Source organism: Argentina silus, assembly GCF_951799395.1.
Source record: "Argentina silus genome assembly, chromosome: 10".
Taxonomy (NCBI): domain Eukaryota; kingdom Metazoa; phylum Chordata; class Actinopteri; order Argentiniformes; family Argentinidae; genus Argentina; species Argentina silus.
In genome coordinates, this window is record NC_139664.1 from 19,272,524 (window position 1) to 19,402,523 (window position 130,000).

The 130,000-nt window shown below is 42.0% G+C and overlaps 5 protein-coding genes across 5 annotated transcripts; 1 reads left to right on the top strand and 4 right to left on the bottom strand.

Annotated features, from left to right (window-relative positions):
* Positions 1-43,871: 43,871 nt before the first annotated feature.
* Positions 43,872-45,170, bottom strand: LOC310811327 (uncharacterized protein; the record flags this gene model as incomplete). The annotated part of the gene is made up of 2 exons (XM_083679448.1): positions 43,872-43,991; positions 44,139-45,170. The coding sequence occupies 2 exons, from the start codon at positions 45,168-45,170 to the stop codon at positions 43,872-43,874; spliced, it is 1,152 nt and encodes a 383-aa protein (XP_083535574.1).
* A 10,303-nt stretch (positions 45,171-55,473) lies between these two features.
* Positions 55,474-57,984, bottom strand: LOC310811138 (pepsin A-like; the record flags this gene model as incomplete). Its single annotated transcript, XM_083679211.1, has 9 exons — positions 55,474-55,611; positions 55,791-55,889; positions 56,063-56,204; positions 56,445-56,561; positions 56,771-56,967; positions 57,129-57,247; positions 57,357-57,474; positions 57,613-57,763; positions 57,929-57,984. The coding sequence occupies 9 exons, from the start codon at positions 57,982-57,984 to the stop codon at positions 55,474-55,476; spliced, it is 1,137 nt and encodes a 378-aa protein (XP_083535337.1).
* Positions 57,985-78,581: 20,597 nt separating this feature from the next.
* On the bottom strand, positions 78,582-87,271 carry LOC310811328 (uncharacterized protein; the record flags this gene model as incomplete). The annotated part of the gene is made up of 11 exons (XM_083679449.1): positions 78,582-79,416; positions 79,810-79,865; positions 80,000-80,113; positions 80,726-80,873; positions 81,005-81,048; positions 81,960-82,011; positions 82,231-82,248; positions 83,150-83,515; positions 84,713-84,778; positions 86,262-86,435; positions 87,182-87,271. The coding sequence occupies 11 exons, from the start codon at positions 87,269-87,271 to the stop codon at positions 79,393-79,395; spliced, it is 1,152 nt and encodes a 383-aa protein (XP_083535575.1). The 3' UTR covers positions 78,582-79,392.
* Positions 87,272-98,419: 11,148 nt separating this feature from the next.
* Positions 98,420-105,068, bottom strand: sri (sorcin). The gene is made up of 8 exons (XM_083679575.1): positions 104,942-105,068; positions 103,146-103,238; positions 102,495-102,564; positions 102,255-102,298; positions 101,010-101,157; positions 99,707-99,820; positions 99,234-99,292; positions 98,420-98,979 (listed from the first exon to the last, which is right to left on the bottom strand). Exons 1-8 carry the CDS (start codon positions 104,987-104,989, stop codon positions 98,953-98,955), a joined length of 603 nt encoding a protein of 200 aa, XP_083535701.1. The 5' UTR covers positions 104,990-105,068; the 3' UTR covers positions 98,420-98,952.
* A 17,549-nt stretch (positions 105,069-122,617) lies between these two features.
* On the top strand, positions 122,618-127,008 carry snrnp48 (small nuclear ribonucleoprotein 48 (U11/U12)). The gene is made up of 9 exons (XM_083678387.1): positions 122,618-122,876; positions 123,460-123,573; positions 123,752-123,812; positions 124,071-124,151; positions 124,950-125,135; positions 125,448-125,569; positions 125,684-125,793; positions 126,042-126,221; positions 126,636-127,008. The coding sequence occupies exons 1-9, from the start codon at positions 122,709-122,711 to the stop codon at positions 126,709-126,711; spliced, it is 1,098 nt and encodes a 365-aa protein (XP_083534513.1). The 5' UTR covers positions 122,618-122,708; the 3' UTR covers positions 126,712-127,008.
* Positions 127,009-130,000: the final 2,992 nt, after the last annotated feature.

A 130,000-nucleotide genomic window follows, 5' to 3' on the forward strand; every position in this document is an offset into this window, starting at 1 on the left:
TTTTAGCGATGTTTCTGATAGATTTGGTCTGATATTTCAGCCTCATAATGGCTTCCATGACTTTCATCGATGTCTCTGTGGTCCTCATGTTGACAGACACCAATAACAAACTCCAAAGGCAAACGCAAAGCCTAGAATCAATACTAGACATTGACAGCTCTCTTATAGAATCAATACTAGACATTAACAGCTCTCTTATAGAATCAATACTAGACATTGACAGCTCTCTTATAGAATCAATACTAGACATTGACAGCTCTCTTATAGCATCAATACTAGACATTAACAGCTCTCTTATAGAATCAATACTAGACATTAACAGCTCTCTTATAGAATCAATACTAGACATTAACAGCTCTCTTATAGAATCAATACTAGACATTAACAGCTCTCTTATAGAATCAATACTAGACATTGACAGCTCTCTTATAGAATCAATACTAGACATTGACAGCTCTCTTATAGAATCAATACTAGACTTTAACAGCTCTCTTATAGAATCAATACTAGACATTGACAGCTCTCTTATAGAATCAATACTAGACATTGACAGCTCTCTTATAGAATCAATACTAGACATTGACAGCTCTCTTATAGCATCAATACTAGACATTGACAGCTCTCTTACGCCGGCACAAATGATGTGATGGAACACTAACGAACCAGAAACACCTGTCAAGTCAAGTGTCCCATCACTTTTGGGTACCCTGAAATGTGGGGACTATGTATAAAAAGTGTTGTAATTTCTGAAACCAATATGTACACACATACCGTACAATAAAAGCTGAGAATCTCTACTTTAACCTACAGTAATAGTAATTGTTTGATTTAATATCCAAACTTTTGGAGTGCAGAAAAATGCATCACTGTCCCATTACTTACATAGAGCACTAGATATATAATTCAAAAATGGATTCAAGTGGATTGACCTTCAAACAGTATTACAGTAAGTAGACCTAATGCTGCTGCCAATTGTAGTTGTTTTTTGTGTTTTCAACTGATTGATGTTTTCAACTGATTTTAGTTGATCAACTAAAATTCACATACTGTAGAACACTATAATCTGCAATCCTCTACGGCTAAAAACTCCACGCTGTATTTCTCTCCCATTTACCTCATTAATCCATCGGCTACAATGGAAGTTCTTCTGCTCTGCTCTGCTCTGCTCTCCAACCCTAAATGAGACAGACATGGACTGACCCTGGCCTGGTATTTGGACAGGCATTCGACTCCGGAACCTGGTAGAGGGGTGACACGGTGGTCATCGCAGGGGCTTTATCAGTGTGGCCATACATCAAACCTTTATTAGGAGGAAGTCATTATGTCGCTGCAGTGACCCAGCCTTGACCCCCCTCTCCCTGGGGTAGATTAAACCACAGCCCCAAAGGTCAGGGCAAGGGCGGGGTCTCAGAGTCTTAGCCAATCAGAGAGGGGTAGCCCAATGAGCACTTTGGGGCGGGAATCAAGGGTTTCTGTGTGTTGGGGAGGTGGAGGGGAAGGGGTTGGAGTTGATAGGGGGAGAGGGTGGTCTTTTTACTCTGAGAGGGGACAGGTAGTTGTGTGTGGTGTGTTGTGTAAACACACACATACATACACGTTGACCCCCCCCCCCCCCCCCCCACACACACACTACACACTACACACTACGGCACACTACACTGCACACTGAGCACACGCACACACACAGCATACGCGCCATTGCTTGATAACTCAACGATAAGTGTGTGCCAATATGTGCAGATAGAATGGAAGGTTCTGAATGCAGAGTCTAGCGTAACCCTAACCCTAACCCTAACCCTAACCCTAACCCTAACCCTCCTCTCTCTGACCTCCATCTCCCCTCTTCACCTCGCTCCTCAACTTCCTGTGACCCTATCCCAGTTCTGGAGGCGGGGTGGGGTCAAAGTTCATCCATTAGGAATCCACCGCTCGCACGTGCGCGTGTGCATGCGAGCGCACACACACATATACACACACACACACATACACACACACACACATGCCTGATAACTCATTCATCCCCCACCCCTGCAAGGCACTGTGGGCTGGGGGTCCGATAGGGTGGGAGGTAGGGCTGTGGGGTGGGGTGGGGAGGCAGGGGGCTGGGGGCTGGGGGCTGGGGGCTGGGGGCAACAGCCACCATCAGTCTTCAACCCCAAAACTCATCACCCAGGGGGAATTGAGACCTCTCAATGGCCCCCAACTACCCCCACCCTGCAATCCAAGGTGAGACCCCTTCACAGAAAACTCCAGATTAAAGTCAGGACATCACGCTGTAATGATCAACCTATACTCAAACCAATAGTTGATTGAGTTTCAGCTCTGAATGGAATGAAATAGAAATAGAGTGAAATAGAATGGAATGAAATAGAAATAGAGTGAAATGAAATAGAAATAGAGTGAAATAGAATGGAATGGGCTCCAACCTTGTTGCTGTGTCATGCCAGGCCACACTAGGACATTTGTTTCCCGTAACATGCATCAGTGCATTCCTCTAGACTGAAGGTTTACCTCATTCTCACCCAATAAACATCGACTCCACACACACACACACACACACACACACACACACACACACACACACACACACACACACACACACACACACACACACACACACACACACACACACACACTTCCACAGGGCTGGAGCAATGTGATTTAAGGACAACACACCCACGCACAAACACATGTATATGCATGCACACACACACACACACACACACACACACCTCTTGGTGGTAACGAGGTTGGTAACAATTTTAAGGTAAAGGGCTGGAACAATGTGATTGAAGGACAATACACCCACGCACTAACACACTAACCAACGTACATGCACGCACGCACGCACACACGCACGCACACACACCCACGCTCCTCAGCACTGGTACAGCACAGTCTGTTCAGGTCTTCTGCTGTGTAGTGTCTTTCCTTTCTTTCGTAAAGTGTGTGTGTGTGTGTGTGTGTGTGTGTGTGTGTGTGTGTGTAGAGTGTGTGTTTTGTTTCTGACTATACATGACAGTTTGATGAGGCATTAGTCCCATCCAATTTATGGCTTTGTTCTCCTCCTGTTCCCTCTCTCCAGACGCTGTGTCTGTTGTGGTAAAGGGGAGACTTGCTCGGGCTTTGACTGGGACATGTTCTGTTCTCACGCATGCACGCACACACAAACACACACACACACACACACAGACACACACACACACACACATACACACACACACAGACACACACATAGACACACACACACACCCCTGGACTTTTTCCACATTTTGTTGTGTTGCAACCTGACTTTAAAATAGATTCTATTTAATTTTGTCACGGATCTACACAAAATCCCCCATGATGTCAACGTGAAAATATTGTTTTTGTTTTTTTTACTAATTAATTAAAAATGAAAAGCTGAAATGTGTTGAGTCAATAGGCATTCTATGCTATGACACTCTTAAAATGTGCTTAAATGCAAACATTTCTTCAAACAAGTCACTCAATAAGTTGAATTGAGTCCATGTAAATGCAAGGATTAGTTAATGTGATTCCGGAATTAATATCTTTGTTTTTATAGTCTCTGAATTGCATAGGAATCACATTTCTAGAAAGTTTCATAATTTTCTCTTGATCCTAACAAACTCCCCAGACCCTGCCAGATAACATGATGCAGCTACCACTATTCTTCACATGACTCAATTCAACCTATTGAGTGACTTGTTGAAGACATTTTTGCGTTAGAGATAATTTTAGGAGTGTCATAGCAAATAGGATGAACATGCAAGGAGGCTTGGCTACAAATGTACAGGTTTATATGCTTCAGTCCAGTCTAGTACTGCCTCACACACCTGGCCTGTGTCTGTGTCTGTGTGTGTGTGTGTGTGTGTGTGTGTGTGTGCGTGTGTCTTCACCAATTTGGCCATGTTATTTGCAATAGTGTTAGTGGCTTGTTTACGAAAAGGTAGGGGACAAAATAGTGAGTTAGACATAACTGTGAACAGCCACAATGGAGAGCTTGATTGGTGGAGACAAATCTAGTATAATGGTAGTACAGATATGAACAGTGCCGAGAGGCAATTGGTGGAGATAATTCAAGAGGGCGGGAGACATGGGTAAATATGATTGGTGGAGAGAGTGGCTCTTCATTTTCTTTCCCTTTTGATGAACTGAGGTAGCGACAGAATAAGAGGTGATAACTCTGATAGCGGCTGAAATGGATGAAGGGAGGGAAGGGGGGGCAAAAGGGAGGGGGGAACCAAAAGCTGTTTCGGAAGGTCGGGGGGTGGGGGATCAGGGTCTCTATGATGACAGAGGGAAGGGAGTAGAAAGAGGGGGGGGGGGGGGTGCCGCTAGGCGAGTGAGGAAGATGAAGGGGCGAACCGAGCATGCCTGGTGACCTCTGACCTGTCAAGAGATCAGAGAAAGGCCATGACAATAAAGAGACGGAGGGAAGACGCCATAGAGGACGCAGAAGTGAGTGGCGTCCGATAACAAAGTGTCCTAAAGCAGAAGTCTGAGAGAGCAAAATGTCTATATGTAAACACACACAAACACACACACACACACACACACACACACACACACAATCATGTTTTTATACACACACACTCACAAACAAATGTTTCTGTACCAACAACTATAGACATAATGTACTTTTCCATCAGTTGTTTTGTCTTCACCTGTGTTCTTCACATTTCTTACCTCATGCGTGTAAAGAAGGAGAGAAGGAGAGAGAAAAAACAACAACTAGGGCTCTCTGGGTGGATGGCAAACGCACAGGGCCGATAAGAAAGGTGCGGGGCAAACATTCACTCAGCTCCCTATCACTGTTTAACTGTGTCCATCTCTCCCAGGAGAACTCCACAAACAAGGGCCACCTCTAATCACCAGACTTATGGACAGAAGGAGAGAGCGAGGGAGGGAGAGTCATTAAAAAAGAATGGATGGTAAAAAGAAGGGAAGGTTTACTTCAAATAATGGAAGGTGGAGTCATTTGAGATGACCTGGCTGTTAATAGGTAACAGTTTATGGACACACACGCACAAATATATATGGACACACACAAATGCACGCAAGGCAAACACACACACACACACACACACACACACACACACACACACACACACACACACACACACACACACACAAGCACTAACAACGTCTTACACCGTCGTCCAGGAAGAGTGGAGTAAACACTCCAGAGCGGGGTGTAATTTTCCTAATTAGATTGGCTAAACGACCCTCCACTCATTAAGCCTTATCAGACAGATTACCTACCGAGAGCCCAGTCTATCAAGGGACTCCTGAACTCTTCCTAGGACCAATCATGTACTGTATGGTGCTGCCCAAAGCATACACCGGTCCTGACACTTACTCCACGATGGTAGGCCTAGGTGTGAGAACTGAACTACGCAGCGACCCAGAACCTCTACTGGGTAAAAAAATAAATAATACACACTCTTACACTTTCTAAACTCTCAAATCTTCTCAAAAACGTCCAACTGTTATTACATTGTGTGTACCGGCCTGTTGACCTCACTTGGAGGTCAAAGTGTTTCACGCCAGAGGCGATTGGGACAAACTCCTGGGAGCCTTATTGGCTGCCTTTGAGGGTGGTGCAACCCATGGGTAGATGAAAAGAGAGGTCCTCTCCATAAAACACACACACACACACACACACACACACACACACACACACACACACACACACACACACGCACCCACCCACACCCACACTCACACTCACACCCACACTCACACCCACACCCACACTCACACCCACACTCACACCCTACAGATAGGGTTAATGTATAGTAGTGGGTGCTTTACCATGGTGACCAAGCGAGGGAGAGACTGTGGGGTCAGGGTCATGCTCAGATACAGCTCCTCAAACACTACTTTATTACACTGTGACGTCTGAAACGCAGACTCACCCATAGACTCATGTAAACACTACAAACCTATATGTGGTCACTTTCCAAGGAGTAATGCTAAAACATGTGCACAGGAAATTGAACCCGTTTTAATCTAGCCTGGTTCAGCGAGAGTGGATCTTTTAGTAGTATTTCATAAATACACTTCCCCTAACCAACTTAACCATGTAGTCTCAAACACAAACATATATACTGTGCAAGACTTAACCTAACAGGTGTAACTGGGACTCGTAAATGTATTCTGTATCAGATCACAAGTTATATGAACTGAAAACACAGCTTGGCGGGAAATGATCGAATGACTAGTACCTAACACATTTCAAAATATCCTCCCTAGTAGCAAGCTGATGATTGGGTGGAAAATAGAGAACAAGTTTACTACACAGTCAGGGCACACAGTGCCCGCTTTGAACGAAAGTACCAGCTCTGGAGCAGAGCCGAAAATATCTGGCTTGGCTCTGTAGTGTAGAACCCCCATTACATTGCTGTGGGGCTGGTATGGCATCCCTCAAATGCCATTAGCTGTTGTTGTTTAGTACGGGGGGCTGGTTGTTGTTGTAGCGACTAGCTTGCACTGAAGACAGCAGGCTAACTAGCTAAGTAGGTAGCTAGGCTTGCTGTATGTAACAGTGTTGGCTGGTTAGTTAGTAATTTGGAAATTAATAATAATCAAATGTTTATTATACTTCCTTAAATGTCCTGTGTTGTGTACTTATTCTTTTACCATTGACGTGTTGGATTCAGGTAATTTTGAGTCATTGGTGGGTACTGCTGGAATGTCTACATTGTCTGGCCAGCTTTTGAGGAGTAACAGGAGATTTCTAAACGTTTTTATGAAGTAAAAAGATATTGATATTGATACTGCAAAATTAGGAAATGGTATTAGTGAGTGTATGTACTAACATTTATAAATGCACTCATTAACAATTACTACATTTCCAATTCATGATACATTATTAACAAATGCCTTATAAATGATCTCATAAGACAGAATAACACCTTTATAAATCATTAATCAATCATTTAAAATCGTGTTCATAAATGCATAAATCACAATCACTAATGTATGGATGATTCATAAATGGTGAGTAAATTATTTAAAAACAGTTAGGTCATAGGTCAATTACAGATAGGTCATAGAAATCTAGTGCTATTTGCATGTTAAATTGCATTTAACATCTTGTTAGCAACAATGTATGCATAAATCACTGATAGCTGCTTTCAAATATTTGTCTCTCAGCATGTACTGGAGAAATGCAACTGAATGTGGTTAAATCTGCTATGTGTTTTTAGATTACATAATGAAATCAGAATATACCTGGGGGAATAGGTGTGTTTACGTTGAGAACTCAGTGACATTGATTGATTCGCATTAGCACCGCAGACAGACCTTGCAGGCTTGAGGTGTACAGCCCTGTTCTTCCCTGGAATAAGCTTCTGCCGCCATCTTCTGGTGGAAATAAACTTTACATCGGGGTTGACAGTGGGCCTACAAGCCTTCTACTAAAATATATGTTTGGTGTTATGTTAGTACTACTACTTGTCTGTGTATACATGCAAAGAGAACAAGAGGTGAGATAATACACTTTATTACTACAATGTGAAACATGTTTTAGAACTTTGACCTCTCATTGCCAGACATCCAGATCTTATAGCAAGTGTGAAGTGCTGGGCCATGCAATCTTCCTATTGGTGGTGGCTGATATTCGTCTACACCAGTGATTCCCAAACCTTTTCAGTCAGGCCCCCCATAATTCAGGCCCCCCCGCTACACGACACAGTCCCCATCTTTCTTGGTCAAATGAATTGTATTTGTTGCATAGTTGTACAAACCGGCATTTTCTCTCTATAAATGTGGAGAGAAAATTAACATAACAAGTAACATAACAAATAACACCATATTCCTATTTTACACCTCCCTATCCTTCTTGTTGAAATCATGGATTGAAAAAAAGCCATTTTCCTATGTTACACATTCATATTCTCCTTGTGGAAATCATGAATTGAAAAAAGCCTACACAGAACTTATTGATCTTCCATGCACCATATTACTATTCTACACATTCAGTGGCTTAGGTGTTTTCCCCTGGAAATATCCAGTTTCCTTGTAGTGTATCCTGTCTGTCAGCTGTTCCAGGTGCCCTGCAACTGGAGATTCAACTCTTTAAGCTTGTCGAACATGTCACTCAGATAGGCCAGTTTCATGAGGAACTCTTCGTCTATAAACTTGCTTGCAAGTTCGTTCCCTTCCTCCTCCAGGAACATTCTGATCTCATCCCTCAGCGCAAACACCCTGGACAGCACCTCGGGACTCGTTGTGAAACAGTACAGCAGTGTACTCTGCGCCCATCTCCGCACACAATGCGGAAAAAAGGCGAGCTTTCATCGATCCTTCTTTTGATGTAGTTGGCCACATTGATGATATCTGTCAAAACATCTTTCAACTCAGGACACTGTGAGCTGTTTGGATGCGAGCTCTCGCATGGCCTGAGCCCCCCGTCCGTGCAAATCCCCACACAATCCTCCTATTTTCAACCCGCTTCTCTCATGTAGCTGTCAATGATTTTGAACAGTTCATCGGCTGTTGTCCGCGTTGGAACATAGTTTAAAAACCCCCAGCAAATCCTCTGAAATAATTTGCATCAATGTATCTCACGTAGGCTATTAAAAGGTAGTCCTTGTTGCTGTCAGTGGCCTCATCCACATAAAGAGCGAAGCGTTTATCCTTGATCTTATCGATAAGCTTTCATATCCTCGGATACATCGGTGATGCGTCTCGCTATTGTGTTGTTGGACAGGGGGACAGATCTCAGCTTTTGGGCACTTGCCTCGTCTATCATGGTAGAGACCATATCTATAGCAGCAGGGAGTAGTAATTCCTCTGCTATAGTGTGTGGCTTCTTGCATTGGGCAACTCTGTAGGCCACTTTGTAGGAGGCTAGCTGGGCATTGCTAAGTACAGATGCCGTTTTAAGAAAGCGACTCTGCTGACCTCGGTATTCATTGAGTTTTCTCTTGGAGAAGTCAAGGGGCGTGTCAGCATCCTTTGGGTGTGTTGTCTCAAGGTGACGGCCTCAGTTTACAGGGCTTCATGCTGTCAGCCGCAAGAGTTTTGAGACACAGTTCACACACGGGTCGCTCCTACGCACAGACCTCAGTAGAAGTGAACCCGAAGGAGAGATATGCCTCGTCATATTTTCTGATCTTCGACTTTGTGGCTTTACCTGGAACACTTGGGGGGGCGTCTGCCTTTCATTTAGAGTCTAATTATGTGAACGCTATTGCAGATAATCATAATGACATGAATGAAAGGGGTGCCTTCACTAGGATAACAATGTTTTCCCTTCTGTTTCACAATAAGTGTGGTCATGTTACAATTAGAATAGGGATAGGCTTACGTTCTAGTATCATATACAAATAAATGAGGCCTATGTGTGTAAACCAACAAACATATACCTGCGTTAGTGTTTCAGAATCAGAATTCTTTTATTTGACCAAGTATATTTGCACATACAGGAAAATTGACTTGGTGAGGTTGGTGCATGGACATAAAAAACAATAGCAAGTATTGACAGCAAATTTACAAAATAGCAAAATATTAACAAAATAAACAAATTTACAAATTTACAAAAAAGAACAGCAAACAGCTTTTTGTCTTAAGTAGGTGGGCAGAAGCCCCCAAATGGGCTTCCATGATGTACTTTAGGTGGGGCACAACAGACCTGTTCAATGAAGCACTAACCTGCATATTCTTCTGTATGCAGTCTGTCCTCTATGGGTGTGTACCATCACTCTGAAGAGGATGAATTAGGCTGTTCGAGAGAAGCTTTGAATCCTAAGCATCCTGCCCAGTGGTGAGTACATGTTGTTTGAAGTACAGTAGACCAACATACAGTAACATTAACGCAACATTAAAGCTGCATGCTGGAAAACCTTGTTTGTGCATAGGTGATGTTATGGGTGGTGATGCTCATTTTGAATTTCCTGTATTTTGCAGCTTTTGACAAGCCATAAATTCTCATTTCAAACATAGTTTTTGGTCATTAATTAGGACTCATACTGTTAAATTGCTTTTTTGGTTTTAAATATTCAACCATTCAGTCCCAATTATGTTTGAGGGGGATATGACATGTTTCCATTCAATTTAGTAACTCAACCTCTAAACAAGGCCAACCTCCAAGCAAGTAAGCCCATAGGATGTTCACATTAATATGTGACTACCTGCCATACCTTGTGTTTGTGTTATGTTGCAGTTGTGTTATGTTACAGTTGGCAACTAAATGCACAAAACTGAAGGTTAGCACTGTTAATACATAATCCAATCTCAAAATGAGCATTGAATCCAAAAAATAAGCAAACTGTAAGTGCTATTGTTAACCAAAACTTACATTTTAGACAGAAATGCTGGGTTAAATGCAAATTACTTTACATATACTTAAGTGTATTAATATTATATTGTAATGGTATTGTTCAAAGCTGTTGTTGAAATGGTTTACCCATGGCCTGAGATGACCAAGATATCTACTTGCCAAAACGGAGTCTCTAATCAATCCCATTAAGGTGTGAATCCTTAACAACATGTCCAGTGCTGAGTGTAAACTATGTTGTTTGAAGTACAGTAGCCCAACAAAGCTACTGTAGTAACAGTCATATTTTGGCACTCAATTGAATTTCCGGTCTTTTTCGGCTATCGACAACTCAAAATATCTAACTTAAAAACATATGTTTTTGTATTGAATATAAATATATATCTATCAGCAATGTATAGTGAACAGAGGAGCAACTGTGTATGAAATGTACATGTTACATTGAAGAGGCAACTGTGAGAAAGGCCAAGATGGACATCGTAAGGACAAATATCAGAAAGACTGAAAAGAACTGGACAGGGTGTTCTCTTTCATTTTGAATATATTTGTACATTATTTCAATGCAATTCAAAATAATACAGGCAACTGAGTCCCTCTCAGTTCTCACTCTTTCTCTCAGGTGAGGTTCTGGAGACAGTTCTTCTTCTGGTAGATAAACCACGGCGTGAAGGAGGGTGTGAGGTGGGTGGGGTAGGTGCAATGGGCGGAAATGCGTTGAGGGTGTCCCGAAGGGAGGTCATCCAGGCCAGCATGTTCTCATCGACTCCTTCCTCATCTGAGCCAGCCTGACTCAGGGCCTTCTCTGGAGTAGAGGATTCTCCATCAGACGAGGACGTACTGGTTGATTGCACGGCCTCAGTGGGGAAGAAAAGGGGGTTTCTGTAGACCGTGTGAATTTTCATCTTCTTTGGAGGGACACCCGGGTTATCTATCAGGTGATGCGTTGGTCGCCATGGCAACCCCAGCTTCTCCTGTCTGCCTGGGGTGAGGAGCCGGTTAACATCCAGGACCGACATGGTGGACGACAGTTGGAGCGGCACTGGGGATGTGGATTTCCCGTCCTCTTCATCTGTGTCAGATATCCTCTGACTCTCTGCTTCAGTCACATTGGGTGATGGGGAGATGGAGCGTAGCTGCTCTTCCATGGACACAGACCCCTTCGAATATGAAATCTGTTCAGTAACTTTTCCCTTTAAAGGAAAATTAGGGAGTGCAGAGAAGAGGCCTCTGCTGCATGCAAAATGATCATTGCCTGCGGATTTCGTCAAATCATTGAGGGGTGACATCGAAACATATTTGTCTTTAAGGGAAGTCACACAATTGACTGGGGAGGGTGGTTTTAAAGAACCTTGACTAACCACAGAGTTAGACATCTCTCCATCTGTTGGGGGCACAGAGACTTCATGTGAGACCAATGTGCCGGGCTCCTGAAGCAGTACGAGGTCCTGATCCAGTATGTTATTAAACACACTTTCCATGAGGCCTGTGGCAATGTAGTCCATGTTTTTTGATGACATCCAGGTCCCTGGATGTCCATCGTCTAGCTCGGACTGGAGCCCGGCCTCCTCCATCTCAGCATGTGCCACCTCTAAAGCCGACATCGTAGGAGATTGGCTGTCAAATGGCTCTGGATTTACCGCTTCAACATCAAAAAATGTGTTTAGTCCAATGTTGCCCTGCATTACATGGTCCTTCACATCCTCCAGCATATTGGTAACCACATCCAGGGCAGTTTTGCTTGCCTTTGCGGTGGCCACTTGAAATGCTTTAGGGCAGACCTGTTGAACCTTTACGATGACTTGCTGCTTGACCTCCTCCAAAATACCGGCGATCAACGTCGTCACATAGCTGTTGAGCTTTTCTTCATTCATGGATGATGGATCATCCGATTGACCGCTGGGCTTTTTATCTTTATTCCCCCCGAGAATCCTGCAGACGGGCTCGTCGCTGGGTTTAAATGGATTGACAACCCGAGAAACACACTTCAGCATGTCAGAAGCAATTCTGGCACTGCAAGCCCGTTGTGCTGCTGGTTTCGACCCTCGTGCCGAAGTCTTGAGTTTCACCTCACACTTGATTGACTCAGCTAGCCGCCTCCTGACGCCCTTTGTCCCTAGATGGTCTAGGACAGCATGCCTGACAACTGATTTTAGCTGCGTCTGACACGTTGCTTTGGTGAGGGCGCCTGATTTCAGAGTCTTCGGCAGTATTGGGTAACTGGGGAGCCTCACGACAGGTCCTTTAGAACTCTTCCTCTCTGATTGTCTTATTTTCTTGCCTTGAATAATTTTAGACTGTAAGTAGAAGTATAATTATTATTTTCTTTTCATGTTCCCCAATCCTATTTACTCATTTCAAAGCTACATCTATTCTACCCCTTAAAACAAAAAAGGTACTAGGTAACAGCTTATTAATACAATGTTGTTACTATTGTAATTATCAAGTTGTTACACAGGTAAAGAGGCAATGTAATGCAAAGTGTGACCTTGAAAGTGTATAATGAGTAACATCAATATACTAACCCTGACCCCAAAAATACCAACAATGTTATTATCTGTACCTGCTCTGTCTTGTTCGCCTTCTCCACCTTCACTCTGGCGTTGCTGGGCAGAGGTGCAAGGCGTTCCAGGGTTCGTCTCCTTTGGAGCAGGCAATGCTCATCCATAGGAGTCATCCCTACAAATACAGAAAATGTCAAATGACATCTATTCACAATCTATTATTAATTGGCAATGAACATGGCAATACTGTGGCCACCATACATTACAGAATTACAGAAATGCCCCTCAAAAACAATAGGCAGTGAATATATATGTATTAGTTACAATACTTTGTCAGTGAAATTTACTTACCTGCCAGTGAAACAATCTTTTTCACAGTATAGATAATTGATGTGATTTTGTTTTACATGTTGATTTTAAATGGTCTTTTAAACTTTCAACCCCAAATCCCATGACTTAATGTGGAATCTTACCAAGTTGTGGTGTTTCATATAGTTGTTCCAGGAGCCTTTTGCCATTGCTACTGGCTTCTGTCATTATTTTATAGTCATGTATGTTATTCACCATCTCTTGCATTTTTCTCTGCTGAATGGCTTGTTTTAGTTCGTACATACTTTTTTTCTGTGAGGAGGAACATTATTTGGATATGTCCAAGGTAAAAACAAGGTTATTGAATTGGAACTTGTCAACTTAGCTGCCACATAAGCTATCATCCTTCTTGTGACATTGAAGGGCAAAAATACTAAACGTTTATTGTACATTTCTAGGGTAAAAACATTGACATTTGTACACAGCTTCCATGGCTTAAAACAGATGTGTTGGTTCTATCATCCCATACATCTCTGAATTATTGAAGCTGGATGTGCTGTTAGTTTTTAATACGTTTTTGGGAGCTTTGTAAAATATAAAAGTGTAACATTTTACCTTGCTGTCCTGCTGGTCTTTCACCTCCTTCAGGTACCTTGCCTTGTTGACCTCTTGCTGTACATCCTTTTCAATGAGTTTGAGCCGAGATCGCTCCTCATACTGCATTGGATAGGAACAGGAGTTTAATACTACTCTTAGAGTACATGGTCATTTCAAAGCAATTGCATAAGATCAAGGAACTGTCATTTTCATGTCATTATCAAATCTCAAATCTCTAACAGTGTTTGCTCTCCTTAACATCCCTACCAGCTGTTTACAGAGAACGTCCTCTGTCTGTGTGACACATGATGCAGTTTGCAGGCCATCTTTCTGTCCCCTGTCCCTATCACTGAATTCAACAAATCATTTACTGGACATTTCCAACACAGAACAAAATACATTGATATGTGGCTATACAGATTCAGTACAAGTTTTGATCATTCATCACAATGGGGATGTGGTCACAAATGTACATCCTGCCCACCTGGAATCACTGGTCGACTGAAGTTGCTTCAGTTTCTTAGCTCCCTCCTCCAACAGAAACTCTCTCATGTCAGCCAGAGTAACATTCTCAGCAATCTGGCCTTCCCCTTGCAGCTTCACTAGATTCATCATGTGTTCCTTCTGAAATATGATCAAATAAAAACTGTATTTGCATATTTTAGATACTGTATGTACCAACATGAGGAAAGGGCATGTTACAGAGATTATTTGAGCGATTATTTCAAATGTCTATAATCAAGTTACTTCATGTGTGATCTCAACTAAATGTTTATTTTAGAACACTGAACATTACCATCTGTATTCTGAAGGATTTGTCAAGGTCAGTTTGAACAGTATCCAGGTACTGTTTGAAGGTGTTGTACTCCTTCAACGAGCATACAACCTTGGGAAGATACCACATTATGTGAGAAATAAATATGGTCTAAATATGGATTAAAGTGTATCCTGAAACATCAATCATTTCTGACATCATTAATTAAGTTCAGTTTCACCTTACAATGGTAAGGAGTAATACGCATCACATGAAACTTACTTTGTCATCTTCCGTGATAAAGTTTTGCTTCTTCAACTTGTCATGCATGTCCTTCTTATGGTAGTAATCATTGAGGTTTGGGTCATGCAAGCTGTTGTAACTGGGCCTCATAATTTGACAGTTGGGGTCACTGAGGTTGAAATTGGTTGTTGACTGGAACAACTGGAGGAATGACATTAGTAGTTTACTTTTACTGCACCACAGTCTGGCCCTTGGTAAGTAAGAGGGTCACTTTTAAAATGCAATCTTTCTTTATTATTCTCTAACTGCTCTGATAGGCCTAGATGAGGGGAAAGCTGGTAAAACATGATGGAGTTTGGCCCTTGGATTTTGCTCCATGTCTTTTTAAAGAAGGATTGTGAAGCTAATCTGAATCTGATAAAGCATGTACTATAATTTCCTCTTTCGCAGATGGTCTAATTGCATTTTACCAAGTAATAAAACACTAGACTGAGTCTCAATCCACAGAGACCTGCTGACTGGATCAGATAGCTGTAAAACAAGATGTTAGTAACTAAAACATGTCCTACGACAGAATAGGTGGAATCTACTAGCCATCTTGTTTATGACTCCCCAGTCATTTCAGATGTACTCATGTCTTGAGAGTAGTGGCTATGTTACTGGACAGGGCCTTGCTTATACCTATCCAGTCCTTTCAAATATACACAACTGTCTTGGGGAGTAGGGACTAGGGGCTGTTTCTGTACAGAGCCTACATGTCTACCTTTACTTTCATTGGCAATATTCTGATCTGAAATGAGGTGTAGTGTGTCACAGGGCCTACCGTTTCACCCAGGCGTAACCTGGTCAACGTGAGGCCAACCCCAGGTAAAACAGGAAGTTTGGTCATTGCAGCCAATCTGCTCCGAGTATTCTCAGGAGTCTTTCTCAAAATCTGAGGAGGCCTTCCCACTGGTGGATGAGGATGCTTGGCTGATTTAGGGGGTATCCCCATTGTCTCAGGAGCCAAGGAGGCGTTCTTCTGAAAAAGAAGCAACTCAGCTATATGCATACATACTGTAAAAACTGCATTTTGTGCACATATGGGCATTTGGTAAATTTTTAGGTGAATTCAACAGTTGTATTGCAGTGCCATGTTAAGTAAGCCTGATTTCACACCCTTCTTATTTGAGAGTTACAGTAAAGTTGAGAGTTACAGTAAGCAGAGTACACCATAACCACAATTGTCAAGAGTCGAATGACTAAAATAAAATGACATAAAATGCTTTGTTAGTAAATGTAGCCTACCTGTTTTCCTTTCGAAGCTTGTTCCATACCGCAACTTGCAGAAATGAGCTTCACGTCTGTCGATACGATTATATATCAATACAAGCCCATTGTTACGATGACGTCATCACCGTTGACATTTGTCAAATTTGCCAAGTCAATCACTTTTTCTGTCGTGCCAGCGCCAAGCTATCTCCATGACAACCTCTGAATTTCTAATAAAATGTCATACGTTTAACAAGTCACACAAATTAATGAATTCACAGCTTAGAAAACAATAACTCCATTTAATTATAAAGACGGCTGTGGATGAAGATGAGTACACGAAAAAGCAATTTATCAATTTACACAAGAGATAGCGCAGTGGCGAAGCTACTCACGACCGGCCGGGTGAAAATGTCTTTGATGGGCCCCACATGTTCGAATAATGACAGCTATTGAACTACTGTTAATAACTGGCGAAACGTCCTTTGCATTATACCATGAGATAGGCTATATCAACAATCCCCTCCCATCCGCTACGAAAAGATGCCTACTACTCACTCATTTGATGTGCCTTGTGTTCAGCAAAATCATCTACTTTCAAGTCCAAATCCCTGTCTCTGAGGTTCTCAGTCGTTGCTATTAGTGTGGTACAAGCAGCTACACTTTAAAACAACATGAGCTGTTCTCTTTTAGTCTGTTATGTCTGAATTTGAATGGCATCATCTCTTCGTATTTTTTTTTCCATAGTTAGCTTTCCAGACTGGACTCGAGTAAAAGTCTATGCCCTGACCTCGATGTTTTCATCGATCACTTAAAGAAAGAAACGATAGGATCGATTGGTCAGAGGGTCACTTCACTATTTATATTGTCCAAACTTCGAGCCTGACTGCCTGGATTTATCGCTAACACTCATGCAATATGTGTTCCATCATATTATGTAAATCCGTAATATTATGTCTATCTCACGGTCCTATTGTTGCATGTTGCTCACCTACAGTATTGTCACTGAACTTTTGTTTTATATCCAAACATGTCAGCCACTGTCTTATTTATGAATATGCCTAGTTCTTAAATGTTTTTGCTTTTCTAATAGGATTATTAATTGTCTCGCAGGATAGTGATGGGATCACATTTTTGTAATTTAGCAGCAGATCACCTTCCGGTGTAAATACCATGGACCGAGTGCAATCTTCCCCACCATACTGTACTGAAAACAAACTCCACTAACTTAGGTTGTGTGGCAATAAAAAGGAACTTGTATTGTATCATGCAAAAATATAAATCACTATCTTGAAGAACACATACTCTAAGAGTATGAATTAGGCTGTTTGGGAGAAGCTTTGAATCCTTAGCAACATCCCAGTGCTGAGTAGGCCTACATGTTTTTTGAAGTACAACATACAGCACTATAACAGGTATCAAAGCTGTGTGCTAGAAAACCTTGTTAGTGCATAGTTATGGGTGGTGGTGCTCATTTTTGAATGTCCTGTCTTTTGCGGCTTTTGACAAGCCATAACTTCTCACTTAAAACATAGTTTTTGGTCATTAATTGCTATATGTACTGGGATACAGTGGAGTGAGTGAAAGTACGATGAAATGGTCGCAAGCGCTCCTCGTAGATCTTTACCGTTGTCGTTGGTACGATGTTATCAGCTAATGTGGAGATGAAGTCAGCGAGTTTACAGAGACCGTCTTGGACTTCATCTCCACATTAGCTGATAACATCGTCCCAACGACAACGGTAAAGATCTACCCCAACCAGAAACCCTGGGTCGACAGCTCCATCCGTGCCGCTCTGAGGGCTCGCACCGCCGCTTACAACTCCGGGCTGGCATCCGGCAGCATGGAGGAGTATAAAGCGGAGTCCTACAAACTGCGGAGGGCGGTGAAAGCCGCCAAGAGGAGATACGCAGACAGAATGCAGGCGCAGATGGAGAGCAACGACACCAGGGGACTATGGCGAGGACTACGATCTATTACGGATTACCGGCACACACCCTCCTCAACCGGAAGTGCAGATGCCTCCCTAGCCGAAGACCTGAACTCTTTTTATGCACGGTTTGAGGCTGGCAACACCACCGCTAGCGCGCCGGCTAACAACAACAACGTCAGAGTGCTGGCTAGCGCGGCTGATGAGAGTTCACACGCTGGGGCAGAGCAAGCACTCTCCGTGACGGAACACGACGTGAGGAGGGCTCTGCTGAAGGTGAATACAAGGAAAGCTGCTAGCCCAGATGGCATACCTGGGAGAGTACTTAAGACCTGTGCTAACCAGCTAGCTCCTGTGTTCACCACTATATTCAACCTCTCACTGGCTAATTCAGTAGTTCCCACCTGTTTTAAAAGATCGTCTATCGTCCCTGTGCCCAAGATCACCTCCCCAGCCTGCTTGAATGACTACAGACCCGTGGCTCTAACCTCAGTGGTCATGAAGTGCTTCGAGAGGCTGATTAAGGATTACATCTGCTCCTCCCTCCCTCCGACCCTGGACCCACTGCAGTTCGCATATAGACCAAACAGATCTACAGACGATGCAGTTTCCCAGGTCCTCCACACCACTCTCTCTCACCTTGACAGGCAGAAGGGGGGCTATGTGAGAATGCTGTTTATAGACTATAGCTCAGCGTTCAATACCATAGTCCCCACCAGACTGGCTGATAAGATGATTGGTCTAGGACTGAACATTCCCCTGTGTGCCTGGATCCTGGACTTTCTGACGGCCAGGCCACAGGTGGTCAGGGTGGGTAGACACACCTCCAGCTCACTCACACTGAGCACAGGGTCCCCCCAGGGCTGTGTCCTTAGTCCCCTCCTCTACTCCCTGTACACCCACGACTGTGTGGCTAAGTCCAGCAAAAACTCCATCATCAAGTTTGCGGACGACACAGTCGTGGTGGGGCTGATCTCAGATAACAATGAGAAAGGCTACCTGGACGAGGTGGCGGACCTGTCACTCTGGTGTCAGGAGAACAGTCTCATCCTGAACGTCTCCAAGACAAAAGAGCTGATTGTGGACTTCGGGAGAGCACAAAAACTAAGGGCCTACACACCGCTGGACATCGGAGGGACTGCTGTGGACAGGGTGAGCAGTTTTAAATACCTGGGAGTCCACATCTCAGAAGACCTGACCTGGACTACCCACATCAGTTCTCTGGTGGGAAAGGCAAGGCAGCGCCTGTTCCATCTCAGGCAACTGAGGAAATTCAGAGTCTCCCGGAGGATCCTTCAGTCCTTCTACTCTGGAGCTGTGGAGAGCATCCTGGCTGGCAACATCACCGTCTGGTACGGTAACAGCACGGCCCAGGACAGGAGAGCTCTGCAAAGGGTGGTACACCTGGCAGAAAAAACCATGGGAGCTCCAACCCCCCCCTCTCCATGCCCTGTACACCAGGAGGTGTAGGACCAGAGCCTACAGGATTATGACGGACCCTCACCACCCGAAACATGGACTGTTCCAGCCGCTGCGGTCAGGAAAACGCCTCCGCTGTCATGCAGCAAGAACAGAGAGGCTAAGGCTGAGTTTCTTCCCCCACGCCATCAGAATCGTCAACGATGACCCCACCAGTGCCCCCCTCAAGTCACTCACACATGCACTGTCATCTTAACACATATGCACACACATAATCCATCTGCTATTTATATTGCTTACTTATATGCTTACTGGTTATACTGTTCATATTGTTTATACTGTTTATACTGTCCATACTGTATATTTTTTAGTACTTCTATTTTATTTTATTTTATTCTATTTTAAAACGTATTGTTGCACTACTCTGTGGCACTGTCACTTTTGCATTTCACTGTATACTTGTATGCACGTGACAAATAAAGAATCTTGAATCTTGAATCTCTTGAATCTTCTAAACATACATGCATTCTAAAGTATTCGGACCCCTTAACTTTTTCCATGTTTTGTTATGTTGCAGCCGTATTCTAAAATGGATTAAATTAATTTTTTCCCTCATCAATCTACACACAATACCCCATAATGACGAAGTGAAAACAGGTTTTTAGAAATGTTTGCTAATTTATTCAAAAGAAAAAACTATCACATTTACATAAGTATTCAGACCCTTTGCTATGACACTCGAAATTGAACCCCGGTGGATCCTGTTTCCATTGATCATCCTTGAGATGTTTCTATTACTTGATTGGAGTCCACCTGTGGTGAATTCAATTGATAGAACATGATTTGGAACGGCACACACCTGTCTATATAAGGTCCCACAGTTGACAGTGCATGTCAGAGCAAAAACCACCAGGCCACAATATACAGTTTGGGGGTGGAGCCTAAACCATTTTAAGTTGTTGGGTCCACCTTTCACCACAAGGGGGCAGCAAAGCATGTACCATGTACAGCCACGTTGGACAGCTGTACAGAGAAACATCCCTTGTATCTGATGGCTTCACAAGATACACAACAGATCTTGGAATCCATTACCTTCGTTCGAGTGACATTTATTGTGATTGTGTTCTAAGTGGACATAGTGGGAATTATGTAGGAATATTCAACGCCGTAGAGGCGTAAAACGGTCCGAGACTCAGCCGAAGGTGAACGTACTCCCGCCAAGCCTCGGGCCGATTCAGCTGTTTCCGTTTACCATGTGCCTCATGACATACCTATGACATTTCTCTAGTCAGACCAACAGCAAATTCTACATAATAACCGATTAAGACGCGGCTTTCGGGCGCCATCAGATAATGTCCTAGAGCATTGCATCGAGAACGAGTTAAGTTCGTAGTTAATACAGTTACAGTTAATACAGTTATTAAATGTATAACATATCGCATTCACATGCCCTTAGACGATCTATGGTGAAGACCAAAGTGCTAACTTTTTTTGATGAATGCTAGTCTAACTAAGTTGCAGATACAGCAACATTGCTATGTTGTGACGGCTTTTGAACGTGCTGCCCTCCACTCAATAGTAGTAGTTTCAAGACGTGGATGGATGGATGGATGGATGAGAGATTGGCTACGATATTCGCTAGAATCAAACCAATAAACTATATGGTTTAGTAAATGCTTAGCTTTCGCCTGGACTAGCTATAGCTTGCTAGCTACGTTATGTGAACGCTATTGCAGATAATCATAATGACATGAATGAAAGGGGTGCCTTTACTAGGATAACAATGTTTTCCCTTCTGTTTCACAATAAGTGTGGTCATGTTACAATTAGAATAGGCTTACGTTCTAGTATCATATACAAATAAATGAGGCCTATGTGTGTAAACCAACAAACATATACATGCGTTCGTGTTTCAGAATCAGAATTCTTTTATTTGGCCAAGTATATTTGCACATACAGGAAATTGACTTGGTGAGGTTGCTGCATGGACATAAAAAACAATAGCAAGTATTGCCAGAAAATTTACAAAATAGCAAAATATTAACAAAATTTACAAATTTACAGCACACAGCTTTTTGTCTTAAGTAGGTGGGCAGAAGCCCCCAAATGGGCTTCCATGATGGACTCAGGTTTTAGGTGGGGGACAACAGACCTGTTCAATGAAGCACTGACCTGCATATTCTTCTGTATGCAGTCTGTCCTCTATAGGTGTGTACCATCACTCTGAAGAGGATGAATTAGGCTGTTCGAGAGAAGCTTTGAATCCTAAGCAACCTGCCCAGTGGTGAGTACATGTTGTTTGAAGTACAGTAGACCAACATACAGCAACATTAACACAACATTAAAGCTGCGTGCTGGAAAACCTTGTTAGTGCACAGGTGATGTTATGGGTGGTGATGCTCATTTTGAATTTCCTGTATTTTGCAGCTTTTGACAAGCCATAACTTCTCATTTAAAACATAGTTTTTGATCATGAATAAGGACTCATACTGTTAAATTGCTTTTTTGGTTTTAAATATTCAACCATTCAGTCCCAATTATGTTTGAGGGGGATATGACATGTTCCATTCAATTCAGTAACTCAACCTCTAAACAAGGCCAACCTCCAAGCAAGTAAGCCCATAGGATGTTCACGTTAATATGTGACTACCTGCCATACCTTGTGTTTGTGTTATGTTGCAGTTGTGTTATGTTACAGTTGGCAACTAAATGCACAAAACTGAAGGTTAGCACTGTTAATACATAATCCAATCTCAAAATGAGCATTGAATCCAATAAATAAGCAAACTGTAAGTGCTTTTGTTAACCAAAACTTACATTTTAGACAGAAATGCTGGGTTATGTGCAAATTACTTTACATATACTTAAGTGTATTAACATTATATTGTAATGGTATTGTTCAAAGCTGTTGTTGAAATGGTTTACTCAAGGCCTGAGATGACCAAGATATCTACTTGCCAAATGGAGTCTCTAATTAATCCCATTAAGGTGTGAATCCTTAACAACATGTCCAGTGCTGAGTGTAAACTATGTTGTTTGAAGTACAGTAGCCCAACAAAGCTACTGTAGTAACAATCATATTTTGGCACTCAATTGAATTTCCGGTCTTTTTCGGCTATTGACAACTCAAAATATCTAACTTAAAAACATATGTTTTTGTATTGAATATAAATATATATCTATCAGCAATGTATAGTGAACAGAGGAGCAACTGTGTATGAAATGTACATGTTACATTGAAGAGGCAACTGTGAGAAAGGCCAAGATGGACATCGTAAGGACAAATATCAGAAAGACTGAAAAGAACTGGACAGGGTGTTCTCTTTCATTTTGAATATATTTTTACATTATTTCAATGCAATTCAAAATAATACAGGCAACTGAGTCCCTCTCAGTTCTCACTCTTTCTCTGAGGTGAGGTTCTGGAGACAGTTCTTCTTCTGGTAGATAAACCACGGCGTGAAGGAGGGTGTGAGGTGGGTGGGGTAGGTGCAATGGGCGGAAATGCGTTGAGGGTGTCCCGAAGGGAGGTCATCCAGGCCAGCATGTTCTCATCGACTCCTTCCTCATCTGAGCCAGCCTGACTCAGGGCCTTCTCTGGAGTAGAGGATTCTCCATCAGACGAGGACGTACTGGTTGATTGCATGGCCTCAGTGGGGAAGAAAAGGGGGTTTCTGTAGACCGTGTGAATTTTCACCTTCTTTGGAGGGACACCCGGGTTATCTATCAGGTGATGCGTTGGTCGCCATGGCAACCCCAGCTTCTCCTGTCTGCCTGGGGTGAGGAGCCGGTTAACATCCAGGACCGACATGGTGGACGACAGTTGGAGCGGCACTGGGGATGTGGATTTCCCGTCCTCTTCATCTGTGTCAGATATCCTCTGACTCTCTGCTTCAGTCACATTGGGTGATGGGGAGATGGAGCGTAGCTGCTCTTCCATGGACACAGACCCCTTCGAATATGAAATCTGTTCAGTAACTTTTCCCTTTAAAGGAAAATTAGGGAGTGCAGAGAAGAGGCCTCTGCTGCATGCAAAATGATCATTGCCTGCGGATTTCGTCAAATCATTGAGGGAAACATATCTGTCTTTAAGGGAAGTCACACAATTGACTGGGGAGGGTGGTTTTAAAGAACCTTGACTAACCACAGAGTTAGACATCTCTCCATCTGTTGGGGGCACAGAGACTTCATGTGAGACCAATGTGCCGGGCTCCTGAAGCAGTACGAGGTCCTGATCCAGTATGTTATTAAACACACTTTCCATGAGGCCTGTGGCAATGTAGTCCATGTTTTTTGATGACATCCAGGTCCCTGGATGTCCATCGTCTAGCTCGGACTGGAGCCCGGCCTCCTCCATCTCAGCATGTGCCACCTCTAAAGCCGACATCGTAGGAGATTGGCTGTCAAATGGCTCTGGATTTACCGCTTCAACATCAAAAAATGTGTTTAGTCCAATGTTGCCCTGCATTACATGGTCCTTCACATCCTCCAGCATATTGGTAACCACATCCAGGGCAGTTTTGCTTGCCTTTGCGGTGGCCACTTGAAATGCTTTAGGGCAGACCTGTTGAACCTTTACGATGACTTGCTGCTTGACCTCCTCCAAAATACCGGCGATCAACGTCGTCACATAGCTGTTGAGCTTTTCTTCATTCATGGATGATGGATCATCCGATTGACCGCTGGGCTTTTTATCTTTATTCCCCCCGAGAATCCTGCAGACGGGCTCGTCGCTGGGTTTAAATGGATTGACAACCCGAGAAACACACTTCAGCATGTCAGAAGCAATTCTGGCACTGCAAGCCCGTTGTGCTGCTGGTTTCGACCCTCGTGCCGAAGTCTTGAGTTTCACCTCACACTTGATTGACTCAGCTAGCCGCCTCCTGACGCCCTTTGTCCCTAGATGGTCTAGGACAGCATGCCTGACAACTGATTTTAGCTGCGTCTGACACGTTGCTTTGGTGAGGGCGCCTGATTTCAGAGTCTTCGGCAGTATTGGGTAACTGGGGAGCCTCACGACAGGTCCTTTAGAACTCTTCCTCTCTGATTGTCTTATTTTCTTGCCTTGAATAATTTTAGACTGTAAGTAGAAGTATAATTATTATTTTCTTTTCATGTTCCCCAATCCTATTTACTCATTTCAAAGCTACATCTATTCTACCCCTTAAAACAAAAAAGGTACTAGGTAACAGCTTATTAATACAATGTTGTTACTATTGTAATTATCAAGTTGTTACACAGGTAAAGAGGCAATGTAATGCAAAGTGTGACCTTGAAAGTGTATAATGAGTAACATCAATATACTAACCCTGACCCCAAAAATATCAACAATGTTATTTCATCTGTACCTGCTCTGTCTTGTTCGCCTTCTCCACCTTCACTCTGGCGTTGCTGGGCAGAGGTGCAAGGCGTTCCAGGGTTCGTCTCCTTTGGAGCAGGCAATGCTCATCCATAGGAGTCATCCCTACAAATACAGAAAATGTCAAATGACATCTATTCACAATCTATTATTAATTGGCAATGAACATGGCAATACTGTGGCCACCATACATTACAGAATTACAGAAATGCCCCTCAAAAACAATAGGCAGTGAATATATATGTATTAGTTACAATACTTTGTCAGTGAAATTTACTTACCTGCCAGTGAAACAATCTTTTTCACAGTATAGATAATTGATGTGATTTTGTTTTACATGTTGATTTTAAATGGTCTTTTAAACTTTCAACCCCAAATCCCATGACTTAATGTGGAATCTTACCAAGTTGTGGTGTTTCATATAGTTGTTCCAGGAGCCTTTTGCCATTGCTACTGGCTTCTGTCATTATTTTATAGTCATGTATGTTATTCACCATCTCTTGCATTTTTCTCTGCTGAATGGCTTGTTTTAGTTCGTACATACTTTTTTTCTGTGAGGAGAAACATTATTTGGATATGTCCAAGGTAAAAACAAGGTTATTGAATTGGAACTTGTCAACTTAGCTGCCACATAAGCTATCATCCTTCTTGTGACATTGAAGGGCAAAAATACTAAACGTTTATTGTACATTTCTAGGGTAAAAACATTGACATTTGTACACAGCTTCCATGGCTTAAAACAGATGTGTTGGTTCTATCATCCCATACATCTCTGAATTATTGAAGCTGGATGTGCTGTTAGTTTTTAATACGTTTTTGGGAGCTTTGTAAAATATAAAAGTGTAACATTTTACCTTGCTGTCCTGCTGGTCTTTCACCTCCTTCAGGTACCTTGCCTTGTTGACCTCTTGCTGTACATCCTTTTCAATGAGTTTGAGCCGAGATCGCTCCTCATACTGCATTGGATAGGAACAGGAGTTTAATACTACTCTTAGAGTACATGGTCATTTCAAAGCAATTGCATAAGATCAAGGAACTGTCATTTTCATGTCATTATCAAATCTCAAATCTCTAACAGTGTTTGCTCTCCTTAACATCCCTACCAGCTGTTTACAGAGAACGTCCTCTGTCTGTGTGACACATGATGCAGTTTGCAGGCCATCTTTCTGTCCCCTGTCCCTATCACTGAATTCAACAAATCATTTACTGGACATTTCCAACACAGAACAAAATACATTGATATGTGGCTATACAGATTCAGTACAAGTTTTGATCATTCATCACAATGGGGATGTGGTCACAAATGTACATCCTGCCCACCTGGAATCACTGGTCGACTGAAGTTGCTTCAGTTTCTTAGCTCCCTCCTCCAACAGAAACTCTCTCATGTCAGCCAGAGTAACATTCTCAGCAATCTGGCCTTCCCCTTGCAGCTTCACTAGATTCATCATGTGTTCCTTCTGAAATATGATCAAATAAAAACTGTATTTGCATATTTTAGATACTGTATGTACCAACATGAGGAAAGGGCATGTTACAGAGATTATTTGAGCGATTATTTCAAATGTCTATAATCAAGTTACTTCATGTGTGATCTCAACTAAATGTTTATTTTAGAACACTGAACATTACCATCTGTATTCTGAAGGATTTGTCAAGGTCAGTTTGAACAGTATCCAGGTACTGTTTGAAGGTGTTGTACTCCTTCAACGAGCATACAACCTTGGGAAGATACCACATTATGTGAGAAATAAATATGGTCTAAATATGGATTAAAGTGTATCCTGAAACATCAATCATTTCTGACATCATTAATTAAGTTCAGTTTCACCTTACAATGGTAAGGAGTAATACGCATCACATGAAACTTACTTTGTCATCTTCCGTGATAAAGTTTTGCTTCTTCAACTTGTCATGCATGTCCTTCTTATGGTAGTAATCATTGAGGTTTGGGTCATGCAAGCTGTTGTAACTGGGCCTCATAATTTGACAGTTGGGGTCACTGAGGTTGAAATTGGTTGTTGACTGGAACAACTGGAGGAATGACATTAGTAGTTTACTTTTACTGCACCACAGTCTGGCCCTTGGTAAGTAAGAGGGTCACTTTTAAAATGCAATCTTTCTTTATTATTCTCTAACTGCTCTGATAGGCCTAGATGAGGGGAAAGCTGGTAAAACATGATGGAGTTTGGCCCTTGGATTTTGCTCCATGTCTTTTTAAAGAAGGATTGTGAAGCTAATCTGAATCTGATAAAGCATGTACTATAATTTCCTCTTTCGCAGATGGTCTAATTGCATTTTACCAAGTAATAAAACACTAGACTGAGTCTCAATCCACAGAGACCTGCTGACTGGATCAGATAGCTGTAAAACAAGATGTTAGTAACTAAAACATGTCCTACGACAGAATAGGTGGAATCTACTAGCCATCTTGTTTATGACTCCCCAGTCATTTCAGATGTACTCATGTCTTGAGAGTAGTGGCTATGTTACTGGACAGGGCCTTGCTTATACCTATCCAGTCCTTTCAAATATACACAACTGTCTTGGGGAGTAGGGACTAGGGGCTGTTTCTGTACAGAGCCTACATGTCTACCTTTACTTTCATTGGCAATATTCTGATCTGAAATGAGGTGTAGTGTGTCACAGGGCCTACCGTTTCACCCAGGCGTAACCTGGTCAACGTGAGGCCAACCCCAGGTAAAACAGGAAGTTTGGTCATTGCAGCCAATCTGCTCCGAGTATTCTCAGGAGTCTTTCTCAAAATCTGAGGAGGCCTTCCCACTGGTGGATGAGGATGCTTGGCTGATTTAGGGGGTATCCCCATTGTCTCAGGAGCCAAGGAGGCGTTCTTCTGAAAAAGAAGCAACTCAGCTATATGCATACATACTGTAAAAACTGCATTTTGTGCACATATGGGCATTTGGTAAATTTTTAGGTGAATTCAACAGTTGTATTGCAGTGCCATGTTAAGTAAGCCTGATTTCACACCCTTCTTATTTGAGAGTTACAGTAAAGTTGAGAGTTACAGTAAGCAGAGTACACCATAACCACAATTGTCAAGAGTCGAATGACTAAAATAAAATGACATAAAATGCTTTGTTAGTAAATGTAGCCTACCTGTTTTCCTTTCGAAGCTTGTTCCATACCGCAACTTGCAGAAATGAGCTTCACGTCTGTCGATACGATTATATATCAATACAAGCCCATTGTTACGATGACGTCATCACCGTTGACATTTGTCAAATTTGCCAAGTCAATCACTTTTTCTGTCGTGCCAGCGCCAAGCTATCTCCATGACAACCTCTGAATTTCTAATAAAATGTCATACGTTTAACAAGTCACACAAATTAATGAATTCACAGCTTAGAAAACAATAACTCCATTTAATTATAAAGACGGCTGTGGATGAAGATGAGTACACGAAAAAGCAATTTATCAATTTACACAAGAGATAGCGCAGTGGCGAAGCTACTCACGACCGGCCGGGTGAAAATGTCTTTGATGGGCCCCACATGTTCGAATAATGACAGCTATTGAACTACTGTTAATAACTGGCGAAACGTCCTTTGCATTATACCATGAGATAGGCTATATCAACAATCCCCTCCCATCCGCTACGAAAAGATGCCTACTACTCACTCATTTGATGTGCCTTGTGTTCAGCAAAATCATCTACTTTCAAGTCCAAATCCCTGTCTCTGAGGTTCTCAGTCGTTGCTATTAGTGTGGTACAAGCAGCTACACTTTAAAACAACATGAGCTGTTCTCTTTTAGTCTGTTATGTCTGAATTTGAATGGCATCATCTCTTCGTATTTTTTTTTCCATAGTTAGCTTTCCAGACTGGACTCGAGTAAAAGTCTATGCCCTGACCTCGATGTTTTCATCGATCACTTAAAGAAAGAAACGATAGGATCGATTGGTCAGAGGGTCACTTCACTATTTATATTGTCCAAACTTCGAGCCTGACTGCCTGGATTTATCGCTAACACTCATGCAATATGTGTTCCATCATATTATGTAAATCCGTAATATTATGTCTATCTCACGGTCCTATTGTTGCATGTTGCTCACCTACAGTATTGTCACTGAACTTTTGTTTTATATCCAAACATGTCAGCCACTGTCTTATTTATGAATATGCCTAGTTCTTAAATGTTTTTGCTTTTCTAATAGGATTATTAATTGTCTCGCAGGATAGTGATGGGATCACATTTTTGTAATTTAGCAGCAGATCACCTTCCGGTGTAAATACCATGGACCGAGTGCAATCTTCCCCACCATACTGTACTGAAAACAAACTCCACTAACTTAGGTTGTGTGGCAATAAAAAGGAACTTGTATTGTATCATGCAAAAATATAAATCACTATCTTGAAGAACACATACTCTAAGAGTATGAATTAGGCTGTTTGGGAGAAGCTTTGAATCCTTAGCAACATCCCAGTGCTGAGTAGGCCTACATGTTTTTTGAAGTACAACATACAGCACTATAACAGGTATCAAAGCTGTGTGCTAGAAAACCTTGTTAGTGCATAGTTATGGGTGGTGGTGCTCATTTTTGAATGTCCTGTCTTTTGCGGCTTTTGACAAGCCATAACTTCTCACTTAAAACATAGTTTTTGGTCATTAATTGCTATATGTACTGGGATACAGTGGAGTGAGTGAAAGTACGATGAAATGGTCGCAAGCGCTCCTCGTAGATCTTTACCGTTGTCGTTGGTACGATGTTATCAGCTAATGTGGAGATGAAGTCAGCGAGTTTACAGAGACCGTCTTGGACTTCATCTCCACATTAGCTGATAACATCGTCCCAACGACAACGGTAAAGATCTACCCCAACCAGAAACCCTGGGTCGACAGCTCCATCCGTGCCGCTCTGAGGGCTCGCACCGCCGCTTACAACTCCGGGCTGGCATCCGGCAGCATGGAGGAGTATAAAGCGGAGTCCTACAAACTGCGGAGGGCGGTGAAAGCCGCCAAGAGGAGATACGCAGACAGAATGCAGGCGCAGATGGAGAGCAACGACACCAGGGGACTATGGCGAGGACTACGATCTATTACGGATTACCGGCACACACCCTCCTCAACCGGAAGTGCAGATGCCTCCCTAGCCGAAGACCTGAACTCTTTTTATGCACGGTTTGAGGCTGGCAACACCACCGCTAGCGCGCCGGCTAACAACAACAACGTCAGAGTGCTGGCTAGCGCGGCTGATGAGAGTTCACACGCTGGGGCAGAGCAAGCACTCTCCGTGACGGAACACGACGTGAGGAGGGCTCTGCTGAAGGTGAATACAAGGAAAGCTGCTAGCCCAGATGGCATACCTGGGAGAGTACTTAAGACCTGTGCTAACCAGCTAGCTCCTGTGTTCACCACTATATTCAACCTCTCACTGGCTAATTCAGTAGTTCCCACCTGTTTTAAAAGATCGTCTATCGTCCCTGTGCCCAAGATCACCTCCCCAGCCTGCTTGAATGACTACAGACCCGTGGCTCTAACCTCAGTGGTCATGAAGTGCTTCGAGAGGCTGATTAAGGATTACATCTGCTCCTCCCTCCCTCCGACCCTGGACCCACTGCAGTTCGCATATAGACCAAACAGATCTACAGACGATGCAGTTTCCCAGGTCCTCCACACCACTCTCTCTCACCTTGACAGGCAGAAGGGGGGCTATGTGAGAATGCTGTTTATAGACTATAGCTCAGCGTTCAATACCATAGTCCCCACCAGACTGGCTGATAAGATGATTGGTCTAGGACTGAACATTCCCCTGTGTGCCTGGATCCTGGACTTTCTGACGGCCAGGCCACAGGTGGTCAGGGTGGGTAGACACACCTCCAGCTCACTCACACTGAGCACAGGGTCCCCCCAGGGCTGTGTCCTTAGTCCCCTCCTCTACTCCCTGTACACCCACGACTGTGTGGCTAAGTCCAGCAAAAACTCCATCATCAAGTTTGCGGACGACACAGTCGTGGTGGGGCTGATCTCAGATAACAATGAGAAAGGCTACCTGGACGAGGTGGCGGACCTGTCACTCTGGTGTCAGGAGAACAGTCTCATCCTGAACGTCTCCAAGACAAAAGAGCTGATTGTGGACTTCGGGAGAGCACAAAAACTAAGGGCCTACACACCGCTGGACATCGGAGGGACTGCTGTGGACAGGGTGAGCAGTTTTAAATACCTGGGAGTCCACATCTCAGAAGACCTGACCTGGACTACCCACATCAGTTCTCTGGTGGGAAAGGCAAGGCAGCGCCTGTTCCATCTCAGGCAACTGAGGAAATTCAGAGTCTCCCGGAGGATCCTTCAGTCCTTCTACTCTGGAGCTGTGGAGAGCATCCTGGCTGGCAACATCACCGTCTGGTACGGTAACAGCACGGCCCAGGACAGGAGAGCTCTGCAAAGGGTGGTACACCTGGCAGAAAAAACCATGGGAGCTCCAACCCCCCCCTCTCCATGCCCTGTACACCAGGAGGTGTAGGACCAGAGCCTACAGGATTATGACGGACCCTCACCACCCGAAACATGGACTGTTCCAGCCGCTGCGGTCAGGAAAACGCCTCCGCTGTCATGCAGCAAGAACAGAGAGGCTAAGGCTGAGTTTCTTCCCCCACGCCATCAGAATCGTCAACGATGACCCCACCAGTGCCCCCCTCAAGTCACTCACACATGCACTGTCATCTTAACACATATGCACACACATAATCCATCTGCTATTTATATTGCTTACTTATATGCTTACTGGTTATACTGTTCATATTGTTTATACTGTTTATACTGTCCATACTGTATATTTTTTAGTACTTCTATTTTATTTTATTTTATTCTATTTTAAAACGTATTGTTGCACTACTCTGTGGCACTGTCACTTTTGCATTTCACTGTATACTTGTATGCACGTGACAAATAAAGAATCTTGAATCTTGAATCTCTTGAATCTTCTAAACATACATGCATTCTAAAGTATTCGGACCCCTTAACTTTTTCCATGTTTTGTTATGTTGCAGCCGTATTCTAAAATGGATTAAATTAATTTTTTCCCTCATCAATCTACACACAATACCCCATAATGACGAAGTGAAAACAGGTTTTTAGAAATGTTTGCTAATTTATTCAAAAGAAAAAACTATCACATTTACATAAGTATTCAGACCCTTTGCTATGACACTCGAAATTGAACCCCGGTGGATCCTGTTTCCATTGATCATCCTTGAGATGTTTCTATTACTTGATTGGAGTCCACCTGTGGTGAATTCAATTGATAGAACATGATTTGGAACGGCACACACCTGTCTATATAAGGTCCCACAGTTGACAGTGCATGTCAGAGCAAAAACCACCAGGCCACAATATACAGTTTGGGGGTGGAGCCTAAACCATTTTAAGTTGTTGGGTCCACCTTTCACCACAAGGGGGCAGCAAAGCATGTACCATGTACAGCCACGTTGGACAGCTGTACAGAGAAACATCCCTTGTATCTGATGGCTTCACAAGATACACAACAGATCTTGGAATCCATTACCTTCGTTCGAGTGACATTTATTGTGATTGTGTTCTAAGTGGACATAGTGGGAATTATGTAGGAATATTCAACGCCGTAGAGGCGTAAAACGGTCCGAGACTCAGCCGAAGGTGAACGTACTCCCGCCAAGCCTCGGGCCGATTCAGCTGTTTCCGTTTACCATGTGCCTCATGACATACCTATGACATTTCTCTAGTCAGACCAACAGCAAATTCTACATAATAACCGATTAAGACGCGGCTTTCGGGCGCCATCAGATAATGTCCTAGAGCATTGCATCGAGAACGAGTTAAGTTCGTAGTTAATACAGTTACAGTTAATACAGTTATTAAATGTATAACATATCGCATTCACATGCCCTTAGACGATCTATGGTGAAGACCAAAGTGCTAACTTTTTTTGATGAATGCTAGTCTAACTAAGTTGCAGATACAGCAACATTGCTATGTTGTGACGGCTTTTGAACGTGCTGCCCTCCACTCAATAGTAGTAGTTTCAAGACGTGGATGGATGGATGGATGGATGAGAGATTGGCTACGATATTCGCTAGAATCAAACCAATAAACTATATGGTTTAGTAAATGCTTAGCTTTCGCCTGGACTAGCTATAGCTTGCTAGCTACGTTATGTGAACGCTATTGCAGATAATCATAATGACATGAATGAAAGGGGTGCCTTTACTAGGATAACAATGTTTTCCCTTCTGTTTCACAATAAGTGTGGTCATGTTACAATTAGAATAGGCTTACGTTCTAGTATCATATACAAATAAATGAGGCCTATGTGTGTAAACCAACAAACATATACATGCGTTCGTGTTTCAGAATCAGAATTCTTTTATTTGGCCAAGTATATTTGCACATACAGGAAATTGACTTGGTGAGGTTGCTGCATGGACATAAAAAACAATAGCAAGTATTGCCAGAAAATTTACAAAATAGCAAAATATTAACAAAATTTACAAATTTACAGCACACAGCTTTTTGTCTTAAGTAGGTGGGCAGAAGCCCCCAAATGGGCTTCCATGATGGACTCAGGTTTTAGGTGGGGGACAACAGACCTGTTCAATGAAGCACTGACCTGCATATTCTTCTGTATGCAGTCTGTCCTCTATAGGTGTGTACCATCACTCTGAAGAGGATGAATGAGGCTGTTCGAGAGAAGCTTTGAATCCTAAGCAACCTGCCCAGTGGTGAGTACATGTTGTTTGAAGTACAGTAGACCAACATACAGCAACATTAACACAACATTAAAGCTGCGTGCTGGAAAACCTTGTTAGTGCACAGGTGATGTTATGGGTGGTGATGCTCATTTTGAATTTCCTGTATTTTGCAGCTTTTGACAAGCCATAACTTCTCATTTAAAACATAGTTTTTGATCATGAATAAGGACTCATACTGTTAAATTGCTTTTTTGGTTTTAAATATTCAACCATTCAGTCCCAATTATGTTTGAGGGGGATATGACATGTTCCATTCAATTCAGTAACTCAACCTCTAAACAAGGCCAACCTCCAAGCAAGTAAGCCCATAGGATGTTCACGTTAATATGTGACTACCTGCCATACCTTGTGTTTGTGTTATGTTGCAGTTGTGTTATGTTACAGTTGGCAACTAAATGCACAAAACTGAAGGTTAGCACTGTTAATACATAATCCAATCTCAAAATGAGCATTGAATCCAATAAATAAGCAAACTGTAAGTGCTTTTGTTAACCAAAACTTACATTTTAGACAGAAATGCTGGGTTATGTGCAAATTACTTTACATATACTTAAGTGTATTAACATTATATTGTAATGGTATTGTTCAAAGCTGTTGTTGAAATGGTTTACTCAAGGCCTGAGATGACCAAGATATCTACTTGCCAAATGGAGTCTCTAATTAATCCCATTAAGGTGTGAATCCTTAACAACATGTCCAGTGCTGAGTGTAAACTATGTTGTTTGAAGTACAGTAGCCCAACAAAGCTACTGTAGTAACAATCATATTTTGGCACTCAATTGAATTTCCGGTCTTTTTCGGCTATTGACAACTCAAAATATCTAACTTAAAAACATATGTTTTTGTATTGAATATAAATATATATCTATCAGCAATGTATAGTGAACAGAGGAGCAACTGTGTATGAAATGTACATGTTACATTGAAGAGGCAACTGTGAGAAAGGCCAAGATGGACATCGTAAGGACAAATATCAGAAAGACTGAAAAGAACTGGACAGGGTGTTCTCTTTCATTTTGAATATATTTTTACATTATTTCAATGCAATTCAAAATAATACAGGCAACTGAGTCCCTCTCAGTTCTCACTCTTTCTCTGAGGTGAGGTTCTGGAGACAGTTCTTCTTCTGGTAGATAAACCACGGCGTGAAGGAGGGTGTGAGGTGGGTGGGGTAGGTGCAATGGGCGGAAATGCGTTGAGGGTGTCCCGAAGGGAGGTCATCCAGGCCAGCATGTTCTCATCGACTCCTTCCTCATCTGAGCCAGCCTGACTCAGGGCCTTCTCTGGAGTAGAGGATTCTCCATCAGACGAGGACGTACTGGTTGATTGCATGGCCTCAGTGGGGAAGAAAAGGGGGTTTCTGTAGACCGTGTGAATTTTCACCTTCTTTGGAGGGACACCCGGGTTATCTATCAGGTGATGCGTTGGTCGCCATGGCAACCCCAGCTTCTCCTGTCTGCCTGGGGTGAGGAGCCGGTTAACATCCAGGACCGACATGGTGGACGACAGTTGGAGCGGCACTGGGGATGTGGATTTCCCGTCCTCTTCATCTGTGTCAGATATCCTCTGACTCTCTGCTTCAGTCACATTGGGTGATGGGGAGATGGAGCGTAGCTGCTCTTCCATGGACACAGACCCCTTCGAATATGAAATCTGTTCAGTAACTTTTCCCTTTAAAGGAAAATTAGGGAGTGCAGAGAAGAGGCCTCTGCTGCATGCAAAATGATCATTGCCTGCGGATTTCGTCAAATCATTGAGGGAAACATATCTGTCTTTAAGGGAAGTCACACAATTGACTGGGGAGGGTGGTTTTAAAGAACCTTGACTAACCACAGAGTTAGACATCTCTCCATCTGTTGGGGGCACAGAGACTTCATGTGAGACCAATGTGCCGGGCTCCTGAAGCAGTACGAGGTCCTGATCCAGTATGTTATTAAACACACTTCCCATGAGGCCTGTGGCAATGTAGTCCATGTTTTTTGATGACATCCAGGTCCCTGGATGTCCATCGTCTAGCTCGGACTGGAGCCCGGCCTCCTCCATCTCAGCATGTGCCACCTCTAAAGCCGACATCGTAGGAGATTGGCTGTCAAATGGCTCTGGATTTACCGCTTCAACATCAAAAAATGTGTTTAGCCCAATGTTGCCCTGCATTACATGGTCCTTCACATCCTCCAGCATATTGGTAACCACATCCAGGGCAGTTTTGCTTGCCTTTGCAGTGGCCACTTGAAATACTTTAGGGCAGACCTGTTGAACCTTTACGATGACTTGCTGCTTGACCTCCTCCAAAATACCGGCGATCAACGTCGTCACATAGCTGTTGAGCTTTTCTTCATTCATGGATGATGGATCATCCGATTGACCGCTGGGCTTTTTATCTTTATTCCCCCCGAGAATCCTGCAGACGGGCTCGTCGCTGGGTTTAAATGGATTGACAACCCGAGAAACACACTTCAGCATGTCAGAAGCAATTCTGGCACTGCAAGCCCGTTGTGCTGCTGGTTTCGACCCTCGTGCCGAAGTCTTGAGTTTCACCTCACACTTGATTGACTCGGCTAGCCGCCTCCTGACGCCCTTTGTCCCTAGATGGTCTAGGACAGCATGCCTGACAACTGATTTTAGCTGCGTCTGACACGTTGCTTTGGTGAAGGCGCCTGATTTCAGAGTCTTCGCCAGTATTGGGTAACTGGGGAGCCTCACGACAGGTCCTTTCGAACTCTTCCTCTCTGATTGTCTTATTTTCTTGCCTTGAATAATTTTAGACTGTAAGTAGAAGTATAATTATTATTTTCTTTTCATGTTCTCCAATCCTATTTACTCATTTCAAAGCTACATCTATTCTACCCCTTAAAACAAAAAAGGTACTAGGTAACAGCTTATTAATACAATGTTGTTACTAGTGTAATTATCAAGTTGTTACACAGTTAAAGAGGCAATGTAATGCAAAGTGTGACCTTGAAAGTGTATAATGAGTAACATCAATATACTAACCCTGACCCTAAAAATACCAACAATGTTATTTCATCTGTACCTGCTCTGTCTTGTTCGCCTTCTCCACCTTCACTCTGGCGTTGCTGGGCAGAGGTGCAAGGCGTTCCAGGGTTCGTCTCCTTTGGAGCAGGCAATGCTCATCCATTGGAGTCATCCCTACAAATACAGAAAATGTCAAATGACATATATTCACAATCTATTATTAATTGGCAATGAACATGTCAATACTGTGGCCACCATACATTACAGAATTACAGAAATGCCCCTCAAAAACAATAGGCAGTGAATATATATGTATTAGTTACGATACTTTGTCAGTGAAACTGACTTACCTGCCAGTGAAACAATCTTTTTCACAGTATAGATAATTGATGTGATTTTGTTTTACATGTTGATTTTAAATGGTCTTGAAACTTTCAACCCCAAATCCCATGACTTAATGTGAAATCTTACCAAGTTGTGGTGTTTCATATAGTTGTTCCAGGAGCCTTTTGCCATTGCTACTGGCTTCTGTCATTATTTTATAGTCATGGATGTTATTCACCATCTCTTGCATTTTTCTCTGCTGAATGGCTTGTTTTAGTTCGTACATACTTTTTTTCTGTGAGGAGAAACATTATTTGGATATGTCCAAGGTAAAAACAAGGTTATTGAATTGGAACTTGTCAACCTAGCTGCCACATAAGCTATCACCCTTCTTGTGACATTGAAGTGCAAAAATACTAAAGGTTTATTGTTCTAGGGTAAAAACATTGACATTTGTACACAGCTTCCATGGCTTAAAACAGATGTGTTGGTTCTATCATTCCATACATCTCTGAATTATTGAAGCTGGATGTGCTGTTAGTTTTTAATACGTTTTTGGGAGCTTTGTAAAATATAAAAGTGTAACATTTTACCTTGCTGTCCTGCTGGTCTTTGACCTCCTTCAGGTACCTTGCCTTGTTGACCTCTTGCTGTACATCCTTTTCAATGAGTTTGAGCCGAGATCGCTCCTCATACTGCATTGGATAGGAACAGGAGTTTAATACTACTCTTAGAGTACATGGTCATTTCAAAGCAATTGCATAAGATCAAGGAACTGTCATTTTCATGTCATTATCAAATCTCAAATCTCTAACAGTTTTGCTCTCCTTAACATCCCTACCAGCTGTTTACAGAGAACGTCCTCTGTCTGTGTGACACATGATGCAGTTTGCAGGCCATCTTTCTGTCCCCTGTCCCTATCACTGAATTCAACAAATCATTTACTGGACATTTCCAACACAGAACAAAATACATTCATAAGAGGCTATACAGATTCAGTCCAAGTTTGAATCATTCATCACAATGGGGATGTGGTCACAAATGTACATCCTGCCCACCTGGAATCACTGGTCGACTGAAGTTGCTTCAGTTTCTTAGCTCCTTCCTCCAACAGAAACTCTCTCATGTCAGCCAGAGTAACATTCTCAGCAATCTGGCCTTCCCCTTGCAGCTTCACTAGATTCATCATGTGTTCCTTCTGAAATATGATCAAATAAAAACTGTATTTGCATATTTTAGATACTGTATGTACCAACATGAGGAAAGGGCATGTTACAGAGATTATTTGAGCGATTATTTCAAATGTCTATAATCAAGTTACTTCATGTGTGATCTCAACTAAATGTTTATTTTAGAACACTGAACATTACCATCTGTATTCTGAAGGATTTGTCAAGGTCAGTTTGAACAGTATCCAGGTACTGTTTGAAGGTGTTGTACTCCTTCAACGAGCATACAACCTTGGGAAGATACCACATTATGTGAGAAATAAATATGGTCTGGATTAAAGTGTATCCTGAAACATCATTAATTAAGTTCAGTTTCACCTTACAATGGTAAGGAGTAATACGCATCACATGAACTTACTTTGTCATCTTCCGTGATGAAGTTTTGCTTCTTCAACTTGTCATGCATGTCCTTCTTATGGTAGTAATCATTGAGGTTTGGGTCATGCAAGCTGCTGTAACTGGGCCTTATAATGTGACAGTTGGGGTCACTGAGGTTGAAATCGGTTGTTGGCTGGAACAACTGGAGGAATGACATTAGTAGTTTACTTTTACTGCACCACAGTCTGGCCCTTGGTAAGTAAGAGGGTCACTTTTAAAAGGCAATCTTTCTTTATTATTCTCTAACTGCTCTGATAGGCCTAGATGAGGGGAAAGCTGGTAAAACATGATGGAGTTTGGCCCTTGGATTTTGCTCCATGTCTTTTTAAAGAAGGATTGTGAAGCTAATCTGAATCTGATAAAGCATGTACTATAATTTCCTCTTTCGCAGATGGTCTAATTGCATTTTACCAAGTAATAAAACACTAGACTGAGTCTCAATCCACAGAGACCTGCTGACTGGATCAGATAGCTGTAAAACAAGATGTTAGTATCTAAAACATGTCCTACGACAGAATAGGTGGAATCTACTAGCCATCTTGTTTATGACTACCCAGTCATTTCAGATGTACTCATGTCTTGAGAGTAGTGGCTATGTTACTGGACAGGGCCTTGCTTATACCTATCCAGTCCTTTCAAATATACACAACTGTCTTGGGGAGTAGGGACTAGGGGCTGTTTCTGTACAGAGCCTACATGTCTACCTTTACTTTCATTGGCAATATTCTGATCTGAAATGAGGTGTAGTGTGTCACAGGGCCTACCGTTTCACCCAGGCGTAACCTGGTCAACGTGAGGCCAACCCCAGGTAAAACAGGAAGTTTGGTCATTGCAGCCAATCTGCTCCGAGTATTCTCAGGAGTCTTTCTCAAAATCTGAGGAGGCCTTCCCACTGGTGGATGAGGATGCTTGGCTGATTTAGGGGGTATCCCCATTGTCTCAGGAGCCAAGGAGGCGTTCTTCTGAAAAAGAAGCAACTCAGCTATATGCATACATACTGTAAAAACTGCATTTTGTGCACATATGGGCATTTGGTCAATTTTTAGGTGAATTCAACAGTTGTATTGCAGTGCCATGTTAAGTAAGCCTGATTTCACACCCTTCTTATTTGAGAGTTACAGTAAAGTTGAGAGTTACAGTAAGCAGAGTACACCATAACCACAATTGTCAAGAGTCGAATGACTAAAATAAAATGACATAAAATGCTTTGTTAGTAAATGTAGCCTACCTGTTTTCCTTTCGAAGCTTGTTCCATACCGCAACTTGCAGAAATGAGCTTCACGTCTGTCGATACGATTATATATCAATACAAGCCCATTGTTACGATGACGTCATCACCGTTGACATTTGTCAAATTTGCCAAGTCAATCACTTTTTCTGTCGTGCCAGCGCCAAGCTATCTCCATGACAACCTCTGAATTTCTAATAAAATGTCATACGTTTCACAAGTCACACAAATTAATGAATTCACAGCTTACAAAAAAACAAACCCATTTAATTATAAAGACGGCTGTAGATGAAGATGAGTACACGAAAAAGCAATTCATCAATTTACACAAAAGATAGCGCAGTGGCGAAGCTACTCACGACGGGCCGGGTGAAAATGTCTTTGATGGGCCCCACATGTTCGAATAATGACAGCTATTAAACTACTGTTAATAACTGGCGTTACGTCCTTTGCATTATACCATGAGATAGGCTATATCAACAATCCCCTCCCATCCGCTACGAAAAGATGCCTACTATTCACTCATTTGAAGCGCCTTGTGTTCATCAAAATCATCTACTTTCAAGTCCAAATCCCTGTCTCTGAGGTTCTCAGTCGTTGCTATTAGTGTGGTACAAGCAGCTACACTTTAAAACAACATGAGCTGTTCTCTTTTAGTCTGTTATGTCTGAATTTGAATGGAATCTTCTCTTCGTATTTTTTTTCCATAGTTCGCTTTCTAGACTGGACTCGAGTAAAAGTCTATGCCCTGACCTCGATGTTTTCATCGATCACTTAAAGAAAGAAACGATTGGATCGATTGGTCAGCGGGTCACTTCACTATTTATATTGTCCAAACTTGTATATATATTGTCCAGACCTGACTGCCTGGATTTATCGGTAATGCTCTGCGACATTCACGCAATATGTGTTCCATCATATTATGTAAATCCGTAATATTATGTCTGTTTCACGGGCCTATTGTTGCATGTTTCTCACCTACAGTATTGTCGCTGAACTTTTGTTTTATATCCAAACATGTCAGCCACTGTCTTATTTATGAATATGCCTAGTTCTTCAATGTTTTTGCTTTTCTAATAGGATTATTAATTGTCTCGCAGGATAGTGATGGGATCACATTTTTGTAATTTAGCAGCAGATCACCTTCCGGTGTAAATACCATGGACCGAGTGCAATTTACAGTGCATTGGACTGTGTTGTGTTGTCTGTCTTCTATTTATTGTAGTGTATGTCAGAGTTCCCCACCATACTGTACTGAAAACAAACTCCACTAACACTAGGTTGTGTGGCAATAAAAAGGAACTTGTATTGTATCATGGAAAAATATAAATCACTATCTTGAAGAACACATACTCTAAGAGTATGAATTAGGCTGTTTGGGAGAAGCTTTGAATCCGAAGCAACCTGCCCAGTGCTGAGTAGGCCTACATGTTTTTTGAAGTACAACATTGTGGGGGGACATGCAGCGTTCGGCCTGTAGAGGGAGCTACAGGACCGTGGCCAGGGTTGTGTCGGCGAGGCTTCGTTGCACACCTGTGGCAAATGAAGCCTCGTTGGCTAGTGCTTAACATGTGTGTGCCTTTGTCATTTCAGTAGAGGGGCTGGGAACAAGAGGAGGTTTTTCCCGAGACGACGACTGGAAAGTCGCGAAAGCGTTGAGACGGGCTGAAAAGCCAAGACTATATATATGCTATATATATATGCTATGTATATGCTAATAAACGGGACAAAATCCCTCACCGACATACTGCGTCTGCCTCTGTGTACAACGGACATTATTACAAACATACAACACTATAACTTGGTATCAAAGCTGTGTGCTAGAAAACCTTGTTAGTGCATAGTAATGGGTGGTTGTGCTCATTTTTGAGTGTCCTGTCTTTTGCGGCTTTTGACAAGCCATAACTTCTGACTTAAAACATAGTTTTTGGTCATTAATTGATATATATACTGGCATACAGTGGAGTGAGTGAAAGTACGGTGAAATGCTCGCAAGCGCTCCTCTTCTAAACATACATGCATTCTAAAGTATTCGGACCCCTTAACTTTTTCCACGTTTTGTTATGTTGCAGTCTTATTCTAAAATGGATTAAATTCATTTTTTTCCTCATCAATCTACACACAATACCCCATAATGACAAAGTGAAAACAGGTTTTTAGAAATGTTTGCTAATTTATTAAAAATAACAAACTGAAGTATCACATTTACATAAGTATTCAGACCCTTTGCTGACACTCGAAATTGAACCCTGGTGGATCCTGTTTCCATTGATCATCCTTGAGATGTTTCTATGACTTGATTGGAGTCCACCTGTGGTAAATTCAATTGATTGAACATGATTTGGAATGGCACACACCTGTCTATATAAGGTCCCACAGTTGACAGTGCATGTCAGAGCAAAAACCACCAGGCCACAATATAAAGTTTGGGGGTGAAGCCTAAGCCATTTTAAGTTGTCGGGTCCACCTTTTACCACAAGGGGGCAGCAAAGCAAGTACCATTTCCAGCCACGTTCGACAGCTGTACAGAGAAATATCCCTTGTATCGCCTGGACTAGCTATAGCTTGCTAGCTACGTTATGTGAACGCTATTGCAGATAATCATCATGACATGAATGAAAGGGGTGCCTTTACGAGGATAACAATGTTTTCCCTTCTGTTTCACAATACGTGTGGTCATGTTACAATTAGAATAGGCTTACGTTCTAGTATCATATAGAAATAAATGAGGCCTATGTGTGTAAACCAACAAACATATACCTGCGTTAGTGTTTCAGAATCAGAATTCTTTTATTTGGTATAAGTATATTTGCACATACAGGAAATTGACTTGGTGAGGTTGGTGCATGGACATAAAAAACAATAGCAAGTATTGCCAGAAAATTTACAAAATAGCAAAATATTAACAGAATTTACAAATTTACAGCACACAGCTTTTTGTCTTAAGTAGGTGGGCAGAAGCCCCCAAATGGGCTTCCATGATGGACTCAGGTTTTAGGTGGGGCACAACAGACCTGTTCAATGAAGCACTGACCTGCATATTCTTCTGTATGCAGTCTGTCCTCTAGGCTACTGGTAATTTGGATATATTTTTACGCACGGAGTTCGGGGACTTCAAAGTAGGACTACGCACAGTACACGTACGGTACTTGTATGCTACAATACAACAGACTGCTATCCTAATCAAATAACTCATTATTAATCTGTTGTAATCGCAGAATCTACTCAACTCAAATAATTACGAATCTGTCCCGATATTAGGGCATGCGTTTCTTCATACGTGTGAGACATCTGCGCAACTACACCTACAGTAGATGAATTCAGATTGCTAGAGTGGGAGTAGAGGCACTGTTCTAATAACCACCATTGCACTTCCCAACATTTCCTACTTGTGAGGGACCTGCACTTAATAAATACCTGCACTTGTGCACAATGATTAGCCTACTTGCAATGATTGTGATATATTGTTTCACTGACTTTAGACAACTGCACCTATTGTGCATACGTGGCTCTAGAAAAGAGCGTTGAATGGCTAAAGTGTAAATGTAAAATGTCAAAATGAGTTATAAATAAGTTATAAACTATAACAACAGCAGCTTGTGTGTAGTCCTACAGTATTAGTCATATTTAAGTGTGTTGGCATAACATAAGGAGAGCGACAGACACACACACACACACACACACACACACACACACACACACAAACACAAACACACACGTCTACCTATATGCAAACACACATACACAAACAAACACACACACACACACACACACGCGCACACACACACACACACACACACACACACATGCATGCACACGCACATTACTCAGACTGGCTAAATGAGAGCTAGACATTGAGACTGTGGAAGTCTAAGCTAGAACAAAGTGAACTTGAATGAGAGTGGGTGGATGATAAACACAATGGAAAAAGAATACAAGTCAATGATGTACTTCAGTCATGGTGTTTAGGAGATAATCAGATGGTTTATTTATCTCAGTCCATTTGACAGAAAATGCTATAAGGATCAAAATAAGACTATAAGGAGAATTGGGTTAGGGTTAGGGTTAGGGTTAGGGATGGAGAGAGGGAGGAGGGGGGAGGGAGAGAGAGTTGGGGGCTGAGGGCTAGGGGGCTGGAGGCTAGGGAGCTAGGGGGCTAGGGGGCTGGAGGCTAGGGGGCTGGGGGCTAGGGAGCTAGGAGGCTAGGGAGCTGGAGGGCTGGGGGGCTGGAGGACGGGACTGGGGGGGGGTTGATGGGAAGGTAGGAAAAGTGTGTGGGGGGGGGGTGGGGGTGGTGGGGAGGGTTTGCAAAAATAAAAAGAAGGACAGCAATCATCCTTAACAGGACTCCTTCTTTTTCTTCTCTCTCTCATTCCTGCCATTCACTTTCTTTCCATCCGGGATGTCGGCCCTGTTCTGTCGCTTGAAGAACTTCATGAATCCTTTCCTTGAATGGATCTGAAACGAGATATGGTATTAAAGTACAAAACCACGTAATGACAACAACTTCGGGCTTTATAACATGATGATCAACTGTTTTTTACCCTGTTTTCATTAAAGTAATGTAGATAAGTCCAATGATTCATTGAAGTGCCAGTACTGTACCTTTTTCTCAGCTTTCTCCAGCTCTATGGCCTTCATGGCGAGCTGATCTCTCATCTCCTGTCTCTCCTTTTCATCCTCGCAGTCCTTCAGCTTCTGCAGCTGTCGCAGCTCCTCCCTCTCTCTTTCCAAGGTCTCCACTTCTTTCTCCTTGGTCAGACACTTCTCCACAGCCTTGTTCATCCTCCTCTCCATCTCCCTCATCTCCTTCCTCTCTCTCACAGAGAGGGCCCGGAGACAGCTAGCGGACTTTTCCATTTGAACAGAGTAGAGTTGGGAAGAGTAGAGGGCCTCGCTGAGACTATCTATCTCTCTGGTCTTCTCATTATTGTCCATTCTCCGTTCCTCCTGCTGAGCAGCTAAGAGGGTCTGGAGGTCCACGTGGGCCTTGGACATGTCATCCAGTTGGGTTTGTAGAGACTCCAGGGTTTGTTGGAGGGTGGCCATCTCATTTCTCTCCTCCATCTTCCTCTGCTCTGCCTCTCTGGCCTGCCTCTCCATCTCCTCCCTTTCTGCTCTCCAGTTCTTCTCCTGTGAGGCACAGAGGTTCTGGAGGTCTGTGTGGGCTTTGGCCATTTTGTCCTGTTTTCTTTTAGACCTCTCCATAGCCTGAAGGAGATAGTTGATTTGCTTCTCTTTCTCTTTGACCCTGTATATCTCCCTCACCTCTACGTCTCTCGCCCTGCTCTCCATTTCGCTCCTCTCCTCTACCCATTTCCTCTCTCTCTCCTTGGTAGCTTCGGCCTCCTTCTCAAGGGACTCCACTTTGAGGCCAAGAGAAAGAATGACGTCATCTTTTTGTTTGAAGGTGGAGAGTCCCCACTCGACAACATGCCTCCTCCCCGTCTCTAGACCTTCTCTCTCCTTCTTCCACCTATCCTCCAGGGCCCTGATGGTTCTCTGCTCGTTTAGCTGGTGGTTGTCTAGGAGCTGCCGGAGAGAGTAGAACTTCTTGTCCTTCTCACTCAGAGCGGCCTGGTACTGTGCAGTCATCTCTCTGCTCTTTCTCTCCATCTGGAGCCTACACATCTGCATATTGTTACCTATAAAGTCTCCCGTAGACATATTTTGGAGGGTCTGTCTTAGGTGAAAAATCGTGTTGTCCTTTGATTTAAGCAGATCAACAATCGTTCCTCTCTCCATCTTTAATTTGTTGTAAATAAAGGCATGCTAATTAATCGGTTGAAAAGTTGAGTGTGAAATCAAAGCAGTCTTGTCTGAATACTATTTTAGAATCATTATGTTTTTATTGCGCATTAAACGTCGGGGCATTGTTGCGTCTGTTGTCACGACAACAATGCCCAGCAAATCCCCACGCAGTGCTAAAAAATGTTCTCGCTTTGCCAATATTCTAAAATGACGTGGTCATTTTTTTGCAAAGTGTAAAATAATGTATATTGACAATAAAGTGGCCATTTAGATCGTTTGAATGCTTCAAATATTGTTTTGCTCCTATATCTAATAGGTTACGTATGTTGCGTACACCTGCACCAGTGAACAGTTTTTAAAATGTAGGGTTAGGGTTAGTGTTATTTATTGTTTCGTCAAAATCTACTGCCTTACAACTTCTTACTTTTAAATGTGGGACCATGAGCAATTTCCAACATGAATCCATTTTATGCGTTACACAGTCAGCATATCACGGTTGGGAATCTGTAGCCTAGGCCAGTGTTCTTTTTACCACCACTCATACTAGGGCCTTCACCTGGGTCAGAATCTTGTCCAGGGCCCTGTTCGGAGTTTGCATTTTTCCATTTTAAAAACTTCTCCATCACTGTCAACCACGACCTGTCGCATGCGTCACTAATTCTCTTGTCTCTATGCAGGAAAGAGGCAATTAGCTACCTGCTGCCACCCGGACGAATATTACATTACTCTGCCAGTCACTATATTACAGCACAGACACTCGACAATGGCATATTATTTGCAGATAATAATTAATAAATGTTAATAAAAAAAAAGTGAAATTGGATAATTTCTCACGGCACACCCAACGATCTCTCACGGCACACTAGTGTGCCGCGGCACAGCGGTTGGGAAACGCTGCTCTATGGGTGTGTACCATCACTCTGAAGAGGATGAATTAGGCTGTTCGAGAGAAGCTTTGAATCCTAAGCATCCTGCCCAGTGGTGAGTACATGTTGTTTGAAGTACAGTAGACCAACATACAGTAACATTAACACAACATTAAAGCTGCGTGCTGGAAAACCTTGTTAGTGCATAGGTGACGTTATGGGTGGTGATGCTCATTTTGAATTTCCTGTATTTTGCAGCTTTTGACAAGCCATAACTTCTCATTTAAAACATAGTTTTTGATCATGAATAAGGACTCATACTGTTAAATTGCTTTTTTGGTTTTAAATATTCAACCATTCAGTCCCAATTATGTTTGAGGGGGATATGACATGTTTCCATTCAATTCAGTAACTCAATCTCTAAACAAGGCCAACCTCCAAGCAAGTAAGCCCATAGGATGTTCACGTTAATATGTGACTACCTGCCATACCTTGTGTTTGTGTTATGTTACAGTTGGCAACTAAATGCACAAAACTGAAGGTTAGCACTGTTAATACATAATCCAATCTCAAAATGAGCATTGAATCCAATAAATAAGCAAACTGTAAGTGCTATTGTTAACCAAAGACAGAAATGCTGGGTTATATGCAAATTACTTTACATATACTTAAGTGTATTAACATTATATTGTAATGGTATTGTTCAAAGCTGTTGTTGAAATGGTTTACTCATGGCCTGAGATGACCAAGATATCTACTTGCCAAAACGGAGTCTCTAATCAATCCCATTAAGGTGTGAATCCTAAACAACATGTCCAGTGCTGAGTGTAACTATGTTGTTTGAAGTACAATAGCCTAACAAAGCTACTGTACTAACAGTCATATTTTGAGTTATGGCGCTCAGTTGAATTTCCGGTCTTTTTCGGCTATTTGACAACTCAAAATATCTAACTTAAAAACATATGTTTTTGTATCGAATATAAATATCTATCTATCTGCAATGTATAGTGAACAGAGGAGCAACTGTGTATGAAATGTACATGTTACATTGAAGAGGCAACTGTGAGAAAGGCCAAGATGGACATCGTAAGGACAAATATCAGAAAGACTGAAAAGAACTGGACAGGGTGTTCTCTTTCATTTTGAATATATTTTTACATTATTTCAATGCAATTCAAAATAATACAGGCAACTGAGTCCCTCTCAGTTCTCACTCTTTCTCTGATGTGAGGTTCTGGAGACAGTTCTTCTTCTGGTAGATAAACCACGGCGCGAAGGAGGGTGTGAGGTGGGTGGGGTAGGTGCAATGGGCGGAAATGCGTTGAGGGTGTCCCGAAGGGAGGTCATCCAGGCCAGCATGTTCTCATCGACTCCTTCCTCATCTGAGCCAGCCTGACTCAGGGCCTTCTCTGGAGTAGAGGATTCTCCATCAGACGAGGACGTACTGGTTGATTGCACGGCCTCAGTGGGGAAGAAAAGGGGGTTTCTGTAGACCGTGTGAATTTTCACCTTCTTTGGAGGGACACCCGGGTTATCTATCAGGTGATGCGTTGGTCGCCATGGCAACCCCAGCTTCTCCTGTCTGCCTGGGGTGAGGAGCCGGTTAACATCCAGGACCGACATGGTGGACGACAGTTGGAGCGGCACTGGGGATGTGGATTTCCCGTCCTCTTCATCTGTGTCAGATATCCTCTGACTCTCTGCTTCAGTCACATTGGGTGATGGGGAGATGGAGCGTAGCTGCTCTTCCATGGACACAGACCCCTTCGAATATGAAATCTGTTCAGTAACTTTTCCCTTTAAAGGAAAATTAGGGAGTGCAGAGAAGAGGCCTTTGCTGCATGCAAAATGATCATTGCCTGCGGATTTCGTCAAATCATTGAGGGATGACATCGAAACGTATTTGTCTTTAAGGGACGTCACACAATTGACTGGGGAGGGTGGTTTTAAAGAACCTTGACTAACCCCAGAGTTAGACATCTCTCCATCTGTTGGGGGCAGAGAGACTTCATGTGAGACCAATGTGCCGGGCTCCTGAAGCAGTACGAGGTCCTGATCCAGTATGTTATTAAACACACTTTCCATGAGGCCTGTGGCAATGTAGTCCATGTTTTTTGATGACATCCAGGTCCCTGGATGTCCATCGTCTAGCTCGGACTGGAGCCCGGCCTCCTCCATCTCAGCATGTGCCACCTCTAAAGCCGACATTGTAGGAGATTGGCTGTCAAATGGCTCTGGATTTACCGCTTCAACATCAAAAAATGTGTTTAGCCCAATGTTGCCCTGCATTACATGGTCCTTCACATCCTCCAGCATATTGGTAACCACATCCAGGGCAGTTTTGCTTGCCTTTGCAGTGGCCACTTGAAATACTTTAGGGCAGACCTGTTGAACCTTTACGATGACTTGCTGCTTGACCTCCTCCAAAATACCGGCGATCAACGTCGTCACATAGCTGTTGAGCTTTTCTTCATCCATGGATGATGGATCATCCGATTGACCGCTGGGCTTTTTATCTTTATTCCCCCCGAGAATCCTGCAGACGGGCTCGTCGCTGGGTTTAAATGGATTGACAACCCGAGAAACACACTTCAGCATGTCAGAAGCAATTCTGGCACTGCAAGCCCGTTGTGCTGCTGGTTTCGACCCTCGTGCCGAAGTCTTGAGTTTCACCTCACACTTGATTGACTCAGCTAGCCGCCTCCTGACGCCCTTTGTCCCTAGATGGTCTAGGACAGCGTGCCTGACAACTGATTTTAGCTGCGTCTGACACGTTGCTTTGGTGAGGGCGCCTGATTTCAGAGTCTTCGCCAGTATTGGGTAACTGGGGAGCCTCACGACAGGTCCTTTAGAACTCTTCCTCTCTGATTGTCTTATTTTCTTGCCTTGAATAATTTTAGACTGTAAGTAGAAGTATAATTATTATTTTCTTTTCATGTTCCCCAATCCTATTTACTCATTTCAAATCTATTCTACCCCTTAAAACAAAAAAGGTACTAGGTAACAGCTTATTAATACAATGTTGTTACTAGTGTAATTATCAAGTTGTTACACAGGTAAAGAGGCAATGTAATGCAAAGTGTGACCTTGAAAGTGTATAATGAGTAACATCAATATACTAACCCTGACCCTAAAAATATCAACAATGTTATTTCATCTGTACCTGCTCTGTCTTGTTTGCCTTCTCCACCTTCACTCTGGCGTTGCTGGGCAGAGGTGCAAGGCGTTCCAGGGTTCGTCTCCTTCGGAGCAGGCAATGCTCATCCATAGGAGTCATCCCTACAAATACAGAAAATGTCAAATGACATCTATTCACAATCTATTATTAATTGGCAATGAACATGTCAATACTGTGGCCACCATACATTACGGAATTACAGAAATGCCCCTCAAAAACAATAGGCAGTGAATATATATGTATTAGTTACGATACTTTGTCAGTGAAATTTACTTACCTGCCAGTGAAACAATCTTTTTCACAGTATAGATAATTGATGTGATTTTGTTTTACATGTTGATTTTAAATGGTCTTGAAACTTTCAACCCCAAATCCCATGACTTAATGTGAAATCTTACCAAGTTGTGGTGTTTCATATAGTTGTTCCAGGAGCCTTTTGCCATTGCTACTGGCTTCTGTCATTATTTTATAGTCATGGATGTTATTCACCATCTCTTGCATTTTTCTCTGCTGAATGGCTTGTTTTAGTTCGTACATACTTTTTTTCTGTGAGGAGAAACATTATTTGGATATGTCCAAGGTAAAAACAAGGTTATTGAATTGGAACTTGTCAACTTAGCTGCCACATAAGCTATCACCCTTCTTGTGACATTGAAGTGCAAAAATACTAAAGGTTTATTGTTCTAGGGTAAAAACATTGACATTTGTACACAGCCTCCATGGCTTAAAACAGATGTGTTGGTTCTATCATTCCATACATCTCTGAATTATTGAAGCTGGATGTGCTGTTAGTTTTTAATACGTTTTTGGGAGCTTTGTAAAATATAAAAGTGTAACATTTTACCTTGCTGTCCTGCTGGTCTTTGACCTCCTTCAGGTACCTTGCCTTGTTGACCTCTTGCTGTACATCCTTTTCAATGAGTTTGAGGCGAGATCGCTCCTCATACTGCATTGGATAGGAACAGGAGTTTAATACTACTCTTAGAGTACATGGTCATTTCAAAGCAATTGCATAAGATCAAGGAACTGTCATTTTCATGTCATTATCAAATCTCAAATCTCTAACAGTGTTTGCTCTCCTTAACATCCCTACCAGCTGTTTACAGAGAACGTCCTCTGTCTGTGTGACACATGATGCAGTTTGCAGGCCATCTTTCTGTCCCCTGTCCCTATCACTGAATTCAACAAATCATTTACTGGACATTTCCAACACAGAACAAAATACTTTCACATGAGGCTATACGGATTCAGTCCAAGTTTTGATCATTCATCACAATGGGGATGTGGTCACAAATGTACATCCTGCCCACCTGGAATCACTGGTCGACTGATGTTGCTTCAGTTTCTTAGCTCCTTCCTCCAACAGAAACTCTCTCATGTCAGCCAGAGTAACATTCTCAGCAATCTGGCCTTCCCCTTGCAGCTTCACTAGATTCATCATGTGTTCCTTCTGAAATATGATCAAATAAAAACTGTATTTGCATATTTTAGATACTGTATGTACCAACATGAGGAAAGGGCATGTTACAGAGATTATTTGAGCGATTATTTCAAATGTCTATAATCAAGTTACTTCATGTGTGATCTCAACTAAATGTTTATTTTAGAACACTGAACATTACCATCTGTATTCTGAAGGATTTGTCAAGGTCAGTTTGAACAGTATCCAGGTACTGTTTGAAGGTGTTGTACTCCTTCAACGAGCATACAACCTTGGGAAGATACCACATTATGTGAGAAATAAATATGGTCTGGATTAAAGTGTATCCTGAAACATCATTAATTAAGTTCAGTTTCACCTTACAATGGTAAGGAGTAATACGCATCACATGAACTTACTTTGTCATCTTCCGTGATGAAGTTTTGCTTCTTCAACTTGTCATGCATGTCCTTCTTATGGTAGTAATCATTGAGGTTTGGGTCATGCAAGCTGCTGTAACTGGGCCTTATAATGTGACAGTTGGGGTCACTGATGTTGAAATCGGTTGTTGGCTGGAACAACTGGAGGAATGACATTAGTAGTTTACTTTTACTGCACCACAGTCTGGCGCTTGGTAAGTAAGAGGGTCACTTTTAAAATGCAATCTTTCTTTATAATTCTCTAACTGCTCTGATGGGCCTAGATGAGGGGAAAGCTGGTAAAACATGATGAGTTTGGCCCTTGGATTTTGCTCTGACCATCATGTCTTTTTAAAGAAGGATTGTGAAGCTAATCTGAATCTGATAAAGCGTGTACTGTAATTTCCTCTTTCGCAGATGGTCTAATTGCATTTTACCAAGTAATAAAACACTAGACTGAGTCTCAATCCACAGAGACCTGCTGACTGGATCAGATAGCTGTAAAACAAGATGTTAGTAACTAAAACATGTCCTACGACAGAATAGGTGGAATCTACTAGCCATCTTGTTTATGACTCCCCAGTCATTTCAGATGTACTCATGTCTTGAGAGTAGTGGCTATGTTACTGGACAGGGCCTTGCTTATACCTATCCAGTCCTTTCAAATATACACAACTGTCTTGGGGAGTAGGGACTAGGGTCTGTTTCTGTACAGAGCCTACATGTCTACCTTTACTTTCATTGGCAATATTCTGATCTGAAATGAGGTGTAGTGTGTCACGGGGCCTACCTTTTCACCCAGGCGTAACCTGGTCAACGTGAGGCCAACCCCAGGTAAAACAGGAAGTTTGGTCATTGCAGCCAATCTGCTCCGAGTATTCTCAGGAGTCTTTCTCAAAATCTGAGGAGGCCTTCCCACTGGTGGATGAGGATGCTTGGCTGATTTAGGGGGTATCCCCATTGTCTCAGGAGCCAAGGAGGCGTTCTTCTGAAAAAGAAGCAACTCAGCTATATGCATACATACTGTAAAAACTGCATTTTGTGCACATATGGGCATTTGGTAAATTTTTAGGTGAATTCAACAGTTGTATTGCAGTGCCATGTTAAGTAAGCCTGATTTCACACCCTTCTTATTTGAGAGTTACAGTAAAGTTGAGAGTTACAGTAAGCAGAGTACACCATAACCACAATTGTCAAGAGTCGAATGACTAAAATAAAATGACATAAAATGCTTTGTTAGTAAATGTAGCCTACCTGTTTTCCTTTCGAAGCTTGTTCCATACCGCAACTTGCAGAAATGAGCTTCACGTCTGTCGATACGATTATATATCAATACAAGCCCATTGTTACGATGACGTCATCACCGTTGACATTTGTCAAATTTGCCAAGTCAATCACTTTTTCTGTCGTGCCAGCGCCAAGCTATCTCCATGACAACCTCTGAATTTCTAATAAAATGTCATACGTTTAACAAGTCACACAAATTAATGAATTCACAGCTTAGAAAACAATAACTCCATTTAATTATAAAGACGGCTGTGGATGAAGATGAGTACACGAAAAAGCAATTTATCAATTTACACAAGAGATAGCGCAGTGGCGAAGCTACTCACGACCGGCCGGGTGAAAATGTCTTTGATTGGCCCCACATGTTCGAATAATGACAGCTATTAAACTACTGTTAATAACTGGCGAGACGTCCTTTGCATTATACCATGAGATAGGCTATATCAACAATCCCCTTCCATCCGCTACGAAAAGATACCTACTATTCACTCATTTGATGTGTCTTGTGTTCAGCAAAATCATCTACTTTCAAGTCCAAATCCCTGTCTCTGAGGTTCTCAGTCGTTGCTATTAGTGTGGTACAAGCAGCTACACTTTAAAACAACATGAGCTGTTCTCTTTTAGTCTGTTATGTCTGAATTTGAATGGCATCTTCTCTTCGTATTTTTTTTTCCATAGTTCGCTTTCTAGACTGGACTCGAGTAAAAGTCTATGCCCTGACCTCGATGTTTTCATCGATCACTTAAAGAAAGAAACGATAGGATCGATTGGTCAGAGGGTCACTTCACTATTTATATTGTCCAAACTTCGAGCCTGACTGCCTGGATTTATCGCTAACACTCATGCAATATGTGTTCCATCATATTACGTAAATCCGTAATATTATGTCTATCTCACGGTCCTATTGTTGCATGTTGCTCACATGAGTCAAGGGTGAGTGCACAACCATCTGTGATACAAAACCCTGGGTCTATTGGCAGAGGTAGTATACGTACACATTTTAATGAATAGGCTTATAGTCACACACATATAGTACATACACATGGACTTACACATGTGTAGGAGAAAGTGTTCTAGTTATTCCCTTGTCAAACTGTAGTTTAAGGAATTGAGTTTGAATATATGATAATACATTCGAACTTTCTAAAAACTCAGCAAAAAATTTACACTGAGTTGTTGTTTTTTTCTTCTTCACAGGCTCTCATTAAGCTTGATGACAATGGAAGCAAACTCCTGATAATTCACAAAGTCGGCACCGATGATGTTCACACAAGCTGGGCCCTCTCCGGGTCTCTGGTTTTTCACCCATGACATCAGCGTAGGGAAACTCCTCAGTGTTGATGTGCGCATGATGTCACAGAGGTGCCAGAACACACACTTGCCAGTCTGTCAGATTCAGACCGCAGACGAAGAACTGAGCTGTCAAACACAGTGATCAAATCTCGTATTAAACTCTATTCCACGCACAGTGCATTCATTCTGGCCAGAGACACACAGGGCTAAAAGCACTGCACTAGTATGTGAGGAATCATTCTCAAAATATATCTCTCAGTTATTCCATCCAATTATTAAGGTATATCCCATAACATCGTTGTCATCTAAAACTAGTCCAAATCATTTTTTTTGTGCATTTATCAACTGTATACCATCATGTAAATATGGTGTTTCCACACTACAGTGTTTCAGTAGTAGGTCACTAACATGGTCTTCCGGCCTTTAGCTTCGCATTCAGGACTGCTATGACTTTTTTTTTTTTTTTCGACTGCTATGACTCGTCCAGGGGTCCTTGGGGAAGGTCCATGGCTTCCTGATTTCGTTTTCATTGTATGAGACAATGACTTGCTGTTTTGAGTCCCAGCAGCTTTGCAGAGAGGGAGGTTTCTGGATGAGACACATATGTATAAGTTACATGATGGTAGTGGTAAGCAGCAAGTCTAATTTAGGAGGGCTGTAATGTGTGCACAGTGTTCTTCGATAACACACCTGATTCAAATGCTATTGGTCGAATGAAAACAATGACAAGTTGAGTCAATAGTTTCACTAGGCTGTAACAAAAGCCTGCACACTCCTGTTTGTGTGGTCAGATAGTTTCAGCTTATGCACATTTAAAATATTTAACAGTTTCTGGGTATTTACCTTAAGATAAGAGAACCCACAGTGGTATAAATGTTGTTACATTGAAAAAGTGCGAGCGTGAAGGTGTTCACCATAGATATGGAACAACAGAGTAGAACTGTTCTATCTGTTCTATCTCTATGATATTTAAGAAGAATGCTTCTCTATGACAGCATTGTGATTGAGATTCTCTGTCATGATCTGAGCAGGTTGCCAACTCTCTAAGTGTTGTATTGACCTGTAGAGGACCTGTTTCCCAACTCAACCAATAAACCAATAATGACCCACGCCAGCAATAGTTATACATCATCATTCAACAAAGTGCATGCAAGAAAAACAGAACATCTGGGATAAGTTCCATTCAGAGAAACCTACAAGTCAGCTCACTCCACCTGCCACGGCTTATTCGCTTTTTATTTGTTTATTTTAGGAGGCAGACTGAGATTTGAAACTGTAAGTCAAAATGGAACTTATTTCCACTAAAACAATGATTTTCATTGGAACATCATGGGCACAGGAAATAAAAATGTAGAACTTTCACTGGAGTGGCCCTTTAAGTGTGTGGTATGATATCTGCACAGATTCCAAGCAAAAATGAATTTCTTTGCCATGAGTACGATTATGTTGATTAATGATTGTCTGTCTGACACTAAGTCATCCAATAGTGCCTTTTGTAAGGTTATTTCTAGATGAATATTAACATGGAAAAGGTCATCCAATCAAGGGGCACATGAGCTCATTCATATTGTTGTGTGTGTGGAGTAACTCTCACTGTGAAACATGAACAAAAGACCATCACACCTTTCATGATGCTCACTAATTTTATTCGTGTCTACTGTGTCTAATATACCAAGGATATTAGTCTTCTCAGATGTTACTGGAGGGCATCTTAATCTGGGTTTGATTAACGAGCGTTGGCCAAGCCGATCATGTTCTTGGCTCTGTTGAAGATGGAATAGTACTGTCTGATGAAGACATCACCCAGGATCCACAGGTTGGAGCCACCACTCTGGAAACCGGTGCTGCAGCCATAGTAGGCGGACTGTAGTGGTGAGACAGATTTGGTCAGACTTGATTTTACACACACACACACACACACACACACACACACACACACACACACACACACACACACACACACACACACACACACACACGCACACACACACACACACACACACACACACACACACACACACACACACACAGTGGTGGTCTTACCCGGCGGATATAGGTAGAGCCTGGCAGAGTGAAGGCCTTTCCTTGGATGTTGAAGGTCAATGTAGGCAAGCTGTTAATGCTGTTACAGTTCACAACATACTGAGGGAGGTAGAGAAAGAGGGGGTTAGTGAGAGAGAAAAGGAGCGAATGACATAATCACCACCCTCTGCTATGAGAATGGGACTGTTAAAAGCCTATCTTTTTATTACAATCCACACACTGTGCAATCGCTGAGTCATTCGGGCTACAGTAGGCTACAGTAGGCTACTTACGTCTCCATTCTGGTAGCTGGCTCCCACAGCGTTGTTTATGTTGTAGATGTCACCTTGGGGTCCGGCAATCAGAGAGGTGCCAGTGTCGATGATAGCTTGGCACCCACCATTGCAAGCCACAACCCGGCCGTTGACGGTGACACTGTGGTAGACATGCCATGCAGATGTAACCCTTTCATTAACCCCAATTTCAATAGTGCTTGAGTGCTGCCGGTGCTTGAAATGTGTCGGACCCTTTTATAACCCTCTATGACCCTCTATAAACATGTAAAACCGCTACCATATTCTGTCTGCAGTAATCTGTTAGTAATGAAATATTATATGACCATAAACAACCTGCTTAAACCCTCCATAAGCGTCCAAACCCCCTATGGTGCTGTACCTGTCCATAGTGATCTGCCAGTACATCTGGGAGGACAGGGGGATCCAGGTGACCGGGCCATGGTAATGGCTGTGGTCAACACCACCGAAGGTCATCACACTACCACTCGCAGAGTTACTGAAGGGAGAGAGAGAGAGAGAAAGAGAGAGGGGAAGGGGGGGTTACATATTTGTAGAGTCAAAAGAGTCTGATAGCCATCCACACCTGGTCAGGTAAAAACAGACTATTTAGGCTGCCTAAAAGAGAGAACTGTTGAGGAAAAGATGCAACGGACTCTCCAGCACCTTCTCCGTTCAGATAAAGAGATACTCTCTCCAGCTCCTTACCTGCTCAGGTAGACACCGAAAATGTCTTTGTCGAGGAGACCCTCAGTCATCATGTTGTCAAACACAGGTGTGGCCCCAGAGGCTGCCAGCCGAGGGTAAGCCAGACCCAGGATACCATCTGCTGTCATATGGGCCAGGAAGGGAGCCTCGGTCTGACTCAAGCCAAAGATCTGGTTCTTGACGGCGATCTGACCCACCTGAGGAGAACACATGATGGAAATTACCAGAAGAACAGATCTAGGTGGACTGAAATACCAGGTATCACGATGACATGTGAATAAGTCACGTTCTAATCGCATGACAGGTCACAAAACCTACACAACACCACCTTGGTATTAAGCATGGTTGTGTTCCTCACCACAACAGTATCGTATCCCTCGATACCAGTCATGCTGCCAGTTCCGTACTGGATGGCGAGGCTTTTGCCAGCGTTCTTATAGGTTGAACTTTTGTTCGGGTTGAACTTTTTGTGGTTTTCTGTAAGGAGAGGAGAGATGGTTATCTTTGACTAGGTCATTCACCAACTTGTTATTACACTGTGTGTGTGTGTGTGTGTGTGTATATTTATGCTGTGTACTGTACATACGGCAGGCCGTGCTACTGCAGTAGACAGAGGGCACCCACAGGTTGGAGGAGCCAGAGTCAAAGATCACTTTGAAGGACTGAGGGGGAGTACCAATAGTGATCACACCATAGTAGGCCAACTAGGGAGAGGAGAGCCATAGGTAAACCATAAGACAAGATAGACAAAGGCAGAACTCCCATGAAAGCAAAAATGGCAATTCATCATTTAGCAGTCAAATTAAAGGCAGTGTGCTGTGACCGCCAGGCCAGTCTCTTACATCAGCGTCGTTGGTCATGGTTTCAGTGGAGACGTAGAGGCTCTGGTCGAACTTGGACTGGGGGTTGTAAGGGTACTTCACCCTATACTCCTCCCACAGACCCTGCTCCTCCAGATTCTCCCTGGCACTCTTCCCCTTTATCAGAGGAATGCTGCAGGGAACAAAATGAACAGCATAAACAATGACTTGTATTCAATATATTACACATTAAATAATCAAATCACTCATGGAGGAAATGGAGCAAAGTAAAATGTGTTCTTTTGATATTCCGAACGCATCCATTCATCGTGGTGCAAGGCCATGGCTCTGAACTTACTGGATGAGACACTCTGAGAGTGCCACCATGGCACATAAGACGATAGCCCACTTCATGATGTCTGCTCTGGTACGGTTCAACCTGGCAATCAACAAACACATCAGTCTAGTTCTTTGTAGTGCACCTGTAGGTGTTTAACAGCAACCTGAGACTTAGGGCCCTAAAAGGGCAAGAAGAGGCAGCGGTGGTAAGGAAAACCTCAAGAGGTACAGTAGGAAGAAACCTTTGGAGGAGCAAGACTTACCTGTGGATCCTTGAGCACGGGTGACATGAGATAGGTGTGTGTGGTGTCTTTTATACAGGTAGGCCAGCACCTGTATCTACCTTCATCTTGCTTTATCACAGTGATAAGCTACAAAACACACAGGCATTTTCCATTGCAGATGGAAAGTAATGGCGGAATAATGGATAACCTTGTGACAATGTCTAACTTTGAAAAAGTGCATTTCATGATGTCACATGGGACACAGAGGGCATGATTTTTGCTTTGTAATAATCATGCGGCATGCAAATGTGATTCAGGTCTTGGATTTCAATGTTTTTTAATGTCAAGGTACAATAATTATGAATATTATTATGTAGAGCGATATATCATTATATCATTCAGGTGAGGTGGAAAAGTGAGGACATGGGAAACCGTAAGGGAAGAAAAGGGACATTTTAAATTCAAGGGCTGGAATTATAGTTATTATTATTTTATTTTTTTGGGGGGGGGGGGTCTAGTGAATAGTGACAGTAGCTCATGACACAGTTACATGGCAACAAAAGGTATTAACTACGGAAAACACGACTGGATTTGAATTTAGTTTAACTACCAAAGCTACTGCAAAATGTACAGTAGTTAAACTAATAGCTACATGTAGTGGAACTACTTACCAACACGAAACAGGCAATCTGCATGATAAGAATGAGTGATTACAGGTATGAATGATATGAAACGTTCCAAGGATATTGGATCGCCCAGAGTGGAAACATTCATAAGGACGTCAGTGGCAGACTGACAGATAGGAATAAGAAACAGAGATTATATTTGTAACAAGGTCCGTTGTACACAGAGGCAGACGCAGTGTTCGCTAAAGGGAATAGTCCCGTTTATTTTCACAAAGTCAATCACGTTCCACAGTACGTGTTTAGGCTTTCCAGCCTTTCCAAAACCCACTCGTCAACTTTCCAGTTTCCGTCTCTCTGTCTCTCGACGTTCCCAGCCCACCTACTGAAAAAGCAGAGGCACACACATCTTAAGTATCTAGTCAACGAGGCTTCATTTGCAACAGGTGTGGAACGGAGCCTCGCCGACATAACCCTGGCCACGGTCCTGTAGCTCCCTCTACAGGCCGAACGCTGCATGTCCCCCCACAATATTTATATCAAAAGAACATTGTGTCTTTTAAGACTACAAAGGAAAGAAAGCACAGTGTGTGTTCCAAGCGCCATTTTGTCTTTATTGGTCTGCAGAAAAATGTATTCCACACTGTCCAAATGAGATTACAAATACAAGCATTTTAAAGGTCAGCCTGTATATGGCAGACATACACGAAGTACAACGTATCCAAAAGCTCTTAATTCATTTTGCTTTGGCGTGCAGGAGATACAACAGCATGGGCAAAGCATGGGTAAAGAGGTAGACAAACGTGGACAAGTTGTCTCTTGAAGTACTTTTCTATGGTCTTCAAGGGCTGTCAGGGTTTTATTTAACATTTCTGATATACACTACATTGGTGGTAGATTAGGATCTCCTACACACAAGTCCACTTACTCATAAAGAAGCATTAAGCTGGTCTAGGTCTATCATGTATCATGGCTATAGCACTGTTTCAATAACAGTGTATTACAATAGTCATACAGTGTTTTCACTGAGGTAATTATCAGTCATAGCCCAGTGCAGATACAAGCATTGTACATCAGGGGAGGCTGGTGGAGACAGAAATCGGAGGATGGGCTCATTGTAATGCATGGATTGGAATGCCACATGTTTGATACCATTCCTCATTCTACTCCATGCATTACAATGAGCCCGTCCTCTGATTTCAACCTCCATCAGCCTCCACTAATCAGATGTGTCTCAGTGTCTCAGTCCTTCTCTGTCTCTGGCCCATCTGAAGTCCAGGCCTTCCTCTTCACAGGCACCCCCTCACTGATGCGTCTCCTGTCCCCCTCCTCACTCCTGGGCCTGGCCACACCAGAGGCACCCCCACCCCCACCCCCACCACCTCCACCAGGGGCCTGAGTGGGCCTCTGAGCCGCATCGGCAGAGTGAGAGCTCCCAGAGTGCCAGGCCCTTCGTCTGGGGAACCAGCCAGCTCCAGGGGGCCACATAGGCCCGACCTCCAAGCCCAGACCGGAGCTCCCCTGGGCAGACTTGGCTGCCTCAGATGGGTGGGTATCTCTGGATAGATGTGGCTGAGGCTGGAGGATGGCCGACATAGAGTAGGAGCTACAAATGTGTGGGAAAGAGGGGTTGACAGAGGAGGTAGAGAAGGAGTGAAGGATGTTGGGGTTAAATGAAGGAGGAGAGGAAGGGAGAGAGATGCGAGGCTTGGGGGGTAGCAGAGCTGTCCTTCTCCCCATTCTTTCCCCTACTCGTCTTTCCCCTCCACTAGCTGATCCTCCTCTTCCTTCACCTCTTCCTTCTCCTTCTCCTTCTCTTCCTCTTTCATCCCAGTCCCTCCTCCTCCTCCTCCTCTGCACCTCCTCTAACTTAACCTCCAGACCGTGAACGTCTTCGGTCAGCTGGTTGACCCGGTCGAACCGTGAGAGCAGACCGTTGACGCAAGGCAGCAGGCGGTCCAGATAAAGCTGGAGATCAAAGCTCGGCTCGGACACACCCAAGTCCTCAGAGCCCAGGGAGAGGGCTGAGGACAGGGGACGGGGGGAGGAGAGGGAGGAAGAGAGGGGGGAGGAGAGGGAGGAAGAGAGGGTGGAGAGACGTGATTCCTGGGATGACCTGGAAGGAGGCACCACCATGCCCTCAAACTTCACCCTGTGTCTGAACTGGAGAGAGGGAGAGAGAGACATGGTAGACATGGTGGGGACATGGTAGATTTTGTCACATTTCATCTGTATTCTTCCCAAACCTGTATTAATTCATGAATCAATTCCTACAGTATTGTCGCTGAACTTTTGTTTTATATCCAAACATGTCAGCCACTGTCTTATTTATGAATATGCCTAGTTCTTAAATGTTTTTGCTTTTCTAATAGGATTATTAATTGTCTCGCAGGATAGTGATGGGATCACATTTTTGTAATTTAGCAGCAGATCACCTTCCGGTGTAAATACCATGGACCGAGTGCAATCTTCCCCACCATACTGTACTGAAAACAAACTCCACTAACTTAGGTTGTGTGGCAATAAAAAGGAACTTGTATTGTATCATGCAAAAATATAAATCACTATCTTGAAGAACACATACTCTAAGAGTATGAATTAGGCTGTTTGGGAGAAGCTTTGAATCCTAAGCAACCTGCCCAGTGCTGAGTAGGCCTACATGTTTTTTGAAGTACAACATACAGCACTATAACAGGTATCAAAGCTGTGTGCTAGAAAACCTTGTATAGTTATGGGTGGTGGTGCTCATTTTTGAATGTCCTGTCTTTTGCGGCTTTTGACAAGCCATAACTTCTCACTTAAAACATAGTTTTTGGTCATTAATTGCTATATGTACTGGCATACAGTGGAGTGAGTGAAAGTACGATGAAATGCTCGCAAGCGCTCCTCTTCTAAACATACATGCATTCTAAAGTATTCGGACCCCTTAACTTTTTCCATGTTTTGTTATGTTGCAGCCGTATTCTAAAATGGATTAAATTCATTTTTTCCCTCATCAATCTACACACAATACCCCATAATGACAAAGTGAAAGCAGGTTTTTAGAAATGTTTGCTAATGTATTCAAAAGAAAAAACTGAAGTATCACATTTACATAAGTATTCAGACCCTTTGCTATGACACTCGAAATTGAACCCCGGTGGATCCTGTTTCCATTGATCATCCTTGAGATGTTTCTATTACTTGATTGGAGTCCACCTGTGGTGAATTCAATTGATAGAACATGATTTGGAACGGCACACACCTGTCTATATAAGGTCCCACAGTTGACAGTGCATGTCAGAGCAAAAACCACCAGGCCACAATATACAGTTTGGGGGTGGAGCCTAAGCCATTTTAAGTTGTTGGGTCCACCTTTCACCACAAGGGGGTAGCAAAGCATGTTGGACAGCTGTACAGAGAAACATCCCTTGTATCTGATGGCTTCACAAGATACACAACAGATCTTGGAATCCATTACCTTCGTTCGAGTGACATTTATTGTGATTGTGTTCTAAGTGGACATAGTGGGAATTATGTAGGAATATTCAACGCCGTAGAGGCGTAAAACGGTCCGAGACTCAGCCGAAGGTGAACGGACTCCCGCCAAGCCTCGGGCCGATTCAGCTGTTTCCGTTTACCAGGTGCCTCATGACACACCTATGACATTTCTCTAGTCAGACCAACAGCAAGTTCTACATAATAACCGATTAAGACACGGCTTTCGGGCGCCATCAGATAATGTCCTAGAGCATTGCATCGAGAACGAGTTAAGTTCGTAGTTAATACAGTTACAGTTAATACAGTTATTAAATGTATAACATATCGCATTCACATGCCCATAGACGATCTATGGTGAAGACCAAAGTGCTAACTTTTTTTGATGAATGCTAGTCTAACTAAGTTGCAGATACAGCAACATTGCTATGTTGTGACGGCTTTTGAACGTGCTGCCCTCCACTCAATAGTAGTAGTTTCAAGACGTGGATGGATGGATGGATGAGAGATTGGCTACGATATTCGCTGGAATCAAACCAATAAACTATATGGTTTAGTAAATGCTTAGCTTTCGCCTGGACTAGCTATAGCTTGCTAGCTACGTTATGTGAACGCTATTGCAGATAATCATAATGACATGAATGAAAGGGGTGCCTTTACTAGGATAACAATGTTTTCCCTTCTGTTTCACAATAAGTGTGGTCATGTTACAATTAGAATAGGCTTACGTTCTAGTATCATATACAAATAAATGAGGCCTATGTGTGTAAACCAACAAACATATACCTGCGTTAGTGTTTCAGAATCAGAATTCTTTTATTTGGCCAAGTATATTTGCACATACAGGAAATTGACTTGGTGAGGTTGCTGCATGGACATAAAAAACAATAGCAAGTATTGCCAGAAAATTTACAAAATAGCAAAATATTAACAAAATTTACAAATTTACAGCACACAGCTTTTTGTCTTAAGTAGGTGGGCAGAAGCCCCCAAATGGGCTTCCATGATGGACTCAGGTTTTAGGTGGGGGACAACAGACCTGTTCAATGAAGCACTGACCTGCATATTCTTCTGTATGCAGTCTGTCCTCTATAGGTGTGTACCATCACTCTGAAGAGGATGAATGAGGCTGTTCGAGAGAAGCTTTGAATCCTAAGCAACCTGCCCAGTGGTGAGTACATGTTGTTTGAAGTACAGTAGACCAACATACAGCAACATTAACACAACATTAAAGCTGCGTGCTGGAAAACCTTGTTAGTGCACAGGTGATGTTATGGGTGGTGATGCTCATTTTGAATTTCCTGTATTTTGCAGCTTTTGACAAGCCATAACTTCTCATTTAAAACATAGTTTTTGATCATGAATAAGGACTCATACTGTTAAATTGCTTTTTTGGTTTTAAATATTCAACCATTCAGTCCCAATTATGTTTGAGGGGGATATGACATGTTCCATTCAATTCAGTAACTCAACCTCTAAACAAGGCCAACCTCCAAGCAAGTAAGCCCATAGGATGTTCACGTTAATATGTGACTACCTGCCATACCTTGTGTTTGTGTTATGTTGCAGTTGTGTTATGTTACAGTTGGCAACTAAATGCACAAAACTGAAGGTTAGCACTGTTAATACATAATCCAATCTCAAAATGAGCATTGAATCCAATAAATAAGCAAACTGTAAGTGCTTTTGTTAACCAAAACTTACATTTTAGACAGAAATGCTGGGTTATGTGCAAATTACTTTACATATACTTAAGTGTATTAACATTATATTGTAATGGTATTGTTCAAAGCTGTTGTTGAAATGGTTTACTCAAGGCCTGAGATGACCAAGATATCTACTTGCCAAATGGAGTCTCTAATTAATCCCATTAAGGTGTGAATCCTTAACAACATGTCCAGTGCTGAGTGTAAACTATGTTGTTTGAAGTACAGTAGCCCAACAAAGCTACTGTAGTAACAGTCATATTTTGGCACTCAATTGAATTTCCGGTCTTTTTCGGCTATTGACAACTCAAAATATCTAACTTAAAAACATATGTTTTTGTATCGAATATAAATATCTATCTATCTGCAATGTATAGTGAACAGAGGAGCAACTGTGTATGAAATGTACATGTTACATTGAAGAGGCAACTGTGAGAAAGGCCAAGATGGACATCGTAAGGACAAATATCAGAAAGACTGAAAAGAACTGGACAGGGTGTTCTCTTTCATTTTGAATATATTTTTACATTATTTCAATGCAATTCAAAATAATACAGGCAACTGAGTCCCTCTCAGTTCTCACTCTTTCTCTGAGGTGAGGTTCTGGAGACAGTTCTTCTTCTGGTAGATAAACCACGGCGTGAAGGAGGGTGTGAGGTGGGTGGGGTAGGTGCAATGGGCGGAAATGCGTTGAGGGTGTCCCGAAGGGAGGTCATCCAGGCCAGCATGTTCTCATCGACTCCTTCCTCATCTGAGCCAGCCTGACTCAGGGCCTTCTCTGGAGTAGAGGATTCTCCATCAGACGAGGACGTACTGGTCGATTGCACGGCCTCAGTGGGGAAGAAAAGGGGGTTTCTATAGACGGTGTGAATTTTCACCTTCTTTGGAGGGACACCCGGGTTATCTATCAGGTGATGCGTTGGTCGCCATGGCAACCCCAGCTTCTCCTGTCTGCCTGGGGTGAGGAGCCGGTTAACATCCAGGACCGACATGGTGGACGACAGTTGGAGCGGCACTGGGGATGTGGATTTCCCGTCCTCTTCATCTGTGTCAGATATCCTCTGACTCTCTGCTTCAGTCACATTGGGTGATGGGGAGATGGAGCGTAGCTGCTCTTCCATGGACACAGACCCCTTCGAATATGAAATCTGTTCAGTAACTTTTCCCTTTAAAGGAAAATTAGGGAGTGCAGAGAAGAGGCCTCTGCTGCATGCAAAATGATCATTGCCTGCGGACATCGAAACATATTTGTCTTTAAGGGAAGTCACACAATTGACTGGGGAGGGTGGTTTTAAAGAACCTTGACTAACCACAGAGTTAGACATCTCTCCATCTGTTGGGGGCACAGAGACTTCATGTGAGACCAATGTGCCGGGCTCCTGAAGCAGTACGAGGTCCTGATCCAGTATGTTATTAAACACACTTCCCATGAGGCCTGTGGCAATGTAGTCCATGTTTTTTGATGACATCCAGGTCCCTGGATGTCCATCGTCTAGCTCGGACTGGAGCCCGGCCTCCTCCATCTCAGCATGTGCCACCTCTAAAGCCGACATCGTAGGAGATTGGCTGTCAAATGGCTCTGGATTTACCGCTTCAACATCAAAAAATGTGTTTAGCCCAATGTTGCCCTGCATTACATGGTCCTTCACATCCTCCAGCATATTGGTAACCACATCCAGGGCAGTTTTGCTTGCCTTTGCAGTGGCCACTTGAAATACTTTAGGGCAGACCTGTTGAACCTTTACGATGACTTGCTGCTTGACCTCCTCCAAAATACCGGCGATCAACGTCGTCACATAGCTGTTGAGCTTTTCTTCATTCATGGATGATGGATCATCCGATTGACCGCTGGGCTTTTTATCTTTATTCCCCCCGAGAATCCTGCAGACGGGCTCGTCGCTGGGTTTAAATGGATTGACAACCCGAGAAACACACTTCAGCATGTCAGAAGCAATTCTGGCACTGCAAGCCCGTTGTGCTGCTGGTTTCGACCCTCGTGCCGAAGTCTTGAGTTTCACCTCACACTTGATTGACTCGGCTAGCCGCCTCCTGACGCCCTTTGTCCCTAGATGGTCTAGGACAGCATGCCTGACAACTGATTTTAGCTGCGTCTGACACGTTGCTTTGGTGAAGGCGCCTGATTTCAGAGTCTTCGCCAGTATTGGGTAACTGGGGAGCCTCACGACAGGTCCTTTCGAACTCTTCCTCTCTGATTGTCTTATTTTCTTGCCTTGAATAATTTTAGACTGTAAGTAGAAGTATAATTATTATTTTCTTTTCATGTTCTCCAATCCTATTTACTCATTTCAAAGCTACATCTATTCTACCCCTTAAAACAAAAAAGGTACTAGGTAACAGCTTATTAATACAATGTTGTTACTAGTGTAATTATCAAGTTGTTACACAGTTAAAGAGGCAATGTAATGCAAAGTGTGACCTTGAAAGTGTATAATGAGTAACATCAATATACTAACCCTGACCCTAAAAATACCAACAATGTTATTTCATCTGTACCTGCTCTGTCTCGTTCGCCTTCTCCACCTTCACTCTGGCGTTGCTGGGCAGAGGTGCAAGGCGTTCCAGGGTTCGTCTCCTTTGGAGCAGGCAATGCTCATCCATTGGAGTCATCCCTACAAATACAGAAAATGTCAAATGACATATATTCACAATCTATTATTAATTGGCAATGAACATGTCAATACTGTGGCCACCATACATTACAGAATTACAGAAATGCCCCTCAAAAACAATAGGCAGTGAATATATATGTATTAGTTACGATACTTTGTCAGTGAAACTGACTTACCTGCCAGTGAAACAATCTTTTTCACAGTATAGATAATTGATGTGATTTTGTTTTACATGTTGATTTTAAATGGTCTTGAAACTTTCAACCCCAAATCCCATGACTTAATGTGAAATCTTACCAAGTTGTGGTGTTTCATATAGTTGTTCCAGGAGCCTTTTGCCATTGCTACTGGCTTCTGTCATTATTTTATAGTCATGGATGTTATTCACCATCTCTTGCATTTTTCTCTGCTGAATGGCTTGTTTTAGTTCGTACATACTTTTTTTCTGTGAGGAGAAACATTATTTGGATATGTCCAAGGTAAAAACAAGGTTATTGAATTGGAACTTGTCAACCTAGCTGCCACATAAGCTATCACCCTTCTTGTGACATTGAAGTGCAAAAATACTAAAGGTTTATTGTTCTAGGGTAAAAACATTGACATTTGTACACAGCTTCCATGGCTTAAAACAGATGTGTTGGTTCTATCATTCCATACATCTCTGAATTATTGAAGCTGGATGTGCTGTTAGTTTTTAATACGTTTTTGGGAGCTTTGTAAAATATAAAAGTGTAACATTTTACCTTGCTGTCCTGCTGGTCTTTGACCTCCTTCAGGTACCTTGCCTTGTTGACCTCTTGCTGTACATCCTTTTCAATGAGTTTGAGCCGAGATCGCTCCTCATACTGCATTGGATAGGAACAGGAGTTTAATACTACTCTTAGAGTACATGGTCATTTCAAAGCAATTGCATAAGATCAAGGAACTGTCATTTTCATGTCATTATCAAATCTCAAATCTCTAACAGTTTTGCTCTCCTTAACATCCCTACCAGCTGTTTACAGAGAACGTCCTCTGTCTGTGTGACACATGATGCAGTTTGCAGGCCATCTTTCTGTCCCCTGTCCCTATCACTGAATTCAACAAATCATTTACTGGACATTTCCAACACAGAACAAAATACATTCATAAGAGGCTATACAGATTCAGTCCAAGTTTGAATCATTCATCACAATGGGGATGTGGTCACAAATGTACATCCTGCCCACCTGGAATCACTGGTCGACTGAAGTTGCTTCAGTTTCTTAGCTCCTTCCTCCAACAGAAACTCTCTCATGTCAGCCAGAGTAACATTCTCAGCAATCTGGCCTTCCCCTTGCAGCTTCACTAGATTCATCATGTGTTCCTTCTGAAATATGATCAAATAAAAACTGTATTTGCATATTTTAGATACTGTATGTACCAACATGAGGAAAGGGCATGTTACAGAGATTATTTGAGCGATTATTTCAAATGTCTATAATCAAGTTACTTCATGTGTGATCTCAACTAAATGTTTATTTTAGAACACTGAACATTACCATCTGTATTCTGAAGGATTTGTCAAGGTCAGTTTGAACAGTATCCAGGTACTGTTTGAAGGTGTTGTACTCCTTCAACGAGCATACAACCTTGGGAAGATACCACATTATGTGAGAAATAAATATGGTCTGGATTAAAGTGTATCCTGAAACATCATTAATTAAGTTCAGTTTCACCTTACAATGGTAAGGAGTAATACGCATCACATGAACTTACTTTGTCATCTTCCGTGATGAAGTTTTGCTTCTTCAACTTGTCATGCATGTCCTTCTTATGGTAGTAATCATTGAGGTTTGGGTCATGCAAGCTGCTGTAACTGGGCCTTATAATGTGACAGTTGGGGTCACTGAGGTTGAAATCGGTTGTTGGCTGGAACAACTGGAGGAATGACATTAGTAGTTTACTTTTACTGCACCACAGTCTGGCCCTTGGTAAGTAAGAGGGTCACTTTTAAAAGGCAATCTTTCTTTATTATTCTCTAACTGCTCTGATAGGCCTAGATGAGGGGAAAGCTGGTAAAACATGATGGAGTTTGGCCCTTGGATTTTGCTCCATGTCTTTTTAAAGAAGGATTGTGAAGCTAATCTGAATCTGATAAAGCATGTACTGTAATTTCCTCTTTCGCAGATGGTCTAATTGCATTTTACCAAGTAATAAAACACTAGACTGAGTCTCAATCCACAGAGACCTGCTGACTGGATCAGATAGCTGTAAAACAAGATGTTAGTATCTAAAACATGTCCTACGACAGAATAGGTGGAATCTACTAGCCATCTTGTTTATGACTACCCAGTCATTTCAGATGTACTCATGTCTTGAGAGTAGTGGCTATGTTACTGGACAGGGCCTTGCTTATACCTATCCAGTCCTTTCAAATATACACAACTGTCTTGGGGAGTAGGGACTAGGGGCTGTTTCTGTACAGAGCCTACATGTCTACCTTTACTTTCATTGGCAATATTCTGATCTGAAATGAGGTGTAGTGTGTCACAGGGCCTACCTTTTCACCCAGGCGTAACCTGGTCAACGTGAGGCCAACCCCAGGTAAAACAGGAAGTTTGGTCATTGCAGCCAATCTGCTCCGAGTATTCTCAGGAGTCTTTCTCAAAATCTGAGGAGGCCTTCCCACTGGTGGATGAGGATGCTTGGCTGATTTAGGGGGTATCCCCATTGTCTCAGGAGCCAAGGAGGTGTTCTTCTGAAAAAGAAGCAACTCAGCTATATGCATACATACTGTAAAAACTGCATTTTGTGCACATATGGGCATTTGGTAAATTTTTAGGTGAATTCAACAGTTGTATTGCAGTGCCATGTTAAGTAAGCCTGATTTCAGACCCTTCTTATTTGAGAGTTACAGTAAAGTTGAGAGTTACAGTAAGCAGAGTACACCATAACCACAATTGTCAAGAGTCGAATGACTAAAATTAAATGACATAAAATGCTTTGTTAGTAAATGTAGCCTACCTGTTTTCCTTTCGAAGCTTGTTCCATACCGCAACTTGCAGAAATGAGCTTCACGTCTGTCGATACGATTATATATCAATACAAGCCCATTGTTACGATGACGTCATCACCGTTGACATTTGTCAAATTTGCCAAGTCAATCACTTTTTCTGTCGTGCCAGCGCCAAGCTATCTCCATGACAACCTCTGAATTTCTAATAAAATGTCATACGTTTCACAAGTCACACAAATTAATGAATTCACGGCTTAGAAAACAATAACTCCATTTAATTATAAAGACGGCTGTGGATGAAGATGAGTACACGAAAAAGCAATTTATCAATTTACACAAAAGATAGCGCAGTGGCGAAGCTACTCACGACCGGCCGGGTGAAAATGTCTTTGATTGGCCCCACATGTTCGAATAATGACAGCTATTAAACTACTGTTAATAACTGGCGAGACGTCCTTTGCATTATACCATGAGATAGGCTATATCAACAATCCCCTCCCATCCGCTACGAAAAGATGCCTACTATTCACTCATTTGAAGCGCCTTGTGTTCAGCAAAATCATCTACTTTCAAGTCCAAATCCCTGTCTCTGAGGTTCTCAGTCGTTGTTATTAGTGTGGTACAAGCAGCTACACTTTAAAACAACATGAGCTGTTCTCTTTTAGTCTCTTTTAGTTATGTCTGAATTTGAATGGCATCTTCTTTTCGTATTTTTTTTTTCCATAGTTCGCTTTCTAGACTGGACTCGAGTAAAAGTCTATGCCCTGACCTCGATGTTTTCATCGATCACTTAAAGAAAGAAACGATAGGATCGATTGGTCAGAGGGTCACTTCACTATGTATATTGTCCAAACTTCGAGCCTGACTGCCTGGATTTATCGCTAACACTCATGCAATATGTGTTCCATCATATTATGTAAATCCGTAATATTATGTCTATCTCACAGTCCTATTGTTGCATGTTGCTCACCTACAGTATTGTCGCTGAACTTTTGTTTTATATCCAAACATGTCAGCCACTGTCTTATTTATGAATATGCCTAGTTCTTAAATGTTTTTGCTTTTCTAATAGGATTATTAATTGTCTCGCAGGATAGTGATGGGATCACATTTTTGTAATTTAGCAGCAGATCACCTTCCGGTGTAAATACCATGGACCGAGTGCAATCTTCCCCACCATACTGTACTGAAAACAAACTCCACTAACTTAGGTTGTGTGGCAATAAAAAGGAACTTGTATTGTATCATGCAAAAATATAAATCACTATCTTGAAGAACACATACTCTTAGAGTATGAATTAGGCTGTTTGGGAGAAGCTTTGAATCCTAAGCAACCTGCCCAGTGCTGAGTAGGCCTACATGTTTTTTGAAGTACAACATACAGCACTATAACAGGTATCAAAGCTGTGTGCTAGAAAACCTTGTTAGTGCATAGTTATGGGTGGTGGTGCTCATTTTTGAATGTCCTGTCTTTTGCGGCTTTTGACAAGCCATAACTTCTCACTTAAAACATAGTTTTTGGTCATTAATTGCTATATGTACTGGGATACAGTGGAGTGAGTGAAAGTACGATGAAATGGTCGCAAGCGCTCCTCTTCTAAACATACATGCATTCTAAAGTATTCGGACCCCTTAACTTTTTCCATGTTTTGTTATGTTGCAGCCGTATTCTAAAATGGATTAAATTCATTTTTTTCCTCATCAATCTACACACAATACCCCATAATGACAAAGTGAAAACAGGTTTTTAGAAATGTTTGCTAATTTATTCAAAAGAAAAAACTGAAGTATCACATTTACATAAGTATTCAGACCCTTTGCTATGACACTCGAAATTGAACCCCGGTGGATCCTGTTTCCATTGATCATCCTTGAGATGTTTCTATGACTTGATTGGAGTCCACCTGTGGTGAATTCAATTGATTGGACATGATTTGGAACGGCACACACCTGTCTATATAAGGTCCCACAGTTGACAGTGCATGTCAGAGCAAAAACCACCAGGCCACAATATACAGTTTGGGGGTGTAGCCTAAGCCATTTTAAGTTGTTGGGTCCACCTTTCACCACAAGGGGCAGCAAAGCATGTACCATGTACAGCCACGTTGGACAGCTGTACAGAGAAACATCCCTTGTATCTGATAGGTTCACAAGATACACAACAGATCTTGGAATCCATTACCTTCGTTCGAGTGACATTTATTGTGATTGTGTTCTAAGTGGACATAGTGGGAATTATGTAGGAATAATCAACGCCGTAGAGGCATAAAACGGTCCGAGACTCAGCCGAAGGTGAACGTCCTCACGCCAAGCCTCGGGCCAATTCAGCTGTTTCCGTTTACCATGTGCCTCATGACATACCTATGACATTTCTCTAGTCAGACCAACAGCAAGTTCTACATAATAACCGATTAAGACGCGGCTTTCGGGCGCCATCAGATAATGTCCTAGAGCAGGGGTTCTCAACCTTTTGCAAGCTGGGCCCCCCCAAAGCTGGTTCATTGCAGTTGGGGCCCCCCCTCCTCCCGGCGCAACCCCCCCCCCCCTTCCCGGCGCCACCCCCACTACACCACCTTGCATAGATAGATAGATAGATAGATAGCCCTAGGCTAGGCTATTATTGTTAGGCCCACACTATTATTATTATTATTATTATCATCATCAGTAGCAGTAGGTAGGCCTATTATCATTACTAGGCTATTGTTGTAATTGGCAGTAGCACCAGACTTCTAATGTGAGCTTGCAGGCATTATTATTATTATGAGTAGTGGTAGGCCTATTATCATTACTAGGCTATTGCTATATAATTATATGAGGTTACATGCTTTATTATTGTTGTTGTTATTATTATTATTATTATTATTATCATTATCATCAGTAGGCCTATTATCATTACTAGGCTACTGCTATAATTGGGAATTGGCACCAGACCTCTGATATGAATTTATGCTTTATTATTGTTATTATTATTAGGCCTAAGAGTAGGCATATCATCTGCATTTTTTACAGAAGCTTGCAGGTTGGCGATGTTAATGTGAGACCTGAGCCTGCTTTGCCTTGCAAAGATCCTCAATTCTTGGCGCAATGTCTGATAAACATAGCCTCAAATCATCCTTGATTTGTGCACGATTGCGGTATTTGCGGTATTTCATTCATCGTACCTTCGAAGCTTTTTTGCGGCTGGTGGTGCGTCGGTTGCCTTGTTGGTCCTCACTAGAAATCTCTCCATTTTTGTTTGGTTTTGAAATAATTTGGATGTGGATTAGTTGTGTTTTCAATAAAGTTTAGGCTATGATGTAACGATGTGTGCGTGTGTGGCTATGTTGAGAGACTAGTATCGGGGGCTAATCAGTCGGGACTTAGGCACGATCTTTAATACAACAGTACACAATAACGATTTTGCAGGCAATGCAGATTTTATTTTAAGACTTAACAATTGTAGTCCTTTGTGAGTGGGTGAGTGTGTGTGTGTCTTAGTCGCGTGGGTCGTACAGTTGTGTTGCAACACGGTGAAAAAGTTGCTAGCTAGTTAGCTAAGTGCACGCCTAGCAGTTAAAAAAATTACTGGCTAGGGCTGAGATGGGGATAATCTTTAAAAAGACTGTTTGTGGGGTTAGTCTTTAAAAAGACTGTTTGGGTTTTGAAGTATAGGCCTAAGTAAATCGATATCGAGATTGATAACAGATAGACTAGCGAGAGTTGGCACAAGCGAATTTGGCAAGAGACTAGACTAGAGTGAATGGAGCTACGACGCGTGTGCGGACGCTTATATAGTAGCACTTACGTGACGTTGCGTCACAGGCTCAAAATACTATCCCCTGTATTGGTAGATTTGAAATGAAACTGTGTGGTTGATTTGTTTGTGTGTTATAATAGTCCAACCACTTGCATTTCGACATGGGGGGAATCTGTTGCATCTCCTTTGTCGGTCTACTAATAGCCAGTGAGTCCGTGATTTTTCGTTTTTTTTCCCCTCCCATCCTGTAGCCTACTCGCGCCCCACCGGTTGAGAACCACTGTCCTAGAGCATTGCATCGAGAACGAGTTAAGTTCGTAGTTAATACAGTTATTAAATGTATAACATATCGCATTCACATGCCCATAGACGATCTATGGTGAAGACCAAAGTGCTAACTTTTTTTTGATGAATGCTAGTCTAACTAAGCTGCAGATACAGCAACATTGCTATGTTGTGACGGCTTTTGAACGTGCTGCCCTCTACTCAATAGTAGTAGTTTCAAGACGTGGATGGATGGATGGATGAGAGATTGGCTACGATATTCGCTGGAATCAAACCAATAAACTATATGGTTTAGTAAATGCTTAGCTTTCGCCTGGACTAGCTATAGCTTGCTAGCTACGTTATGTGAACGCTATTGCAGATAATCATAATGACATGAATGAAAGGGGTGCCTTTACTAGGATAACAATGTTTTCCCTTCTGTTTCACAATAAGTGTGGTCATGTTACAATTAGAATAGGCTTACGCTCTAGTATCATATACAAATAAATGAGGCCTATGTGTGTATAGACACTGACAAGAATGTGTCCATGTTTTTCTCTGAGTAGATAGCTAGGCTAACAATTCATACAAAATGCCATGAGAGCCGGCGTGTCGTTTAAATTGTAACCTAGTGGCAGTGTTTGCTTACAGCTCTCGTGTGCAACATATTTCAACATATTTCAACATATTTCAGGCTGACTGATATGACATGGTCATCACAACTTGCCACTATTCCAAGGGAGTATTTTAACAGTAGAATTTGGTATTTTGATGTCAATTTGGCAAAACAATATCCAAACTCACGTCACTGAATGAGCTAGCTACTTTGCGGTCACAGGGTAAGTTCAAGAATCTAGACTAACAGAAAGAGAAACATGTTTTAGAGCAGTTCCTATATCCACATCCTCTTAATTGCCATTAAGTAATGCTTTATAAATATATGCATGCATTATTAACTGTATGAATGAATAAACTAAGGAATAGTTATGACTTTACAATACGGATCACAATGACACTTAACTGATGCTTACGTGGCATTAAGTAATGCTTAATCATTATTAAGCTATGATTAAAAAAAGTTTAGCTTTCAGTTTACTTAAGTTAAATATAGGGATCACACAGACATGTTTTATTTATGTTTTATTTATGAGTACATAATCATTTATGTACTGATGATGACCTTTCCATTTCTAATAGGGCCCCCAGACGCTTAAATATCAACAGCAGTCCTTAAAAACCATGACTTAGTGGACTGGTAACATAGTGATATAAGTCATACATTATTCGGTCCTATGGGAGGGCAGGACAGTGATGAAAGTTGTGTGTGGTCATTTGATCGTTGTTGTCATGGCTTAAAAAGACACCTTATTTGGCTCTGTTCCAGCCTTCCGCTCTCGTCTTACACACACGGCACAAGAAAGACGCAATCCTAGCAACGCGTACCTAGTAACGACAGCGGTCAGTAACACTAATGATTCTGCTCTGCATTTAATGCGTTGTTTTTAGCGCTCCTCTGGCCAAGGTTATATTTATTTTTGTGTTCGCCTTATCCTGCCATCCTTTGTTTTTGTGCCCTGCGTAAGCATTTGCCTGTGAGTATTTGATTACCTCTTAAGTACATCTTGCAATATAAAGTATATTTTGTACCAATGATGTAGTTTATGGAGTTTTCTGTGTGCTGTGTAGATAAGCAGCCCGGCTCATGTAGCCTGTTGTTTAGCAGCTAGCATTGCATTTCAATGGTGCTGTTTGGATTTACTGTTGAAATCGATTGTATTTGAGTATACATATTATTATGTTAGCTTAGTAATGTTTTTATATCTTTTATATGTTGTATCACTCCTTTGTCACTCTGAGTCTTCAATAAACCTGGAGCTAGAAGGCTATTTCCTGACTCTCGTGTCATCCGTCTGTAATATAATATACTGTAGCATAATATGGCAAGATGAATAACATAGCGAGGCTATATTAACAAGTTCACAGCCTAATAGACCCCCAAGCCTCATCCCGTGTCTGTTACAGCAGCAGCATGGAGGTAGATTAACCTTTTAAACACTGGCCAACTGTATAGGGGGCATGCTCTTACAGAACAAGTCATTGTACAGATGAAATAGATATCGTTTGTGAAATGTTTTAAGAACTTACGGAAGACACTGTCCGTTATGGAACAAATAAAAACATTTAGTGGGCTCAATGCTGGAGGAGGGGTGTGTGTACAGACAGAACGATGTTTGATGGGTCTGTAATGGGCAGCGAATTGCAATATAGGGCTGGAGTGGGGGAAGGTGAGCGAATTTGTAATCAACTGTGGGCTGATGTCACAGCCATTTTCTACTGTCCTACTGTAGACTACTTTTTTTTATCCATTCTCTTTCCCACTGAAACCCAAAATCCTTACACCTGTCTCGTATGAAAATTCCTAACTTTATTCTGTAATCCATAGGTTTCATTATCAAAGCTGACTTGCTATTATTCATGCCAAAAACATTTCCCCTGCTTCATGTGCTGTCACGTGTTGGTTGCTGCCTGCGCAAGAATAGATCAGGATATTTGGAAAAACACAAGTTTATCCCATTTATGTTTGGTCCTCGTTAAGATAACCTGATATTTAAAACATTTCCACTCTTCATCTCTGTAATTTATGAGCTGATCTGCTATAATGAACTAGATTTTGCCAACCTATCTGATAAGGCAAGCTGATAAGACAAAGCTCTGCAATCACAAACCATTCTCTCTCGTTTTTATTTTAGTGATTATTTGGAGGGAACACCAATATTGTCAGAACTGTCAGTAATTTATATCAACAGAAGGATGGATCTTTTCTAACATAATTTACAGCTCTTGTCACCACCTTGTTGTGGGTTTCGACAGCACTTCACACGGCTTCACAACTCGTCTGCCGCAGAAGCAGCATTCAGTTAGCCCACCATTGCGATAGCAGTGAACAATGAACCTTTTAAACACTGGCCAACTGTATACAGTATATTATGTATAATGGAAATTTTTCATATGATGTCAGATCTATTCTAGGTATTATCTGCTGACATGTAGCACATTAGCAGAAATTGTAGCCGATCCTACAGTTGACATGATCACTTGGCCCACTAGCAACAATGTTTCTTTTCATGTCTGTTCAGTAGTTCGTTACTTTGAAAATGTGTCTCAATCTTTATTACAAACCCTAACTGTTAGCTGATTTAAGCAGCTAGCTAGCTGGTGGTTGGCCAAGTAGAAAAGACTATTTGTCATTAATCACTACTTATCCATACCTATCCATTTCACCAAAATATTAAATCATGTCGCCAAATATGATAGAAAGATGTTGGATTGAGCAGGGGTTTTACGGGAGTGGATGAAAATCGAATGTTCAAACTCATTGTACCACTGACACATTAGCAACAATTTTCACACGTAAATCACAACATAAAATGTACTTTGGCCAGCACACATTCCTTCTCAGTGTAATTCCTTGGGTAAACAAAGGCCAAGTTAGACACGTTGGTCCACCAGACCTTCCGAGCATTTGGGCGGAAGTGTCCGGGAACAGCATTACCCCAAGAGTAGAAGTACATACCATAGTTCATCACTCCTCCCAGAGTAGAATCTTTGTACACCCCAATTTTAACCTGTGTGTGTCTGCTCTTGGCAGATACAATCCAATCATCTCAAAATACAACCATCCAAGTTTTGAATTATTAAGATCATGATTAAGAAGATAAATGGCCTTAACCGATTATCATCTTCCTGTGAGGGGAAAAATAAGTGAAATGAAAAAAAAAGTGTAATCCATTAAGAAAATAGATACTACGCTCATTGTGTATGCTCAACTGATTGGATAAAAATGCAGTATGTGGTGAAGGGATATTCTGATCAAACATGTTCCAATCTTCAATCTTTAATCAACGATAGGTTACAACTACAGTATCAGTATGGTATTACTTTGATGCCACACCTCACGCATGGAAAGATTAGATTTGTCGACACAGATATCCAGTTGTGCCAATGTAATGATGTATATGCATGCAATTTTGCACAAATTCGATTTGCTTTGCAGACGTGTAACTCTAATATTGTGAGAGCAAAAACAATTATAATATCTTTGAGTGCCGCCAAAATGTTTCTACACTTGCACAAAGGTAAACATTTGCGTACACGGACACGCAAACAGGCTACTCTGCGTGTCCTCAAACACACATTTACTTTTGAGGCCAAAACCCCACGTGACCGTGTTTCATACTGTGAGGGGAGACATTTCTCATCTGTCATTCATTAGATTCTTATAATCAATATAACCATACAACAATCTTTTTCAATCAGTATAACCATGTCATGATGATTATATTTTGTTCAGTCATACACTGTTCTATGATTCTGCTATGATCAGTATATACACCATTGTGATTCGTTGGTGTGTTGTGATCAGAATTATACTCATTTATGATTTTGTATAAAACTAGAATGGCTATGTAGTAACAGTACGAATCAAGATAGTCGGTCAGTATGGGGCCAGTTATATCTGTCCCCTGGGCTCTATCTGTTTTCAATCTAACAATTTGATTTAGGTGCAAGGCCACATTGACCTAAAGGAACCCTCTTGTTGTTGAACTGTGCATGGATTACAGTCCCTGAGAAAAGCCCTATATAAGGATTTTTTTTCTTTTATTATAAGTATTCAAGTTGGGCCAAAAAGATTTTCTTGCACCCTAACAACACCATAGCAAAGATTTGATTGGTTTAAACCATCTTGAGCATTAAATCAAATGAATTGTCCTTATGATTGAGGTTCTACTGTGTCTTATACATTGTAACACTCATCACCCAACAGAGATCTGTCTCGTATGAAGCAAACAAAACACTTTAGAATAAGGTTCATTTATAAGACATTCATAAATAAGTTGCAAAAGTTGTAATGGAATAGCAAATAGTAAAAAGGGTAGAAAAGGTAACTTGTTAACTTAACATTTATTTGTGTGTTACTGTCACCCCACAATGCCTCATTTGGAAACACCCATAAATCAAGTAGCTGGGCCTGAGATTGGAATACCATGACAACTACACAAATCAGCACATTCTTGTGATAGTGGACAGTACTAAGAGATACGTTGTATGTCGCCTTAACTCTTACAGGTAAGTATGCAGGTAAGTGTGACTTAGCATACAGTGGAGGTATAACTCAACAGCTTTCTCTTGCGGACACCAGGTTCTTTTGGATCCCCCAGAAGACACAACAACAGGCAGGAATGCAGGTACGATAAGTATCAACTTTATTCATTCACAAAGTAAATTCACACATCTACTTGAATACTAGATTAATCACGGGCTTGCAGTGATCCCACCAATTGCATTATCTGAAAGTCTCCGACAGAACAAATAAACATGACAAAGTAACATATAGTGTCAATATCATTGATAACAACAACAACATAACAACTCATAACAACGTTTGAAAACATTATTAAAAGTTGAAGATATAATTTCTCACATTTTACCAAGCTTCTGTACTAACAGGCAGGGTTTAATCCTACAATCAAATTTGGTACTTTATTATTCAGTATGTAATCCTAGTTGTCTCTCCTAGACCATGGCAAGATATCATAATGTGTCTTACCTCTGAGTGACCACAATATCTGGTTTACATTATCACAACATCTTAATGTACTGGATTGTTGATGTTGTGCCTTAAATGGTTCTTAATCCTTACGCATAGATTCTATAGATTGAGGTGGAGGAGATTCCCCTCTCTCTAAAAGTATCTAAACTGTCTGAAACTCATGCAACTTCGAAGTTTGTATGATACTTGTATAATTTGACCCACGAAGGCGACTTGGGCAGCGGTGCCTGTCCTATATGATAACGGTCTTGATTAACTAGAACAGGAATGGAGAGACAGAACGTTATATAAACATTATACTTTTTCCTATACCCATTTTCAAACATATACACTACATAAAGCATTGACAGTAATAACATCAAGCTACAGTTGCTTCTTAGTTACCAAAGTGTTCTTAATTTCCAAAAAGAAATAGAATAATACAACATTTTTATAAATAAGTATCACTTTTTATTGGACAGAGTGATGACAATCAGGTAAGTAGGATGAGAGTGTTGGTCAGAAGGACAATGGGCTGGATTCAAACCCAACACGGGCATGCAGTTTCTGTTATGAAGATGGGCACTAACCACCAGACCATCCCAGGCTACAATAAAATACTGAAGTAATGCGGTCAACATCAGATATTCTCCCAAGCTTGTTAACTCACCTGACTGAAGGAGAAACACTCACATGGTGAACTGAGGAGTTGGGACTTGAAGCGATCTAGGTAAGGAAACAAGTATACAAAATGCAGACCAAGTTACACTCCTTTGATTTTGCAATCTATTCACTCCATTTTTTTCCTAGTCATTTCAATCATAACCATTTAGTACATGGGAGCACAGCATGTCTCATACCTTTTAAGATTTTGAGCTTCGTCAGGATTGCCATAAAGTCATCATATTTGATTCCACCATCTGAGTTGTACCGGTCCCACAATGTTTTGAAGGCTCCATCATCCAAAATTAAATCTACATAACAAATTATTACAATTAATAGGTTTATTAGTTTTCAGTACCTAATACTGTTTTATTGAGGTTAATGGATATATAATTTGAGATTGTTTCTTTGTAACAACTCAGCAAATATATCAGCACCCAGTTAAACCTTTGAATTTAAGCCATAAATGATTGTAATTCCAGCTAAATGTTTTCTCCTGTCAATCGACAACAGCCAAGGTAGGTTTATTTGAATTGCACGTCATAACAGTGACATGCTGAGTTTGTGTTAAACAAAAGATGTCATGGCATCATTAAGGGTGAGTAGCACCAACATGGATTACCTGATAAACTGGTTTTAAAAAGTTTTTAGATCTTGCACCAAAATGTTAACCTAGTTTTAAAAGGTTCTTAAAAGAAGAAATTGAAAACGTAAGTGTGTTAACAAAAAATGTATTGCGCCAAATAGGTTATGTTACGTATATATATCAATACCATAATTTATAATGCGCTTTTAGAGACAGAAATGACATTGTTCAATGTTACATTTTTCCCATCAAATCTCCTCCTGGGTTTCATTGTGGTCCGCCAACTACAGCAAGTAGTTCAAATGCTGGGGGGCGGGTATAAAGCTACATTTCTTACCACGGACTTGAAGGGCATTCTTCATTTGGTGTTCCATGACAAAGCCTGGATTTTGCCGCTCGTAGTCTATGTATTCTCTTTTAGTAGTAGACACATAGTCGTTCAGGTATTTGAATTCCTTCACGTCCAGTTTACCTGATTTGTCTTTCTGAGAGAAGCTGGTTAAGGAGAGACTGAACTGTCAATATTGACATGCAAAATGAATGATGAGGACATTAAAAACTTGCAATTGCAGATTTTGTTTGTTCATAATGCTTCTCTGGCAGTTAGAAAGGATACATCCTCTACAACCAACAATAAGTAGGCAGTCTGAAGACTTAGTGCTACATATGAGGAAACAGAACATAACATGGTTGTGATACAAATAAACAGTGTTTTCACTTTGTATGTGTGCACTAGGGATTTCATGAATACCGATTTTTTTACTAGTCATCAGGTATGGCACATCCTTTGAGGGTTCTCCACAGTCCAGGGGAAATGGCAATATGCCTCACAGTTTCAAAACCAAATTGTCAATTAAGTATTAGGCTATGGTTATTTGTCCATTAAATGGTTATATGATGTTGCAAAGTGGCACCGAGCAGCTTGCCATAGGGCAGATTGTTACGGATCACACTTCCCAGTGCGATCCCTAGGTGTCTCCCTCCGGCCGCCCCCTGTGTCGCCTCACCCACTCACTCACTGACTCATAGTGGACTTATTACCTGCCTGCACCTGTGTTTAATTGTCACTAATGCTTTATGTACCCTCACTTCCCTTCACTCCCCGCTCAGTCTTCACAGTGTGTGCACTGTGTGTTGGTCACCTGAGAAAAGTAAGCCATTGAAATTCACTGTTTTTCCCTTTATTTTCAAGTAAGTCTGTGTTTGTATCCTGTGTTAACAAATCAACTTTCAAGTAAAGATCCTTTTTATGCACGCGTCTGCCTCCTTTATATGCACCGTACCTGGGTCCTACCCAAAACCTTACAGTGGAAAGCAATAAGTTTGCTGTCGCATGTATGAAAAGCTGTTCATTTTACACGAGAGGCATCATTTCAATGGTGAATTAATAAGAGCTTATTAATTAAACTGTTGCTGCAGACAATTGCACGTTTCATCATGAGAGGAGCAAAACAACAGTTTTCACGGTATAGTCAAATTCTGTATCACAGAGTGGACTGTTCTGTGAAATCCCTAGTGTGCACAGCAAAATATGTTATGTAATGCTATCAATTCCATAAATCAAATCTAACATTGTTGATGAAGTTCATTTAGCTTGTTGAGGACTTTGTCAGCTGTAAGTTCCTGTAGAGAAACAAATGGAAAAAGTATTACTTTTCACCTCTACACTCATATTACATATAATATATACTACATTTGATCTGAGTATACTCCAGAGGAACTAATGCACGTACGTTTCCTTTCCAACAGTAAAAACCCAGTCGAGGTTATGGTTATGTGATGATGACAACATGTGGTACACATTTTGTTAATACAACTTAGACAATAAGATTGATAACGCACCTCAGGATTGCTATCTTCCTGTGAAAGAAAAGAACATGAAAATCCGTCAGTAAATCAGTTGACGCTAACCTAGGGAAACAACAATCAGGAAGTATGGGCTTGAATGTCATTTTTATGCAGACGACTTGAAGCTGTTTCCACCGAACGCAATACTGCCAATGCCACAGCACTACTTGTAAGCTGCTTTCACAACATAAGGGTTTGGATAAAGGCTGAGTTTCCTTCAACTAAACTGCAATAACACTGAGGTCATTCTATCCTTGTTAAGACCAGGCTTTCCTACTTCGGAAAGCCTGGGGAAATCCTTTGCAGAAAGTAGCTACAAAGGGGTAGAAACCCTTTTGAAATGAGTGACACTTCGCAACATGTTAAACCAATCAAATACCTTGCCTTGGCAGAACTACAAAAAAATCTGTTTCTCCCCAGACCTCCAAAAGAGGCGTGAGAAGCACCAACATGGACCCCCCCCCCTATACCCCCCATCCCCCACATCTGTTTCCCCGTCCGTCTTGTCTCTCTAGTCTAGCTATGTTTTTCTCTATTTTATTTCTATTTATTTTTGTTCTCTGTGCGTTCACTTGTTTTTGTCTTAGACAATTAGTTGTATTACTCATAGTTAGCTTAGCTTCATGCAGTGATGTCACCTTCATTGAGACCTGAGTCAACTGTCGCTGCTGTACTAGAGAAGCTTTAGAGCTCTGCAGCAGGTATCAATACCGCAAAAACATGGCAGGGCTACAATCTTGAGGCAACAGTTAACAGGTCTCAGTGAAGCTCATGTTACTGCATGATGGTAAGCTAACTATGACAACACATAACGTAACATGAAGGACCATGGTGCGCATAATGCACAATACATCAAGGAACATGCTATCAAAGCGTCATACGTTTCATACATGCTACGGATAGGGACACTTACGTGTTCACACGATTCAGTGGTGAATTTGTCACACTCCAACTTACTAGGCCATTGGAAGCCGAACTTCTTCAAGAGGGGTTCACAGTTCAGTGCAGCTAGCTCACAGAGTGTTCTGCAGGGGGGTCGTGCCTTCCCCGACACACACTCCGGAGCGTACACAGAGCATAAGAAGGGCTTTAAGTGAGGAGAACACCGCACTTTTACTAAGGGGTAAAACTGATGTACTTCCAGACCTGCATCGTTCTGGTTAGAGTGGTTAAGTATGTTTGGCATTACAGTTTCATTGTAGGGCAGGTCGAGGCAGAGAGGGATGCTGATTGGCTGACAAGTCCTTGGGGGAAGTGTTGTCGGAATAATCTCTAGACCCTGAATTGAAAGAAATTGAAGTAAACATAATACACAAACATAGAAAAAGCACACAGAGTCATAGAATCAGGATAACCATAAGAAAGCTACATTTCTTACCACGGACATGAAGGGCATTCTACATTTGATCTGAGTATACTCCAGAGGAGCTAATGCACGTATGTTTCCTTTCCAACAGTAAAAACCCAGTCAAGGTTATGTGATGATGACAACATGTGGTACACATTTTGTTAATACAACTTAGACAATAAGATTGATAACGCACCTCAGGATTGCTATCTTCCTGTGAAAGAAAAGAACATGAAAATCCGTCAGTAAATCAGTTTACGCTACCCTTGAGAAGCAACATCAGGAAGTATGGGCTTGAATGTCATTTTTATGCAGCTGACTTGAAGCTGTTTCCACCGAACGCAATACTGCCAATGCCACAGCACTACTTGTAAGCTGCTTTCATAACAAAAGGGTTTGGATAAAGGCTGAGTTTCCTTCAACTAAACTGCAATAACACTGAGGTCATTCTATCCTTGTTAAGACCAAGCTTTCCTACTTCGGAAAGCCTGGGGAAATCCTTTGCAGAAAGTAGCTACAAAGGGGTAGAAACCCTTTTGAAATGAGTGACACTTCGCAACACGTTAAACCAATCAAATACCTTGCCTTGGCAGAACTAAAAAAAATGTGTTTCTCCCCAGACCTCCAAAAGAGGCGTGAGAAGCACCAACATGGACCCCCCCCCCCCTATACCCCCCCACGCTTGTTTCCCTGTCCCTCTGTCTTGTCTCTCTAGTCTAGCTATGTTTTTCTCCATTTTATTTCTATTTATTTTTGTTCTCTGTGCGTTCACTTGTTTTTGTAAAGTGTCTTTGAGTCTTAGACAATTATTTGTATTACTCATAGTTAGCTTAGCTTCATGCAGTGATGTCACCTTCATTGAGACCTGAGTCAACTGTCGCTGCTGTACTAGAGAAGCTTTAGAGCTTTGCAGCAGGTATCAATACCGCATAAATATGGCAGGGCTACAATCTTGAGGCAACAGTTAACAGGTCTCAGTGAAGCTCATGTTACTGCATGATGGTAAGCTAACTATGACAACACATAACGTAACATGAAGGACCATGGTGCGCATAATGCACAATACATCAAGGAACATGCTATCAAAGCGTGATACGTTTCATACATGCTACGGATAGGGACACTTACGTGTTCACACGATTCAGTGGTGAATTTGTCACACTCCAACTTACTAGGCCATTGGAAGCCAAACGTCTTCAAGAGGGGTTCACAGTTCAGTGCGGCAAGCTCACAGAGTGTTCTGCAGGGGGGTCGTGCCTTCCCTGACACACACTCCGGAGCGTACACAGAGCATAAGAAGGGCTTTAAGTGAGGAGAACACTGCACTTTTACTAAGGGAGAAAACGTCTGTAATTCCAGACCTGCATCGTTCTGGTTAGAGTGGTTCAGTATGTTTGGCATTACAGTTTCATTGTAGGGCAGGTCGAGGCAGAGAGGGATGCTGATTGGCTGACAAGTCCTTGGGGGAAGTGTTGTAGGAATAATCTCTGGACCCTGAATTGAAAGAAATTGAAGTAAACATAATACACAAACATAGAAAAAGCACACAGAGTCATCGAATCAGGATAACCATAAGAAAGCTACATTTCTTACCACGGACATGAAGGGCATTCTACATTTGATCTGAGTATACTCCAGAGGAGCTAATGCACGTACGTTTCCTTTCCAACAGTAAAAACCCAGTCGAGGTTATGGTTATGTGATGATGACAACATGTGGTACACATTTTGTTAATACAACTTTGACAATAAGATTGATAACGCACCTCAGGATTGCTATCTTCCTGTGAAAGAAAAGAACATGAAAATCCGTCAGTAAATCAGTTGACGCTAACCTTGGGAAACAACAATCAGGAAGTATGGGCTTGAATGTCATTTTTATGCAGACGACTTGAAGCTGTTTCCACCGAACGCAATACTGCCAATGCCACAGCACTACTTGTAAGCTGCTTTCACAACATAAGGGCTTGGATAAAGGCTGAGTTTCCTTCAACTAAACTGCAATAATACTGAGGTCATTCTATCCTTGTTAAGACCAGGCTTTCCTACTTCAGAAAGCCTGGGGAAATCCTTTGCAGAAAGTAGCTACAAAGGGGTAGAAACCCTTTTGAAATGAGTGACACTTCGCGACACGTTAAACCAATCAAATACCTTGCCTTGGCAGAACTAAAAAAAATCAGTTTCTCCCCAGACCTCCAAAAGAGGTGTGAGAAGCACCAACATGGACCCCCCCCCCTATACCCCCACATCTGTTTCCCCGTCCCTGTCTTGTCCCTCTAGTCTACCTATGTTTTTCTCTATTTTATTTCTATTTATTTTTGTTCTCTGTCCGTTCACTTGTTTTTGTCTTAGACAATTAGTTGTATTACTCATAGATAGCTTAGCTTCATGCAGTGATGTCACCTTCATTGAGACCTGAGTCAACTGTCGCTGCTGTACTAGAGAAGCTTTAGAGCTCTGCAGCAGATATCAATACCGCAAAAACATGGCAGGGCTACAATCTTGAGGCAACAGTTAACAGGTCTCAGTGAAGCTCAAATTACTGCATGATGGTAAGCTAACTATGACAACACATAACGTAACATGAAGGACCATGGTGCGCATAATGCACAATACATCAAGGAACATGCTATCAAAGCGTGATACGTTTCATACATGCTACGGATAGGGACACTTACGTGTTCACACGATTCAGTGGTGAATTTGTCACACTCCAACCTACTAGGCCATTGGAAGCCAAACTTCTTCAAGAGGGGTTCACAGTTCAGTGCGGCTAGCTCACAGAGTGTTCTGCAGGGGGGTCGTGCCTTCCCTGACACACACTCCGGAGCGTACACAGAGCATAAGAAGGGCTTTAAGTGAGGAGAACACTGCACTTGTACTAAGGGAGAAAACGTCTGTAATTCCAGACCTGCATCGTTCTGGTTAGAGTGGTTAAGTATGTTTGGCATTACAGTTTCATTGTAGGGCAAGTCGAGGCAGAGAGGGATGCTGATTGGCTGACAAGTCCTTGGGGGAAATGTTGTAGGAATAATCTCTCGACCCTGAATTGAAAGAAATTAAAACGAAATACTTTGGAATGCTTCACAGAGACAGCCCCAATGCATAACTAGGCATTTAGCCTATACAACTAGATATTTTATGCTACTTATGCAAAGCCATGGTAAATTACAACAAAAAGTATCTTAAAGTATTTTACACTCATGTGTCAAGACAGGCAACAACATTTGAGACTTTTTCTCCTGTGTGGTTAATAAAAGGTTTTTATTACCAGATTTTCTTCATCCAAAATTCTTCAGGTCACTTTCAGATCTGGCTAAGCATTGCAAAAATGTAGAAGAAATACCTGAGTACTATGTTGCCTACAGTTGACCACATTCATACTTACATTGGCACAGGATTGCATTGGATAAGCTCCACATCTGATCTTCCTTGGCCAGGTAAGACCTTTCCGTCTTAGAACCGGTTCGCAGTCATGCTTCACTCTTTCACAGAGCGAATGGCAAGGTGGTATGTTGTCGTTTTCCTCCGACACACAGTTGGGCGAAACAAGGCCGCACAAGAAAGTGGCAACATCTGGTGAACAGCCCGTCTGTACGATCTCCCGAAGTTTCTGCAGGTTGTACCCACTGGCACCGGTTGGATGGGCAGTCATGTTATAGTCCAGGTCTTGACAGAAGTCCACCATAATTGGCATGCAGGGGTGCTTACTGCCACTTAGCTTGTTATGTGCCATCTGCACAGAAAGCAGCAATCCCCAGACCAATAAGACCCAAGTCTCCATTAACCAGTAGTGTGGTATCAACAAGTGTCCTTAAGTGCTGATACAGTACAACCAAGTCAACAGTTTCTGAGAGCTGATTTAAGTTATCCTCAAGGAGAGCACTTCTGTGCTGTCATAGCAACTGCATTCAAGTGTGTGAGAGAGAGAGTGGTTGTCCAGGGCTTTGTTCATGGAATGCAAAACTGAACATCTGGAATTTATTATGTGATTATGTGTGTAGGACCTGGGGGAACAAGCTTTCTCGGTTACGCAATACAAAAATCAGGCAAACCACACTTAAGGTTTCTGAGTCTTGATGGTGTGACGGTGCAGAAGACAAATGATAAACACTTGAACACATAGAATATTTGGAAATAGAATACTTGGAAATACTTGGACAATTCTAACAGAGTGTACAACAAAATTCCTCAAAGGTGAAAAACCTTAATTGGCAACAGCAGTTGGAATGTGGAGGGCTGGGCCAATAGATTTTCACACACTTCCCACCAGTGAGTGCCAGTCCAACCACCATAACAAAACACTTGCATGAACATAAACGGATACTAATACATTTAGTAATTGCATTACTTTTGTTCTTTTTGTTGCATTATCTCACTAATTAATGTACCTGTGATGTTGGTTCTAACTGTATTTCACCTGCACTCACGTTTTTTGTTGGGGTAGTATTTTTGGGATATGACAGAACTCGTACAGGTCATGGGTGTTGCAGTAGAGTAAATGTATAAATGTAAGTAAATGTAACAATATTTATTAGTAGTTGCATGTACTCAAAAAAATAATGTTGAGATTATGCAGCTGGCTACGTTGAATATTTATTTCAGAATGTAATACGATGTTGATGTGATATGACACAACCACCTCCACTCTATATGGTATACGTTTTCCCTGGTGCTCAGTCCGTGACCTTCACCACAAACTCTCCATCATCCTGATCGTCTATACCAAAGTAGACAACATTGTCATGCATATGGGCACCAATGAGATCAGAACTGAGCAGTCAGGGCTCGTAAAGGCAGACTATAAAACTCTTTTAACTTCTCTGCTGGACACTTGGAAACGCGTCATAATCTCGGGGCCCCTCCCCACCCACCAGAGGGGTCTCGAGAGATGGTCCAGGCTGTTTTCCCTCCGCACCTGGCTAAAAGACTACTGTGCCTCAATTAGCGTCCCCTTTGTCAACAACTTTAACCTGTTCTGGGCGAGGCATACCCTCCTCAAGCTGGAGGGCCTCCACCCAAATAGGAGGGGGGCCGGGTTGTTGTCTGAGAATGTGGTCTCCTCCCTTAGACAATGACACTTTTGTATGGTAGGAACTGTTCTGATCTACTGTTCCCCATTCATGATTTTTTATTTTTAGGGCATTTCTGCTTTATTGGGATAGAGACTGTAGAGACTGACAGGAAGGATGGGATTGTTTAGGAGTTTCGAGGTGATGCCGATTCATAATAGGGTGCAAAGTGGAGAGCTAGGAGTGTAGCCTAATGCAGTCGAATGTGTGAATAATATTTTTTTAAATCAACACAAACAAATAATTTGGCTGATTCATGAAAGCTCTCATTTCAATCAATGGAAATCAACTGAGAACATTATTTCACTATGACATAACTATAAGCATCTTAGCCAAGTCATTGAATTAGCTCAGTACTTACACATTTCAACAGTAGCTAAATAGTTGGTAATTAAAGGACAGAACTATAAGCACATCTAATAGATGAATGTCATGTATGATAGCGCAGCAAGCTAGCTACATTCAAAACATTTTAGAATCAAACCACATACTATGCACTAGCTAACATTATTTAGCTAATCATAGCATTACAACCCCCTTTGCTAGGCGATGGTGGATCTGGTAAACAGGCTAAACTCACCATTCTGTAACAATTTGCACAGAATGCAAGTTTCATGGTGGGACCTCTGCCTTGTCAGAAGTTTCATGCATATATGACTGAATGAGACCGATTCTCCCTGCTAGCGCCATCTGTAGCTAGCCATAGAGTTTGTTTGTTTGTGCGACATAGGAGACTTTGAAAAGGATCTGTCAATCAAGTGTGCAAAGTCCACGCCCATATAGGCCTCAGAACTGTCTGACCAGGTAGTTCAGTTCATGTGTTTTATCATAGTTATTGATGTTTTCTTGGATTAACATTTTGGTGGATGTTTAAAATTATACTCAACTTTAACACAAAACACAATTGGAACCATTTAATGTCGACTTTCCAGACCCTTTAATGATTTAATTATTATTCTATTACATTAGAAAGCCTATCAGTAGTACAATACACCGTGGGGCTACTTTCAGACTGCAGCATGGGATGCAGGCATTATGACGTGAGGTGGATCGATTCCGTAATGTCACACACTGATCAAAAACGCAACATTTGCAGTGAAGTTTATACTTGAAGATGAACAGCTATCAACATGCCACGGTATAGTGATAAGGTAAATATACAGTCATCCTTATCTATCTTGTGATAAAATACTCAAATAATTCGTTCATCATGAGTTTTTACATGAAGCTGCAAATAGAATACAAATATATATTAAAATATTCAGTAGTCAGTATTAATCAGCTTTATGAAATGTATTGGAATGTATTTTAAATTATCCTGTTTGTTTGTGATAATGACGATGATAAGACGTCATATTGAGTGAGATGGAGGACAATCAAGATCCCCACACAAACCTGTCAGTGATTTTTTTGATTCATACAATTGGCAAGTGCCAGTGTCTTAGGCTGAATAAATTTGCCAGATATGCAGTATGCATATCCAATGCAGGCAAAATTTAAGATAAATTTAAGCTATACAAGCTAGACCAACCTTTTCTAGCCTACTGAGGCTATGACCCAAAACGCATTGCACAGTGCAGACGCATTCAAACGTCCTTTACAGCTCTTATCGCCACCTTAAAGTTAAGCTGTTGTATACAAGCTAAACCAAACTTTTTAGTCTACCAAGGCTATGACATACTATACAAAACGCAGCGTGTTTGAAACAACTCATACAGTACAGTACAGTACAGTACAGTACAGTACAGTACAGTACAGTACAGTACTCTTTAAAGTGCCGTCCTTTCTATCTGCCGAGGGAGTTTACTGCGGTCTTGCTAGCCGCAGTGTACATCCCTCCAACCTCCAGCAACAGTGACAGGAATGCGGCACTTTGTGAACTGTACCAGGCCATCAGTGAACAACAGACAGCACACCCAGATGGATTTACCATCCTCGCTGGAGATTTTAATCATGCTGACCTTAAGACTGTCCTACCAAAACTCCATCAGCATGTCAATTTCCCAACAAGAGGGGAAAACACCTTGGACTTGGTCTACACTTCCCACAAAGGAGCATACAAGGCCTCCCCCCTCCCCCACATCGGACTCTCTGATCACATCACTGTCATGCTAATGCCAGCATATAGGCCCAGAGTGAAAGTCGGAAAACCGGTCCGGAAAGAGATAACTGTGTGGCCGGAGGGGTCCAGGTCTGCTCTCAAGGACTGTCTTGCAACAACAGACTGGGACATGTTCAAGCAAGCAGCCACACAGAACAACCATACGGACAATGAGGAGCTTACAGACACTGTCCTCTCCTACATCCGTAAGTGCTCTGATGATGTGACCCACAAAAAGACCATCATCACTCGGGCTAACCAGAAGCCATGGCTGACAGGGGCTGTCCATCGGCTGCTGAGGGCCAGAGACAAAGCCTTCAGAGCCGGGGATGAAAATGGCCTAAGAACAGCGAGAGCCAGCCTGTCCCGTGGCATCAAGAAAGCAAAACTGGACTACACAAATAAGATTACCTGCCACTTCAAGGACAGCAGAGACACGCGGAGCCTGTGGCAGGGCATTCAGACCATAACGGACTACAAGCCCGCGCCACAGACCTGCGACAACAACATCTCTCTGCTCAACAACCTCAACAGCTTCTTTGCACGGTTTGAAGCAACAAACACTACAAGCCCACAGAAAACTCCACCCCCCCCCACGATCAGGTCCTGTGCCTGTCTGCTGCCAGTGTGAAGAGGACACTCTCTACCATCAACCCCCGCAAAGCAACAGGCCCAGACAACATCCCAGGCCGTGTGCTGAGGGACTGCGCAGAGGAGCTTAAGGATGTCTTCACGGACATCTTTAACACTTCTTTGCGTCAAGCTGCTGTCCCATCACATTTCAAGACCTCCATCATCATACCTGTGCCAAAGAAATCCGCTCCATCCTGCTTCAATGACTATCGCCCGGTAGCACTGACCCCCATCATCATGAAGTGCTTTGAACGGCTAGTCATGTCTCACATTAAGTCCATCCTCCCCCTCACCCTGGACCCCTTTCAGTTTGCATACCGAGCAAAACGTTCCACAGAGGACGCAATCTGCTCTGCTCTCCACCCAGCCCTCACCCACCTGGAAAAAGCAGACTCATATGTGAGAATGCTTTTCATAGACTTTAGCTCAGCATTTAACACCATAATCCCGCAACAACTGATCTGCAAACTGGACCAGCTGGGGCTCAACACCTCCCTCTGCAACTGGCTGCTGGACTTCCTCAGCGAGAGACCACAGGCAGTACGAGTCGGCAACAACACCTCGAGCAGCATCACACTCAGCACAGGGGCCCCCCAAGGCTGTGTGCTCAGTCCCCTGCTCTTCACCCTGCTGACTCACGACTGCACATCAACCCACAGCACCAATCACATGGTGAAGTTTGCGGACGACACAACTCTGGTGGGTCTCATCTCCAAGAACGACGAGACCCACTATAGAAAGGAGGTCAACCTTCTGACCACGTGGTGCAGAGACAACAACCTCCTGCTGAATGTCAGCAAAACGAAGGAGATTGTGGTCGACTTCCGGAGAGGGCACACCGAACACCCACCACTGACCATCGATGGTGCTGCTGTGGAGAGAGTGAGCAGCACCAAATTCCTGGGGGTGCACATCAGTGAGGACCTCTCCTGGACCACCAACACCGCATCACTGGCGAAGACAGCCCAGCGGCGCCTCTACTTCCTCCGCAAGCTGAAGCGAGCGAAAGCTCCCACACCGATCCTGACAACATTCTACCGAGGCACCATTGAAAGCATCCTGTCCAGCTGCATCACTGTGTGGGGCGGTAGCTGCACCGAACACAGTAGGAAAGCACTGCAACGCATTGTGAACACAGCTGCTAAGATCATTGGTGCCCCACTCCCTTCCCTGCAAGAGACTTACTCCACCCGCCTCACCCGAAAAGCTACCTCGATTGTGAGCGACGCAAGCCACCCCGCACACAGTCTGTTCAGCCTCCTGCCTTCTGGAAGAAGGTATAGGAGCCTCCGTGCCCACACCACCAGACTCACGAAAAGCTTCATACCCCAAGCTGTCAGGAAGCTAAATTCTCTCCCCTCACTTCCCCCAGCCACATCCTCCTAGCTGTCAGGAAGCTGAAACCATCACCCCCCCTCCCAACCCTTCAGCCCCCCCCCCCCCCCCCAAAACACACGGACTCTGGACAATCCACTATTCTATTGCTACAATGCACTATTGCACTATTATTTTTTTATACATAATACACAGTATTTGGCTGCTATTTTACTGACTTTACTGTCTTTACTGACTGCTCTTTTTGCACTGTTTAAATTATTTTTATTGAATGTTTTACGTTTAGTATGTGTTATCTGTTGTGCCTGGGCACTTTATCTGTCTCACCGGGGGAGAGTGAGAAACGTCCTCTCGATTCCTTTGTATGTCTTGACATGTGAAGAATTGACAATAAAGCCACTTTGACACTTTGACAATGTAAACATATCCATCATGCTCAACGATGCCTCCTGGTGGTTGTTTTGCCGAGGTGAATGACCTGAAATAAAACTCCTGGGTGCCGTCGCGGTACTCCTGCGACATCGTCACACCAAAGGCCAAATTCTAAACTTCGGCCTACTGTAAATGTAAGCAATAACCATAGTGTAGGTGTCTTAATCAGTCAATTCAGGACAAGAGTGGAAATCTAATAGGAAAATTACCCAAACCTTAGCATGTGCTTAATAATATAATAATAACATATGCCATTTCGCTGACGCTTTTATCCAAAGCGACTTACATTGCAGTGTGTGCATACATTTCAGTATATATGGTCCCAGCAGGAATCAAACCCACAACCTAAGCGTTGTTAGCGCCATGTTCTACCAACTGAGCCACAGAGGACCACAAAAAATATTACAATTCTGCTTATGTCTCTGAATTCCACAATGAATTCCTATTTTTTTGTTTTGTGGATGTTGTTATCATAGACATCAGTCATGCAGTGTACATTTCCAATCACTTCGTTCATAATTTTTTTGTATAAGGAGGGCTCGTCCGGGATTTGAACCCGGGACCTCTCGCACCCTAAGCGAGAATCATACCCCTAGACCAACGAGCCACCTGCTGTTTAATTTGGTTAACACTCAGGCTATGAAGGAGACATGCTCTAACCCTCTTCCTGAGGCAAAGCTACTGCAGGTAACATGCGACCTTTCAAAGATATTGTGGACATTCACTCCCTGTTGAGATCAGTGAAATTTGAATGCAAACAAGAGAGGATTGGCAGTCCATAAACAATGTGCATTCTACGCACGCCAACCATCTACCCATCAGTGACGTGTGTTAATTTCCTTTTACTTATCTTTTGAGAGCCTGTACAATTGTCATTATCTAATTTATGATTAGGTTGGGCAAGGTTACTGACAATTACTCATATGATCTCAATGTTGTTGTTGATTGTCTGTTACAGATCGCTTATTGTTATTGAGCAGACGAGGCTCATGATGATGAGGTTGCTGACAACTCAGGGAGCAAAGTAGTTTGCAACAGGGCCTTGTCACACCCTCTGGAGGAGCTGATTGGTATCAACCCGAACAAGATATGTAAGAATGTCCATTCACTTCGTGAATCTCAACTCGAGCGCTTTACTGACAGACAAGTAAGGGTCATAGTGCCACTTGTGATACGGAAGACCAATACCGCCATCTCAAAGCAAATCCAGGAAAGCCTTCCTAGTCAAGTCCCAATATAACCCAGAGATAGCTGGATATTTACATGCACAAGTCTCTGCCAAGCTCTGTGGTGGGAATGGTCAGATGACCATAGCAGGCCAGGGAACTCATATGATCATTCCTTCTGAAGAGAGGGAATGGGACAATGTGTCACTATCAGTGCCTGAGACTTGATAAGTCGATGTCACCATTCTTGACAGTTTGGTCCAATTTGCCCAACCAGGGAAAATAGGACTTTGGACTTGCTTTATGCAAACTTCAAGGATACGTACAGTTCCACTGCACTCCCACCCCTCGGCAGATCCGACCACAACCTGGTCCACCTCTCACTCTTCTACAGGCCTATCATCCAGCAGCAGCCTGTGACCACCAGGATGCTGAGGAGATGGTCAAAGGAGGCAAATGAGGCATGATGTTTTGAGGCAACAGACTGGGATGTGCTCTGTGAGTCGCATGGGGAGGACATTGATGGACACACAGACTGCATAACGGAGTACATCAACTTTTGTGTGGACAACCAGGGAGCCAGGACGGAGCCAACAAGAGTTTACAGTTAACTGGCTGGACCTACTATTGTGCCATTGCTATTTTACAGCATATTTACACGATTGTCGCAGACAATGTCGCAGACAAGTAGCATCAAAGTTTGGACATAACAGTGTTAAGCCCATACCATTAAACACCACACCTCCTGTCCTGTTTTGAATGCTACGGAGAGGGGCTTTCCTCCAGGAGCCCGGCTGATACAGCAAATGATCATTTACACACTACCATGGATAGCAAGCTAGATTTATGGTGTGTCGGGCATACATTAACATTAGGACATACATTGTTACATCAGCACCCCTTTCAGCAATGTCATTATGATTATCTGCTTAGCTTTCACATAGTCCTCTAGGCTACAGCTTAGCGTTGTTAATTATTCAACGAAAATAGTTGTAATCACACCCAAACCACATAGTGTTTACTAAATGTTTTACTTTATTGATTTGATGTCAGCAAATATCGTAGCCAAGCTCTGATCCATCCATCCACATCTTGAAACTAGGTGGCGGGGCAGCACATTCAACAGCTGTCGCAACCAGCAGCAGTGTTGTTGTTAGTTGTTTCTGATGTATGTTGCAACTGCTTATAGTACAAGAATGTTCAAGTTAGACTAGCATTCATCAAAACAGTTAGCATTTTGGTCTTCACCATACATCGTCTATGGACACGTGAATGCGATATTTACTAAATGTAATCAAAACTGTATTACCTATGAACTTAACTTAGTCACAGAGCAATGATCTGCGACATAACCTGATGTGACCAAAAGCCGCATCTCAATCAGAATCTCTTAATTTTTATGCACATTTTTTAAGGTACTTGGTAAACCAAAACGGCTGAACTGTTGTAACAATATTCAGGGGATGTGTAGACATTGGCATGGTGAGCAGACATGCGGCAGAGAGAGGTTCATATTGTGGCCGATTTTCCAGCTTTTTGATTGCTTCCAATGCCGTTATGCACCTGTGATTCATCCAGGGAGGGGATTGGCAGGGGAGAGGCTCATATTGTGGCTGACAAAAAGTGGTGCACAGGGGTGAATTATATATATATATATGTGTGTGTGTGTGTGTGTGTGTGTGTGTGCGCGTGCGTGTGTGTACGCCTTGGAGGTCAATTCAATGGAGCCCAAGGGTCAGGTGGAGAGGGGGAGCAGAGAGGGACAGAGAGAGGCTGAGCAAGCACAGCTTTGACCTCCTTTTTTTTGGTCTGCAGCCCCAGTGGAGGTCCAGCAGAGGGAGCCCAAGGATCAGATGGAGAGGGCCAGAGGAGACAGACTACAGGGCAGAGAACGACAGAATTATAAAAGGCATGAAGGAAAGGAGCTATAACCTTCCTTTCCTATTACCTTTTACCAAGGCTTCATGGATGTACCTTTTGCGGAAGTGTGTTAGTTAATTTCGCCCCATAATGCATTGCACCGAAAATGAAATATTTTGACTGGTTAAAATACTCTGAAAACACTTATTAACCCATTTATTAATATCCACTGTAGCATCACAGTGTTGTTTTTCGTAAGCTTGGTGAATGAATACATCTATACAAATTGCTTCACATGACATCAGAGTGAAAGTCAGATTAATTTCTTTCCATGTGACTTTTCCTCCCATCCTTACTTTGAACTTGTTGATGTTTTCAAACGAGGTCTAGGAAAAGTTGAACAGTAAAGAAAAACCACATGACCTGCTTTTTGACCTGGACAGTCCAGAGTCAGACATTGTTCTTCTGGAGTAAGAGTCATAACCAATTCACCATTCACAACAGTATCCTGAAATAGAGGGACTATGCATAAAAAGTGTTGCAATTTCTGAATGGTGAAACCAATATGTACACATCAAATAAATGCTGAGAATCTCTACTTTAACCTAATGGTAATTGTTTGATTTAAACCATTAACCATTTTGAGTTTAGTGTTTTGAATGTTTAACACACATCTGATATTGGCATCAAAAGCAGAAACAACTGTAACAGGGGCACTTATTCGTCGTCTTATAAATCATCCTTCTCTATAGTCTCCCTATTTCTAAAACACCTATGTATTTAGAAGTGACCACCAACATGCTCAAAGATATGCAAGGAAAGCTGACCGTGCTCCTCCGTAAATTGAAACTGCCTCCTAGAACAATTTATTTTATAGTTATACTGTAACTTTAACTGTAATTGTATAGTTATACTGTTATAGGCTGTAGTGGGAATGGGCCTTAAGTCACTGTTGTGCAACAGGTGAAATTAGACATTGATCCTAAGTCTGACTAACAGTCAAAGTTTAGGTATAGGTTTCTGCAACTGGTCCTAGGTATTAGAATATTAATATGTGTGTATAATGGACCTTATACCACAGGTAAGGAGGAATAGTATTTACACATTGTGCTTGTGAATGTGCCTTTGGATAATTATAGTAAATAAACCCAAATCTGTTTACTTTACTTTCTAATGGAATATTCTACCTTTGATTTTGGTCGTCCATCTCCTCATTTTTGTTAAATAGATATGTTAAGATCCTCTTACTTTTCATTAGACTGTGTTATCCTTATTGAATTGAATGATGAATTCCATCTTTCTTTTCTTCACCATGTTTGTTTTCTTGGTCCTGAATTGTCTTTATATACTATGACTACTAAGAGGCACCACATGATGAGACCATGTTTTTTTGGGCACCAGAGAAAATAAACTTACAAAGTAACTAACTAAGGCCTCATACATACCTGCACAAAAAAGGTTACAATAACCGTTGCGTTCCTTAAAACTGTTCTGTCCACATTTAATTATCAAAATAACAATAAACTACAACCACTGAGTGAGTATAGCCACAAGATTCTGTGGATGGGATGTTTCTTTAATACAAGTGTAGCGGAGGTGATTTGGAACCATGCTGTCATGATGAGGTAGCCCTGTCTGAGACCTAAAGACTCAAGTTCTGTAAAATACAAAAAAGCGAATCTACAAAAAGTCACAACGAACATAGTATATTTTGGGAAGCCCAACGATTGTGAACTTACAGACTGCTGTTTCGTCCTTGTTTGGCAGAGAGCTCAGGAAAAAATCAAAGGTTATCAAGTAAAATGTGTATGCCCTATCTAACAATCATTGGACTTCCCGAAATATACTATGTTCGCTGTAACAAAAAGTATTTTACATGGATTTGTTGTATTCTACCTTGTGACATTGCCTTTGTTTTGGCTCTAGCTGAATGAGAGGTGCACACTTTGTCAGACAGTCCTCCACCGAGTCAGTGTGTAGACAGATGTTCATATTGTGGGCCTGATTCACTAAGCACCTGTTTGAATCAATACAGGATAAAACATCAAATTAAAATGTCTTATTTTTGTTTGATTTCATTGTCTCCTTCCTTTTCTTAACTTGTTGGCTCTACCTCCTTTGGAAAAAAACTAGTGCAAATGCTTAGTGAATCTGGCCCTCAATGTTCTATTAGTATGGTTTCCCCGTTCAGAGTGTATTCAGTAATCAACAACCTGACAATGAACAGTTGAGAGGAATATTGTTAACTGTCAATCTGATCAGTCCTCCAGATTCTGTGGGTTTATTCCTTCCATTCACATACAGTGAAGTTAGCCCTCAGCTTCAATTCATGTACAACAGCATCAGGTTTTGGCTTATCTTGATTAGCATGATGACAGATGATAACTCACAAAATGACATACATACTATATAACAGTGGTTATATCTATTCACGATGAAGACTTACGACATTCACAAAATGGAGTAAGTGACAAACATACCATATATAACATACAGTGATTATACATCTGTTCATAGGCACACTAGTGGTTAATGTTTGCTAATATCTAGTTCCTCTATTCATTGGTTACGATATGTTTGTAATCATTTCCTTCAAACTGTAAGAATGAAACGTGATAATGAGGTTTTGGTCATATTTGTATAAACGCAATAAAAAAGAACAGCTGCTTGTGAGTATTAAAAATACATGAAACAAAACAAATTAACATGCTAAATTACTGGTGTTATGGAGTTAAAAGAGATGTCCCTCTGTTTCCTTCTGCCTCGTCTCTTATGTGCTCATTGTGCACTGGATGAACTGAGAGGAAAGAGAGAGAATAGTGTTACAATACTTTACATTCTAGTCATGCAGCAGTTGCTTTTATATCAGAGTGAATTACAGTAAGCAAATACAACTGGACGACATTTTAAAAATAACAAGCACTGTGTTCTAAAGCACCCCAAAAGTAATAAATACTCAGCAACTAACAACTGTACGTATTAACGTTAATCATTGAGGTACCATTATTAATTTGTCAGTGGTTCATTTTCACAGCCATGTGAGAGACTTACATCATCATATTGAAATGTGGCCGCTCCTTGTCCAGCCGGGTCCCTCTTTCTAAACAAATCTGTACCAAACACACAGAGATCACGGTCAAACAATGACACACACACACACACAGCTATAACCCGCACCAGCACACATTGATCCTACTGTCACACACAATCCCATTTTTAAAAAAAATGCTCAAGTGCAAACACAAATCACTTTGAAATGCATAGACTGTCACTGTTTACATAGAAGGTTACTGCAACGTTTGTTTCTGACAGCTTGGCTTCTACGTCCACTGGTACAGTATGAAGACAATATGGAGATAATGAATTTGAGGTCACATGGTCAAGAAAAACCCAGTGGCCTAGTCATGAGATATTCATCACTAGATAGATTATATTGCTAACCCTACCTGATCCTACTTCTGGCTGTTCTCTTTTGTGTTTCCTATTTTTTTAACCCAAGAAGTCTGGGACCACAGTTCACTCACCAGTCAGGGTCCTGAGTTTCACACAACAACACACGTAGTCATCAAAGCTGATCTTCCCATGACTGCTGAAGCGCTTGATGATGCCGTTCATGGCTTGAGGGCTCAGCCTATAACCTTTATACATACACACAAGCAAACAAACATTTCTCATTTATTTTGACAGTACCTGTCATGACCTTTTTGTATCTTATTTGGGCATCAATGCAAAAACAGGGTGGTCCACACTCCTATAGGGGCTCCTTATCACTCTCTATTTGTATTCCATTTTGGTGACATGGAAAATTAGAACACATAATATGCTAAATTTTTCTAATAGTGGCAAATGTGCACATAACCATTAAAACAAACAAATATACATCAATATACAAATGACGCATAAAGCCTAATTCTCGACCACAACACCAGCTTTTGGAAAGCACCAAAACAGCGCTGTTCACTAAATGTTCGTCATGTGATCTCATTCCTTGATCACTACTGATTTATCATGGCCATTTAGCACCATTTTAAAGCTCACATTTACATACAGAACAGTCCTATACTTCAATATCAAAAGTATATATTTAATTTGATTAATCTTCTGTAAACCTTGCTTTAAAAGGGACAATCTGGGATTCAAATGTCAACAAAGCGGTCACACTGACATTTTTTTTGTAAACAGTTAAGGGATGGGGCTGGAGAAATGTAACCTCTCTCAAATTCTAATTCATATTCTTAGAACGAAGGATGCAAGGACTAAAAATTATAGTTGTAACCATGTTTTGAAGCATATTTGGGCAATGTTGATATATTATCAGAGTGTATTATGGTATGCAAATGGTCCTCCAAGGACTTTTGTACAGAAACTACTTGACAACTACTATTCTTACTTCTTAATTATATCATATAACAAATTTGTCCTCTAACCAACCTGGCGTATATCAGGTTGTTTAAACTTTTAAAAAGTGAGTTTGAATGAAGGGAGCGCAAGTGCTCAGGAGTAGTCAGTGTAGCAACAATGTATGGGACACCATAATACATAAAATCACGCCATTTTGCCCACCCTACAACTATTGTGAGTCTGTGGTAAGGCTATCAAAAAATAGCAATCGAACTCGCTAACCTAGACCGTGTTCAACTGTGTGAATAATCAGTATGTGAATACTAGCGTTAGTAGTAGTAATGCTGTTGGTTTAGCTTACAGTTGTTATAGCCAAGTCAGCCAAATAGTAACTTCCGCTGCGGTTGGTGTTACTCGATGCTCTATGGAAAAAGCTAACACTGCTCTCTCTTTTGTCTGTACTGTATTATCTGTACCCATACGTACCCATAGAGGTGACCGCCTGGTGCATCTCCTGGGGGTCCACGGTCCCGCTCTGGTCGCGGTCGATGGAAATGAAGTGCTGCTTCCAGCCGTTGACCACACCCCACAGCTCCTTGAACTCACTGAAGCCCATAGTGCAGGACATGTCTTTCTGAGGGAGTCGCCTCAGTCAAGGAACAACAATGAGGTGTTCTGAGTTAAAATGAATTATTAAGTTCATTTCCTAAATCTTCCTATTGATTATGATTCTTATACTCTGAGTGGGAAACTCAGGTATCTTCTTTGTACATTGAGTTTCCAAATCGGACATTTCAGAGTTTCCTTTTATTATTTATTTATATTTATATATATACACAGTGGGTGAAATAAGTATTGAACACGTCACCATTTTTCTCAGTAAATATATTTCCAAAGGTACTATTGACATGACATTTTCACCAGATGTTGGTAACAACCCAAGTAATCCATACATACAAAGAAACCAAAACAAATAAGTTCAGAAATTAAGTTATGTACTGAGAAAAATGGTGACGTGTTCAATACTTATTTCACCCGCTGTATGTATGTATGTATATATATATATATATATATATATATATATATATATATATATATATATATATATATATATATATATATATATATACACACACACACACACACTGATATATATATTATATATATATATTCTTCCTGAACGCAGCATTAATCCATTCCATTCTCTCTCACTTCCACCAGAGAAGTGTGTTTAACTTCTCCTCATCCATTCTAACTTCCACCGACTCTGCATGTATTTTTGTTTCCATACCACTGCATCAGTGGGTAGTGATGTTTTGAAGCCAAATGATGTTTCCATTTGGAGCCCCACCTTCACAACACCATGACTCATCCAAAGAGGTAACTAACTAAAAAGCTCAAATCTAAATACTGGAAACCTTTAACCATGCATTATGAATGCTTACAAATTAATTTGTTTATGGATGCTTTACAAACAAGTAAACTTGCTTATAATGCTCATCATTTTTAATGCTTAATGGTTGTATATTGAATATACAGCATATGGCCCATAGCAAACCCACAACTCAAGAGCTCCATGTTGCAAGCACCACGGCCCAGACAAGTTCAGCGTCTAAACTTCTCTTCCCTTAGTGTTCAAGCTCAGTCACCTCCCTACAGTAAACTACCCAGCCCCTCCACCTGGTCATCCCTCTGATGTCACAGTCTCTCTGATTGGTTAGCCAAGGATACGTCCAGCATGTTGATCATCATTCTGCAGGTTTCCAGGTTGAAAGCTGTCAGAGATAATAATAATAAGAAAAATTAATAATAAAGGTCATAAAAAAACTGAAATTTAAAAGACAACACTAGACTGTTTGGTGTGAGGAGGTTGCACTTTGGTCATTACAGGTAGACCTATGGAACCCCTTCATCATGTTTTACCTTTAGCTCTATTTGCGCCACTTATGAAATCTATGGAGATATTCTTACGTTTGTAGGCACCAGAGATGCCAGACTGTGTGAGGCAGTTCTGGAGCTCCTCAGCTGATATGTGCCCATCCTTCCATTGTCAAGAGACAGAAAGGGAAATACAAGAAGTAAACTTATTAAAGTACGACTCAAACCACAAAAGCATTGTTTTTTTCATTTCATATCAGGACAAATCCACTACTAAATATCTATTAGCCAAAAGATAGATAGATAGATAGATAGATAGATAGTTTATTGATCCCTGAGGGGAAATTAAGGCATTACAGCAGCTCACATCACAAACAATAGAATAATAAAAGATTATTATTTAAAAAAATAAGTGGGGTGGGCTATGATTAGGCTACATGGGCAATGTATTCATATGTAATTGTATGCATTTACTGTGTTGCATATGAAACATATGACTAAAAAAATCCTCTAATAAGATGAACAGCTACTGTCGGGACTAAAAAAACATCCACTTCCTCCTCAAACGCAAGTACAGTGCAAGTACCTGTGTATATTCAAACTTCATGTGTTGAGATGTGCCAACAGTGAAGCAATACAACTTAGAAATCATATTACCTGGCCTTATATAATACAAATCATATTACCTGGCCATATATAATACAAATCATATTACCTGGCCATATATAATACAAATCATATTACCTGGCCTGCAACATTAGCAAAGTACCCATAGAGAGGGTCCTGCTGCTGACCAGGGAATCCTCCATAACCAGGACCCCCAGGGGGAGCACCATACTAGAGAGAGAGAGAGAGAGAGTCAGAGAAGGGCAATTCCATGGTAACAGAAATCGATATCAGTAAAAACACTAAGTATTTGGTAGTTCTACCTATACTTCTTACTTTTGTTAACTTTCATTATCATCGCTCCTCATGAGGCAGAGAAATTTGAAAATATCTTACACGTGTGGGCTTTTGCTAACAGAATGACCTGGAGACTGGGCAATGTTAAACTTACAGAAGCCAAACCATTTCCTAAAAAAGAAATATAAGTGTTGATAATATAAGTTGTTGATAATATGAAATATAAGTTGACTGGGGTCTATACTTGAACATTAAATGAGGTTTGATGTTTTTCTAAAACACCTTTAAAGACTTTTTCTGGTAGATCTTTTCCAAATGTTTGGCCATGGGTTATTTTACACAGAACTGCCCCAAGCTAAATAAGTTACTTTTCCAGTGCTACAGGCGCTGTGGCAGTGTGGCTATTAGCAAAACTAAGCCAACATGTGGTCATAAACCACACTGAGTACTCTTCTCAATTAATTTTTCAAAGAACAACCAGATTATATTGGAAGCCAACCAGGCACTATTGTAAAGTGTTGTAGTCTGACAGTAGGACTAAATTCAAATTGCAACTTTGTAGCCTAGGCTTCTTTTACTTGACAGTTCAGGCAGAGAAGTGGTTGAAAGATATGCACCATTTGTAGGGCCCACTCTCAGAGATATGCCTACTATAACAATCAAGGGTGAAAATGCTGCAAATTAAAAGCCAGTCTGATGGGGGCTCAGTTCCTTATGGGTGAACTTGTGCATAAGAGTTTGAGATTGAGGATTTGGGACTCAACACTTACATGAACACAAGACTAGGCTACTATGTTTCACCCTGACATAGGAGGCCCAGGAGGTCAAAAGTCTAAAAGTGATTCGCATGATATGTTATTTATTGCAATACACATAGGAGTGTCCTACTGGGCATAGGGCAGCAACAATATTGCACTTTAATTTGTGTTAGAGGTGTTTCCTGTACAAAACTAACCACGCCTCCCTTTTGGGAAATGCCTTCATGTCCTGTATATAAAAGACCCGCCTATAAACCCCCATACCCAAAACTAGGGATTGGAATGCGTCATGGAAAAATATCAATGTATGTTTACTGTACTTTGGCACAAACTGCACACCGAAGAGGAAGCGTGTACCACTGTGCAAAAAGTAGTTTATTTTACTGTTCCCTCCCCCTACGCATGGAATGTTTACGCAACACTTTTGTAAAGTCGACTCTTTTTTATCTAATCCTAGCGCGCTTGTTTCATTGTAACATTTTGTATCAGAGTCTGGGTGTAGGGCGATGATTCACAGTCACTTTCAGACCTCGCAAGACTGCAACTTCAACATAGAATATCCTCATTTGGGGCCACCTTAAATGCAACATTAAATGGCCACACATTATGAGATTCATTAGCGAGGGGCTTGCTGTTCATGGCAGGCCCAACAAATTATATTTGGTATGGTAAAATAACGCTGTGTATTACACAGTACAATACGCTTGGCAAGATGCCACAAAAACCGAACAGTGTTGTATAAGCCAGATAAATAAGACTTTTTTTTTTATCAAAAGACAAAAGTGAACATCCGGACACCTAGGCATGCAGCGACTGCTGAATAGTCATCTGCCATTAGTAAACTTGTCCTTATCGGATGATTGATAAAGAAGATCTTACCCCTCCTGGGTATCCGCCTTGGGGAGCGCCATATCCTGGATAAGCCATATTTTTGAATAAAATAATAACACTGTCTGCTCCAAAATGTTGAAGGCTCTCTGAATCAATCCACTTGCCCTGCCCTAAATTGAAAGGAAGGAGTGTTTGACATCCCGCGAGACAATGAATCTGTGGTCTGTGAACGACAATAGTGGAACTCCGCCCACTTCGCTCGGGTGTTTGTAAATGAGGATTTCTTCAAAATAAAAGAGCCCACGTTAAATTTGTTTAAGCATTTAGAAATACTAAATATGGATAAAGGAACCACACATTATATGTACGACATCTGGAAATAAACATGTAATCCTCTCAATGTATTATGTGTGTTTTTAAGGGTTTCAAATTATTCTATTATCCTAATTACCCTGATGAAAGACTGCAGCACTGCATAGGGGACTGTACACAAATACCTTTCCAAGTCCAAACATTTTTATTACCACTCTATTCAACCTTGCACTTTTATAGTCTTACTATTAATGATGTAGAGACAAAAGATATTCATGTGTCTGACCATACAGCTATTCTGTTTCATGTAATTTTACCCACAATCCAGGATATTCCTGTTCTCTCTCGCTTTCTTAACTCTGCTACAGCCAGTAAATGTTCAGAGGCCCTTTCCAACAGTATTGCCGCTTCAGGTAGACAGTTCTCTGTTGATCGAGGAAAATGTGTCTCTTCCTTAGTCCAAGTGAACTTTGGTGTGCCACAAGGCTCCATTTTAGTCCTAATTTTATTCTCATTATACATGAGATACCACTAGGCCAGATTATCCGTAAACACAATATTTACTTTTACTGTTATGCAGACAACATCCAGTTACATCATCCCATTAAACGCCATGATTCGTCCAGTTTAGCTTCTCTTAATGATTGCTTGGAAGATATTAGATGTTGGATCTCCAAGAACGTTTTACAATTGAATGACAGGCCCTGCTAGCTCCACTGTAGCAACACAGGACAGTCTTGGCTGTCTGTCTGCCAACGTGAAATCTTCAGCTAGAAACCTAGGGGATTTTTGATGTTGACCTCAATTTCGAATTATTAATTGAATTGTATTGCATTAGTCTCTGAGTCCACCATCATCACGTGATAACGTGTCCAACTATCAGTCCTCTATTCTCAGTCCAAACCTTTTTTTTTTTTTTACTGGTTTTTACTCTGTATTTGTCTATAAAAGTAAAATACATTACTGTATGTGCCATATTTGAAGTGCTTTTATATTTTTGTGAAGCACATTCCATTGTGTTTATGTATATAAAATAACTTTTGATTGATTGATTGATTTATGAAAATCAACTACAACAATAAATTATTGTTTGTGGTGTATATAAAGATGCATATTCCTGATGCATATTCCTCAGGTTGAAACTGTACAGGTGTGTCTTTTGGCTATGAGGATATGTAGCTACTATACTGGACTCTTTTTCAAAGTAAAGCTATGAAATAATAATGACACAAAGTCCATGCTTGGATGATGTGCATGATACACCGTAGTCTTCTACACAATGCACTCACATCCCATCCCATCGCACACTTAAGTCATTCATTTTATCCAATCACTATTTTATTTACTGCATGCATTCATATTATGACAACATGCTTTTCACCAAAAGAAAATGACAACAGCAAAGACTCAAATAAATGTATTGATCATGTATTAAAAACAAGATGGAGACATCTAAAAAGCAAGATTTAGAAAAGGGAGGAATAGTATGAGTGTAGAGGTGGGAGTGGCTGTTGTGAAAACGCTTTGCAACATTATTAAATGTCCAATAAGTATCTTAGTAGGCTGAGGGCTTTAAGCCACGATAATAAATGTCATAGGATAACATATTTCAAAATGATTTGATCCGGCGAGGGTGTGTGTGTGTGTGTGTGTGTATTATTCATTGACACAAGAAAAAGCTTATTGGAACCGGATTTCATAGCAAACAATGTTTACCAATTAATAATACCATAATAACAGTAAAAATGCTATGATAAAACAAACAAAAAAACATCATAAGGAGCATCGATTCATTGTTACAAAATGAAGCTATACAGTAACAGCACTGCAGCAGGTCCAAGAGGAAAGGGCCACGTCCGTATAAGACTGATTTCTTCTTCTCCTTTGTTGTTGAAATGTTGTCAAGCCATTATACAAATACATGACTGCCACCCAGTGGACTGGAGACAAGTAAGTCTACCGATGATTTTTGAAATGGCTTGCCGGAGGAGGGGCACCGTCATCGGTGGCCAAAACTAGACTGCGCTCGCAACCTCTCTTTTTTATTTGTGACGTCATCAAAGGGCGAAATGTTGTCACGAAATGTTGTCACGAAATGTGATAAATCAAATGATATTTCATGTCACCCTTGTAGTAATTTTCAGATACTGCTTAGCTGTCATCGTAGAAACAGATTTGCTCTGTTTTACATCAATGTTCCTTCAGCAAATAGCTAATTACGATCAACATTGTAAGTTTATCCTCAACCGTTCCATTTCCCCGCTTAGGTTCTCTGTTGGTATGTTTTCTCACTTTTCTCTTTTCGTTAATCCAGGAGTGAATAATTGATGAACAATCTACATATGTGGAAACAGAAGACCAGCATGTACATGTATGTAGAGAAGGCTATATGTCAATAATAATGCTAATAATAATTAATAGAATTCGTAGAGCACTTTTCATTGCAGGGAAGAATCTCAAAGTGTGGTAATGCTGTGAAGACATTGCAAACATAATATTACATTTTAGCCCAACAATCTACACATAGCCTAACCTGCAGGCTAAACAAAGTGCAGTTCAACATCTAACCACCACAATAATCTGGCATTCGTTCAACAACGAAACCACTTGGCCTACTTGTCGTGTAAACCTGGCACTAGCTAGGCTAGTCTAGGCCACTGAATAATAATGTGTCTATGATTTAACCTTGAAGTCACACTCATGTGAATGATCATGTATCGTCAGGCTGAGTCCATGTCACCGGAGAGTGTGGATTCCACCCAGGGTGCAACAACCAGTTGCCAACTGCCACCAAGCCCCCTTGTGTCATCTGACAGGGATGAGAACAGGCACCCAGCATTTTTCCTGTCCGACGAGTGGCTCAGCCGCATTTGCTCGGACACAGTGAACGACGCCTATAAAAAGGCAATAGTGCTGGAGGAGAGGTCTTTGGGCTTGTTTGGTGATGTCACCCAATCTCCTCCACGTCTGAGCTCGCAGGGCAGTCTGACTGCTGGGGAGGAGGTATCTGGAAGGCCTATCTCTGGGCGCAGTGCTTCCCCTTGCAGAAGGCCTGTCTCTGGGCGTGGAAGGAGGTCTTCTTCCTCCCACTGCAGCCAGACATCAATGGAAAGTAGGGCTTCCTCAGGCCATAGGAGTGGAGGTGAGCTCCTCTCACCAGAGGCCAATCTGATCATGATCCTGGCTCAGATCATCACAGAGGGCAGCGTTGGAACCCCTGGATCCATCGACCTTGGCCAGGCGTCTCCATCCTCAACCTCATCCTCATCCTCTCGGCGCTCCACCCCGACAACCACCATGGCCGCCAGCAACATTGTTACCTTCGTCCTGGATGGCACCAAGAAGGTCAATGACCCTATTCCATCAAACAAGTTGAGCCCGGAGGTGGAGAATTCTGTGGAAGTAAACCTCAAGCGTCTGTTCACTCTGAATGTTCAGGTCCCTGTGGTTGTAGACGAGGGGGATAACACCCCCACCTCCCACACAGACTCATCCAGAGGGAGCTCTCCCTGCCCCATGCATGCCTTCCTGGCCTCCAAGGACCTGAAGGCATTCCTCCAAAGCACTAATGTCCGCGGCTTCTCCCAGAAACTCATCTCCCATGTGGCGCGGATCCTCCTGGAATCAAAGGAAGCCAAGATCGCCATGATGAGGAGATGCTCCTCAGACTCCGCCGTGGACAAGCTGACAGGGGGATTAGACGACACCACGGACCAGTCCCACATGGAGCTGATGTACAGCTTTGTGGAGGGGGCTGTAAAAAACCTGCTGGAGACCTTCCTGAGTCTCCCACACAGCCCCCCAGCTGAGACCTACCTGGAGGATTACAGCTGTATGGAGGAGAAGAACTGGGTGGCCTCCCCCAACTCCTCTTGTGACAGTAGTCTATGTTGGGATGCAGATGATGAGGAATCCCTGACAGAGACATACAAGTCCTCCTCCAGGGAAAGCGTCCAGGAGCGTCTTTCAGATGTCATCAGCATCGGGACTCAGGCAGAGAATGGTAAGATGATTTTATAAAAAGCAAAGATTTTGAAATGGTAAGATTTTTTTAGTGTGATGTACAGACTTGAAAAAAATGAATTTTATTGATTTCATAGGATTGCATTCTACATGGTGAACTACAAGTGGCAATGTTTTGCTGTTGTATGTTTTTTAAGATGGCGTAGGCCTACGTGTTTAGTATAATGCTGTCCCTCCCAAATGTCTGTGATGCGATAGTGTCTTGTGCTTTTCCAGCTCAAGAGCATAGCGCCTTGGAGGACTCTGAGGTCTCTAGCGTGGAAGGACTCATCACCGTCAACCAACAGGAGTTCAGCGTGGAAGAATTCATCAGCATGGACATGCTGCCACTTCATGCTGATGACACCGAGGTAACCTTCCCGGAACCTTCCAGCTCCATGGGCTTTGAGAGGACCCCTGCCACTCGCCCCAGCTCCACCACCAATAACAGGAGCGCTACCACTCCAGAGACTCAGACCAGGGCTGAGAGCACGGAGGTGGGCTGCTGCCACACACTCTGCCCATGCCTCCGGCAGAAGAAGGCTGTTGGGCCTGCTGTTGAGGTACCACATCACCATCCTCCAACATAGAATTATAGTGCGCATTGAAGTGTTTTCTTCATAGAATGCCATACAAGTCAGATGTCAAATGGTTGTCATTGCTTTCCTGGCCTAATGTTGTTGTTGCTTCTGTGATTCTCAGGAGCCAAAGATCCCCCGAAAATCCAAGGAAAAGTCTTGCATGGGAAAGGTAACACTTACCAAATGTAAACATACAGATATCTCATTTATGGATCTCTCTCTCACTGTTTTGATATTAGGGGGATGCTAACATTATTTGTCTGTTGTCCATAATTTGCTTTTTTGCAGAGCTCCAAGAATTCAGTGGCACGAGTGCCTGGTAAGTTAACACTCTTCATGAACCAAAGCACAGACATAAGAAAGATGCGAATTCAGCAGCTAGAGAATGGGGGAGCCAAGGTGTTCTTGTTGAATATCAGAGTAGCCTACTCTCTTGTCACTGTTTTGTTTCAGCTGACGCTCCAGCTGCACAGAAGTCAAAGAAGCCTGGCTTTGCACGCCGCTTCGCTGCTGCCACCTTCAGGGCCTTCTGCTTTGGATGCTGCCCAAAGAAGATCAAGCATTGATCATTAATAATAAAATTGGATAATTTGAGCTCAGGTTTGTTGTCATTATTTCTTGTAAATTGACTGATGTTATGTAAGCAATGAAAATAGATTGATCAAATAGAAACACTACTTGTCAGTACATTATAATTCAAAGCTCATAATCAATGTCAGCACAACATGCTTTAATGATGGACATAAACCAAAAACTCTGTATGCACTGTAATACCTTATCGATCGTCAAAATCTATGACAAGGTCTGACTATTGACATAAGTGACAATGAGCTGAGACGTGTTTGGTGCCAAAGTGCCACGAAAACATTGGGGAACACTGACTGCCGATTGAGTGCCTGCAACGTCTCAAGCAATTTAGTTGGGCACTTCTCACCCTCAGAGTCAGACATGAAAGACTTGAATTGGATGAGTTTGTTGGCAAAGTTTATTTCCAGGTCTGATGTTATATGCAGCGAAGAGTGCATTTACCTTTTCCACTATGACATCACTGTTAGACACCTGATCTGACATAAACAGAACTCCAAAGAGACTGGTCAAACGCTTGTAAGCGTCCAAGCGATGTTCAAGGCATGCCACTAGCTTATCAATGACCACATAAAATGTTTCTATTTTGGACTTCTCCCTACTCTCAAGTGTCACACCTGGCTCTGAGCTCTCATCTGCAAATGTTTTGCATTTCCTCTTTCGCTAAAGATCATGCTTATATGACTGAGAGACACCTGTCACATTTAAGACTGCCCCTTCAAAAGCCTCAAACTGGTCTCGCTGTCCCACCACAAAATCCCTCAACAAAGACAAAAGCTGTGCTGCTACAGGGATGTCAATGTCACTTTTCTGTAGGTGCATGCTTGTAGCGTGGAACCAGTCAAGTATGACGTCCCAAAAATGTGCCATGAACACCATCTCTAAGGTGTCCAATTTTGCACATAGTCCAGCGGCCTCAATTCGAGTATCTCTTTTCTCATTATCATCATTGCACATACGACCGAAATCACACAGTCTGCTAAACTTTTACCAGTGTGGCTCTCAATTGGCTCAAAGCCCAGGAATCGCCCCACCACCTCTGTTAACAAACCGGAATATGAACGTCAATTGGTCCACATGTGACAGGTCTGGGGTGGAGTCAACAATTATTGAAAAATATTTGGCATCCCGAATCTCATCTGCAATTGTTTGGCGAGTTTTCTGACCCATTAGCTCAATGAGTTCCTCACATATTGTCGATGACAAATAGGACACTGTGCCTCTTCCTTTCTGCCAAACTTTTTAATATTTTCAGCTAAGAATAGGTCAAATTGTGATAGCAATTCTAGGATGCCAAGGAAATTACGCAAGTCCTCTTTCACCCAAGAACTTGATCACTGCTACAACTCTTTTCAAAATGTCCCTTCAGTATTTACGTTCCCCATCAAGTTGCTGTATGAGATCTACATCTATAGCATTGCCCTTTGTCATCTGGTGCAAGGCAAGCATGCATGATGTGTGTTCTGCACTCTTTTTGTGTTCCCCAATTCTTTCAGAGTGCTTCCAATCACTAAACCCCTAAAACCCCTGACTAAAGCCACTGAGCTTTAGTCAGAAGCCAGTTGGCATGCAAAACAGCACACACAACCTGTTGAGGGTATGTACCATGCCACTGTCTAGAAACCTTTTGCCCATTTGGCAATATACAGTTCAGAAGTTCATTGTTGAAACTTCTAGTCTTTTCACCAAGCGCTCTATCTCGGACTGAAGCTGGGTATTTTTCACTGTAGTTTTGGAAGGGGACTGCTCCTCTTTCAATAAGCACTGACTTAACAATGTGCATTGCCATAATGCAGGGTCAATGACCTCATCGCACCAGGAATGGCTTGGTTGCTGATTTGATTCTTGTGAACTGCGCAACTGCTCCTGAGGTAGAAATTATGGTTCTTGTATACTTCAAAGGATGAGGTTCTTGTTCACCTTCAAAGGATGGCTCTGGGGGAGTGACATCATTACTGGACACTGAACTTGTGCTAATTCCTTCCTCACAGCTGAGGAAGTGCTGGTGTCATCATTATTACAATCAGAAGGTTTTTGAAAGAAGTTGGCAATGAGTGGAACACTTTGAAGCAAAACTGCCTCTCTTGCCTCCTTTATTTTTTTGGCTTTCCTTTTGGAAGCATTACTATTCCAACATTTGTGGTCCATATTTCAGAACTATGTGGCTGTGGCTTTTCCTACCAAGAAATGTCTTATATACCTGCCTGACACAGAGAATTATTTGCTTGAAATTTTCATTGGCTGAACAACCAACAAAGGTTTCTGATAAGTCAGTGAAATGACTTGGTGGAAACTATGCACATAGGCCACACCCCATCCATTTTTAATGTTTCACAAAACCGCTAGCTAATAAGCTCTCAATGAGGTTTTTATTCCCACGGCCACAGAATCCCATGTTTTGAACTAATAGTAGTTTTGAACTAATAGCACTAATAGTTAGCTAGCTAGTAGCTTTGATTTAAGCATCATGACTATGGCATGCTGTTTTAACATTTATTCAACCCACTGTAGCTAGCTACCTTTTATCGTATACCCCTTTATCGTATGCCACCTAATTGACTAGTTAAGTTGTGTGCCACCTAACTAGTTAGACAGCAGAGTTTTAGGCCGATAGCTAGTTTACTAACTGGCTTTTTAGTGCAGCTAATATGGTTGTAAGGGCAGCTAGCTGGCAAAAATGGCAGCTAGCGAACTAATTTCTGTTAACAAGCTGAGTCATATGGGCAGCTAGCTAGGGAAAATGGGCAGCTAGCTAAAATAATAGCTAGTTACGGTAAGTCAAATAACGAATGGCTTGCCATAATATGACACCCTTCAAACTGTCCTGTTATGCAGAATGAACTGACTTGTTGGTGAATATTGTATCATGACAAGTTAGCCAACGCGAATTAGCGAATTTTTCCTGAAATTGTCTGTGCTCGTCGCCAACCTTTCTCTCCAAAAGACATGTGCCCAGGCAATGTTCCCTCTAAGCTGCGCGCCTGAGCAATCGCGCACTGCTCGCACATTCTCAGCGCACAAGAAAATCTATGCAGCGCATAAAATAAAATTCACCATAAACGTATTAATTAATATCTAATATTAGACCTAATCTAATCTAATTAATTAGACCAATAATGTGTTTTTTGTACCATTTTTCAATGTAACACAGTGAGTGACAGGTGTCCAGCCAATGATACGATACGGTTTACTTACGCTACGCAGCCAATCATAGCATTGATAGTGCTTGCATATGTGCCCTGCCCATACGCACCATGCAGGTTAGCTAGCTAACAACAATGCGGCGGAGTTAACCCATTTGTGCCGGATGCTGCGCTACGCAGCATTGCATCTACCGCCGGTTGCTGCGTTACGCACATTTGAATTTGCCGCCAGTTGCTGCGTAGCGCAGCATTTTTGATTTGTCGTAATTTTCATGAGTGCAACATATAATGCACTGTCATTGGTTCAAATACACATGAGGTGGGTCTTGTTGATTTTTTAAAACCACGTGAGCACCCAAATGTCGTGTAAATTCAAATGTGCGCAACGCAGCAACTCTGCCTCACTTTTCAAAGACGCAACCTGACTGTGATGGAAGGACACTGCTTTGCTAGAGCAAAGATTGAGAAGTTGCGTTCCCAATACTTGAAGGAGAAGGATGTACAGTGGAGTGACCGTGTCAAAGAGGCAATGGGGACCTCATCAGCTGATGGCAGAAATACTGGTGAGATTACTCTTTTCATTAGTAAGCTCTGTGATCACATGGATGCTCGTTTTCCAGAGGATGAATTAAAGGAGTGGTCTGCATTTGACATTGAAGCATTGAGCATCAGTTTTGACTATGGATCAGCAGACATTGCCACACTGGCAAAGAAGTATGAGGCCATTCTCCACCACCCACAGTCTATGGAGGCCATTAACAGTCAATATGCTGAATTCAAGTACATAATGAAGCAAAAACTTAAACAGGGGTCAATCAGCACATTCTCAGATATGGTTTCTGCAGCACTTAGATGTGAGGAGCTAAAGGAGATCTCACAGCTTGTGGATATTTGTGCTACATTTCAAGCTTCCAGTGCAGATTGTGAAAGAGGATTTAGTTTAATGAATCATATCAAAACAGCATCCAGAAATCGTCTTGAAGTGGCACATTTGGACCAGCTGATGCGCATAAAGTCAAAGCAAGAAGCAGACGAAGCCATCAACCTGGACAAAGTGTACAACCATTGGAGAAGTGAGAAGGACAGATGTGAAAAATAAGGTGAAATTAAAGTCAAAATTTGTGCATATTCTAGTGACATTTATTAAGATTTTTTATTTATGGATATTAATCATTAAATGCTGTTACTACTAGATAATTTATGGGTAGTAGAAATGCTAATAAAAAAACTGTGTAATTAGATATTTTACAGACAAAGAGTTACAGGAATTTACACTATCACAAGCTACAGCACATGTCATTGAGCAAAATGTGAATGTTTTAATGTGAACAAAATGTTATGTCTGAAAGGTGTATATGTCTCATTTCTTCCAGAACAGGACCCTCAGCCAGGCCACAACTGGACCACAGCCAGGCCAAAGCAGGACTCTTCCCATGGCCAAAGCAGGACTCTCACATATAACATATAACATGCTATACATCTCATGAACAACAAGATTTTTGTCTTTTTCATTTTAAGTGGGCCAAATCGCTTATATTAAAAGTAAACTAATTAAAATTGCTGCTGTAATTTGATTCTTTTAATAAGCCATGTAACTTGCTATGATCCAAGATTTTGAACAGGTGTGATACTGGTGTGTGGCCACAGCGTGCACATCTGATGTTGCTCACAGTGGTCCTCAGTGTGCTCAGGGAGCTTGTGTGTATGCCCAGACACATGAAAAATTAGAGGGAACATTGTGCCCAGGGGCCTCGAGAGAAGTGAACTTTTGGTGTCGGGAACAAAAATACCTCTTAAAGCATGACATCTGAGTTAAAATAACCCTACAAATAGCACTTCTAGGAGACTGGGAAAAACACAGCCAACCAATGCAAAATAAAATTATCCTTAAAGTCCAGCATTTCTTTTCAGCTTAAAATCTGTGATGGCTGAAGAGTTTTCGGAACCTTATCCAACACCATAGCAAAGTAGAAATGTATACAGTATGGCAGTAGGTAATAAGGAAAACAATATTTACAGAGAGAGGTGGTAAAGGCTGAGAGAAGCAGAGGGATGAGAATGAGGGGGAAAATGTTCTATGAGAATACGATGTATGTCAAATTATATTATATACAACATAGCTAAAAAAGTCAATTTAAAAAAAATTAATGTTCTCCCAATGAGGTAAGTTGATTTCTTTGTATGTTTTGTTTTGCTTAAGACTATCCGTTAACAACAGTGACAATGGCATCAGTGCACCTATGAATATGCATTTCTAAAAGAGGACCACAATCCAATTTAGGACTTATGACTGTGGTTCTAACAACATTGTACTAAGCCACTGCACGCTAAAGTGCACATCGCATTGTGTTGGATGCTTATTTGTGGGTCTGCCCACCACCTCAAGTTCAACCTTAACCAGACTGAGCTGCTCTTCCTCCCGGGGAAAGCCTGCCCTCTCCAAGACTTCTCCATCACAGTAGAGAACTTTATTGTGACCTCCTCCCAGACAGCCAAGAACCTTGGGGTGATCCTTGACAACCACTTATCCTGTGTGGCGAACATCACAGCGGTAGCAGCTCACATCAGATTCAAGACCCTGGTGCTCGCCTACCAGGCGTGTCTCCCAGTAAATTGACCCTATAGCCCTCTGTCCAACGGATTAGATCCTCAGCCTAAAGGGTCTTACCCTAATAGGTTTCCAAAGATATACTTAGGCTGGTGTTGAATAGACTCACCCTGCTGTTAACCGTCTACTTCCCACAGTTTCCCCTGCTATAGCTTACTGCTATGCTCTGTAAGAGACCTACAAATGAGAACACAGCATATGAAAGCCTCAATGGTTAACGACGGCTCTATTCTTATATGAGTGCCAGTTGGTGTGGTTGCAGGAATTTAATTTATAGATGAGGACAATTCATCAAAAGGGGATATCTCAATAAAGTGGAATAACCATTCAGATCCTATGATGTACAGTGAAATCTAACTTTTTATAATTAACAAGGAGGATAACACATCATCTTAGGTGACAATTACAATACTATGTACAAATCTAATAAAACTTTTGCTTTGTATGCAGGGTTGTTCTTTATTCAAGCATTAAGTGTTACAGCATGGCAAGTCAAGGTAGCAATACAGTCATTTAAGACATAAAAGAAATCAAAATAAATAAAAGGAGTAAAAAGACATTAAAGAAATTAAAGTAAATAAAAGGAATAAAAGATATTAAAGTAATTAAAATAAATAAAAGGAATAAAAGAAATTAAATCTTATCCTATCAGCATGGCAAATCTACTAATGAAACAGCCAGTGGTAAAATCAATAATTTTATAGGAAAAGAAGATAAAAGAAATTATAACCTCTTACCCTCAGTTTTCCCTACTCCGTCTAACTTGGTGTAAATTTAGATAGGCTCCATCCAGCATCGACTTATGCATCCATCGAGTGCTATAAGTTCCTCCTGTCAGCCCGATATGATGACTCACCCCCGTAAACCCACCCAAGTAAAGCAACAAGAACTAAAATACTATTTTTTTCCTTTAAATGCAAATTTGTACTTTATTAAAGCTTTAAGCGTTACAGCATGGCAATACAGGAAATAAAATAAATTAAAATAAATAAAAGGAGTAAAGAAGTTAACGAAATTATAGCAAATAAAAGGAATAAAAGATATTAAATTAATTAAAGTAAATAAAAGGAGTAAAGAAGTTCATGAAATTAACCTACATAAAAGGAATAATAGATATTAAAGTAATCAAAGTAAATAAAAGAAATAAGAGAAATGAAATCTTACCCTATCTGCACCTAATCGGTCTAACTTAGTATAAATTTAGAGAGGCGTGTGGCCACTGCCGAAATACTCTGGATTCCTCTATCAGCCCAGCTGATTTCTCCGGAGTAGCACCGTGCGTGACTTCGATGACCCACACCTAGTACAAGTGAAGCGGTCACTCAACCTCTAGTAACCCTTTCAACTGAATCTAGGCAGCTAAAAAGGGAGCCTACTCCGATACCAACAGCAATACAGGCTGGTGGCTTCCAAGTCTAAACTCTCTCCAGAGAGGACTTTGGTTGTGGATACCCCGATCGGGCTAGACCGGGATCCGGGATCCGTCCTCTTGGGAGTCTTCTGGAAAATGCCAGTTGAAATGCACCCGACATCAAGTTTTGTATACTCCATCCTCACTTTCTCAAGTGAACATATTTGACCCATCCTAAGCCATCTTGACATTGTCAAGCGTTGTCTCTGTGGGGGGACATGCAGCGTTCGGCCTGTAGAGGGAGCTACAGGACCGTGGCCAGGGTTCGGAGGTGAGGCTGATTGCGCAGGTGTTGCGAATGAAGCCTCGCTAACGAAAGGTTTTAAGATGTGTGTGCCTCTGCTTTCGGGAGGAAGGAAGGAGGGCGACTGGAAAGTCGCCGAGTGTTTTTGAAAGACTGGAAAGTCAAATCGAAATAACGATTGTCTTAATAAACGGGACATTCCCTCACCAACACGCTGCGTCTGCCTCTGTGTGTCACGGACATTGTTACAGTCTCTTTCCTTTATCAAAAACCATTGTGGTTTTGACTCAACTTTTCTCAGCCGTGTCAAATTCCCCTTTCTCTCTTTCCCTTATCAAATCATTACATTTCAACTTTACTCGTTACACATGGTTGAACAGATTAGTTTAATCAGTTAAATCATAAAACAGGTTAAACACGTTTCAACAAAAATCAACCTTAAGTCATTTGCTTACAATGGATGTCATTTCATTAGTTTACATTTGAATAGTTATATTTGCCATTATATCATTAGCCATTCAGTATAATAGTAATATCATTAGTAGTACATAGTATGTTTTGCCGGTTATGTCTGATGTTATATCTTTTGTTACTTAAATCATCAAGGCGTATTAAACCATTATTACTCGTTAAATATGGTCATACGCATTAGTACTTCTAGTTGAACTTATCAAACCTCTTTATCCAATTTCAACATTAATTAATCGTAAATCGTGCTGTTTTTTACTCTGACATCAAACTGTTAGTTACATTGTAAATAGATATATGCTTTTCATGTTACTTATAAGTTATCTCCATCTGGTATATGGCTCACATTTACCGTTATCGATCATACTGCTTTATTTTAGACCCTTATTACAACATATAGACTCGTCTGATTCATATTACATAAGTAATATCGCCTCCAACTCCTCCGCTCCCAGCTGTGGTACACGACTCGGTTCACCAAAGTCCAGCTGCGGATAATCCATGTCACTGAGGAGATCCATGACATATTCCACCGTAGTTATTACAGGCATTACCGCCTCTGATCCCACCTGCTTATCCGCAGGGAATGTTACCTCTGGAGCGGAAACCGACATAGTGAAACCCTCAGCAGAATGGTCGATAACCCCATCATCTTCTCGACCCTCTGGTTCATCAAACCCCCCCTTAGTCTTATCCTGTTTCCTCTTATGAGCCAAGGTCCTGGTTTCACTGGGCACCTCTAGTATGAAGCCACCAGGTGGAGCCAGCTCCCCACGCCGAGGTTGAGGCTGCCGCCGCTCTGATTCCTCCCGAAGGCGTTTTTCCTTACCAGCCCATGTGGCGCTGATATCTCTTCCAGTCTATAAGGGAGCCAGAAAGAAAAGAAAGAAAGACTGTTTATTTGCCATGCAATCAATGAATCACAATTCACAATTGTTGGAATGGGTCTTTTTGCACACACCCCCCCTGAGACAACACACACGCACTGCACACCCCCCCTCCGAGACAACACACGTGCACACCCCCCCAGGGAGAACAGAGCGCTGGGCTCTGGGCACAGGGTCAGCCAAGTCAGCGCCCCTGGAGCAATTCGGGGTTAAGTGCCTTGCTCAAGGGCACAACGGCAGTGGTAGGGACCTGGATATGATGCCAGCAACCCTCCAGTCACCAGCTCACATCCAGATCCCTCCTGGAGCGGGGATCGAACCAGCAACCTTCCGATTGCTGGCCGGCCTCTTTAACCTCCAGGCTACCTGCCGCTGAAGCTCGGAGTGGCATACTCAGGTGGCGATGCAGGTCGGGGGAGGGCCAGATTTCCGACAGGTGGCAAAGGGAACAGCCCCTCTACTTGCAAGCAATGGTCAGCCCCCAAACCTCTGCCCGATCACTCCGCTCTTCCACCTCGGCTGGCCGCCTGGCACCGCCGCCTCTACGTGGATGCAGCAGCCGCGCTACTCGGTCACGGCTTTTCACCGTCCTGGCGCCCCGTTGGTGGAACGAGCTTCCCACTGCTGTCATGACTGCAGAATCACTACCTATCTTCCGCCGTAGATTGAAGACCCATCACTTCAGGCTACATCTTAACTGTCCCTCCTAAAGACCTCTTCATCCCCACTACTCCCCTGTGCAAGTTACTGTCCTGTAAATAAATAAATTAAAAATAAATAAATTAAAAATAAATCTTCCTTCTTCTAGCATTGTGACTGCCAATAGCCCCTGGTCCTTGCATAGATTACTTTTTCTTATGATGACTGATGGATAGATGATTCACTTACTTAAACAAATGTATTTGTTGTAGGTCGCTTTGGATAAAGGCGTCTGCTAAATGCCATAACATGTAATGTAAATGTAAAAAATGTAATGGTCTGTACTGTATATCTACATATTTCAGTTTGCACCTGCTACTAACTGTACAACGATTGTCATTGTTGTAAATTGTAATGTGTTGTCTTGTATTCTGTGTTTACTGTTTTGTAATACAATACCTCCCAGAGATCATTACGCAAGAGCCACTGGGATGCACTTCCATTCTGGACAGGAAATGCTGAATCGTGCCTCCCACGAAAATCTTTGCAGGGGCTCAGAGGGCACTACTGCGGTGCCCACCTCCCCTCTCTGGAAGATCCTGGCACGTCTCTTGCCTATAGCCTGCCACTGTTGACTAGAGAAGCAAAGGTGCAAGGTTTGTTAAAGGTTCGCCTAGGATGTATGGACAGAACCCTAACTGGTGGTGGTCGAGCAGGACAATTCTTTGCCACAACAGGCACCTGGGCAGACTTGGCTCAGCTCCCACGAGGCAATGGGTGGATGAGGATGAGGATGAGGATGAGGAAGAGCGTGCTATTTGGGCTGCGGAGCATCCCGATATGTGTTGCTACACTACAGGTAAAGAAAGGAGTGCTATGGGGGTGTGGCGTGTATGAGATAAGACGTGTTTTGTTAAACTTGCCATGTTTTGATTGTACTTTTGACAAAATGGAGGCTTGAGTGAACGGATTGAGACTCTTCCATCCCATGGTACGGATTGAGACTCTTCCATCCCATGACCGTCTCAGCCCTGTTTGTCCATAATTAGGTTTGTTTTGAGTTTGCATGTCTTATTATCTGAATTTAGTGAAGTGAGTGTTTAGGCTGGTTTATACAGGTGTTAAAATGACATTTTCTCAAAGCCCATATCCTGGCTTTGCTTACCTACTGTATCGCTCACTCTGTGCTTGCCAACATGTGCAGATGACTTGTGTGACCAAGAGCCTTGCCCAAACACAGCAGGCCCCATTGGCAGGCCCTTAGAGACAGCAGGAAGAAACATGTGACACGATGACATAATGCAACTGAACAGCATCCACCTCACCCTCCAAGCTCTCCCACTCTCTTATCCTCGTCTCTCCACTCCATAATGTACGAGTGCTACCGTAGCAGAGGTGGTATGAAACCACTCTCCCATAATGAGAAGCCTGTTCTGAGACTCTTTCATTAGATCCTGAGCTAAAGCCTAGAGGGTGTTTGACCTAGGTTTGATCCCCCTGTAGTTGCACTACCCCCCGTCTCTAGTTATCCCCCCCCCCCTCTCCTCCCCTAACTATCTCAACCTCACCCTGTCCTCTTCCCTCTTCTCATCCCTCTTCTCATTCAGCTTTTCTATCCTCCTAATGTCTGCTATCCTTTCTTATCTGTTTAGGCTATTTAAGGTACTAGATTCACCACTGACTGAATGCCAAATGAATACTGGTTTCCGCTCCTGACATCACATTAGACTTTGATATTTGTCTTAATAACTTAATATTTTTGCCAAATGTTTATGTCATCTCCTTTGATGTCTGCTTTGTGTCCAGGAGGCTATGACATCACCCAAGAGTGTGTTCAGAACCATACGGGCTGGGGCTGGGCCAGTGCCCACAATCCTTTTGGCTCTGTCCACACTGAGGTCGTCAACATTCAGAGCCACGTGGACACAGGACAGGACACCCCTGACATGTGGATGGTTGGCCCTCAACACCAACCCTTGAGTAGTGCTGAAGACTCATCCCATTACTTCTTAGGCAGTCCTTGGAGGGGCCAGGAGGCAGAGGGCCATGGATGTGTGTGTGTGTATGGGCAGAGCATACCAGGGAGATGTGGACTTAGCACCAGTAGCATTTTGCCCGGTTCCCCTCTCTTCTGCTATGGAGGTAAATATGTGTCTGTGTCAGTGCGACAGAGAGATTTTTAGCTAAGAGACCAATATGGCTGCCATGTATTTTCCTCTAATCAATTGTCTCAATTGCTCAGTGAGGAAGACCATGGTGGTTGGAGTTAAGGTAGACATCGTGGAGGAAGTAGCTTATGAGGACACAGAGACACTTGAAGTAATGTAAGTGATGCTAGGTAGTGAAATGATTCAACATTGTTTAAACTACAGAAATATAACTTTTCTCTTATTATAATTCTGTGGTTGAAAATACATACCAGCAGCCTACAATAACACGTGCCTTTTTTATGCCTTCTTACTTTTCAGACCAGAGGCAATCGTCCCAAATGACCTAGTTGAACCCATATTGCTACATGATGGCCAATTGTTCCCCACATAAGCCTGTATCTCATCACATGCTTGTTTGTTTGATGCGTATCAATGTACTGTAAGATAAGAGTGATGTTTGAATGAACTTGATGTATTTCCAATAGCAGCTGTATTATCTTGTTATATATATTGTGAGGTTTCATCGCCTTTTTTGAATTGAGAATAAAATGAGATAAACTGTGCTTGTTATTACCCAATTGTCTTCATTTAATCATAACCTCTTGACAGAATTGTCTGAGTAAATACTTCAACTACCACCATGCACCTCTTTCGTTGCAAAGACCTTGCGTCATTTACACGCGCCAGAGTAACCAGTCAGCTTGTAATGCAAACATAGCGCATTTGTGGCAGAAATGATAACATCCTCAGTCCAAATTCACCTTTAATTTGGATTAAACGACAGAATGTGTGACTCGCTAATCGATAGTCTATTACCACAAACGCAAACGCTCCAGGATCGATTGGGCAGTTTACAAGAGCTGACCGAGTTCACCGAGAACTGCCAGAAACAGCTCGATGAACTCTTCGAGACGCTGGGATGGACGCAAGACTTCGCCAAGGCCTCAGCTCAGGTATTTAACCCGCTAAATTAGCTATCTTACATATGCATTTCCCAAAATACCATAACAACAAACTACTTGCTATATAGCTTACTACACACCCTCAGAAGACACATGAAGTCGATTGTCACCATGTTGATAAAAGAACCAGCTAGCAAAGGGATGTGTATTGGGTCACTTGTCTTGTCCCTACAATGCTTGTTTTCATTTTCATGAATTAAACTAAGCCAAATCAATGTTAGAATATTTAAACATTTTACAGTATCTGTTGTGCAAATCCTGTACATTGATTAAGCCCACTCTTGGACTAGAAAGCACTTTCGATGGGGATCCCCCCTATTGAATTTGGTCTGTAGTCCATGCCCAGGTCTACCCTGGAAACAAGCTCATATGGTATAAATCCTGTTGTGCATGATGAGGACAATTCTGTAGACCCAACCCAATTCTACTATGTCTGTATGTTGTCCAGCCCCACACAGCTCACATACTAAGTGTGAACCATACAAAGTTGTCAATTCATTAAAGGCAACAGACATGCAAAGAGAGATGGGACTATCACCTTAAAGGTAATGATCACCTTGTCCTCCATCCACAGGAGCTGATGGAGGTGTGTCCCCTCGACCCCAACCACAGAGTCCCTAGCAAGAGCATGGAGAGGCACAAAGCCACCTGCCAGCTCAGCAAAATGGGCTACTCCCATGAGGAGCAGGTAAATGGGCTAGGAGACACACACACACACACACACACACACACACACACACACACACACACACACACACACACACAGACAGAACAACCTTGACAATGAATTTCCCACTCACTAACACAATACAACCATTAGGTTTAAATTATCAAGTACGTATTAAAGCGATATTTTCTCTCTTTAGGCTGAGATGTATGACATGTCTGTGTGTTATGAGAAAGCCAACATAACCAGCTTTTCAATGGGTGAGTCATGCTACACTGCTCTTCTCAAAGTGTACTAAGTTCAAGAAGGTTCAAGCTGGTTTCTGTTGTTGATCATTTTGAGCACACTCTTGGTGATGTAAATTCAATTTTGACCACATATGGAAATTGTCATATCATGGATTGAATTCCATTCTCAGAATTAGCATAAAGACACTTACCTTGAGCCTGAGTTGATGGATCTCACTGCTTGTCACATTATCTCTGTCCCCCCCCCACACACACACACATCTGATGCAGACAAACACACACAAAAGCAGGTGATTCTTCAAGCAAGAGCAAGTGCACCGCCCATTAGGACAGAGGGACTGTACAGCCAAAGTAAGATCATTACGTCTTAGGAAAAAGTGATTCCTATTGCCAATGTTTGTATCAATGACCCATAGTATTACTGTGATATAATATCAATAATGCATTGTATTTATAAGCTGACCACACACTTTAAGTAATACAAGACACCTTAGCTTTTGGTTTTGGTGAGGCAGATCACATTAGTTTGAAGTATTTCTGTGATGGCTCAGTAGATCTCTACTTTGTAAAGCCTACAAATATGCCACACGGTGTACATTGTGTGAATGCTAGTATCTTTGATTTTGTCACATCTTTGTGTGTGTTCTGTGTTTTGTTTCCAGTGACAGGGGTGAGTATTAGAGGAGGTGTGCCTTAGACAGTTCTGCTCTCGTTCAGGCTTACCTGATTACATGCAGTATCCTTTAATGCCATATCCTTTCAATCATGTGGGCCCACACACACACACACACACACACACACACAGCTTCACATACTCTTATGTGGAATACTCACCACACATAATCATATACATTAATACACACTCACATAGGAAAGGACAAACTACTCAAACATATAACACATGACCCCCTCAAGGATGAAGGTTTTGAATTGAACACACACTCACACCTTTCCCTTTACGTGCTGGGGGAAGGCCTTCCATCCTTTTCTGACCATATCATATTGAAAAGGGATGAGAGATAAGGAGCCACCATATTTACTCTGAATAAATATTCCGGAAAAAAATGCTCTGTGGACTGTTGTTCTAGTATGAGAGAGAGAGAGAGAGAGAGAGAGAGAGATGTAAAGCCCATTTTGATTGTGCTGCAGGTGAATACTCCACAGACCCTCCTGAAGTTCCTCAGAACCACAAGCGTGCGACATGTGACCTCAGTGTGGCTGACCGATTGGCTCTTTACAATCATGTGATGAGTGAGACGAACCAACAGAGGGAGCAAGCTGAGTCAGCCAATAACGAGGACCTCTACGTAGATTTGGTGGCCAAGCTCAAAAAGGGTAAGTCTTTGGATATGAAACAAGATCAACTCAACACAACCAATTTCCGTGACACATTTACAAAATCAGACCCATTCTAAAAACCTACTCTGAATGTCACTAAAGCATTATTAAATGATGAATATACACACTACCTCATCTGTATGCAAATAAGTGATGATATATACAGTAGTTCCCTGCGATATGTCCTAATGGCCAACAGCAGGGATTTTTGACCACGAACAGTTCAAGTTGAATTTTAAACCCCATCACCCCATCATCCACTGTAGAAAGTCTACTCTACTGTATCTGCTCCATCTTGATGGTATGTAGGTGCCGATCAGAATGGACCCAAGTCTCATCTGGAGATGATGGCCGAGATGAGGGACTACAAGAGACGGCGGCAGTCCTACAGAGCGAAGAACGTCCACATCACCAAGAAGTCCTATACTGAGGTGTGTGTGTGTGTGTACTCATGCGTAAAAAGAGTGCACGCTGAGATTCCACGTAGAAACTGCTTTGTGTGTCTGTTTGTTTATTTATTGATGTACGACTATTGAATGTTGCAGGTGATACGGGAGGTGATTGACGTCCACTCTGGTGAGCTGTCCAGACAGTGGAAAGAGGATGAGAGACAGGAAGAGGAGGAGCTTAGGGAGTCTAAACACGCCCCTCACAGGTAATCTAAACAACACCAAGCCAACATGGCTGTCCCTCTCTACACCGAGTTAAAGGGGCTTTACACACTACAGGCCCGACCTGAAGAGTACTGTGCTGGCTCGGACATTGTCTTTTCACATTGTCCTTTCACTCACTGTTCCAGCAACTATGGTGGAAGTGTAACCGGGCCAGCACAGCTGGGTTGGGCTCAGTAGTGTTCAAAGGGTATAAGTCCTGCAGAGGGGTTTCTAACAGTGTGTCCCTCAGGAGGAGGTCTGCATCCACAGAGTCCCGCCACTCTCACCTCAGCTCCAGGGACGGACGTGCCCCCCCTCGCAAACGCCACCGCAGCCAAGAAAGGAATAAAGATGGAAGCCGGGAACAGAACCGTGAGCAGAGTCAGGAACGTAGCGAGAGAGAGAAGGAGCGCAAGAAGAAGAGGAAGAGGTGAGACACTGAGAGGGATGGATTAAACTGAGAGGTTGCGTCCCAGTAGTCTCCATCGGCCGCATTCTCTCTCGTCGCTTCCTTCTTCAAACTGCATTGGATGAGAATGTCTAAGGGGAGGGACCTTGGATTTTCTCCTCCAATGCGTTTTGGAAAAGGAGGCGAGGAGAGAGGATGCAAGGAAAAGAGAGACTGTTGGAATGCACCCAGAGTAGTAGAAAGTGTGTTTAATGAGTTGACATGATTTAGTTTAGTTTAGAATGTGATACTGCTTTATTGGCCTGCGTCCTGTTTGCTGTAAGTATATGAAATCACCATCAACGCTGGTATTCTGAGGGTGCTGAATGTTGTAGTTGGGTTTTCTTATACAATAAAAGCAATACATTTAATGAGTGTTTTATTCTTCACACTCAGGGATTCCCACTCTCCGGATGAGAAACATCACGATCGAAAGAAGAAGAAAAAGAAGAAAAAGAAGGAAGAGAAGTGAATCCTCTAGCTCAGTTCTTTGGATAACAGGAGGGATGTCAAGAGGCCTCCTAACCGATTCATGTTTCTCTGATGTAATGTAACCATGAGCGTTTAAAGCAACACTGCAGATTTGAAATGGTCTAAAACTAAACTGGAAAGGTTTGAGAAATGTCTGTTATATTAGATATAAATGTAGACACAACCGAGAGACATAATACTCAGATTTCCTTTCCAAGTGTGCTCAGTTTTTGTAAATACATTGGACTGCTATTTGTTGTTGTTGTTTTTTTTGAGAAAATAAAAGGCGATGAATGGCCCTCATCTCATTAATTTAAATGCACAATCTGGGGTTTGTTCAATGGTAATTTCAGTACATGATATATGCCCATTCAGTCATTAAGAATATGACTTTTGTTTGCCTAATGAGCTTTTACAACTGTCTTACATTATTGTAACCCAACAAAGATGTTTGTTTTACTTCATTTGGAAATAATGTATTTATAAACATAGTGTATAGCTTTGATGTTTAAGATATGAAAAAAAAGATATGAACGCTATGTTTAAAATATGTTAACAAAACAACTGTGTACTCGTACTATACCAAAACAAGTAGTGGGCCAGTCATTTGGCTGAAAAATGAAAAAGGTTTGCTTCCAAATAGTTTCCCAAAAGTCTATGGAGCCCTAAAATGTATAAATGAAACATACCAGTAGTTCTGTCACTATTGCCACTGAAGAGTTAGTTTAATTTTAAAAAGATAACAAGAAAGTTAGTTTCATTTTAAAAAGATAACAAAAGAGTTAGTTTCAGCCCTGCATTTGTTCAGTATGTGTGATTTGGAGTGCCAGGAGGGTTTGTATCAGGGTCATTTCTGTAGGCCTACTGCATGTACAGTAACTGCAGTGTATGACAAGTATATAAAACAAATTCAGAAAAGCCCCTACTGTGGCAATCCTTGCCAGAACAACAGAGAATACACTTAATTTGGACTGGAAAAACATTGGGATCTTCCCGCGCAGGTTTGAATCCTGCCCACAACGTGCGGTTTTAATTCCTGCGAAGCATCACTCATATCAGAAATACACATGAAAATGGATCTCGGGTAATTTTACCCTTTAAATATTTGTTCTTTGGTATGCTTCTTTGTAAACTCAAATTTCAGGGTTCTCTTTCTGCTCACTATTTTAATGGGAGACAATTACGTCTGACAGTACTTCTATCTAGTGCGACGTAATGGAACTATACAAGCGTTAGTTTGCGGGTAGTAAAACTTCACGTTGTCGGCAGGATTCGAACCTGCGCGGGAAGATCCCAATGGATTTCTAGTCCATCGCCTTAACCACTCGGCCACGACAACTTATATCCAGAGTACAGAGACTGTATCGAGGGTCCTGATATATTTTTAGTCAATCGCCTTAACCAGGATAAAGTACAATGAGGGAACACCTGAGGGAGTCTCCTGTCACTTGCGATGCTTCAATAACTGTGAAGCTCTGTTAGCAGCAGACAAAACAAGCTCTTGTCAGTCGGCTTCAAACCTGCTCAAGGAGACCCCAGAAGTACTCCATATCCAATCAATACATGTCTTACTCCATGAAGTTCTTAGTTTTAGGGGCACAAAACGTTGAAAATTAGATATAAGCCTGTTATTAAATACGTCTGTCAATGAAATCACATATCTGAATTGTCTTTCTGCTCACTATTTCAATGGGAGACAAACACGGCTGACAGTACTTCAGCCGACCGCGACACCTGAGACACGATGGAACGCTACAAGCGTTGGTTTGCAGGAATTGAATTAAAACTGCACGTTGTCGGCAGGATTCGAACCTGCGCGGGAAGATCCCAATGGATTTCTAGTCCATCGCCTTAACCACTCGGCCACGACAACCTATATCTAAGGTACAGAACCTGTATTCGGAATAAGGCAGGGCCCCGATATAATTCTATTCAATTACCTTAATAGGATAAAGTATAATAAGGGAACAACTGAGGAAGTCTACTGACAGTTGCAATGTTTTAGGGGCACCAAACATTCACAATTAGATATAAGCCTGTTATTAAATATGTCTGTCCAATGAAATTACATTTCCGGATTGTCTTTCTGCTCACTATTTCAATGGGAGACAAATACGACTGACAGTATTTCAGTCGTTCAGTCGAGCTCGACACCTGTGAGACACGAATGATACAAGTGTTGGTTTGCAAGAAATAAAACTGCATGTTCTCGGCAGGATTCGAACATGCATGGGAAGATCCCAATGGATTTCTAGTCCATCGCCTTAACCCCTCCAAGCACAGGCTTGGCAGGGACTGAGGCTGCGGTCTCTGCAGGGGCCGTGGCACGAGCTGGAGCTGGACCCTGGACCGTGGCAGCAGCAGGCACTGAGACAGATGTGGTTGCTGGTGGAACACTGGCTGGCTGCTGAAGACATACAGATACAAGTATCAATACTACTGATAATGGGATCCTTTTTCAGCATGACAAATAGTTACATCTGATGTCCCTTCATTACCTTCTGGGAGTGAAATCCACAGACACAACTTTGGCCCACCAAACAGCGATGTCTGGCCGCGTGTCTGCACTGGACATTTCTCAATCTGTAACCAAATGGTATGCCCAATGTCATGCCATATACAACCTAGCCTATATCTGTTTAATCTGTTGGTGTATTTCACAGACAAACTTTACCTTCCGGTAGAGAGCATACCACCTCTTCTGACTGGGGGCTGGCCTGTTCCCTACATCAGAGGGCCAAACCCCAGTGGTGGCAGAGGGCTTGAGGTGAGACAGCCACTCACTGTCCTGTCCCCTATGGCCCTGTGCTTCTTGGTTGCCATCTGAGGCCAACAAGAGGAAGAATGTCAATCAAACTGTCAAAGTCTGTCATGGGACTAGGAGCAATATTTTATAATCAATGAAATCTGTCTACCTGTCATCAATCATAAGCCTTTATCACCATACACTTCATTGTCAATAAAAATGGTTATGAATCAAATCAATCTATCTAGAATGGATCACTCTCTGCACTTTACGGTATAATGACACATAATGAATATAAACAATTCCATTGATTCAAATCAATATATCAAGCAAGGTTACCAGTGTGATCTGAGCAGTGTGACATAAACCGACAGTTAGCCAAACGTCACCCGCCCACAAAATGGCGCAGTAATGGAATTGAGCGCTGCGATTGTCTCTGATAATGCAGCTAATGGAAAATTTAACAGCCTTACGTGCTCTGGGTAACTTATATCCAGAATACAGAGCCTGTACCCAGGGCCCTGATATACTTTTAGTCAATCGC

Coding starts and splice junctions, on each gene's coding strand:
- sri (XM_083679575.1), bottom strand. CDS start 104,989: ATGGCTTATCCAGGATATGGCGCTCCCCAAGGCGGATACCCAGGAGGG. Junction 103,239..104,941: donor AAGGCGGATACCCAGGAGGG/GTAAGATCTTCT, acceptor CTCTCTCTCTAG/TATGGTGCTCCCCCTGGGGG. Junction 99,821..101,009: donor CCAGGCGGTCACCTCTATGG/GTACGTATGGGT, acceptor GTATGTATAAAG/GTTATAGGCTGAGCCCTCAA.
- snrnp48 (XM_083678387.1), top strand. CDS start 122,709: ATGTGTGACTCGCTAATCGATAGTCTATTACCACAAACGCAAACGCTC. Junction 122,877..123,459: donor TCGCCAAGGCCTCAGCTCAG/GTATTTAACCCG, acceptor CTCCATCCACAG/GAGCTGATGGAGGTGTGTCC. Junction 124,152..124,949: donor AGAGGGACTGTACAGCCAAA/GTAAGATCATTA, acceptor ATTGTGCTGCAG/GTGAATACTCCACAGACCCT.